The sequence below is a fragment of the Taudactylus pleione genome, unplaced genomic scaffold, assembly GCF_031769625.1.
Source record: "Taudactylus pleione unplaced genomic scaffold, aTauple2 ptg000209l, whole genome shotgun sequence".
Taxonomy (NCBI): domain Eukaryota; kingdom Metazoa; phylum Chordata; class Amphibia; order Anura; family Myobatrachidae; genus Taudactylus; species Taudactylus pleione.
Window position 1 is genome coordinate 353,591 of NW_028284611.1, and position 144,179 is coordinate 497,769.

General features: G+C 42.9%; 1 pseudogene; it reads right to left on the reverse strand.

The window, feature by feature from the left end:
* Nucleotides 1-19,666: 19,666 nt before the first annotated feature.
* LOC148517795 (microfibril-associated glycoprotein 4-like) lies at nucleotides 19,667-108,669 on the reverse strand (annotated as a pseudogene).
* Between the last annotated feature and the right edge of the window lie 35,510 nt (nucleotides 108,670-144,179).

Genomic DNA, 144,179 nt, shown 5'->3' on the forward strand with positions numbered 1-144,179 from the left:
CCAACGCAGCAGGGACAAAATGGCGACTCCATTTTGGAAAACAGCTTCAAATATTGGTATTTTGGATGTAATGAAAGAGTTAAATACATACCGTATACAGGTATTTTTACACTTTACTGTACATGTCTCCGACTTAGAGCCGTATTCAATATGAGCCGAGCCGCGTTAAGTTAACGTGGCTCAGACTTTCTGCCGACTTCGCCTGTTTTGTAGGCATTAAAGTGTCGCGCGCGTGCCCGCGTATCCCCGTATTCAATTTGAAAGTAGGCGAAAACAGCATCCGGCGATACTTGGATCGGCGAAAACAAATGGGAATTTTTGGGAAATAATTGTAGGACCCCCTAAAGATGTCCAGACCTCGGAGATCACTATGGATACCCCCGTTTTTGCCTGCAGAAGACAGTCAGGGTTTTTAAATAGCCGCTGCTGGTGTTTTTTTCCCGACTTTGAAGAAGTGATGCAGAAGAGCATTTAGTTTTTTTTTTATTTTTAAAAGTGGTCCCATCAAATTTTGGGTACATGAAAATGGGTACTAGCATATTTATAAGTCCCTAAAGGTAATTTTATAAATTCTGCAAAAATACACCTGCCGTTACTCTGCTCAATAAAAAAGACACCTGCCATATACTTGGGGACCCATGCCAGTATTAATTTCTTTAGTTTGGCTTTTTGTTTGACAATCTTTTTTTTGTTACCCCCAAATTTATTTATTTTTTGGGGGGGGGTTCCCGATTTTTTTTTTCCTTTTTTTTGGAACATTTCATTTTAAGGGGGCATTCCCAAAAGTACAAGCTATTTTTTATAAGTTTCCACCCCTAAACCCCAAATCTAAACTTTATTTCACTTGCTATAGTTCACAGGTTCTCAAACTCGATCCTCAGGACCCCACACGGTGCATGTTTTCCAGGTCTCACAGAATTACAGGTGAAATAATTAGCTCCTTCTGTGGATCTTTTAAAATGTGTCAGTGAGTAATGATTACACCTGTGCACCTGCCAGGAGAGCCGCAAAACGTGAGCTGTGTGGGGTCCTGCGAACCGAGTTTGAGAACCACTGCTATAGTTAATTTAAAAAATTATCCCTGTTTTTTAAAAATGACCCTTGTCCCCATTTACAAAAAAAACGGGAATTTTTGGGAAATATGCCTGGGATCCCCCTACAGATGTCCAGACACAGGGGATCACTATGGGTACCCCTGTTTTTGCCTGCAAAAGAAAGTTGGGTTATTAAATAGGTTTTTTCCTGCCAATGCTATTAGAAACCCCAACTTCCTTCAGGAGATAAAAATGGGGGTACCCATAGTGATCCCCCTTGTCTACATATCTTTAGAGGGATCCCTGGAATATTTCCCAAAAATTCCCGTGGTGTAGTACCTATAAAAAAACGGAATACAAGTTGAAAAAAAAAATGACATAGGGTCCCCCCAAATGCCATACCAGCCCCAGGCTTGGCAGCCAGTGGTGGTTTGTAAAAATACGGGGAACAAAATGTGTAGGGTTCCACCTTATTTTAGAAACCAAACGAAGGCTGCAGGGACTAGTTCTGGTTTTAAATATAGGGGAAAAAAAATGTGTGGATCCCCCTATATTTAAGACCAGCACCAGACCCAACCAATTGTGGTATAATGCCACAGCCCAGACTCCCAATCACCGGGGCTCCAGGTCCAATGCATTACACCCCAAGTCGGTCAGTGCAAGCAGGTGATCTCGGGGGAGTCAGGGACCCCCCAAAGAAGGGTCCCCCCTCTCCCGAGCACCACAGGCTTACGCTGAAGCCTGGGGCTCATCCCCATACCCCTGGAGCGGTGCGTATGGGGGTAATAGGGGGGTCAGATAATGTAACACTATTGTACTTTACAGTGTAACTACAAGTGCCAGCATGCCTGCCATTTTGCACTTGTGGAACAACAAGTGCCAGCAGACATGCTGTACCTGTAATTTCACTGTAAAATAAATAGTTATAAAAAGACAAAACACACACACCGTGACTGTAAAACTTTATTACACATACTTACCTATACCAGAAGTATCTGTCCCCTTCTCCATTAGAATATCCATAAAACATGGCTCTGCAAATAAAAAAATCATACTCATCTATATCCTGGCGCTGGTCTCCGCAGTAATCCATGTACTTGGCAAAACAAAAAAATGGCTACACGATCCACGCAACAGCTATGAGTATGTGTGTTGTCACACATACTCATAGCTCCCAAATGCCAGCTGACTGCACATCCACAGAGCTGGCAGTTCCGAGAGACAATCAGCGGCTGCGCTGACTGTAGAGCGGCCGCTGATTGGCTCCGGCTACTGACAGTTCCCACGCGGTGTGACTTGCCTATTTTCCTCCAATTACATAGCATTAACTTTCCGCCTAGGCGGAAAGTCTTTCAAATTGAATACGGCATAAAGCCAAAACAGGCGATAATGATGTCATTGGCGGTAAATTACCGCGAATCCAGACTTAACGCCTCAAATTGAATACCCCTATTAGTGTAGCTGATCATCTTCCCACATACAGTAACCTCCCACAATTTAATGACTTTTCTACTCCACACCTACAGTAACTCTCTGTGTCTGCCACCCTGATGCTTAATTCAGTGTCATGACCTTTGGTGCACCAATGTTTAGACTGTATACTGCACCACGTACTCTATAGTACTTGTCCTGCATTGTCTTTTACTGTACAGTAGCTGTTTTATTGTTCTGCTAATTTATTTACGTAATATGTTAGGAGCTAGGCAAACCTTGTAGCACCATACCATATAAAGAGTAATAATACAGCACAGTACTGTAATGTGAATAATGTATTTTTATTTTCCAATACAGTCATCCATTCTGGACCTTGAGTGGGCCATAGCCAGGCCCAGGGCCCACAGCCAGACAGGCGATGCATGACATGAGGTAAAGTACTATATTTACAGTAGTGACTGTGAACATTGTACAATATTCTGTACAGTATTGTAAATTAGTGTTGTAATACTGTACCTTTATTTTCTCCCCACAGAGCAACTACAGCTGGTCATTGCCTTAAACTGTACAGCAGGGGTGGGGAACCTTTGTTCTGCTGAGGGCCATTTTGATATGTATAACATTATTCATTAGCCTGGTGCAGGCCACGCCACCTCCATGTAAAGTCACATGGGGGCTAGGCCACAATAGCCAGTGATTACAGCAATGCCCGCATCATCCTGAGGATGCTTCGGGCAGCTGTAAGGGCAGTGATGTGACCGTCTAAAGCGTCCTAATTGGGCTCCAGGTGGCACTGCTGCTTAGATTATGGCTACAGGGTACCATTCTAGGTACCCTGCTAGCCAGATGAGACTAGCAGAGAAAAAGCTCGGGCCAGACCAAATGATTCCGAGGGCCTTATACGGCCCCCGGGCCTGAGGTTCCCCATCCCTGCTGTACAGGCACATGCAGTACATGATTGTTGATCAATTTTGCAATTTTTTGTTGTCATTAATAATTTTTTTTTTCTTTTGTTAAAATTTCAATTTCTATACAATGTGTTTTGTCTTTTCTTATGGGATCTGGTTGATATAGTAGATAGACAGTATACTGTAGACAGCTCCACCAACATTAGCCTCAGGCACCAAAATTTATGAGGGCGGCCCTGCAAGAGGTGCAGGACCTCATTCAGAGTCGGTCGAAGCGGCCGCACGGTCGTACGCCACCGATGTTCGCTATACTGCACATGCATAAAGTTCGCAATGCGCGTGCGCAAACTAGCCGCTATGATCAGAAATTTCTCTCTCCTTGAACACAGCCAGGTCGGTAGTTTGAGTGACAGATGGAGGCGTTTGTGGGTGGTAACAGGGGAAGGTGCTTGAAAACGGGGGAGTGGAGATCCGAATGCAGGCGTGCCTCATTATGCGAACGGCGTTTTATGGGAGTGCATACGGATTATGGGAGTGCATAATTAATAAAGTAGCGTCATGGCACATGTGACATGGGAGGTTTTTACACTGACTTGATCGTAGAGCTTAAGAGAGGGTATGGTCAACCTTAAGCTCTACGACCAGTTCCGATGGTTCTCGATGGTCTCGATTAATCCATATATGCCCGGAGATGACGTGCAATGCGTACGAGAAGGGGGCATATTTTTGTGTCTTCCGACCGCTTCCTCCCCTTGGTCGGCCAACTACCGATCCGAATTTAGGGACGCAACTTGCGAGGGAATCATTTGTATAGCTGGCCCCTTTTCCCGTACGACCGTGCGGCCGCAACGACCGACTCTGAATGAGGTCCACAGTAACAATGCTATGGTGGCCAAAAATTTTTGGGGGGCAAGACCCAATATACTGTATAAAGTTGCATACAGTACCAAATTGGCATTTGTGGCATATTACAGTATAGTACTGTACAGTGTTAATGGATAAGGATTTTGATAATTGAAATATGACACAAGACAAGATGTTCTTTAGGATACTGTATTTATTGCCAGTAGATAATATTCATTATATGGTAAATCTCAGATAATAAAGCCAGTACAGTATACACATTAAACAGTCCAGTATAGTACATTTATTTTGTGTAAATATTGTTATACTGTAGCAATTGCATTATTCCAGCAAAATATTTAAATAGTTCCTTGCATATTATATTGTATCAGTTTATTTACTGTATTTATATTTTTATTTGTTTTACAATACTTTATGGTAATCAGTTAAGCTTTTAGACACATATAGTAATTACCAGTTGTATGTTTGAGCAGTGGTCAGAGGTACTACTTACAGTAGGAGCAGTAATTAATGTTATGAGAGGACAATTTAAAATTGTATAATTGTATATGTTACCAACTGATATTTGAAATAATTTTTCCTAGTATACTGTACAGTATTAATGATTATAGCCACTGACACATACAGTATTAATACTAAAAGTATGCAGATACACAGTACTGTGGCAGTGGTGTTACGTTGTGCTGGGACCCTCCATGGCAGTCTGCTTTGAATCCATATTACTGTAGGCCATACAACTTTATAACAATACAGGAACTCTACTCTGCAAAAATACCATAAACAGACACAAACGGTTCTTCAATTTATTGATAATAATTAGAGAAGTGCGCCGACCCCCGTGTTTTGGTTTTTGTTTTGGTTCTGGATCCCCCCTGGTTTTGGATCTTTTTCCTTGATGTTTTGTTTTTTAGTTTTGTTTTTGGATCTGTCATTTTTCCAAAAAATTATAAAAAGAACTAAAACCACATAATTTGGAACTATTTTTGTTCCTTCAGTATTATTAACTTTAATAACAATCATTTTCAGTCATTTCCATTAGGGATGAGCAGGTTCGAATTTCCAAAATCTAAACCCCACGAAGCCCCCCCGGTCCGAGCCAGAAACTGAGTCCGGCTCGGGTTTTCCTGCCAGATTCGGTTCCTGAAATGAGGCAAAACGTCATCATCCCACTGTAGGATTCTTGGAGGTTTTGGATTTTATAAATGTCCCGTGATCGCCGCCATTTTTCATTCTGGCTGTGGAATGTGCAGAATTAGGGAGCTGGGAGCTTGTGTTGTGTGTTACTTATTTGTTACATTTAGTTATAAAAAATAATAATGTACTGCTGGGTGGCTACTGTGAAGAGAGAGGGAGCTAAGAGCTGTTGCTGATTCTGACCATAGGGGCTGGTTGGCTACTGTTGTCCATACAATACATTGGAGACAGCAGACAGTGTCTACTGTTGTCCTTGTCCATATAGGGGCTGGCTATTGTCCTGTCCATAGGGGCAGGCTGGCTGCAGTGCTGTGTTATCCAGGGGGTGCTCTGTCCTTCAGGCATGCTCTCTTCACCCACCCCCAGTGTGAAAAGCTGGGCTGACTGGCTGGCTACTGTTGTCCATATACATAGGGGCTGGCTTGTCTACTGTTGTCCTTGTCCATATATTGGCTGGCTGTTGTCCTGTCCATAGGAGCTGGCTGTAGTGCTGTGTTGTCCAGGGGGTGCTCTGTCCTTCAGGGGTGCTCTCTTCACCTACCCCCAGTGTGAAAAGCTGCCCTTCATCAAAATAATTTTTAAAGGGGGTGCCCTGTCTGCTGTAGGGGTACGCTCATACAAATAATTTTTACAGGGGCTGCCCTGTCTACTGCAGGGGTATGCTGATACAAATAATTTTTACAGGGGCTGCTCTGTCTGCTGTAGGGTTACGCTCATACAATTTTTTTTTACAGGGGCTGCCCTGTCTGCTGTAGCGGTACGCTCATACAAATAATATTTACAGGGGCTGCCCTGTCTGCTGTAGGGGTATGCTCATACATATCATTTTTACAGAGGCTATTCACTCCATAAATATAATGGAGGACAAAAATTTGGAGGAGAAAATAAAATAGGGAAAGATCAAGAACTACTTCCTCCTAGTGCAGAAGCTGCTGCCACTATTCATGATAAAGATGACATGCCATCAACATTGTCTGCCAAGGCCGATGCCCAATGTAATAGTAGAGGGCATGTAAAATCCAAACAGCAAAAGTTCAGTAAAATCAGCTTAAAAAATAAATTTAAATTGTCTGAGGAGAAACGTAAACTTGCCAATATACCATTTATGACACGGAGTGGCAAGGAACAGCTAAAGTCCTTCCCTATGTTCACGACTAGTGGTTCAGCTTCACTTGACAATGGAAGCCCTCCTCCTCCTGCTAGAAAAATGAACTGAGTTAAGCTGGCAAAAACAAAGCAAAGAAGTGTGCGTTCTAAGAAGATATCACAAATCCCCAAGGAGAGTCCAAGTGTGTCGGTGATTGCGATGCCTGACCTTCCCAACACTGGATGGGAAGAGGTGACTCCTTCCACTATTTGCACACCCTCTGCAAGTGCTGGAAGGAGCACCCACAGTCCAGTTGCTGATATTCAAATTGAAGATGTCACTGTTGAAGTACAACAGGATTAGGATATTAGTGTTGCTGGCGCTGAGGTGGAAGTTGATGATGAGGATTCTGATGGTCATGTGGTTTGTTTAAATTAGACACAGGGGGAGACAGTTGTTGTCCATGTGATGTTGTAATGCAGTGAAACTCAACCCTCTATATGCTTCACAGGATGGAGGAGCAGAAAAAGGCCATTCAAGCCTATACATCCACCTATGATATAGGCAAAGGAGGGGGTATGCACCTAACTCAAGCACGGTGGAGAATGATGTCCATCTTGTGCAAGGTTCACCAACCCTTTGAGCTTGCCACACGTGATGTCAATTCTGACACTGCCAGCTTCAGTCAGGTCATTCCCCTCATCAAGCTTTTGCAGAAGCAGCTGGAGAAAGTGAAGGAGGAGCTAAGACCGATCGATTCCGCTCGGTATGTGGGACTTGTGGATGAAGCCCTTCATTCACTTTCCCAGGATTCGAGGGTGGTGAATTTGTTGCAATCAGACCACTATATTTTGGCCACCATGCTCTATCCTAGGTTTAAAGCCTACATGTAAGAACACATGGCCAGTACATTGAAACTGCGAATAGCTTATTAAATTAGTTTTGCCCTTCTGCTCCACAGGATGTTTGTGTCCTCCATGAGCTCGCCTTTCTGGCAGACACAAACCTGCAGAGGTGCAAAGACCTGCTGGTGAAAACACTGTCAGCTGAAGTGGAATGTGACATGGCAACTGCTCCTTCATTTTCTACCACAACTGGGGCTGCCAGAAAACAACTTATTTCCTAAGCAACCCACTGGCAGTGATGCAGGGCAGGCAGGATCAAGTTTGGACGTCATGTCCAGACTGAAGGACCTGCCAACAATTTCTGACATGTTTACTATCACTGCATATGATGCTGTCACCATTGACAGAATGGTAGAGGATTACATCGGTGACAGCATCCAAGTAGGCATGTCTGACAGTACGTACCTATACTGGCAGGAAAGAGGCAATTTGGAGGCCCCTGTACAAACTGGCTCTATTTTACCTAAGTTGCTCCCCTCCAGTGTGTACTCTGAAAGAGTGTTTAGTGCAGCCGGGAACCATGTCAGTGAAAGGCGTAGAAAAATGCTTCCACAAAATGTGGAGAAGATGATGTTCAGTATAATGAATTATCAATTCTTCCGGAAAGACCAGCCTCCAGAACGTACAGAGGGACCTGTGGTGGTGGATTCCAGTGGAGAAGAAATTAATACTCTGTGAGGATGAGGATGTACATAACACTGACGAGGGTGAGGAATCGGTGGACGAGGATGAGGACGACATCTTGCATCTGTAGAGCCAGTTTGTGCAGATTGATTGTCAGCTTGTTTTGTGGGGGCCCAAATGAACCAATCATTTCAGCTACAGTCATGTGGCAGACCCTGGTGCTGAAATTATTGGTTGTTAAAGTGTGCATGTCCTTGTTATACAACATAAGAGTAGGTGAGAGGGCCCAAGGACAATTCCATCTTGCACCTCTTTTTTTTCTTTGCATTATGTACTGTTTGGGGTCTAGTTTTCCAATCTGCCATCCTGTCTGCCACTGCAGTGTCACTCCTAGATGGGCCACGTGTTTGTGCCGCCCACTTGTGTCGCTTATCATAGTCATCCAGCTACCTCGGTGCAACCTTTTGGCCTAACAGCAATATTGTGAGGTGTGAGGTGTTCAGAATATACTGGAAATGAATGGAAATTAATGTTATTGAGGATAATAATAGCATATGAACAAAAAAAAAATAATTCTGTGATTTTAGCTGTTTTTATGTTTTTTTCCAAAAAAATACAGATCCAGAAAACAAAACACAAAACCCGGAGGGGTGGTTTTGGTAAAACCATTCCAGATTCAAACTACGAATAAAGATCCAGATCCAAAACCAAAACACAAAACACGAAAAATGGGCGGTGCACAACCTAAATTTCCAGGCATTTCTAAGCATTTTTAACCACCTCACTGCTCACAATATTGATTTAACTATTTGTCACCAATATAAGCCAAAGGCTGCAGCGAGCTGGCTGGCTAAAGTAAGCGACAGAGCTGCGGCACAAACACATGGCAGTTTAAAATAACATTGGACATCTACATTGCCACACAGCAGTGGCAGACAGGATGGCAGTTTAATAAACTACAATATTGTCAGTCCGCAATGCCCCAAATTGTGCAAAATGTAAAGAAAAGAAGTGCAAGATGGAATTATCCCTCCCACCCACTCTTATGTGGGATATTAAAAAGTACATACACAGTTTAACAAACCAAGCACTTTAGCCACTAGGACTGACACTTTCATGGCTGAACTCCTTGGTTTGTTTGGGCCCCCACAAAACATTTTTTGGAAGGACTACCTTCAATTATTAAGGAGGAGGTTGATAATGAGGGTGTTGGTGGTGGAGATTGCGTGTGCTGGTCCAAACTGCTGGTAGCTGATACTGGACTGCTTGTTATTAATTTACAAATTATAATTTTGTTAAACAAATTGCATGAACTCACTGCAAATGACGTAACAGGGAGGAGGTGGCTAGATGGTTAACGTCCCTTCCTCTGCTAACTTTGGCTTTACAAATGGAACACATACCTTTACAACTGTTGTCAGAATTAAGATTAAAATAATTCCACACCCAAGAAGTGGCTTTTCTGGCTTTCTTTATATCATGAGCAAGAACTGCTGCCACTGGTGGCTGATTTACACAAACCACATCCTCATCATCAAAATCCACATTAGCATCAGAAAGGACACAAATTTCCACCTCATTCTCCTTTTGCACTTCCTCCACACTATCATCCTCATTTTTTATTATTTCCCCATCTAATACTAGCACAGCCGTCATGGTGTATGTGATCAACTGTGAAACTGGTAGACAACTGTTATCATGTGGCAGACCCTGGTGCTGAAATTATTGGTTGTTAAAGTGTGCATGTCCTTGTTATACAACATAAGAGTAGGTGAGAGGGCCCAAGGACAATTCCATCTTGCACCTCTTTTTTTTCTTTGCATTATGTACTGTTTGGGGTCTAGTTTTCCAATCTGCCATCCTGTCTGCCACTGCAGTGTCACTCCTAGATGGGCCACGTGTTTGTGCCGCCCACTTGTGTCGCTTATCATAGTCATCCAGCTACCTCGGTGCAACCTTTTGGCCTAACAGCAATATTGTGAGGTGTGAGGTGTTCAGAATATACTGGAAATGAATGGAAATTAATGTTATTGAGGATAATAATAGCATATGAACATAAAAAAAAAAAATTCTGTGATTTTAGCTGTTTTTATTTTTTTTTCCAAAAAAATACAGATCCAGAAAACAAAACACAAAACCCGGAGGGGTGGTTTTGATAAAACCATTCCAGATTCAAACTACGAATAAAGATCCAGATCCAAAACCAAAACACAAAACACGAAAAATGGGCGGTGCACAACCTAAATTTCCAGGCATTTCTAAGCATTTTTAACCACCTCACTGCTCACAATATTGATTTCACTATTTGTCACCAATATAAGCCAAAGGCTGCAGCGAGCTGGCTGGCTAAAGTAAGCGACAGAGCTGCGGCACAAACACATGGCAGTTTAAAATAACATTGGACATCTACATTGCCACACAGCAGTGGCAGACAGGATGGCAGTTTAATAAACTACAATATTGTCAGTCCGCAATGCCCCAAATTGTGCAAAATGTAAAGAAAAGAAGTGCAAGATGGAATTATCCCTCCCACCCACTCTTATGTGGGATATTAAAAAGTACATACACAGTTTAACAAACCAAGCACTTTAGCCACTAGGACTGACACTTTCATGGCTGAACTCCTTGGTTTGTTTGGGCCCCCACAAAACATTTTTTGAAAGGACTACCTTCAATTATTAAGGAGGAGGTTGATAATGAGGGTGTTGGTGGTGGAGATTGCGTGTGCTGGTCCAAACTGCTGGTAGCTGATACTGGACTGCTTGTTATTAATTTACAAATTATAATTTTGTTAAACAAATTGCTTGAACTCACTGCAAATGACGTAACAGGGAGGAGGTGGCTAGATGGTTAAGGTCCCTTCCTCTGCTAACTTTGGCTTTACAAATGGAACACATACCTTTACAACTGTTGTCAGAATTAAGATTAAAATAATTCCACACCCAAGAAGTGGCTTTTCAGGCTTTCTTTATATCATGAGCAAGAACTGCTGCCACTGGTGGCTGATTTACACAAACCACATCCTCATCATCAAAATCCACATTAGCATCAGATAGGACACAAATTTCCACCTCATTCTCCTTTTGCACTTCCTCCACACTATCATCCTCATTTTTTATTATTTCCCCATCTAATACTAGCACAGCCGTCATGGTGTATGTGATCAACTGTGAAACTGGTAGACAACTGTTATAATTACTTCCTCTATCAAAGGACTGTTTAATAGTCAATTGTTTTTTTTTAAATTACTTCCAATCTGGAATGAGGATGTTGAAGATGATGCAGCAGTGGCAGAATTATGGGAGACAATGGAGGCACCTGCCACCGGGCTCCAGCTCTGAAGAAGCACCTACTCTATTGTCCACAATATTCACCCAACTTATGGCTATAACTATGTACCTGGAGTGTACCATCATGGCTGTCCAATACATGGAACCTCTTCCTGGCACCTAATAAGCTACCATACACTAGTGGAGAGCTCCATGTCAGACTATTATCTAACATCTTCATCTATCTATAGCCTGTCTGCATGCACATTGCTAAATTGCAGTGTCAGTAGCTTTTGCACCAAATTATAACTTGCCTCCATGCGTCTGGGATAAATTTACGCCACTGTGATGCAGGTATGTTTGGTGGAGATTGCAGGCGCTTGGATCCAGATAGAAGAGAGTAGTTAGGTGACACTGGACTGAATGTTGTTTGTTTTTTTGTCCACAAAGTATTAGAATTTGAGATACCTTTTCCAATTTGCTGAATGAGCTGCAAGTGATGCAACAAGGAGGAGGTTCCAAGATGGTTAAGGTCCTTACCTCTACTTACTGTTACTTGGCAATGGATACAAATAGCTTGGCAAAGGTTGTCCGGATTTGGGTGGAAATAATTCCACACAATGGAAGTGGATTTTTTGGTCTTTTTCCCAGGAATGGCAACAATGGGATTTTTCCCACCATGGGCAACAACTGTTGCCTGATTCACAGTTTTTACACAAACATCCTCGGCATTAACAACCTCATCATCATCAACATCCTCATCATCCTTTTATCGCCAACTAGATAAATATCCTCCTCATCCTCCTTGTGCAAATCCACAGAAGCATTCTCGATTTCTACATCAGAAGGCACACAAATGGTGGAAGGAGGATCTTGTTCAAGTATAATATTACTAGAAAGGTCAGGCTCACACATGGCAACAGCATACGCACTTTGACTCTCCTCAGGAATTTGATTTTCCAGGCACACAGTTGGTTCCTGTCTTACTCATCTTAAATTTTTTGTTCCTTTCCTACATTAGCAACATCAGTCATCATAAACACAGGCCAATGCCTTATCCTTTCCTTACCACTTAGTGTAGAGAATGGCATATTGCCAATTTTTTGTTTCTCTAAAGCTGACTTAGCTTTAATTTTTTTCTGATTTAACATGGTAAAAGTTGATTTTTTTAGCCTAACCTTTTGGACTGACTTAAGCCCTTGTGCATCAATATTCATAGATGATGTTGATGGCCTGGCATCATTATCATGACTACTGCTGGCAGCTTCAAGACTGGTATGTGGATCCTGCTCTCCGGTCATTTGACTCTCCTCCATACTCATTACCCACACAACCACACACACAAAAAAAATTTTTTTGGAACACTGGGGTGAACCCTTGAAAGAGACAGCAGCCCCTTGACAGACAGCAGCATAGCACCCCTGCGCACCTACACCTATAACAGGTGTGGCTAACACGCACACAAAATAATTGTTTAGTTTTTTAATTTGAACACTGGTGGTGAACCCCTAAAAGAGACAGCAGCTCCTTGACAGACAGCAACACATCACCCCTGTGCACCTATGCTGATGACAGGTGTGGCTAGCACACAAAAAAAAATTATTATTTTTATTTTATTTGAACACTGGGCCTTATTCAGAGCCGGATGCTCTGACAGAGCTCTCGCTCTGAATCAGGGTGTTTTATTTTTCTTTAGAGTCTACCTCCTGGCCACTTGCTAAGCTGTGGGTGACCACCCACAACCTTTGCGAGTGACCAGGTGATGGTCGCGATGGTCAAGACCATCACGACCATCGTGCTTGCGATGAGACCCTTGCAGTAGGGTCTAGTTGCCACAAGCCCTAGTGGAATTCCTGCTCTAATAGAGTAGGAAGTCCACCTACTGACATCCATTTGCCCAGCACCCCCCCTCCCCACCTTCCAAATGGGGTGAGCTGTTGATCAACATTGACAGCTGCCCCATTTGGATGCGAGCACCGAAGCGAGTGCTTTATGCGCTCACTCCAGGGTTTGCACATGCCGCGCATGTGCACTGGCACACCATCGACCTGCTCACGAGCGCTATGTGCTTGCGAGCATGTCTGAATGAGGCCCACTGGGTGTTAACACCTGAAAGAGACAGCAGCCCCTTGACAGACAGCAGCACAGCACCCCTGCACACCTACACCGATGACAGGTTTGGCTAACATGCACATCATTTTTTTAATTTTTTTATTTGAACACTGGGGGTGAACCCCCTGAAAGAGACAGTAGCCCCTTGACAGACAGCAACAGAGCACCCCTGTGCAACTACATCGATGACAGTTGAGGCTTAAACAAACACACAAAAAAATAGTTTTATTTCTTTTTTGGCCAGCAGCCCCTTGACAGACAGCAGCGCAGTACCCCTGCACACCTACGCCGATGACAGGTATGGCAAATATGCACACAGATTTTTTTTTTGAACACTGGGGGTGAACCCCTGAAAGAGACAGCAGCCCCTTGACAGAAAGCAACACAGCACCCCTGCGCACCTACGTCTATGACAGGTGTGGCTAACATGCACACAAAAAAAAATGTTTTTTTATTTTTTAACACTGGGGTGAACCCCTGAAAGAGGCAGCAGCCCCTTAACAGACAGCAGCACAGCACCCCTGCGCTGATGATAAGTGTGGCTAACAAACAATATTTATTTCCACACTGGGGGTGGGTAAGCAGCACCACTGAAGGACAGAGCACCCCCTGGACAACACAGCACTACAGCCAGCCAGCCCCTATGGACTGGACAACTGCCAGCCCCTATGGACATGACAACAGCCAGCCAGCCCCTATGGAGAGGACAACAGCCAGCCCCTTTATGGACAACAGTAGCCAGCCGCTATGCACAGCGTCAGCGTGCAACAACAACAGTGCAGATCATAGATCCCAGATCCCTCCCTCCTCCCTCATCATTCTCCACAGCCAGAATGAAAAAATGGTGGCGATCATGGGACCTTTACAGAATCCAAAACCCGTGAGAATCTGACAGCTGGATGATGACATTTTGCCTCGTTTTCAGATCTGAGTCAGGTAGGAAAACCGAGCCGACTCGGACCTGCCACGGATCCCTGTAGTTCGGGTGGGTTCGGTTCTCAGGGAACCGAACCCTTTCATCCCTAGATGTAACTGATATCCATTTGGGTTAATGTTTTCATGATTTACATGCACTGAAGAAGCAGTCAGTTTTCTTAAATAAAACACAGAATCAGATCACTTACAAGTTAGACGATCTGGAAAACCGCACTAGGAGAATAATTTGCAGTTAATACGGTAGGTCTCCCAGAGACCTTTCATGGGACATTGCAATAAAAATTCCTAGCTGATACCAATATGGTTATTGGAAGAGTACATTGGTCCTATTAGAGAGAATTCAACTACCAGACCCAGGACAGAGATTTTCCAGTGTCTAAATTTTCTGCATAAGATGGCATTATGGACTGCATTGAGAAAGATAACAAATCTGGAATGGGAAGGTCATCAACTTTACGTACTGTATTTCAGGACTATTCAGCTGATGTATCAAAAGCTAGAAAATTTCCACCAATCTATGTTAAATTGATCAATGAGGGACGAATATTTTGCTTTATTATATCCTGATAAGATTTTATTAGGGTAAGGGTTGAGGCTAATAAACTAAAAAACTAAAAGGATGATAGTTCATTGACTGAATAATGACAGTCAAAATGCGAGATGTATGCCGTATAAATTGCAGTGTTCAGTCTCTAGAGAAAAAAAGGGGGGGTTTGATTAAATCAAGAAAAAAGCAGCAAAATCAATCAATAGATGATGCGGTGAAGCAATAATGCTTCAGTGGTGAAGCAGGAACTGGAGACCATACAGTTCACATTATACAGTGTCCAGTTATATGATTAAGTTGAGTGTTGGTGCGGCGTCCTGCACTTGTAATTAAATAAATGGGGCTGCTGATGGATATTCCAATGCTGGCTGTTGTTAATTGGGTCTTCCCGGGGTAAGTAGTACGGACCCTAGTCCGAGTGTGTAGAGGTGTGTATCCAAACCCATGTATGGCCACAGAGCACGCCCGCAGCCTACCCGTCAGTGCTAGGCAGCCTGCGGTGTGTCCCGCCGGTCTGCAACCAGGCATGCAGCACGGGGGGGAAAGATGGCTGTGGTACTGGAAACCAGACACCGTCTTCCCTACCTCCACTGTGGACTCACCTCCCAGGGACTCGGCAGCGTCCGCTCTTCCCCTTGCTGGCGTGTTGTAGTCGCGTCCTTCCCTGCTCCGGTGTCTCTCGGCGGAATCAGCTGCTCGCTTGGATATTCGCCAGGCGCTGTCTGGTCGCGTGTGGTGTCTGGTTCCTTGCTTCCTTGTTTCTTTGAGTTTGTGTGGCCAACGCGTTTCGACCCACGTGGGGTTTTCCTCTGGGCGGGATTGATGGTATGTGTGGGTCCTTGGTTTGTTTAAATACACGACTTCCGGGTACGCCTCTTCTCTGATTGGTTAGCAGGAGGTGAGGTGTTTCTTAGGAAAAATGAATCTTAAGTGTCCATAGATTGCGTGGACTACCAGTTTCTTAGGTCCCTATCCGGCAAGGGGAAGAGCGGACGCTGCCGAGTCCCTGGGAGGTGAGTCCACAGTGGAGGTTGAGAAGACGGTGTCTGGTCTCCAGTACCACAGCCATCTTTCCCCCCCCCTGCTGCATACCTGGTTGCGGACCGGCGGGACACACCGCAGGCTGCCTAGCACTGACGGGTAGGCTGCAGGCATGCTCTGTGGCCATACATAGGTTTGGATACACACCTCTACACACTCGGACTAGGGTCCGTACTACTTACCCTGGGAAGACCCAATTAGCAACAGCCAGCCTTGGAATATCCATCAGCAGCCCCATTTATTTAATTACAAGTGTGGGACGCCGCACCAACATTCAACTTAATCATACAACCGGACACTGTATAATGTGAACTGTATGGTCTCTGGTTCCTGCTTCACCACTGAAGCATTATAGCTTCACCGCATCATCTATTGATTGATTTTGCTGCTTTTTTCTTGATTTAATCAAACCCCCCCTTTTTTTCTCTAGAGACTGAACACTGCCATTTATACGGCATACATCTCGCATTTTGACTGTCATTATTCAGTCAATGAACTATCATCCTTTTAGTTTTTTAGTTTATTAGCCTCAACCCTTTCCCTAATAAAATCTTATAACAATATATCCAGTTCCTAACTTATCAATATTCCACACACCTACAACTAACACATACTATCCGGTTATAGGTTCTGAGCACATTTTGTTGATCTATGACCATAGATCAGGTATTTGTATTTAACATAGGAGGGCAGACACCCGTTCCAAAAGTGCAGCTCACCTCTAACGATTATTTCTGAATCCAGTGCGCAATATCCTTTTATATTTATTATATCCTGCTCGATTAAGGATTTTTGCTGATTCAGGAATCATAGACCTCAGTTCACCAGAAGATGCTTTACATTATTTGGAAAAGAAAACATAAGATTGTGCCTTTAGCTATTTATTATGATCCAAAAAGAAAACCCTCTTGGTTTAATCACTTGCCTGATAATCTTTTCAAGAGTGCTTATAAGCAACATGGAACCTGTGTTTAGAAAGGAATCAACATCCGATGCAATGTTTAGATGATTATCTAATGGATTATTAATGCTAATTTTATTTGTGATAATGGGCCTATTCATCATCAATAAATGGCCTAGTAACCATGCAGAAACACTAGTTTCCCCATATTTTAGTTACTGGGCCATTCATCATCAGGGGTCCGATATAACCCCCTGATATTCAGCAAACCCCAAAAACTTTCAGTTTTAGGAGTTTCCTCATGAGAACATTCGCATCTTCAGATGGCACTTGATCTCGTAGCCCCTCTCTATGGGAAGGAGTTCTGGGGATGCGAAGAGGGATCTGAGCAGCCTTATCGTGCCACGTACACTGCTCAGTGATCACGTAGTGGAGGGATTATTTGCAACTGGGCATGCTCGAAAATGTCTGAGAACTCCTACAGAGTGTGTATTACACAGAGCAAAGGCACAAAGATGTGGTTGCGATCGAAATGTGGCATAAAAGTGATGGGCGCTCCTGGGCAGTGACTTCTAGTGCACGCAAATAATGGTCCTTCAGTGTTATGGGAGTGTCACGGCCATGTCAGTGCAAGAGGCTCATACACAGATGCACAGAAGCAGCCATAGGAGGCCGTGGTCAGACGCTGCACCTGCCATATGACTGGTGCAAGTTTCGGTGGTGCGACTGATGGTGGCATCTAAGGACGCACCAATCTGTATTATAACAGGCACAGGGTGCTGAAAGGGGGCCTCTCTGTAATTGTACATTTGTCTGCACAGAGGGAAGAGGTCTGTGGGCCATTTGCTTAAACTCACATATGTTCGACCACCAATAGATGCTTTTGTGTGTGACTCAGAATCCATAGTTAGAAGATAGAAATACTTGGACAGCATTTTAACACACTCAGCTATTTGCTATGTAATTCCCTACACAATTGGCCACTTCATGACTGGTTTAACTGGATATAAGAAATTGTTTTAGTCTAGCTAATTACATGATTTATTGTTTTTTTGTCTTGTCTATTTTTGGCTAGCATGTTCATATATGTACAGTACTGTGCAAATGTTTTAGACAGGTGTGGATAAAATGCTGCAAACCAAGAATTCTGTCAGAAATAGAAGTGTTAATAGATTATATCAATTAACAAAATGCAAAGTGAATGAACAGAAGATAATTCTAAATCAAATTAATATTTGGTGTGATCACACTTTGCCTTCAAAACAGCATCAATTGTTCAACTCTTCTAGGTACACTTGCACACTGGTTTTGAAGGAACTCAGCAGGGAGGTTGTTCCACACATCTTGGAGAACTAACTACAGATCATCTGGGGATGTAGGCTTGCTCAAATCCTTCTGTCTCTTCATATAATCCAACTTAGACTCAATGATGTTGAGATCAGGGCTCTGTAGGGGGCATATAACCACTTCCAGGATTACTTGTTGACGCCAAAGATAGTTCTTAATGACATTAGAAGTATGTTTGGAATTGTTGCCCTGCTGAAAGGGCCATCTCTTCCATTGGACTTGTTGGGCAGTTGCCCAAGGGCCCAAATCTTGTAGGGGCCCGCCAGCATGCCCACCTGCAGCCGCTGCCAGTTGGTAAATTTGTGATATTTTTTTAAACCGGACACCGGTGCACTGCAGTAAAAAATAAGTTTGCGCAGATCAGATCAGAAGTATGGAGAAAAGATTCTTAGATAAAGGATATAAGAATGAGACTTTGGACAAATTCAAGAAAGATAATGATAGAGAAGAACTTTTAGAAGAAAAAGAAAAAAATTATAATAATAATAAAGGAGGAGATGCCTACAAATATGCATTTATAACAGAATACACAGGACAATATAGAAAGCTGGAGGGGATTGTTAAGAAACACTGGCATCTATTATTAAAAGATACTATATCGGGGAAAATGATTCGTAAGAAACAAACCTTTATCTATAGGCGAGCACCCAACTTAAAAAGTAAATTAACAAGGAGTACATTCACTTTGCATTTTTTTACTTGATAAAAGTAACCTATTACCATTTCTATTCCTGAAAGCATTCTTACTTTGCAGCATTTTTTCCACACCTGCCTAATACTTTTGCACAGTATTTTATATATATATATATATATATATATATATATATGTGTGTGTGTGTGTGTGTGTGTGTGTGTGTGTGTGTGTGTGTGTGTGTGTGTGTATATATATATATATTTATTTCATTTTTTTTAAAGGGAATTGATGTAGAAATGATATCTTATTAACAAAAAACACTTCTCCATGATTCTTCACAAAGCTCCTTCTAGGTAATTGGTGGAACCCTGGACCTGAATCGGCATAGGCGTATATGGGTGGTTCTCTTTCTGCGAATGCAAGATACACTACATACACTGTCATCGTATACCAAAGATCGCGCGGTTGTGTTTTATTACACCTGAAATGACCCTGATTATGGCACATCACGATCACGGAGCACCACAGTCAACATTTTCCACATCTTTCCAGAACTTTATAAGTGTATAAGAGCTAACAGGAAAACAGTTTGCTTTATTTGTGCATAGTATTTATTTTTATAGTGCTTCTATTGCTAATAAACATAAAGACATAGTGTGAGCCCAGAGAAGGAAGCATTATCACACCCTGTGGCCAGAGACCGTTCACACTGCAAAGGAAGAGGTAAAAGATGGGGAAGATAAGAACACAAAGGTCGGGCTTCTCTGTCCTCCATCTAGCAGTATAGTAATGCCTATTGTGCTACACATGGGACCTATTGAAGCATATCTTATTTCTTCACTGCGATCTTCATCTCACTCTTCTTCAGCGAGTAGAATGGCCCTCTCCAGGTAGACCAAATCATGCCGGTGCCAAACTGGGTAGTGGTGCCTTTCAGGTATAAGCCATTGAGGTTGGTAGCTTGGCAATTTTTGTACCAAGAGGCTCCTTTAAATAGCTCTGCGCAGTTTCCTGAGTATTCGTCTCTGTCATTATCATAGGTGGAGAATTTCATACCATTATGAAATTTTAGAGAGTTTCCTGGAAAGGAAGAACATAAATTTGGTTGCTTAATTCAGACTGATGAGATGAGTGTTTACCTGTTGCTGTGGTTACTCTCAGGGACTGCGCTTTTCAGGTCACTTAGGTGATGAATTTACTTTTCTAAATACATATATAAAAATGAGAGATGTGTGGGTCTGGTTCTCAGAGAATCGACAACAACTGAATTTAGGGGCTCTGAGTCGAACCGAGTACACGTTCGGAAATCACTTTAGGGTACAGAGACGAACCAAGTCCCGGATCGGATCTTCCAGAGGTTTGGAACTTGGATTTAAAAAACCAACTCGGGTTTTGGATTGCATGTTTACAGGACAAACTGACGTAATTGTAACTGTTTTTTCTATTTATTTTTTTTAAAATAAATTAGAGATGAGTGGGCCCGGTTCTCAGAGAAATGAGCACACCCAAACTTTGGAGATACGAGGAGATATGAGACACAGCTCAGATATCCATGCCCTCCCTGGATCCCTATTTGAGGCAAAACCTTGAGATATCGCTATCGGATTTTGAAGTTTTGCCTCGAGCGGTCATTTTCAAAGTCCCATTGAATTCAATGGGCTTACTGCTGATTGGCTGAGAAATCCATCTGTCACAGCTCTGAGCCAATAAGCACTTTCCCATAGACTTCAATTGACACAGGAAAAGGAAGGAAGATGCCACCCATCCCCCCGCACTGACACCGCTACACCCCACTGCTAACACCGCTGGTGCCCCCGCATTGCCGACACTGCCGGCACCCTGCACTGGAGACACTGCTGGCACCCCCACACTGGGGACACTACTGGCATCCCCACACTAAGGACACTGCCACCAATATATTGAGGACACTGTTGGCACCCCCACTGACACCACCCCCACACTGAGGATATGGCTGGCACTGAGGCAGTGTTGTAGGCAGGGTTGTAGACATTGTGGTTGCTCCTTTCAGGAGGGGCAGACAGATCGGCAAATCAAGGGGGTGTAGCTGGCATTTGTGGGCAGAGCGGGGTGTGACCATGTGATGATGTAATTTGGTCCCACCCCCACTACACAATGCCAGGATTACCAGCATTGTGAAGCATGGGGTGAGGCCAAAATGACGCAGGAAGGGTCGGTGGCTGCCGGGAGGTTTGCCTGCCTTACCAGGGGGCTGAGAGCAGCACCCAATTTTTGGGAGGCTCCCAGCCAAATCAGAAGGGTAAGCAAGTATGCACTGAGGAAACTGCTGGCACCCCTGCTCTGCTGACACGGCTAGCACCCTGCACTGAGGACACTGCTGGTATCCTCGCACTAAGGGCCTGATTCAGAGGTGCTCGCTATTTGCAAATGCTCGTTCTGAATCAAGGAAGATTTGAAAATAAAAAATCCGCCTCCAGGCCGCTCGCATAGCTGTGGGTGAACACCCACAGCTTTTGAGACCGGCCTGGTGATGGTTGCGATTATCGTGACCATCGGGCTTGCGACGAGACCCTTGTGGTAGGGTCTCGTCTACTGCAAGCCCGAGTGGACCTCCTGCTCTAATAGAGCAGGAAGTCCTCTGCTGACATCACTTGTGATATCAGTAGGGCCGCCCACAAATGGCAGGCATTCCTTCGGGAATGCCTCAGTTTGTGCAGCCACCCCCCCTACCTGCCTACAAAATGGTGAGAGCTGTTGATCAACATCGACAGCCAACCCGTTTTTTTAGCGAGCCCCGGAGCAAGTGAAGTTCTCACTTGCTCTGGGGCTTGCACACCCACACTGAGCACGCCGCACGTGCGAAATGGCCCACCATCGTCCCGCTATACACTCGTGAGCGGGTCTGAATCAGGCCCTAAGGACATTACCACCCCTCATACTGAGGACACTGTTAGCACCCACCACTGACAACACCCCCACTCTAAGGACATTGCTGGCACCCCTGCTCTGCCGACACCGCCAGCACACCCTCACTGAGGAAACTGCTAGCACCCCCTGCACTGATGAAAATGCCAGTACCCCCTCACTGAGGACACTGCTGGCACCCCTGCACTACTGACACCACCAGCATCCCCACACTGAGGCAGGGTTGTAGACTTTCTGGCTGCCCTTTCCAGGAGGGGGCAGACAGATCGACAAATCAAGGGGGTGTAGCCGGCATTTGTGGGCAGAGTGGAGCGTGACCACATGATGGTGTAATTTTGGCCCCACCCCCACTACACAATGCCGGGATTACCAGCATTGTGAAGCAGGGGGCGAGGCCAAAATGATGCAGGAGGGGTCGGCGGCTGCCGGGAGGTTTGCCTGCCTTTCCAGGGGGCCGGCAGTAGCACCCGATTTTCGGGAGGCTCCCAGCTGAATCAGAAGGGTAAGCAAGTATGCACTGAGGAAACTGCTGGCACCCCTGCCCTGCCGACACTGCCAGCACCCCCACATTGAGGACACTGCTGGCACCCCTGCTCTGCTGACACCGCCAGCACCCTGCACTGAGGACACTGCTAGCACCCCCGAACTGCCACCCCTCATACTGAAGACACAGTCAGCCCCGCCTGCACTGCCAACACTCCCACATTGAAGACACCACCGACACCCCCAACACTGTTGACACCACCAGCACCTGCACACTAAGGATGCTACTGGCATTCTTGCACTGTGGACTCTGCCGGCATACCCACAGTGCCGACACTGATGTCACATTAAGTGCACTATTGGTTTATCTAATCCACACTGTACCTGACCTGCACTGTAACCTGTACTGTATCTGACCTGCACTGTATCCAACCCACACTGTATCCGACTAGCACTGTATCCGACTTGCACTGTATCCAACCTGCACTGTATCCGACTTGCACTGTATCCAACCTGCACTGTATCCGACTTGCACTGTATCCGACTTGCACTGTATCCAACCTGCACTGTATCCATCCTGCACTGTATCCGACTTGCACTGTATCCGACCTGCACTGTATCCAACCTGCACTGTATCCAACTTGCACTGTATCTGACTTGCACTGTATCCAACCTGCACTGTATCCAACCTGCACTGTATCCAACCCGCACTGTATCCGACTTGCACTGTATCCAACCTGCACTGTATCTGACCCGCACTATATCCGACCTGCACTGTATCCGACCTGCACTGTATCCGACCCGCACTGTATCCGACCCGCAGTTTATCCAACCCGCACTGTATCCAACCTGCACTGTATCCAACCTGCACTGTATCCGACCCGCATTGTATGCTGCACTTCATCTAACCTGCACTGTATACAACACCATATCCGACTTGCACTATATCCAACCCACAATGTATCCCGCACTGTATCCAACCGGCACTATAAACTGCGCTGTATCAGACATGCACTGTAACCAAATCACATTGTACCCCGCACTGGATCCGAACTGCACTGTATCCAACCCACAGTGTTTACCAGACGGTATCTGACCTGCACTGTATCCAACCCACACTATATCTGACCTGCACTGTATCCCACACTATATCTGACCTGTACTGTATCCAACCCACACTATATCTGAAGTGCACTGTAACTAACCTGCACAGTATATCGCACTGTGGGCGTGATTTAGACCCGGATACAAATAGCTGCCGCTCGCATTCAAAAAGGGGCCGGATATTTAAATTGAGCGATCGCTCTTTGCGGTGTGAGGACGCCTCTATGTCTGAGCGAGCAGCCGCTAATTTCGCTCGCTATTTTCTAAAGACGCCCCTTTGCCGTTCGCAACACACATCATCTCCGGTATTTATTAGATTAATCGGGAACATCGAGAGGCATCTGAACTGAGCGCTTGAGGTAGACCTTACTTCCCGCAATCACTGCGAGCAGTTCAGGCTAAAAGACAACCAAGTGACATGGTTGATGATGCTCCTTTGCTAATTATGCACTCCCATTAATCTCCGTTTTGACAATCGGGCACGCCTGCGTTCGCACATCCACTCCCCCGTTCTCAAGCACCTTCCCCAGTTACCACCCACAAAAGCCACATTCTGTCACTCAAAATAGTGGCCTCTCTGTGTATTACGAGCCCACGATTTCCGAACGCAATGACTGGTTTGCGCACTCGCATTGCGAACCATACGCATGCGCAGTTGTGCGACCATCGCTCAGAGCGAAAGAGCGGCCGCTTACGAGCGGGTCAGAATCAGGCCCTGTATTCGGCCTGCACTGTATCCAACCCACACTGTATCCCATACTATATCCGACCTGAACTGTATACAGCCCATACTTGCAGACATTTAATTCTCCTCCCCGAGAAGGTGGGAGGTGTTGGGGGTGGGGCCAAAAGGATTGCATAATTAAGCCCCACCCCTCGCAGCAATTTGCAGTGAATGACATATTTAAATAAGGGGACGGGGCCAAATGACATGATTCTCGTAGAATGGCGTGATTAGGTCATGCCCCCTACTCGCGGACCCATCGTTCCACAAGAAAATTGTCATTATTCTGCATGTATGATCCAACCCACACTGTATGCCACACTGTATCCAGCCTGCACTGTATCCCTCTCTATATCTGACCCGCACCGTATCCCACACTATATCAGACCCGCTCTATATCTGACCCGCATTATATCTGACCCGCACCGCATCCAACCCACACTGTATCCCGCACTATATCTGACCCGCACTGTATCCTGCACTATATCAGACCCACACTATAACAGACCCGCTCTATATCTGACCCGCACTATATCTGGCCGCACCGTATCCAACCCACACTGTATCCCGTACTATATCTGACCTGCACTGTATCTGACCCCCACTGTATCCAACCCACACTGTATCCTACCCACACTGTATCCTACCCACACTGTATCCAATCCGCACTGTATCCCACACTATATCTGACTCACACTGTATCCTAGCCACACTGTATCTGACCCCCACTGTATCCAACCCACACTGTATCCAACCTGCACTGTATCTGACCTACACTGTATCCTACCCACACTGTATCCAACCTGCACTATATCTGACCCGCACTGTATCCTAGCCACACTGTATCTGACCCCCACTGTATCCAACCAAACTGTATCTGACCTACACTGTATCCAACCCGCACTGTATCCTACCCACACTGTATCCAACCCGCACTATATCTGACCCGCACTGTATCCAAGCCACACTGTATCTGACCCGCACTGTATCCAAGCCGCACTTTATCCAACCCACACTGTATCCAACTCACACTGTATCTGACCGGCACTGTACCCTGCTCTGTATCTGACCAGCACTGTACCCTGCTCTGTATTTGACCAGCACTGTTTCTGACCTGCAGGTACAGAAGGCTGTGTGGAGATTTTGGGGGAACTGCTCAACAAAAAGGCTAATTGATCGGGATTTTACATGGGCACAGAGTGCCAGTAATCAGTGGTCCAGCACCCCCAGGAGGGAAATACAGATTGGACACTGAGAATAGGCATGTATGTACTGGGGCAAGTGCACCTGGGTAGGGGGCAATCATGTCTGCTGTTGCTATTTACACATGAGGCTCTATTTATTAACATTATTTTTACTAAAATAAAGTGAAAAAGGGTGTTTTCACACCCTTTTCACATTATTTTAGTATCACCTGTAGTTACTATAGGGCAATTGGAGTAGAATTAATAAAATTCTACTCCAACCCCTAATTATCACTTATTTTTAGTAAAGCAGATCGCATTTCCCATTATTGTAATGGGAAATGTGATCCAACCATAGTTACTAAAAATAAATTGTAAAAAAATATTATGTATGTATTAAGTTTTTACTAGAGTTGAGCGGTTTCAGATCTAAGAGATCTGAACCCACCCAAATTTTGTAGATCCAAGTCAGATCCAAGCCGGCTCGGGGTTTCCCGTCTGACTCAGATCTCTCAGATCGAGGCAAAACCAAAGAGACTACATATCGCGTCTCGCAAGCTTTCATCTCTATATATAAGGGATGCAGCGGGTGCCATTTCACTCTGGCTGTGGAGACTGAACAGGAAGGGTGAGTAGTGTAGGGCTGGGGAGAGGTGCTGTGCTGTCTGCTGTGTCCTGGACTCGGGACCGACAACAGGAATCTTGGGGCCCGTTACACAGATATTTCTGGGCCCCCCACGACTCCAACCCCTTGCTGATGCCAGCAGTGACAGCGGAATACATACGATTTACCGCCCGACACAAGTCCGGCGGTTCAAATCCCGACAGCGGCTGGCCGACAAGGCTGAAAATCCTGATCGTCTAAAAGGTAAGTATAAACTAACCTAACCTACCCCCCTAACCCTAACCCTCCTTAGGAGTGCCTAACCCTAACCTCCCCCCCAGTGCCTAAACCTAATCCCCCCTCTAAGTGTCTAAACCTAACCCCCCCTCCTGATCTGGATACCAGTTGTCAAGCCATATGTGACTGTTGCCAAGCAAGGGTGAGTAGAGGGAGGGACCAAATCCACCTAGGAAACTTCTTCTTGTTACATCAAGTTCCAAAACTCAAAACATAACAAGTCCAGTGTCACCTACCTGCTCCCTATCTGTGAGATCAAAGCACCTTCAATCTCCAACCTGCATCAGCAACACCCTCATTTGTCATTGGGAGTAGACCTGCTGCATCCAATGTTGGTATTCAAAGCATGATTGACCCCTCTCATATCCGTGATTCATTAGAAGGATCCTTGATGACTACTCCTGTTGCTGCTGCTGTTGCTATGCGTGGATCTTCATCCCAGAAGGGGACCAGGAGGAAGACTACTTGTAGTGTATCCTCCAAAAAACAATTATCTGTTAAACAATTGTTTGCAAGGGCAAACAAGTTTGACAGCAATCACCCATTTGCACAACAGATTACTGACGCCATAGCAGCTATGCTGGTATTAGATGTGCATCCAGTACCTGCCATTACTGCAGTGGGTTTTCAAAAGTTTAATAAGGTCCTGTGTCCTCGCTACAAGATATCTACTAGATTCCACCTTGCTAGAAAAGCAATTCTAAGTCTGTTCAAGGACATTAAAAGAAACCTTATGTGGACAAGTGGGACAGGGAAAACTAAAGATTACTTTATTGTTAGCGCCCACTGGGTAGGTGTGTTGCCTATAACAGCAACAGCAGCAGCAACACCTACCAAAAGACTGCAGATACAGAGGCAGGCTACTCTTTGTATAACTGGTTTCAGTAAGAGGCATATCGTCTTAAAAAAACTCAGGGAAATCATTGCTAAATGGCTTACCCCACTTGGACTCTCCTAAGGATTTGTGATTTCGGACAATGCCACCATATATTGTGAGAGCATTACATGTGGGTGAATTCCAACATTTCCCATGTTTTGCTCACACAATTAATTTGGTGGCGCAATGTTTTTTAAAAACTGACACCGTCATGCAGGAGATGCTCTCGGTGGCACACAAAATATCCAGACATTTTAGACATTCGGCGACTGCTTGTCGAAGATTGCATGACTAGCAGGTACTGTTAAATTTGCCCTGCCATCAGCTGAAGCAATAGGTAGTAACTTGGTGGAATTCTACCATCTATAAGCTTCAGCAGATGGAAGAATAGCAAAAGGCCATCAAGTGCTATACAATGGTCTATGACATATGCCATGGAGGGGGAATGTACCTTACTCAAGCGCATTGGAGAATAATATCTGTGTTGTGCAAGGTTCTCAAACCCTTTGAACTTGCCAAACATGAAGTTATCTCAGACACTGCCAGCTTGAGTCAGGTCATTCCCCTTATCAGACTTTTGCAAAAACAGCTGGAGAAACTGAAGGAGGAGGTGAAATGGAGCAATTGTCGGACTGGTGGATCAAGCCCTTGATTCACCTCCAGGATCCAAGAGTCGTCAATCTATTGAAATCTTATATATTTTGGCGACCATTCCGGATCCTAGGATTAAGTCCTACCTTGTGAGTTTTTTTCCAACAGACTGAAATCTAAAACTATGCAAAGAACTGTTGGTAAAAAAATTGTCAGCTGCAGCCACAGGAGAAATGCCATCATCTCTGCAGCTGCCAGGAAAAAACTCAATTTTTCTTACAGAATGCCAGCTCATCATGCAGATCATTCACCAAAAAATTACATCTGGTCAGACCTGAGAGAACTGCCTACTAGTGACATGTCCTCTACTGTGGCTATGTGTGATGCAGTCTTAATTCACAGAATGGTGGAGGACTATTTCACAGATAACATCCTAATAGGCATGTCAGACAGTCCCTTTCAGTACTGGCAGGAAAAGGCAATTTGGAGTCCCATAAACAAACTGGCTTTGCATTACTTAAGTTGCCCACCCTCCTGTGTATTCTCCGAAAGAGTATTCAGTGCAGCTGGCAACCTTGTCAGTGTTTGGCGTAGAAGGTTACTTCCTCAAAATGTGGAAAAGATTATGTTCATTAAATGAATTATAAATTCCATTAGGAAGACCTCTACCAACAATCACATAAAACAATTACCGAAGCGCCCATGGTGGATTCCAGTGGGGACAAATTAATATTGTGTGAAGGAATGGATGTACACACTGATGGAGATGACGATGACGAGGATCACGACAACTTGTAAAGTAAAACCAGTTTGTGTATGGGATCATTTTCATTTCAATGCATATTGGCAGCTTGTTTTATGGGGGTCCAAACAAACCAATCATTTCAGCCACAATTCGCAGTCCTTGTCACCAAAATGATTGGTTTGTTAAACTGTCCTGTTTTGTATGCAACATAAGGGTGGATGGGAAGGCCCATTATGTGCTGGTTGGGGCTTTGCTGCCTGACATTTTAAATTAATGTTATGGTTGGTTTAGGAATCAATGATATATTTTTAAATTAATTTATTATCAAGTTTTCAGCCAGGGGCTGTACCAATTAATTTATGTTTTTATTAATTATTCAGCCAAGGGTTGCACCCAATGAATTGTTTTTTATTTATTATTTTTTAAATTAATTTATTATCAATTTTACAGCAAGCTGGCTGCACCCAACAAATTGTTTTTGAATTAATTTATTATCAATTTTACAGCCAGGGGCTGCACCCAATGAATTGTTTTTAATTAATATATTATCAATTTAACAGCATGGGGCTGCACCAATGAATTTCATTTTATTAATTATTCAGCCAGGGGCTGCACCCAATGAATTGTTTTTTTAATTTATTATCAATTTTACAGACAGGGACTGCATCAATGAGTTGTTTTTAATTAATTTATTATCAGTTTTACAGCCAGGGGCTGCACCAACTATCAACTAACAATTCTTCAATCCTTAAGGGTATCCCAACTATCATTATCAGTCCTCAACTTTATTAATAATTTTATCAATCAGTTTTGAGCCAGCAAGCTGGATGCAACCTTTTGACCCTTTAACTAGATGAAAAAAATCAATATTGTGAGTTGTGAGGAGGTCAACATTGACTGGAAATGAATAGAAATAAATGTTATTGAGGTTATTAATACTGTAGGAACAAAAAAGGCCCATTTTATGTGATTTTAGCTGTTTTTTATTTTTTATGAAAAAATCCAGATCCAAAAACTAAAACAAACATGGAGGTGAGGTTTTGGTAAAACCAATCCAGATCCCAAACCAGGGGAGATCCAAAAACAAAAACAAAATATGGGGGTTGGCGCACATCTCTACTGAGAACTGAACCCCCCTGAACTACGTGGATCCAAGGTAGATCTGATTCGGCTCAGGTTTTCCCACCTGACTCTGATCTGAAAACAAGGAAAAACATCATCACAAAGCTGTCGGATTCTCGTGGGTTTTGGATTCTATAAAGGTTCTGTGACCACCGCCATTTTTCATTCCAGCTGTGGAGAGTGAAGAGGGAGGGAGCTGGGATCTGTGCTGTGCTGTTGTTGTTGCACACTGACACTGTGCATAGGGGCTGGCTACTGGTGTCCATATAAGGGTCTGGCTGTTGTCCTGCCCATAAGGGCTGGCTGTAGTTTATAGAAGGGCTGGCTGTTGTCCTGTCCATAGGGGCTGGCTGGCTGTCATTGTCATGTCCATAGGGGCTGGCTGTAGTGCTGTGTTGTCCACAGGGTGCTCTTTCCTTCAGGGGTGCTCTTCACCCACCACCAGTGTGAAAAAAAAATAAATATTAGTGTTAGACACACTTGTCATCAGTGAAAGTGTGCTGTGCTGTTGTCTGTTATGGGGCTGCTGCTTTTTTCAGGGATTCTCCCAAGTGTAAAAAAAAATATTTTTTTTGTGTGGCATGTTAGCCACACCTGTCATCAGCGTAGGTGAGCAGGGGTGGTGTGCTCTTATCTGTCAAAGGGCTGCTGGCCAAAAAATAAATATATTTTTTGTGCATGTTAGCCTCACCTGTCATCAGCATAGGTGTGCATGGGTGCTATGCTGCTGTCTGTAAAGGGGCTGCTGACCCAAAAATAAAAAAATAAAAAATTTTGTGTGTGGTGTGCATATTGAGTATGGAGTCACATGACCGGAGAGCAGGATCCACATACATGTCTTTTAGCTGTCGGCAGCAGTCATGAATATGATGCAAGGCCATCAACATCATCTATGAATGCCAATGTACCAGGGCTTAAGTCAGGCCAAAAAGTTAGGCTAAAAAAAATCAACTTTTAAGACACCGGAACCAACTGTGTGCTCTGAAAAAAAATCACAAATGGAGGAGAGTCCACCATTTGTGTGCCTTCTGATGTAGAAATCGAGGATGCTTCTATGGAATTGCACGAGGAGGATGAGGAGGATATTTATCTAGTTGGCAATAACAACAAGTATGATGAGGATGTTGATGATGAAGAGGATGTTTGTGTAAAAACTGTAAATCAGGCAACAATTGTTGTTGCCCGTGGTATGAAAAATCCCATTGTTGCCATGCCTGGGCAAAGGACCAAAAAATCCACTTCTATTTATTATTTCCACCCAAATCCGGACAACTTTTGCGAAGCCATTTGTGACCATTGCCAAGTAACAGTGAGTAGAGGTAAGGCCCAACCTCCTCTCTGTTATATCATTCATCAAATAGGAAAGGTTATTGAAACTTTGTGAATAAAAAAACAAACAGCAATCAGTCCAGTGTCACCAAGCTGCTCCCTTCTATCTGGATCCAAGCACCTGCAATATCCACCACCAACACATACATCATCATCAACATCCTCATTCATGATCGGAAGTAGTCCTGCATCCAATATCATAAGGACTGACTCCTCTCCCACCTGTTGTTCCTCAGAAGGATCTTTGAGTGTTATGCCTGGTGCTGCTGCTATAAGTTGATCTTCATCCCAGAAGGGGACCAGAAAAAAGACTACTTTTAGTAGTTCAGGAAGTTCAACCAAACAGTTGACTGTCACACAGTCCTTTGCATTGGCAAACAAGTATGATAGCAAACACCCAGCTGCACAGCAGATTACTGATGCCATAACAGCTATGCTGGTATTAGATGTGCATCCAGTGTCTGCCATTAATACAGTGGGTTTTAGTCAGTTAATGGAGGTCCTGTGTCCCCGCTACCATGTGCCTTCTAGATTCCCCTTCTCTAGAATAGCAATTCCCAATATGTATAATGGCATTAAAAAAAACTTACTATTGTTCTCCAAATTGCCGTTGTGCCCACTGTTCACTAAACCACATATATGTGGACAAGTGGGACAGGGCAAACTAAAGATTACATAACTGTGACAGCCCACTGAGTAGGTGTATTGCCTCCAACAGTGCAAACAGCAGCAGCAGCTAACAAACACCAGCTCATTCTGAGGCAGGCTACTCTGTGTTTCACCGGTTTCAGTAAGAGGCATACCGCTGAGAACCTCTTAGAGAAACTTAGGGAAATCATTGCAAAATGGCTTACCCCACTTGGACTCTTCTCAGGATTTGTGATTTCTGACAATGCCAGCAATATTGTGCGAGCATTACATGTGGGTAAATTCGATCACATCCCATGTTTTGCTCACACAATTAATCTGGTGGTGCAACATTTTTTAAAAATTACAGGGGCATGCAGGAGATGCTCTCAGTGGCCTGAAAGATTTCAAGGCGTTTTTGACATTCAGCAACTGCGTGTTGAAGATTGCAGCACCAGCAAGAACTGGTGAACTTGCCCTGCCATCAGCTGAAGTAAGAGGTAATAACTAAGTGGAATTCTACCCTCTATATGCTTCAGCAGATGGTAGAGCAGAAAAAAGCTATCCAGGGCATTTTCCTTTCCATTATGTACTGGTTGGGGCATTGCTGCCTGAAATTTTTTATGTTATGGTTTATTTATGAATGTCTAGAAATTGTAATGGCCACAGACAGCATCTCCTGCATGCCAATTTCGTTTTTTTAAAGTAAATTCAAAACCAATTGCTGCTTGTTGTGTCAACCCGACAGCACAAGTTGCACAACAGTGATATTCAGCCAAGGGTTCTCAGCTCTTAAGGCTGCTACACGGACCAAAGGCCACCTCCTGCTTCACGGCCCAAAGGCCAGCTGTCGTCACTCCTCACCAGCCCTCAAGGCTGTAATGGCCACAACATGCCATGAGTTCTAGACCACAAAGCTCTATCAGGACTAATCATAGCTCTGTATTCCACTACTACTCAGCCTGGAGGCTGCATCAACAATTAACTATCAACTATCAATTCTTCAGCCAGGGACTGCACCACCAATTATCAAATTTTCAGCCAGGGGCAGCACCACCAATTATCAAATTTTCAGCCAGGGGCTGCACCGCCTATTATCAATTCTTCAGCCAGGGGCTGCACCGCCAATTATCAATTCTTCAGCCAGGGGCTGCACCATCAATTATCAATTATTCAGCCAGCCAGGGGCTGCACCACCAATTATCAATTATTCAGCCAGCCAGGGGCTGCACCACAAATTATCAATTATTCAGCCAGCCAGGGGCTGCACCACCAATTATCAATTATTCAGCCAGCCAGGGGCTGCACCACCAATTATCAATTATTCAGCCAGCTAGGGGCTGCATCACCAATTATCAATTCTTCAGCCAGGGGCTGCACCACCAATTATCAATTATTCAGCCAGCCAGGGGCTGCATCACCAATGATCAATTCTTCATCCAGGGCTGCACCACCAATTATCAATTCTTCAGCCAGCTAGGGGCTGCACAATTATCAATTCAGCCAGGGCCTGCACCATTTATTAATTCTTCAGCCATTGGTTGCACCAATTATCGATTCTTCAGCCAGGGGCTGCACCAATTATCACATATTAACCATGGGCTGCACCAATTATCAAGTATCAACTCTTCTTACTTCAGTCAGTGGCTACAGCAACTATCAACTATCAATTCTTCAATCCTCAAGGGGTACCCTAACCATCATCTTTGCACAGTCCTCAACTCTATTGATCAGTTTTGAGCCAGCTAGCTAGATGCAAGCTTTTGGCCCTTTAACTAGATGAAGAAAAATCAATACTGTGAGGTGGTCAAAATTGACTGGAAACAAGTGGAAATAAATGTTATTGAGGTTAATAATATTGTAGGAACAAAAACAGGCCCATTTTATGTGATTTTAGCTGTTTTTATGATTTTTTTAAGAAAAAATCCAGATCCAAAACCAAAACCGAATAATAAAACACGTAGGTGAGGATTTGGCAAAACCAATGCAGATCCAAAACCAGGGGAGATCCAGATTCAAAACCAAAATCAAAATACGGGGGTCAATGCACATCTCTAGTTTTTGCAAATGTTGGTTGTTCACACTAGGCCACCCCATGTGCTCACCACTGGATCCCTGTAGATCTCTAATGATCTGGTTAACAAGACTCCCTATTTATTATGTAACCCTAGTGATGGATTAAAAGAAGCACTGTATTCATAAATGTATGCAATATTAATAAATGTAAAATGTGTGAGGTAAAACTACATATACAGATGAATGTAATGCATGGAATATATATGTGAGTAATGCATTGTGTATGTAAACCTTATTATGGGCTCTACATGGGGTAGAAATATACCCCAGTGTATGGGATGCACATGAAAAATAGAAGAAGGGGAGAAGTGATATGGCTGGGAATGATTGGTGGGAAAAGAGGGTCCAGTTGGAGAGAAGTAATAGCTGTCAGCAGTAGCTGACAGTTAGTCAGGAGGTCCTTTCCTTGGGTGCTCACCCCCTATGTCAAGCTTGGAAGCAGAGTTGTGAAGAGGCTGCCAGGCACAGAGGGATGGAGCCGGTGAAGGAGTCTGTCACAGCGGGAGCTGTGAAGATGATGGGAGTGTGATATGCTAGTGCATGAGATGCCAATGGTTCAAATACAGATGCCGGAATATTGATTGTGCAGAATCTGACGAGCTTGTAAGTACCTTAACCTTCCTCCTCTCCCCCTAACCCTAACCTCCCCCCAGTGGTGCCTAACCCTAACCTCCCCATGATAGTGCCTAACCTTAACCCCTCCTTCCTGCACCCTAAACCTAACCCTACTGGGGTGATGCCTTCCCTTAGCCCCTGTCCCCAGGATGATGACATTGGTATCTTGATCCCTTCATGATTGCAGCATCGACTTCCTAATGGGCATCAGGATTTCTGGATAGGTATACCAACGTCCAGCATCTTGTTGGCCAGCATCTTACCTGCATCTCAGAGCCTGCAACCACCCTGGTGGTGGTGCCCAGCAGCGGTTGACAGTCTGGTGGCCGGGAGTCTATCAGTGGCAGATTACACAGTGACAGTGACTGACAGCAGGTGCTAGACAGAACAGCCAGCTGAAGGGCCATACAGTTTAAAAGGAGATGCTATGATAGCCAGAGGCTAGTTTCCCTAACCAATGGACAGAAGTGTTGGGTATTCTGTATTACACCAGCACCTAACATCACAGTAGAGGCCAGGAAGCAGGGACTTGTCACAGAGACACAGCAGAGTGATGGAGGTGGTAAGCATTGCTCAGGGGACAAGGACAACAGCAGATATCAATAGTGGCCAGGTATCAGGGACTAGTCTTGGAGGCACAGCAGAGTGATGGAGGTGGTCAGCACTGCTCAGGGTACAAGAACAGCAGCAGCTATCAGTAGTGGCTAGGCAGCAGGGGCCGGTCACAGAGACATAGCAGAGTGATGGAGGTGGTAATCACTGCTAAGGAGACAAGGACAACAGCAGCTATCAGTAGTGGCCAGGCAGCAGGGACAGGTAACAGAGACACACCACAGTGATGGAGGTGGTCAGTGCTGCTCAGGGGACAAGGACAGCAGCAGCTATCAGTAGTGGAGCTGCATCTCAGGTACATACCTCTGTAAGAAAAAAAGACAAACTACCAGCACTCCCTGCCAAGCAAATTCATCCAAATAGAGGGGATAACAATTAAAGATGAGCCGGTCCATTTCTCAAAGAACAAGACCCACCTGAACATTGCAGATCCAACACTGGCTCAGGTTCCCCCATGTGACTTGGATCTGAAATTGAGGCATAACATCATCCTCCTGATGTTGGATTCTTGCAGGTTTTGAATTCTATAAAGGTCTCAGTGATCAGCGCCATTTTCACTCTGGCTGTGGAGAGTGTGCAGATCAGACATGCTCTGTCGGTGCTGCTGTTGTTCAAGGGTGCAGTGTTGTTGGGCTGGGACAAAGGATCTCAATTAACTGTATAAAACCCACTGCATTACTGGCGGATACTGGACGTACATCTAATACCAGCATAGCTTCTATGGTAGCAGTGATCCGCTATGCAACTGGGTGACTGCTGTCACACTTTCTCCCCCTTGCAATGGACTTTTTAACATTTCAGTTGTTTTTTAAAGTACTACTAGTAGTCTTCCTGATCCGCTTCTGGGATGAAAATCCACACACAGCAGCAGATATAGCACTCAAGGATTCTTCTGTGGCAAGGACTGATGTGAATGATTTAAATATTTTTTAAATGCATCCCCTCCACCCCTCCTCTTCTCCCTCATAAATATTCTTTGGAAACAAAACATTTAATCAAATTTACTACTAATCAAATCTTCCTTTCCCTGCCTTCAACTACTGTACGTTGTACATACATATTCCAACTCCCTCATGCCTCTTGAATAATAGAAACATTTGTTTCCTGATGCCATGTTGAAAGTTGAACTGTCACAGCTGCTGCAATCTTTGACATGCAGTTGATGAATGCCAAAAATGTCCAGAAATGTTTATGGCCACAGACGGTATTTCCTGCATGCCCCTTTAATGTAAAAAAATATTTTAAACCACAAAGTTGATTTTGTGGGCAAAACATGGACATATTGTACACCAATTCTCTCCCCTCCTCCCTCATAAATTTGCTTCAGAATCAAAAAAATCAATTAAATTTACTACTAATCAATCCTTTATGTCCCTGCTTTCAGGAAATTATTGTTATTAAGGTTAATAGGCCCAGAATTTGCACCAATCCAGCTGGCTGACTAAGCTAAGCAGCAGCAGTAGGCGGCACAAACACATGGAAGTTCAACCTCCAACATGGCATATCAGGAAACAAATATTTTTATTATTCAAGAGGCCTTAGGGAGTTGGAGTATGTATGTAGTAGAAGGCAGGGACATGAAGGGAAGATTGGTAGTAAATTTAATTAAATTTTTTTATTCTAAAGCACATTTATGAGGGAGGAGGGGAGGCATTTAAAAACAAATATTTTACTTATTCACATCAGTCCTTGCCCCAGAATAATCATTGAGTGCTATGCCTGCTGCTGCTGGGAGTAAATTTTCATCCCAGAAGGGGACCAGGAAGACTACTAATACTACTTTCAAAAATAATTGACTGTTAAACAATTATTTGCAAAGATTCCACTTCACTATAAAAGCATTTTCCAACCTGTACAGGACATTAAAACCTGTACCTGGACATTAAAAAAACTTAATTAGTGGCCACCAAAATACCATTGTACCCACTGTCCACTTAACCACAGATATGTGGACCAGCTGAACAGGGCAAATGCAAGATTTAAGATTTGAGGTTTAAGTCTTACTTTATGTATTTTTTGAGAATTCTTGAGAGCTATGTCTGCTGCTGCTGCTGCTGGGAGTGGATTTTCATCCCAGAAGGGATTAATATGGTATCTTTCTTCCCAATGGACACAGATCTGAAGAGATGCAAAGAGCTGTTGGTAAGCAACTTATCAGCACAAGTGGTAAGTGGCTTCTCCTTCAAATTTTCCAGCAAGTACATCCACAGAGAAAAAAATAAACTTTCCCAAAAAAACCCCACTGGTGATGCAGATGATTCAACACAACCAAGTTTTTTGTCTTGTGCCCAGGCATAACAATGGGCTTTTCCTTATCATGGACAACAACTGTTTCATCCACTGGTGCCTAATTTACACAAATAACTTCCTCATCATCAACATCCTCATTAGCGTCAGTTACACAAATATCCTGCTCAACCTGGTGCACTTCCACAGTAGCATCCTAAATTTCTAGGTCAGCATGTTCACTTGTGCTTACAGTACATCATCCCTTTGATGTTTTCTCCTTTACCACTGTATAAGATTGGTTCTTGAGTTTTGATGCCCTGACCTAAGCCCTGTATGCCCTTGGGCATCGGCTTTAGTAGATTATGTAGATGGACTAGTATCATCATGACTGGTGGCACTGGCAGCAGCTCCAGCACTAGTATGTGGTTTCTGCTCTTCTTTCAAATCTCAATTGATCATTCTCCATATCAACAAACATGAACGAAGTGGGGTACAGCACACACGTCAATTTGTACCAATTTTAAGTATTACACTGCATTATCAATTACTTATATTGTCACAAGATTATTTATGAATAAGACTAACACACTGTGCTTCCACTTAGTGTCACAAGATTAATTATTTGTGAATAAAAATAACACACTGCACTAACACTTAGGGGTAAATTTACTAAAGTGAGAGTTTTGGAGAGTTTATACACAAAGAGAAAATAATGAAACCACACTGAAAAGATTTCTGCTGTTATATGATTAATATTATCTCTTAAAAATACCTATAACAAACTGAATATATACACACACATATACGTGTAATAATTAGCAACTAAAAATCATTGAACAAACAAACAAACAAACAATACATGAACATAAATTAAGGGAGATGCTATCTCCACTGTGGATTGTAGAGAGCCAGGCGAGATAATACTACATTGATATGAATATTTATATTTGCCTTTGGCCACAATATAATATCTTACCAATTGATTCACAGTTTAGGCATAAAACCTCACCTTTGATACTAATATCTATAATAGGAAAAATTTGCATTCATTTGCAGGAGAGATAATCATATGTATATATATATATATATATATATATATATATATATATATATACTGCTCAAAAAAATAAAGGGAAGACTAAAATAACACATCCTAGATCTGAATGAATGAAATATTCTTATGAAATTCTTTGTTCTTTACATAGTTGAATGTGCTGACAACAAAATCACACAAAAATTATCATTGGAAATCAAATTTATTAACCCATGGAGGTCTGGTTTTGGAGCCACACTCAAAATTAAAGTGGAAAAACACACTACAGGCTGCTTCAACTTTGATGTAATGTCCTTAAAACAAGTCAAACTGAGGCTCAGTAGTGTGTGTGGACCGCACGCTGGACAAGTAAGTGGCGTATACCCCCTGCACTGCCCAGCGCATCAGGGCAGACGGCCACCTAACCTGACTATCACCTACATACATTGTGCTGGACCCACCTCTTTTTCTATCTGCAGTATATTATTTATCTATTAAGAGGGACAAGCGATTGACTGCTTTTTACAATTGCCAATTATGTACCATCATACTATGCAAATTGACATTCTATATGTATCATTACTTCAATTGGGAATATATTACTGAGGTCCATTCTGGTGTTTTTTGTGCTTTGTTGTGTCTTGTTTTTTGAAGTCCCTCTGTGTGAGGTCTATTAATGATATCCAATGGTATGTTACATTTCAATCAACCACTTAATTTTACTATACACACAGTGTACATATTTCTCTATATCAACTTCAAAATGCATGCAGGCATTTATATATATAAATATATATATATATATATATATATATATGATTATCTCTCCTGCAAATGAATGCAAATTTTTCCTATTATAGATATTAGTATCAAAGGTGAGGTTTTATGCCTAAACTGTGATTCAATTGGTAAGATATTATATTGTGGCCAAAGGCAAATATAAATATTCATATCAATGTAGTATTATCTCGCCTGGCTCTCTACAATCCACAGTGGAGATAGCATCTCCCTTAATTTATGTATATGTATTGTTTGTTTGTTTGTTCAATGATTGTTAGTTGCTAATCTTTTTTAACATTTTGCTTATTAAAAGTTAATTTTTATAAAACGGATATTAGCCATATCTCTATACCTATTGTGTGCCCCCACCAAGAGTTCTTTTTTTCTTTCTTTTTCTGTGGTTTGGGAGAGTTTGCAAACTCTGGAGAGCTTGGGCATTTTTCCCCACTCTCAAATTTACTAATGTCAAACTTGGGAGAGAGCCCTCCTTAGCTGCGGGAAAATACTGGAGAGTTAGCAAACTCTCTTCAATTCACCATTGGCAAAACTTAGAACATTTTCACTAGTGAAGATAGGATTCGGGAATTTACCTTGTGAAATAAATACACCTGCTTGTGATCTGTGAGTTTGGCAGAAACATGCACAGATCACTATGATCCATGTATGTTTCTGCCTATAAATAGAAAAAAGTTTAAAAGTTAAAATAAAAAATTACATAGCCCCCTACAAAAGACTAACCAGCCCTGGACTTGCCAGCCAGTCCTAGTTCTTAAAATTACATGGAACAAAATGTGTAGGGTTCCACAGTAATTTAAGAACCAGCACCAGGCAGCATGGCCAGACCTGGTTTTAAATATAGGGAGAAAAAATTGACATGAGGTTACCCTTATATTTAAAACCAGCTCTGGACCCTTTCTAGCGGGGGACTGATGCCACAGCCAGGGGTGCGATTTCACCGGGCCCCCAAGCTGCAGCATCAGCCTTGACCACTAGTCAGCCCAGGCCAGGGATCCCTGGGGAGCTGGGGAACCAATAAAGGGCACCCCTATCCTAGGCTGATAGCCTGGGGCTATCCCCGCCACCCCTGGCCAGTAGTTGGCAGGTTGATAGTGTAGGTGTAGTGTTAAAAGTAGTAGTAACAACATTGTCTTCACAGTTGAACTTCAGGTACCTGCAAGCCTCCCCCACATTCTGGTACTTAGAGAACCACAAGAACCAGCATTTCGGGCATTAAGGGGCCACGGGTATGTGTAGTTCACCTGTAAAGAAATGTGTAAAAATCACAAGACACACACACTGTGAAAATAAAGATTTATTACATCGATACATACACACATACTCATCGTCTCGCAGATGCTCACATCCCCTTCTCTACGTAAAATAACCTATGGAAGTACCTGAAAAAAAGATCCAATACTCACCTTTTGTCCCACAATGTTCTCCACAGTAATCCAAATAGGGCCCAGGACACACTGTATCAACATGCTACAGCATGCGGATATAGTACTCTAATGACAGCTCAGGGAGAATGAGCTATCATTAGTACCAGGCTGCGAGCCAATCAGCAGTGGCTTAACATTAGCGGCCGCTCATTGGCTGGGACCCACGTAATTTTTTTTTCCTAGTCCATGGTATACTGCGGAGACCAGCACCAGGATATAGGTGAGTATGCAATCTTTTTTGCAAGGCCAGGCAATAAACATTCTACATGGAACAAGTGGACAGACCGGCTAGTATAGGTAAGTATGTGTGAGTGGGTAGGTATATGTAATAAACTTTTACTTGTCATGGTGTGTGTGTTTTGTCTTATTTTTTAACTATTTCTTTTACAGTGGGGGCATAGGTCCCACCCATCTGCTGGCACTTGTAGTTCCGCAAGTGCCAAAGGGAAGGCATGCTGGCACCTGTAGTTTTACAGTAAAATACAATATTTTACTTATATTTCCCACTTTATTACCCACATACCCAATGCTATAGGGGTGCGGGGAAGAGCCCCGGACTTCAGTCCAACCCTGGTGTTTCAGGGGGGGACCCTTCTTGGGTTGGTCCCCACTTCCCCTGAGATCCCCGGCTTATCCTGACTGGCTTGGGCTGAGAATGCTTTGGCTCCGGAACCCTGGTGAAAGGGTCTCCGGACTGTGGCATTACAGCCTGGCTGTTTTGGGTTCTGGTGCTGGTTTTAAATATAGGGGATACCCTACACAAATTTTTCCCCCCTATATTTAAAACCAGGACTTGTCCTGCAGCCTGGTGTTGGTTTTTAAACTACAGTGGAACCTTACATATTTTGTTCCCCATAATTTTAGAAATCAGGACGAGCTGGCAAATCCAGGGCTGGTTAGGTTTTAGGGGGGGGCTATGTCATTTTTTTAATACATTTAATCCATTTTTTGACAGGCTAGAACTAGGGGTGAGCGGGTTCGGATTTCTGAAATCCGAACCCCCCCGAGCCCCCCCGATCCGAGTCCGATCCGAGTCAGGCTCGACTTTTCCCGCCTGACTCGGATCTGAAATCGAGGCAAAACGTCATCATCCCGCCTTCCGAGTCTCGCGGGTTTTGGATCCTATATAAGGTACCCGCGTCGGCGCCATTTTCTCACTCGGCTGTGGACAGTGAAGAGGGAGGGTGGGAGTTAGGGCTGTGTAGTGTAGTGTAGTGTAGTGTAGTGTAGTGCTGCTGTTGTCCACTACTTCAAAGTCCATAGGGGCTGGCTGTGTTGTGCTGTGCTGCTGTTGTTAATAGGGGCTGTGTCCACTACTTCAAAGTCCATAGGGGCTGGCTGGACTGTGTTGTGCAGTCAGTTCTCCATAGGGGCTGTGTCCACTCCAAAGTCCTGTGCAGTGTCCCAGTCCTAAAGGAGTGCTGTAGTGTTGTCCAGGGGGTGCTCTGTCCATCAGGGGTGCTCCCCCCAAGTGCTAAAAAAATAATATATTTTCTGTGTTTGTGAATTGTGTGCGCAGTAGCCGCACGTGCATCAACAAAGTAGTGCCAAGCGTGCGCCTGTGTCATAAGTAAAGGGCCGGCTGGCTTGACCGTTAAAGGGTGCTGTAACCCCCGAAAGTACACTCCAGTCCAAACCAAAAAAAAATTATTTTCTGTGTTTGTGAATTGTGTGCGCAGTAGCCGCACGTGCATCAACAAAGTAGTGCCAAGCGTGCGCCTGTGTCATAAGTAAAGGGCCGGCTGGCTTGACCGTTAAGGGTGCTGTAACCCCCGAAAGTACACTCCAGTCCAAACCAAAAAAAAAATTATTTTCTGTGTTTGTGAATTGTGTGCGCAGTAGCCGCACGTGCAACAACAAAGTAGTGCCAAGCGTGCGCCTGTGTCATAAGTAAAGGGCCGACTGGCTTGACCGTTAAGGGTGCTGTAACCCCTGAAAGTACACTCCAGTCCAAACCAAAAAAAAAATTATTTTCTGTGTTTGTGAATTGTGTGCGCAGTAGCCGCACGTGCATCAACAAAGTAGTGCCAAGCGTGCACCTGTGTCATAAGTAAAGGGCCGGCTGGCTTGACCGTTAAGGGTGCTGTAACCCCCGAAAGTACACTCCAGTCCAAACCAAAAAAAAAATTATTTTCTGTGTTTGTGAATTGTGTGCGCAGTAGCCGCACGTGCATCAACAAAGTAGTGCCAAGCGTGCGCCTGTGTCATAAGTAAAGGGCCGGCTGGCTTGACCGTTAAGGGTGCTGTAACCCCCCAAAGTACACTCCAGTCCAAACCAAAAAAAAATTATTTTCTGTGTTTGTGAATTGTGTGCGCAGTAGCCGCACGTGCATCAACAAAGTAGTGCCAAGCGTGCGCCTGTGTCATAAGTAAAGGGCCGGCTGGCTTGACCGTTAAGGGTGCTGTAACCCCCGAAAGTACACTCCAGTCCAAACCAAAAAAAAAATTATTTTCTGTGTTTGTGAATTGTGTGCGCAGTAGCCGCACGTGCATCAACAAAGTAGTGCCAAGCGTGCACCTGTGTCATAAGTAAAGGGCCGGCTGGCTTGACCGTTAAGGGTGCTGTAACCCCCGAAAGTACACTCCAGTCCAAACCAAAAAAAAAATTATTTTCTGTGTTTGTGAATTGTGTGCGCAGTAGCCGCACGTGCATCAACAAAGTAGTGCCAAGCGTGCGCCTGTGTCATAAGTAAAGGGCCGGCTGGCTTGACCGTTAAAGGGTGCTGTAACCCCCAAAGTACACTCCAGTCCAAACAAAAAAAAAATTATTTTCTGTGTTTGTGAATTGTGTGCGCAGTAGCCGCACGTGCATCAACAAAGTAGTGCCAAGCGTGCGCCTGTGTCATAAGTAAAGGGCCGGCTGGCTTGACCGTTAAAGGGTGCTGTAACCCCCGAAAGTACACTCCAGTCCAAACCAAAAAAAAATTATTTTCTGTGTTTGTGAATTGTGTGCGCAGTAGCCGCACGTGCATCAACAAAGTAGTGCCAAGCGTGCGCCTGTGTCATAAGTAAAGGGCCGGCTGGCTTGACCGTTAAGGGTGCTGTAACCCCCGAAAGTACACTCCAGTCCAAACCAAAAAAAAAATTATTTTCTGTGTTTGTGAATTGTGTGCGCAGTAGCCGCACGTGCATCAACAAAGTAGTGCCAAGCGTGCGCCTGTGTCATAAGTAAAGGGCCGGCTGGCTTGACCGTTAAAGGGTGCTGTAACCCCCGAAAGTACACTCCAGTCCAAACCAAAAAAAAATTATTTTCTGTGTTTGTGAATTGTGTGCGCAGTAGCCGCACGTGCATCAACAAAGTAGTGCCAAGCGTGCGCCTGTGTCATAAGTAAAGGGCCGGCTGGCTTGACCGTTAAGGGTGCTGTAACCCCCGAAAGTACACTCCAGTCCAAACCAAAAAAAAAATTATTTTCTGTGTTTGTGAATTGTGTGCGCAGTAGCCGCACGTGCATCAACAAAGTAGTGCCAAGCGTGCGCCTGTGTCATAAGTAAAGGGCCAGCTGGCTTGACCGTTAAAGGGTGCTGTAACCCCCGAAAGTACACTCCAGTCCAAACCAAAAAAAAAATATTTTCTGTGTTTGTGAATTGTGTGCGCAGTAGCCGCACGTGCATCAACAAAGTAGTGCCAAGCGTGCGCCTGTGTCATAAGTAAAGGGCTGGCTGGCTTGACCGTTAAAGGGTGCTGTAACCCACAAAGTACACTCCAGTCCAAACCCCCAAAAAAATTATTTTCTGTGTTTAGCCGCACGTATATATCAAATCGATATAACATAAATGGAGGACCAAACTTTCTCCGATAAAAATAAAATAGAGAAAGATCAAGAACCACTTCCTCCTAGTGCTGAAGCTGCTGCCACTAGTCATGACATAGACGATAACATGCCATCAACGTCGTCTGCCAAGGCCGATGCCCAATGTCATAGTAGAGGGCACATACAATCCCAAATGGCAAAGTTCAGGAAAATGACCTTGAAAAAGACATTTAAATCAGCTGAAGAGAAACGTAAACTTGCCAATATGCCATTTACGACACGGAGTGGCAAGGAACGGCTAAGGTCGATCCCTAGTATGTTCATGACTAGTGGTTCAGCTTCACATGACGATGGAAGCCCTCCTCCCACTAAAAAAATCAAAAGAGTTAAGCTGGCAAAAGCACAGCGAAGAACTGTGCTTTCTAAGAAGATATCACAAATCCCCAAGGAGAGTCCAAGTGTGGTGGTGGTTGCGATGCCTGACCTTCCCAGCACTGGACGGGAAGTGGTGGCTCTTTCCACCATTTGCACGCCCCCTGCAAGTGCTGAAGGAGCACCCACAGTCCACTTGCTGATATGCAAATTGAAGATGTCACTGTTGAAGTACAACAGGATGAGGATACTGGTGTAGCTGGCGCTGAGGAGGAAGTTGGCGAGGAGGATTCTGATGGTGATGTGGTTTGTTTAAATCAGGCTCCGGGGGAGACAGTTGTTGTCCGTGGGATGAAAAAGCCCATCACGGTCATGCCTGGGCAGAAGACCAAACATTCCACCTCTTTAGTCTGGCAATATTTCTATCCAAATCCGGACAACAACTGTCTTGCCATATGTACCATATGTAAAGGTGAAATAAGTAGGGGTAGGGACGTCAACCACCTAGGAACATCCTCCCTTATACGGCACCTGCAGCGCGTTCATAAAAAGTTACTGTCAAGTTCAGAAACTTTGGCTAAGACCGTAAGCAGTCCAGGGACACCTAAATCCCGTTGTCCTGTTGTATCCAAGCGCCTGCAAACCACACCGTCAACTCCCTCCTCGTCAATTTCCTCCTTAGTTAGGATCGGAAGTAGTCCTGCAGGCCATGTCACTGGCATGACTGACTCTCCTATCCGGGATTCCTCCGGAGGATCCTGCATTGCTACGCCTACTGCTGCCGCTGCTGCTGTTGCTGCTGCTGGGAGTCGTTCATCATCCCAGAGAAGAAGTAGGAACACCACTACTTTTACTAAACAATTGACCCTCCAACAGTCCTTAGCGAGGAGGATGAAGTACGACAGCAGTCATCCTGAAGCAAAACGTATAACTGAGGCCTTGACTGCTATGTTGGTGTTAGACGTGCGTCCGGTATCCGCCATTAGTGCAGTGGGATTTAGACAATTGATGGAGGTAGTGTGTCCCCGGTTCCAAATCCCGTCTAGATTCCACTTCACTAGGCAGGCGATACCGAGACTGTACAGAAACGTCAGAAAAAGTGTCCTCAGTGTCCTGAAAAATGCCGTTGTACACAATGTCCACTTAACCACGGACATGTGGACAAGTGGAACAGGGCAGACTAAGGACTATATGACTGTGACAGCCCACTGGGTAGATGTATCACCTTACGCAGCAACAGCAGCAGCGTCACCAGTAGCAGCATCTCAGAAATGCCAGCTCGTTACAAGGCAGGCTACGCTGTGTATCACCGGTTTCAGTAAGAGGCACACTGCCGACAACCTCTTAGAGAAACTGAGGGAAATCATCGCCCAGTGGCTTACCCCACTTAGACTCTCCTGGGGATTTGTGATATCTGACAACGCCACCAATATTGTGCGGGCATTACATCTGGGCAAATTCCAGCACGTCCCATGTTTTGCTCACACAATAAACTTGGTGGTGCAGAATTTTCTGAAAAGCGACAGGGGCGTGCAGGAGACGCTTTGGGTGGCCCGAAAAATTTCTGGCCACTTTCGCCATTCAGCGACTGCGTGCCAAAGACTGGAGCGCCAGCAAACACTCTTGAACCTGCCCCGCCATCACCTGAAGCAAGAGGTTGTGACGCGGTGGAACTCAACCCTCTATATGCTTCAGAGGATGGAGGAGCAGCAAAAGGCCATACAAGCCTATACATCCACCTATGACATAGGCAAAGGAGGGGGTATGCACCTGACTCAAGCGCAGTGGAGAATGATTTCCGTGTTGTGCAAGGTTCTCCAGCCCTTCGAACTTGCCACACGTGAAGTCAGTTCAGATACTGCCAGCTTGAGTCAGGTCATTCCCCTCATCAGGCTTTTGCAGAAGCAGCTGGAGAAAGTGAAGGAGGAGCTAAGACGGAGCGATTCCGCTCGGCATGTGGGACTTGTGGATGAAGCCCTTCATTCGCTTTGCCAGGATTCCAGGGTGGTCAATCTGTTGAAATCAGACCACTACGTTTTGGCCACCGTGCTCGATCCTAGGTTTAAAGCCTATGTGGTGTCTCTCTTTCCGGCCGACACAAGCCTGCAGAGGTGCAAAGACCTGCTGGTGAACACACTGTCAGCTGAAGCGGAACGTGACACGTCAACGGCTCCTTCTTCATTTTCTCCTGCAACTGGGGCTGCCAGGAAAAAACTTAGGTATGCTAAGCAACCCGCTGGTGGTGATGCAGGGCAGGCAGGACCAAGTTTGGACATCTGGTCCGGACTGAAGGACCTGGCAACAATTTCTGACATGTCTACTGTCACTGCATATGATACTGTCACCATTGACAGAATGGTGGAGGATTACATCGGTGACAGCATCCAAGTAGGCATGGCAGACAGTCCATACCTGTACTGGCAGGAAAAAGAGGCAATTTGGAGGCCCCTGTACAAACTGGCTCTATTTTACCTGAGTTGCCCCCCCTCCAGTGTGTACTCCGAAAGAGTGTTTAGTGCAGCCGGGAACCTTGTCAGCGAAAGGCGTAGGAGGTTGCTTCCACAGAATGTGGAGAAGATGATGTTCATCAAAATGAATTATCAGCTCTTCCAGGGAGACCAGCCTCCAGAAGGTACAGAGGGACCTGTGGTGGTGGATTCAAGTGGGGACGAGTTAATACTTTGTGAGGATGAGGATGTACACACTGAAGAGGGTGAGGAATCGGTGGATGAGGAGGATGAGGATGACATCTTGCCTCCATAGAGCCAGTTTGTGCAGGGACACATTAATTGCCAGCTTGTTTTGTGGGGGCCCAAACGAACCAATCATTTCAGCCACAGTTGTGTGGCAGACCCTGGCGCTGAAATGATTGGTTTGTTAAAGTGTGCATGTCCTGTTTATACAACATAAGGGTGGGTGGGAGGGCCCAAGGACAATTCCATCTTGCACCTCTTTGTTTTCTTTGCATTATGTACAGTTTGGGGCCTAGTTTTTCAAACTGCCATCCTGTCTGCCACTGCAGTTTCACGCCTAGATGGGTCACGTGTTTGTGCCGCCCACTCGTGTCGCTTAGCATAGTCATCCAGCTACCTCGGTGCAACGTTTTGGACATAAAAACACTATTGTGAGGTGTGAGGTGTTCAGAATAGACTGGAAATGAGTGGAAATTAAGGTTATTGAGGTTAATAATAGCATAGGAGCAGAAAAACCTACAAATTCTGTGATTTTAGCTGTTTTTATGCTTTTTTAAAAAAAAATACAGATCCAAAACACAAAACCCAGAACCCAAAACACGGAAGGGTGGTTTTGGCAAAACCAATCCAGATCCAAAACACGAAGAAAGATCCAGATCCAAAACCAAAACACAAAACACGAAAAGTGGCCGGTGCACACCCCTAGCTAGAACACAAGCAGCCCTCATATATCTCAATGATATGTGCTAGCTGCTTGCTCGGGAGAGTTTTGCAAAGAGAAGACACTGCAATCTGTGAGTATTCTCCTGCAAAACCTGCTACTAGGGGGAGAAAGCTCATTCTGCTTCATTATCGGACATCTCACTCTCAGCTAAACTCACTTTTTTTTTAAATTTGAGAGTTTCAGGAGCCTCAAATCTCCCAAATTTCGGCGTAGCTTTTCAAGTTTAAAAAAAAGCAAACTCTCCCTGACTCGATTCTTAGTAAATTTACTCCCTAGCCCTTTGATGGACAGGACAACAACAGCAGCTGCAGCACCCACTGAAGCCCCCCTTTATAATACTGCAGCCCCAGACCCTTTATGGACAACACAGCAGCAGCCTTCAGCCCCAGACCCCGACAGTACAAGTTGGTCAACACACTGACGCAGACTGTGACAGCAACACGTCTGTTCAGTTCACCATCAACAGCCAGAGTGAAAATGGCGCTGATCACCAGGATGTTTATAGAATCCAAAACTCATGAGAATCCGACAGCAGGAAGATGATGTTTTGCCTCGTTTTGAGTTCCGAGTCAGTCAGGAAAACCCGAGCCTAGCTCAGTTCTCGCCTTGGATCTGGAAGTTCGGGTGGGTCTGGTTCTCCGAGAACCGGACCCGCTCAACTCTATTAATTATTAGAGATGTGCACCAACCCCAGTGTTTTGGTTTTGGTTTTGGGTCTGTATTTATTTCCCAAAAAATCATGTAAACAGCTAAAACCACATAATTTGTGCCTGTTTTTGTTCCTACAGTATTATTAGCCTTAATAACAATAATTTTCAGGCACTTTTAGTCATTTTTTACCACCTCACAGCTCACAATATTAATTTCACTATTTTTCATCAATATAGGGCAAAGGCTGCTGCGAGCTGGCTGGCTAAAGTGAGTGACAGAGCAGTGGCACAAACACACGGCAGTTTTATGTTTGCTTGCTAGATTGGTGTTGCATTGCCTAAATGTGTTAGCTTGGTGGAAATGATGGCCGATTGATCTTGATCTATTGCGACATCTATGTCTGCTTATCGCAGTTTGAAATTAATTTGCTCAAACTGGCATTTGCAATGGCGTTTCACAGTGGATTTAGGGTTAGTAAGTTGGTGGCTTCTGCGTGCACTTCGGCGTCTGCACTGTTTCATCAGGGCGTATTGTGCAGAGAGGATTCTCTGTTGTGCAATATGCGTCGCTCTAAAACTGACCAGATTGGGCATGGTTGCTGGCTAGCTTTGTAGAAGTGTCAGGACACTGGGATCTGCCCGGTGTTTTTGGTGCATGAATATTTGTGACAGCGTCCAGAGTGTGGGGAAGTGTGGTTGGTGCATCAGGATGGGGTTCCAGTTACTCCATACCAATTTGAACAGTTTTTGCAGCGGTGTATTGCAGCTCTCGTTCTCCATTCGCACAAATATGGCACTCATTCATTCCGAATTGGGGCTGCCACGTCTGCTGCCGCTTCCGGTTTTTCAACGTCATAGATTCAGGCTCTGGGTGGATGGAAATCTGGAGCATTCTGTCATTATTGTGCGACCGGGCAGGGTGCTTGCTAGCGCTTATTCGGCATGCTAACCAGGGATTTAGACTACTCGCTTTCAGGGGTTTGGATGGATTTCTATTTTTTCTTACGTAGGCAACAAATAGTTTCCCCATATAAGTAGAAAAGATCCCAGTACAGTAGGATTTTGTTTTTACCTCCAGCCTGGTTAGCATGCTTGTGTTTGTCACTTACATCATTATTGTTGTTTTATATTGTCTGTCTGCAGATTACAGGTGTGCATGGTGTGGTTCTAGTGTTGTGTTTTCTTCGATACCTTTCTTAAATAAACAATATTATTTTCTTACTGGATTGTACGATGACAGGCCTGTGTCGATTATTGGTCATTCATTAATTTGGGCCACTAAGTTGGCCCTTGCACATGATTTAAGCTCTTTTGCTTTGGCCCATGGTTTAGGTGGTTGGGTTTTAGAGGAATGCTGTGGCGTGAATTGAAGGGGCGTCTGAGGTCTACAGTGGGAATGTTTGGTTGGCCTAAGGTGTTGATCTTGCACTTGGATGGAAATGATGGCAGAGTTGTGGTTCATCGTGCACTCAGGATCAAAGACGTGCATTTGTTTAGGTCTGACGGGGACCATTTGTTGGAAGCAGTTTTGCTTATGTTTGTGGAGGTGTTGTTTAAGGGGACGGTGGAGTTGGTTTAGTTTGTTTGGTGGCAGGCTGCAGCTTGAGTTTCCTTGCTTTGGTGGAAAGAATGGTAGTGTGCTTTCAATTATACAAATTAGATGGGTGCGCTCTCCTTGTTCAATGATAGGCCAGAAAAGTCCCTGGAGGGAAATGACACAGCCTGTCCGGGCGTGCTTTTTGCTGGAGAGTTGAACACCAATGGTGATGTGTTTGGTCTGCGTGTGTTTTGTGGGAGTGTTTGTTCTTTGTTGTCAACCACCATACTAACTTTAAGCTCACAATCAATTTCCATGGGCAACATCTATTTATCTAATTTGATAGCCCAAATTCAATATTTTATTAATTATTAATGAATTATTAATAATCTTATGTCAAATAAATTTGACCTTTAATTTTAAATCCAACTCCTGTTGTCCATGTGTTTATTTTAGGTACGTTTTTAGTTGTTAAGTCGGTAAGGTATAGTGCGCATATCAACCATAGTGAGTTGAAAGAGGTGGAAGATGGAATTGTCCCTCCCATCCACTCTTATGTGGGATATTAAAAAGGACATGCAGAGGTGTCACTAGGGTTGGTGTCACCCGGTGCTGTAATGCACGGTGACACCCCCCTCCACAAAAAAAAGTCGGGACAAAGGTGCGCAGCTCCGCTAACTCTGCCCCCTTGGGGGTCTAGCAGTCACACTGTGCTCCTCCCAGAATGCAAGGCACCCCCGGCGGGCGTGATGATGCCACGCCCGATATTCTGGGTAGCAGTGCTTAAATTGGTCCTTGAGACGTGGTGGAATGACCCCCTCCCCCCACTCTCCTGACGATTTATCAAAAAAAGGACAGCATGCGCCTAAGGCCTGTGCCACAAAAAAGGGGCGTGATCTCGAAAGAAAGGGGCATGGTCACACAATACTACCCCCAAATCACACAGTAGCACAATCGTGTCCACATTACACCGCACATAGTGCTCCTGAGTCACATTACACCATCAAGTAGTGTCCCTTATTTATGTTCTGGCACACAGTAGTGCCCATTTTACACAACACCCACATTATTGACCCTTATACACAATGCCAACAGTAGTAGTGCCCCTTATACAATGCCCACAGTAGTAGTGCCCCTTATTCAATGCTACCTGTAGTAGTGCCCCCTGTAGCTGTGCCCATTATGCAGTTCCCCCTTTAGTAGAGCCCCCTGTAGTTGTGCCCAATATGCAATGCCCCCTGTATTATAGCCCTTTATGCAATGCCTCCTATATTAAAGCCCATTTTGCAATGCCTCCTGTATTAGAGCCCCTTACGCTGTGCCCCCAGTAGTGCCCCCTTATGCAGTGCCGTCAGTAGTGCCCCTTATACAATACCCCCAGTAGCTACTCTTATGCAGTGACCCTATTACAATACCCCCAGTAGTGCCCCTTATGCAGTGCCCTTATACAGTACCCCCAGTAGTGCTCTTATGCAATACCTCCAGTAGTGCCTCCAGACAGTAGTGCCCCCTTATACAGTAACCCCAGTAGTGCCCTTATGCAATACCTCCAGTAGTGCCCCCTTATACAGTACCCCTAGTAGTGCTCTTATGCAGTGCCCCTTATACAATACTCCCAGTAGTGCCCCTTATAGACTAACCCAGGAGCTCCCCTTATGCAGTGCCCCTAGTAGTGCCCTTTTACTGTGTCCCCTATACAGTACCCCCAGTAGTGCCCCATATGCTGTGCCCCCAGTAGTGCCCTTATACTGTGCCCTCTATACAGTACACCCAGTAGTGCCCCTATGCAGTGGCCCCAGAATGCCCCCAATAATGCCCCTTATGCTGTGCCCCCTCCACTGTGCATTACTACTTACCTTTCTTGATGATGTCCAGGCTGGTTTGCACTAGAGGTGTCCGGGCGCGCTCCTCGTCTTCTCAGCGTGCCGCATGCTTGATGACATCACCGCGACCGGCGTCCGGAGCCACACACAGGCACAGAGAGATGCTCTGTGCTTTGTGACTATGTGTGGCTCTGGACGCCGGCTGCAGTGAGGGAATGAAGTGATCCCCGGCAGCAGCGGTGTTCAAGGCCATGATCGGCGGTGGTGCCGGGGAAGGGGGCAAATGTCTCTGTGGATGGGGTGTGGCCCATGGGTGTGTGTGCTGCTGTTCTTGGTGTCACCCCCTTGAAGGGTGACACCCATTGTGGGCTGCACCCCCCGCACCCCCTTTGTGATGCCACTGAGGACATGCACAGTTTAACAAACCAAGTACTTTAGCTAAAAGGACTGACACTTTTGTGGCTGAACTCCTTGTTTTGTTTGGGCCCCCACAAAACTATTTTTGGAAGGGTTACCTTCACTTATTATGGCGGAGGTTGATGATAAGGGTGTTGGTGGTGGCGATTGCATGTTCTGGTCCAAACTGCTGGTAGCTGATACTGGACTTCTTGTTATTAATTTACAATTAACTATAATTTTGTTAAGCAAATTGCATCAACTCGCTGCAAATTACATAACAGGGAGGAGGTGCCTAGATGGTTAAAGTCCCTTCCTCTGCTAACTTTGGCTTTACAAATGGAACAGATGCCTTCACAACTGTTGTCAGGATTTAGGTTAAAATAATTCCACACCCAAGATGTGGCTTTTCTGGCTTTCTTTTTATCATGAGCAAGAAATGCTGCCACTGGTGGCTGATTTATGCAAACAACATCCTCATCATCAACATTCTCATTAGCATCAGAGGGACACAATTTCCCCCCTCATACTTCTTTTGCACTTCCTCCACACTATAATCCTCATTTTCTATTATTTCACCATCTAATACTAGCACAGCCGTCATGGTGCCAGTGATCCGCTGTGCAACTGGGTGACAGCTGTTATACTTCCTCTATCAAAGGATTGTCTTTTTAAATGACTGCTAGTAGTAGTCTTTTTGGTCCCTTTCTGGGATGAAGATCCACCCCCAGCCGCAGCAACAGGCGTAGCATGCAAAGATCCTTCTGAGGAACCACGGATAGGAAAGGAGTCAGTCATTCTTATGAAATTGGATTCAGGACTACTTCCAATCACAATTGAGTATGTTGATGATGATGCAGGTGTTGGTGGTGGAGATTGCAGGTGCTTGGATCCACATAGAAGGGAGCAGCTAGGTGTCACTGGACTAATAGTTGTTATGTTTTTTTTAGCCAAAGTTTCTGAATTTTAAAAACCCTTTTCAATTTGATGATTGTGCTGCAAGTGATGTAACAGGGAGGAGGTTCCTAGATGGTTAATGTCCTTTCCTCTACTTGGCGATGGTTACAAATGGCTTTGCAAAGGTTTTTCTGGATTTGAGTGGAAATAATTCCACACATGAGAAGTGAATTTTTTGGTCCTTTGCCCAGGCATGACAACAATGGGATTTTTCCCACCATGGGCAACAACTGTTGCCTGATTTACAGTTTTTATACAAACATCCTGAACACCAATATCCTCCTCATCATCAACATCCTCATCTTCCTTGTTGTTATCACCAACTACATAAATATCCTCCTCTTCCTTCTGGTGCAATTCCACAGAAGCATCCTCGATTTCTACATCAGCATGTTGACTTGTGCTGCTCATCCCCACAATTACAGAGGGCACACAAATGGTGGAAGGAGGATCCTCTTCAAGTACAGTATTAGAAAGGTCAGGCTCACACATGGCAACCACGGACACACTTGGACTCTCCTCGGGGATCTGTGACTTTTCGGAACACACAGTTGGTTCAAGTGTCTTACTCGTTTTAACAATTTTAATTTTTTTGATACATCTACTACAAGCAGATGGGCTTAAATCTTCACAACTAGAACCACCAGTCATAAATAAAGGCCAAGGCCTTATCATTTCCTTGCCAATTCATGTAGTGAATGGCATATTGCAAATATTTTGTTTCTCTAAAGCTAACTTAGCTTTAGATTTTTTTTTAAAAGGGTAAAAGTTGATTTTACCTTCACTGACTTAAGCCCTTGGGCATCGGCCTTCATAGATGATGTTGACGGCCTTACATCATCATCATGACTATGTTATGGATGTACCCAGTAAGCACACAGAAAGATTATCTGGAGAAATGGCAGCAGGCAAGGTAGTGGGTTAATAGCTGATGCAGGTGTGTGCTGGAGACTGATGCTGAACATAATCAACTGGTGGAGATGCACAAAGTCAGTTAGGATGCAGATCTGGACTGTAGCAGGCCAACATTACAAGATGCAGGCTGGAACAATGTCAAAGCATCAATGCTGGATATGGGCTCAATTGTTGTAGGCCAGCTACTCAGGATGCAGGTAGGAATAATGTTGTACCTGCAATGCTGTATATGAACTTGGTTGTGGCAGGCCAGCTACTCAGGATTCCGGTGTGAATAATGTTGTACCTGTAATGCTGTATTTGAACTTGGTTGTGGCAGGCCAGCTACTCAGGAGCAGGTGGGAGTTTGTAGCAGAACAAGTACTTGATATAGTTGAACTGACAGGTGAATGCAGGTACTCGCTGGGACTAGGAACAAACTGGAGGAGGCACAGAAGGATGGACACAGGAACAGGGCAGAATTCAGTACAAGAACTTAGTAATATCACCAGCAGGCAGAAACTGACTTGAATCCCTAATGAAGGGAGATGTCTCCTGTGATTGGTCCATCAATCTGAGGGCAGGTAACGAGACTACCAACAGGTGAGTAACTGCACATAGCAGCCAGAGTCCAGGTAGCTAGGATTGCAACTGAGAGCCAATCAGGCAGAGAGCCGCAGAAGCACATGTAACAGACTGCTGCCGGCAGCTACTAGACTGGTATGTGGATCCTGCTCTCCTGTCATGTGACTATCCTCCATACTCACTGCTTTCTTACAGCAGTGTCACCAAGCAATTATAGCGCAGCCAAATTGTGGCTAACGCACACAGCAACACAAAAAAATATATTTTTAATGCTGGAGAAGAGCACCCCTGAATGAGGCAGCAGCCCCTTGATAAATGACACAGGCAGCACCCTTGAGCAGTTATGTTGCTGATAAGTGTGGCTAATGCACACATTTACACACCCCTTTATGAAGAGCACCCCTGATGAACAGAGCACCCCCTGGACTACACAGCAGCTCCCCTTTATGGGCTGCAGTGACAAAGGAGCCACTGAAGCTCCCTTTTCTGTCTGCAGCACAGCTCTTATAGAGTATAGACAACACAGCCCTTATGGACAACAGCCCAGCCCAGCCAGCCCCTATGGACAACATCAGCTATCCCCTATGGAAAGCAACAGCACAGCCGCACAGCCCCTCCCTAGCGTCCTCTTCACTATCCACAGCTGGAATGAAAATGGCGGCGAGCGCGGGGAACCTTTATACAATCCAAAATCCGTGAGAATCCGTCAGCGGAATAATGACGTTTTGCCTCGCTTTGAGACCTGAGTCAGCTGGGAAAACCCGAGAAAGTCTTGGATCCGACTTGGATCTGCAAAATTCGGGTAGGTTCAGTTCTCTGAGAATCGAATCCGCTCATCTCTAGAAATTACATGCTCACTTACTGAGAATAAGTTGCCACTACCTAATTTTAGTCATACACTTATAGGGGTATTCAATATGGGTGCAATAACATCGTTTTTTGCGTTAATATCACACTTTTTAACGTTTTTGCGTTAATGTAACTTGTTTTACTTGTACACCCTATTCAATTTCAAAGACTTATCGCAGTTTTGGCAAGTCTTTGATAAAAAACGGTGATAAATTTTCACCATTGAATAGGTGTCGAAAAAAAGTGCAGAATTGGGGTTTAGGGGTGCAGGCTTAAAAAAAATAGCCTGCACCCCTGAGATTGACATTTAAAAAAGAACTGTGTCAAAAAAAGTAAAAAAAAAAAAATAGGGACACCCCAAAAAATTAATTTCATAATTGGGGTGCAAAAAAAAAAAAAGGGAAAAAATTGTTAAACAATAGGGAAATAGGTTCAGGGCTATTCTGCATGTATGCAGCATGTGTGTTCTAGAATCGATTATTAGCGGCAGGTGTTTTCTAGAATAGAATTATAGCGGCAGGTGCACAAATGCAGAATTTTTAAAAACTTACTTTAGGGACATCAAAATATGCTAGTACACATTTTCATGTACCCCAAATTTGATGGGACCACTTAAAAAAACGAAAAAAATAACCTAAGTGCTCTTCTGCATCACTTCTTCAGCGTCGGGAAAAAAACACCTGCTGCGGCTATTTAAAGCCCCGACTTTCAGTTAAAGGCTTAAACAGGGGTATCCATAGTGTTCCCCCATGTTTTTACAACTTTAGGGGGTCTTATTTTATGGAAAAATTCGTAACTTTATGCAAATCAAACTTCGGAGTTTCCCATTTTCGTTAATTTTATTTTGAATACGGGGATAAGCGGGAACGCGCACCATACCTTTACGCAGAAAAAAACTCAGATATGAAACGTTAACTTCGCCAGGGAAGTTAACCTTTCATATTGAATACCCCTCTATATCATCTGGAGGCTGTGTTCATCCTCTAGCAGCCAGTCACAGTAATGTCTTCCTGACATATAAGCCATCAAAGTGTAATGTAACTGGTAAAGTAAAAGAACATAAAGGAACATATGTACCCAATATTGGCACGCAGCCCGGGACTAATGACAGCTCAAACCCTGAGCTGTCATTAGCATAACTGTAACAATATGCTGTAGTGTGTTAATACAGTGTGTCCAGGGCACTATTTGGATTACTGCGAGAACATTATGGGACAAAAGGTGAGTATTGGATCTTTTTTTACAGGTACATTTATTGAATACTTTATGTTACGTGATCATCTGGGAGAAGGTGAGTATGTGTGTATGTATGGATGTAAAAAAACTTTATTTCCATGGTGTGTGTGTCTTGTGTTTTTTAAACATTTCTTTACAGGTGAACTACATGTACCAGTGAGCCCTTCATGCCCCACATGCTGGTACTAGTGGTTCTCCAAGTACCAGCATGCAGAGGAGGCTTGTTGGGACCTGCAGTTGTACTGTAAAGACAATGTTGTTAATTCTATTTTTAACATTACACCTACACTATCAACCCGTCACCCACCACCAAGGGGTGGCAGGGATACCCCCGGGCTATCAGCCCAGGCTAGGGGTGCCCTGGAGAGGGGGACCCCTTTATTTTACAGGTCCCCAACTCCCCAGGGATCCCTAGCCTGGGCTGACTAGTCAGGGCTGATGCTGCAGCTGGGGGGCCCGGTGATAGGGCATCCCTGGCTGTGGCATCATTCCTTTGCTAGAAAGGGACCAGGGCTGGTTTTAAATATACGGGGAACCCCACACCAATTTTTTACTCCATATATTTATAACCAGCTCTGTCTCTGCTGCCTGGTGCTGGTTCTTAAATTACAGTGGAACTGTACAAATTATTTTCCCTGTAATTTTAAGAATCAGGACTAGCTGGCAAGTCTGGTGCTGGTTAGTATTTTAGGAGTGAACCTCAGATCATTTGTTTTAAATAATTAACACTATTTAAACAAGTTACAAAAAGAAACATACACAAAACACAATGATTTATGTATGTTTCAGCCAAACTGGCAGCTCTGGAGGTGAGTGTTTAAAACGTCAATTTGGCAGAGAGTTTGCAGGCATCTCACCCGAGATTGTCATCTCGATTCTTGGTAAATTTGCGAGCTCTATGTTTTAGGTGAAAAGTACTTCAGAGTTTGGCCCGATGGTGAGAAGATTCAAGTTTGCTAGCTCTCCCAAGTTTGCAAGTGAGATGAGAGAAATCTCTCTGTAACTCAACCGACTTTGCCTTTAGTAAATTTGTGATTTGAAAACATGCCTCATATCACCCGAGATTGCAATCTCACCCAAACTCGATTCTTCGTAAATTTACCCCTAAGTATCTAATGACAGCTGTAGTCATACGCTGTAGTTTCTACATAAGTTTATTATATGTATCCATATATACATACTGTATATATCAGTCTGATGTAGTATTATATTGTTCAGTTAAATTATGTGTATTGCCAGGTAACAAACTATGAGTGGTATTCAATATGAAACGTTAACTTCACTGTCGAAGTTAACGTTTCATATCGGAGATTTTTTCTGCGTTAAGTCTGGTGCGCGCTCCCGCTTATCCCCGTATTCAATATAAAATTAACGAAAACGGGAAACTCCGAAGTTGGATTTGCGTAAAGTTACGAAGTTTTCCTTAAAATATTTGTAAGACCCCCCTAAAGTTGTAAAAACCCCCGTTTTAGCCATTAATTGAAAGTCGGGGATTTAAATAGCCGCAGCAGCTGTTTTTTTCCCGACATTGAACAAGTGATGCAGAAGAGCACTTAGGTTATTTTTTTCGTTTTTTTAAGTGGTCCCATCAAATTTGGGGTACATGAAAATGGGTACTAGCATATTTTGATGTCCCTAAAGTAAGTTTTTAAAAATTCTGCATTTGTGCACCTGCCGCTATAATTCTATTCTTCAAAACACCTGCCGCATACATGCAGAATAGCCCTGAACCTATTTCCCTATTGTTTAACAAATTTTTCCCATTTTTTTTTTTGCACCCCAATTTTGAAATTAATTTTTTGGGGTGTCCCTATTTTTTTTTTAAACTTTATTTGACACAGTTCTTTTTTTAATGTCATTCTCAGGGGTGCAGGCTATTTTTTTTAAGCCTGCACCCCTAAACCCCAATTCTGCACTTTTTTTCGGCACCTATTCAGTGGTGAAAAGTTATCCCCGTTTTTTAACTTCGACTATTCAAAAATGCAATAAGTCTATGATATTGAATAAACTGTAAAAGTAAAACCTGCGATAATGACGTCATAATTGCGATATTAACGCAAAAACAATGTTATCGCTCCCATATTGAATACCCCTGTGTATGTGATAAGTTATGTAATGCAAAAAATATATATTCTTGTATATGCATGAATAGCTTGTCTTTATAAATTGCGCTAAAACTAAACTATACTGGATGGTGTCTGCTCACTGGGAGGAGTGGTGAGGTCATTGGAGAACACACAAATCCAAGAAGGACAAGATGTGATCAGGAAAATGGGTATAACGTACTTATTGTGTTATCTACACCACATTACAATCGCTATTAGCATTTAGGTTTTCCCAAGGAGGCCCATACTGATTACTGATACTTGGGTGATACTTCCATGGAGGCACTGATCTGATAAAAGGATGTACAGTACACTATTTAGCCTGGGTAAATATAAGACTAGATGGGAGTTAGTAACCTGTTGTCCCTTTAGAGAGTAAAGGGGGGTTACAATTATACTATTGAATATCAGGGAGACCCCTGAATTATGGAGATATCACCAAGATTCCCGATAGATTTGGATATTTTCTTGCAAGGGCATTTACCTGTCTGCAATGTGGGCAAGAATGAGCTATCACAGTGAAAATGACACCAACAACCACCCCAGAGCTAAGAAAAGTACCCGGGTGTGTTGGCTAATCCCCACAGTAGCCCACCTTTATTCCAGAGGCATACTGTAAAAATAAATAACATGAATTTGGGAGTTTTTGTCACTTACCAGCAGGCCTAGTTTTATACCCCTCCTTAAATCCAGTAATGTTCAGTTTATACCCATCCCCCTCAGGAAAGACTGCCCAAGAAGAGATGGAGAAGGTATCATAAGTCACATAACGTGCGTCATTGTCAAAATCCTCCAGGTTAATCTGTAGACGATAGGACTTCTGTTGGGTGAGAAGGTGAATGTTCTTCAGACCTGGACAGAATGGGAAGGAGAGTTTTTACATAACCTTTTATTTAAAAGGAATAATGATGAGCCTGTGTGAGTGTGGGTGGGGGGTTCCAGGGTCTCAGGAATGTGTGAAATAAAGGAATTACCCATCCAGTACTCTCCATTTGCCCGTCCAAATCCATCTTCATACTCTATCCAATTACGGTAAAAATTCACACTTCCATCAAACCTCTTCTGGAACACCTGGAGATGAGAAGATAAAGACACTCAGGGCGAATGTGTAGGATTTCTCTCTAAATGGTCTCCCCTGACCTCTTTACAGGATACACAATAATCACACAGAGACAGTGCCCACCTCCCTGCTGGGGCATATTCACCATAACAGGTAGGCCTCCTTCTACAAGTCCTGATTCAGCAGAGGACGCAGTTGAATGGATCACACAGATTCCCGTTGTTCGGTCTCGCACACAGTTCTGCAGCAGACTGACTGTCAGTGATTCACGGTCTGCTGCCGTTTCTGTGTGAGGAGGGGGCAGCAACAATCTCTGTTTCCAAAAGCGGCGGTGTGTTGTTGCTGTTGGGGGGGTGGTGACAAGTCCAGTAACCTTGTCGGATGATGGGAGTTTTCCTGACCTCTTCTGTGCATCTGATGATTTGCGTGACCCCATGAGCCACTTAGCTGGCCGATGAGATTGCAGGTGATCCGATGTTACATTCTATAATGCAACTCGGATCAGTAATGCATACAGGATGTATTACCATATATGGTCCGGTGCATGCACATATTACCGAACATTGGGAATCTGAGTGATCCACTAATCCTCAGGGGGTGATTCAGACCCGGATGCAAAGCTGCGCACTTTCGCAGCTGTCAAGGGCAGGGTTTGCAAATTCCGCGATCGCGCGACAAGGCATAAGGACGCCCTCTATGTCTTAGAGAGCAACGGCAGAGCTAATGCACACCAGTGTAAAGACACCCCTTTTCATTTGCAGAACATGTCATCTCCAGGAAGTGTATGCAATATCAGTAACATCGAGAGCCATCGGTGACGTTCGTAGCCCTTGAGGTAGGCCATACCCTGCCGCAAGCACTGTGTTCTCTGCAGGCTGAGATACAACCAGATGATGTGTACAATGATGCCTTCATGCTAATTATGCATGCCCATGAAAACAATGCTGATACTTTAAGGTGCGTGGTTCAAAAAGGTTTGGGAACCACTGAATTTATGCAAAGTACAAAATGCTAAATTCATAGGTAGAATTAAATTAGCAGCAGTATTTCTTAGTGCAGATAATTTAGATAATCACAGAAAGGATTATCCTTGTCATTCAATTCATAATTGTGTTCTTTATAGCTTTTATTAATACCTATTTTCCACCAAAAACCCGGGTCCAACCTGGGTTTTGAACATGGGCCCTGATTCAGAGCCGGACGCTCTGACCAGAGCGCTCTCTCTGAATCAGGGCCCACCTCCATAAATATGGAGCGTCCTCCTGGACGCTCGTATAGTTGTGGGTCACCACCCACAGCATATACGAGCGTGCAGGATGATGGTCGCGATGGTCTTGACCATCGCGACCATCGCCACTGCGAGCAGAAGCCTGCGGTTGAGTTTCTCAACCGCAAGGCCAGGAGTGATTTTGGCTCTATCAGAGCCAAAATCACTCCCACTGACATCACTAGTGATGTCAGTGGGGCCGGCTTCTGACAGTAAGCGTTCCCTTGGGAATGCCTCCATCTGGCAGGCACGCCCCCGGCATGCCTACCAAAGGGGGCGTTCTGTCAATCAACATCAAAAGTCCTTCGCTCTTTGCGTCTCGCGCATGCGCACGACGGAGCTCCCTCCGTCGTGCGCATGCGCAGTGCAGACCATCGACCCACTTGCGAGCGGAGTGGGTCTGAATCAGGGACATGGTTCCTTCCAACCCAGGTCAGGCAACGTTTACACAGCACCATCAATCTGGTTACTCCCAGGTCAGCCCCGTTCACACTGATCCTGTGTCTGCCCTGCTAAACTTGTGAGGTCATAAAAAGTGGGAGGTGACTGCTCCACAACCACCAATCAGCTAATTTTAGGCATGACCCAGGTCGGATAGCCCGGGTTGCACCGTTTACACTTCACCATTACTCAGGTCCATCCTGGGTCAAACCCTGATGGCTACCTGGGTTGGATTGCTGGGTCACTTGACCCGTGTTATCTATCAGGGACCCTTTTACACTGAACTGCAACCCAGGTGACCCAGCAAAAACCCAGGTTTTTGCTCTGGTGTAAAAGGGTTATGAGATAGCTGTTTCATAATAAAGTGTGCATGTGCATAGCAGCCTGTATGTAAGCAACATAAAGTGCAGAGTTTGAAGGCAGATTTAATTAGCAACAGTATTGCTATCATTCATTAGTAACAATTTATACTGAAGTAGCTTAACTGAATCAAGTGCATTATTATTAGCAGCAATTATTGCATAGTATAAAGTGCAAAATTCATAGATAGAATTTAATTAGCAGCAGTAATGTATATAAGCTGTTCTTAAATAATAAATGACATATGTCTAGCAGCTAGTTTTACCAAATATAAAGTGAAATGTTCAAAAGACAATTAGCAGCAATTATTGCATAGTACAAAGTACAGAATTCATAGGTAGAATTTAATTAACAGCAGTTTTGTATATATGCTGTTCGCAAATGATAAAAGACATATGTCCAGCAGCAAGTCTTAGCAGAGTACCACGTGCAAGGTTCATAAGATAATTAGCAGCAGTGTTACACACAAGTGCACCATAAGGGAAAGTTAGATAACAACATATATAGGACCTCATTCAGACCCGCTCTCTAGTGGGTCGATGGTGAGGCCCTGCGCATGAGTGGCGCATGCAGTGCACAAGCCCCAAAGTGAGTGAGAACTTCACTCGCTCTGGGGCTTGCTACAAACCGGGTGGCTGTCAATGTTAATCGATAACACCCAATTTTGTAGGCGAGGAGGGGGGTAGCCGGACAAGCTGAGGGGTACCTGAAGGAACGCCTTCCGTTTGTGGGCGGCCCTACTGACATCACAAGTGATGTCAGTAGTGAAATTCCTGCTCTATTAGAGCAGGAAGCTCACTGGGGCTTGCGGCAGACGTGACCCTACCGCAAGGGTCTCGTCGCCAAGCACAATGGTCGTGGTAATTGCGACTATCACCTGGCCACCCGCTAAAGCTGCCCCAATTTAAAAATCCATTCTGTTTCATTTTTCAGTAAAGTATTGGTTAGGTCTCCTCCTCTGATGCCCATGTTGATTCTATCCAGGCCAAATGCCTTTAAAATTTTAGGGTAATTATTGTGTTTTGAATGGAAATGTCTGGCTACCAAGGAGATCTTTTTCATCCTAGCCAAATCTATCCTGGCATTCTTAATGTTGCTGACATGTTCTAAAATGCGTACCTTGAGGGCTCTGGTGGTCATCCATACATATCTAAGTCTGCATTCACACTGTAAACAGTAGATCACCCCGATGGCTTTGCAATTCATAAATTTACGTATTGTGATGATTTTACCATATTTGTCCTCTACCTTGTTTGTTTTTAGAATGAAGGTACAGGCTTTGCACTCACCAAAGGGGTATGCTCCAGTAAGTTTGGGAGTTTTCTTGCCAGTGTTCTCAAAGTGACTGCATACCAAATGGTCCTGGAGATCTTTGGATCATCTCCAACTCATTGCGACTTGAGTTCCAAGATGAACTTTGAGATCTGGGTCTGTGAGAAGAATTGGCCAGTGTTTCTGTAAGATATTCTTTAGCTCTCTCCAATTTCGGTTATAATCTCCAACAAATCTGATCTATACAAACTTTCTTTGCAGTAAATCTGGCACGTTTGATCAAATGGTTGCTATAACTTCTATTTCATGGTCTGATGATCAATTCATCACATTGCTTCTGAAAAGTGAGTTCATCTGAGCAATTGTGTCTTAGGTGTAAAAATTTGCCTTTAGGAAAATTGCTCACCATTAGAGTGAAATGACAACTAGTCTGATGCAAAAGGCTGTTCATGGCAGTCTTTTTTCTGTCTAAATCTATGGACATCTTTTTCAATCTTAAGATCCAAAAAGGGAATACAGGTATCACTTATTTACCATGTTAATTCTAAATTTAGTTGGTTGTTGTTCAGAAAGTGCACAGAATCCAAAAATGCTTGTTTACTGCCACTCCAAATTACAAAAATGTCATCAATATATCTGAGCCATTGCTCAATATATTGAGTATGAACGTCATTTTTGTCCTCAAATACCACTTCTCTCTCCCACCAGCCCAAGAAAAAATCAGCGTACGTCTGGGCACCGGTCAATCCCATCGCCATGCCCCTCATTTGTAGGAAAAATTTATTTTGAAGGGTGAAATAATTCCTATGTAAAATTAAGTGTAGTAACTCCACTAAAAAATTGGAGAAATCTTTGTCACCTCTCATGTCCAAAAAGTATTTTACCACTCTCAACCCATCTTCATGCTGGATGGATGTGTATAAGGATTCCACATCAATGGAAATTAAAAGATGATGGTCTTCCATCTTCACTCCATTTAGTATTTGGAGGTATTTAAGGTATGAGGGCAGGGTAAGTACAAATTTCCTCAGATGGGTATCAACAAAATGGCTGGCTTGTTCAGTTAGGCTGTTAATCTCTGAGACTATTAGTCTGCCCAGGGGATTTTTTTCATCTTTGTGGACTTTAGGGAGTACATAGAATGTCGGTGCTCTTGGATTTTTGACTTGTAGAAAGTCAAACTCTTACTGAGTAATAGTTCCTCCCTTTAATCCCTCATTAATAAGTCTATTATATGATATATTAAAAGTTGTTTTATAATTAATACTTATATAGGCTATAAGAGTCCTCCATTATAGAGTCTTGTGGGTCATTTACTTTGATCTTCTTTTTGCATTGCCCAACTGTATTTGTTCCTTACTGTATGCTTCCTCTCCTTCCCTGAATCTTATATGAAGCTCACTGTAAAGTTCAATATTTAACCTAGATTTCCATAGCAATACTGCCTTAGTCTCAGGGCTGGATTAAAGGGGGGATGACAGGGGTGGTTGACCCTGGGCCCCCACACATCAAGTGCCCCCACACTCACCAGGGGTTAAAGTGGGATGGAATGGTAGATGGAACCAGTTCTGCCTCTTCCAGCCCACCTAACCCTGGCACCAAAGGGAGACTCCATTAGCTGGGCACCCACTGAGATTTTGTTAACAATGGGTGCCCGGCTCCGTACCCACAGTGCCAGTGGAGGCCATTGCTCACACCTGAGCTCTGGCTTCTGGCTCCTGCAGTGCACTATGGGAGAGACATCATGACATCTCTCCCATAGTTTCCCATAGTGGCAAAAAAATGGGCGTGGTCACTTAAAAATGGAGCGTGTCAACATGACACACCCCTGTATTTTTACACTGAACATTCCTATCCATATGCACCATAACCCCAGTAGTGCACCTTATACAGTACCCCCAGTATGCAGTTGTGGTCCCTCTAATGCAGGCCCATAGTAGTGCCCCTTATACAGTATCCCCAGTAGTGGTCCCCCTTATACAACCCCCAATTAGTTCCCCTTATTCAGTGCCCCATGTAGTGTTCCCCTTTATGCAGTGCCCACAGTAGCAGTCCCCACAATTCAGTGCGCCCTGTAGTGGTACCCCCTTATGCAGTGCCCTTTATATAGTGCTCCCAGTAGTAGTCCCCCCATGCAGTGCCCCCAGTAGTGGTCCCCCTTATGCAGGCCCCCAGTAGTGATCCCCCCTATCCAGTGCCCCCTGTAGTGGTCCTTCCTACTATTGCCCCCAGTAGTGGTCCCCCCAGTTCAGTGCCCCTAGTAGTAGGCCCCTTTTATAATGCCCCCAATACTAGTTCTCCCCCAAGTAGTAGTCCCCAGTAGAGGTTCCTCCTCCCAATTAAGTGCCCCCAGTAGTAGCCCCCCCAGTAGAGGTTCTCTCAGTAATGGTCCCCCCAGTAGTAGCTACCCCCCTCTCCTGTTGTGCCCCGACCCCCAGTAGAGGTCCCCCCTGTAGTAGCCACCTCCCTCCCCCGTTGTGCCCCGAGTAGTGCAGACAGGTTTTAAAAAATATATATACAAATATACTTACCTGAATACATGCTGCTGCTCCAGACCGCAACACCGCTCCCGCGGCCCCACCCACCAGTCCTCCTGGGCTGGCGCACTCAGCATTATGGGAGAGATGCCATGATGTCATGACATGTGTCCCATTACCCACTGCAGGAGCTGGACGGAAGCCCGGCTCTTGCAGTGGGTGCATAGCAGTCAATGAGAGTCTGTCTGACTCTCATTGGCTGCTGATTCACACACACATCGCCGCCGCTCGGTGGTGATGTGTGTGCAGCAGCAGCCAATGAGAGTCTGTCTGACTCTCATTGGGCCTATTTTTGTTCCTACAGTATTAATAACCTCAATAACATTTATTTCCACTCATTTCCAGTCCATTTTGACTGGATTTTTTCATCTAGTTAAAGGACCAAATGTTTGCATCCAGCTTGCTTGCTTAAAACTGATTGATATAATTATTAATCGAGTTGGGGACTGTGCAAAGATGATTTTTGGGATACCCTTGAGGATTGAAGGATTGATAGTTGATAGTGCAGCTCCTGGTTGTAAAATTGATAATAAATGAATTAAAAACAATTAAAAAACAATTGGTGTAGCCCCTGGCTGAATATTTAATAATAAAAAGAAAATCATTGGGGGCAGCCCCTGACTGTAAAATTGATAATAAATTAATTAAAAAGCAATTCAATGGTGCAGCTCCGGGCTGAAAAATTTATAAAAATCATTGGGTGCAAACCCTGGCTGACTAATTAATAAAAATAAATTCAACTGATATTAAATTAATTTAAAAACAAATCATTGGTTCCTAAACCAACCATAACATTAATATAAAATGTTGGGCAGCAATGCCCCTACAGCATGTAATGGAATGGAAAAAGGGGCAAGATGGAATAGTCCTTGGGCCCTCCCACCAACGCTTATGTTGTATATGAAACAGGCCAGTTTAATTTAAAAACAATTCATTGTTTGCAGCCCCTGGCTATTAAATTGATCATAAATTAATTTAAAAACAATTCATTGGTTGCAGCCCCTGGTTGTTAAATTGAAAAAAATTAATTAAAAAACAATTCATTGTGTGCAGCCCCTGGCTGTTAAATTGATCATAAATTATTTAAAAAACAATTCATTGGGTGCAGCACCTGGTTGTTAAATTGATCATAAATTAATTTTAAAAAATCATTGGTTCCTAAACCAACCAAAACATTAATTTAAAATGTTAGGCAGCAATGCCCCAATCAGCATGTAATGGAATGGAAAAGGTGAAAGATAGAATAGACCTCGAGTCCTCCCACCCACTCTTATGTTGTATACAAAAACAGGACATTCATAGTTTAACAAACAAATAATTTCAGCAACAAGGACTGCCAATTGTGGCTGAAATGATTGGTTTGTTTGGACCCCCATAAAACAACCTGCCAATGTGATATGGACATGGAAATGAAAATGATCCCATACACAAACTGGCTTTACATTACTAGTTGCCATCGTCCTCGTCATCCCCATCAGTGTGTACATCCTCTTCATCACACAATATTAATTTGTCCCCGATGGAATCCACCATAGGCACCTCTGTATTGTTTTTTATGTAATTGTTGGTAGAGGTCTTCCATGTGGAATTTGTAATTCATTTTAATGAACATCTTCTTTTCCACATTTTGAGGAAGTAACCTCCTACACTGATCACTGACAAGGTTGCCAGCTCTACGGAAAACTCTTTCGGAGTACACACTGGAGGGTGGGCAACTTAAGTAATGCAAAGCTGGTTTGTGTATGGGCCTCCAAATTGCCTCTTTTGCCTGCCAGTACTGAAAGAGACTGTCTGACATGCTTATTAGGATGTTATATCTGAAATAGTCCTCCACCATTCTGTGAATGGAGACCGTATCACACATAATCACGGTAGAAGACATGTTACTAGTAGGCAGCTCTCTCAGGCCAAACCAGAAAAAAAAAATTTTGGTGCACAATCTGCATGACCAGCAGGCATTCTATAAGGAAAATTGAGTATTTTCCTGGCAGCTGCAGAAACTGAAGGAGGAGATGATGGCGTTACACGTGCGGCTGCAGCTGACAATTGTTTTACCAACATCTCTTTGCACAGTTTTAGATTTCGGTCTGTTGGAAAAAAAACTCACAAGATAAGACTTAAACCTAGGATCCAGAATGGTCACCAAAATATATTTTTCAGATTTCAAAAGATTGATGACTCTTGGATCTGTTTCTCCTCCTCCTTCAGTTTCTAGAGCTGTTTTTGCAAAAGTCTGATGAGGGGAATGACCTGACTCAAGGTGGCAGTGTCTGAACTAACTTCACATGTGGCAAATTCAAAGGGTTTGAGAACCTTGCACTACACAGAAATTATTCTCCAATGCGCTTGAGTAAGGTGCATTCCCCCTCCACGGCCTATGTCATAGTCCATTGTATAGGTCTGGATGGCCTTTTGCAGTTCCTCCATCTGCTGAAGCATATAGAGGGTAGAATTCCACTGAGTTACTACATCTTGCTTCAGCTGATGGAAGGGCAAATTTACCAGTACATGCTGGTCATGCAATCTTCGAAAAGTGGTCAGTGAATTTCTAAAATTTCCAGATATTTTGCGGGCCACTGAGAGCATCTCCTGCATGACCGTGTCAGTTTTTAAATAATGTTGCACCACCAAATTAATTGTGTGAGCAAAACATGGGACATGTTGGAATTCGCCCAGATGTAATGCTCTCACAATATTGGTGGCATTGTCTGAAATCACAAATCCCAAGGAGAGTACAAGTGGGGTAAGCCATTTAGCAATGATTTTCTAGTTTTTCTAATAGGTTCTCAGCGGTATGGCTCTTAGTAAAACCAATTATACAAAGAGTAGACTGCCTCTGTATCAGCTGTCTTTTGGTAGATGTTGCTGCTGTTGCTGTTGTAGGCAATACACCTACCCAGTGGGCTGTCACAGTTATGAAATCCTTAATTTGCCTTGTCCCACTTTTCCAAATATCAGTGGTCAAGTGGACAGTGGGTAGAATGGCATCTCTGAGGACATTATTAAGGTTTTTTTAATGTCCTTGTACAGATTTGGAATTGCTCTTCTAGCAAAGTGGAATCTAGAAGGGATCTGGTAACGAGGACACATAACCTCAATTAACTGTTGAAACCCCACTGCGGTAATAGTGGATACTGGATGCACATCTAATACCAGCATAGCTGTAATGGCATCAGTAATTCGCTGTGCAACTGTGTGATTGCTGTCATACGTGTTTGCCCTTGCAACAATTGTTTGATAGTTAATTGCTTTTTGGAGGCTACACTACAACTATGTCTTCCTCCTGGTTGCCTTCTGGGATGAAGATCTACTCACAGCAATAATAGCAGCAACAGGCGTAGTCATCAAGCATCCTTCTGAGGAACCATGGATAGGAGTCAATCATGCTTTGAAAACCAACATTGGATGCAGTAGGACTACTCCCGATGATGAATGGGGATGTTTATGATGCAGGTGTTGGTGTTGGAGATAGAAGGCACTTGGATCTCACATAGAGTGAGCATGTAGGTGATACAGGACTTGTTACTTTTTGGGTTTTGGAACTTGGCGCCAAACACTTTGATATTTGATGAATGCGCTCCAAGTGATGTAACAAGGAGGAGGTTCCAAGGTGGTTTAGTTCCCTCCCTCTACTCGCTCTTGCCTGGCAGCGGTCACATATGGCTTGACAACTGTTGTCTGGATTGGGGTGGAAATAAATCCTCACGTGAGAAGTAGATTTTTATGTCTTTTGCCCCAGCATGACAACAATGGGCTTTGGCTTTTTCAATCCATGAGCAACAGCTGTTGCCTTACTTACACAAAGGACATCCTCGGCATCAACATCCTCATCACAAGCATCTTCTTCATCAACTTCCTCATCATCCTTAGCACCTTCAACTACCATAATATCCTCCTCGATATGCAATTCCACAGAAGCATCCTCAATGATTACGTCTGCAAAATGTTGACTGCCCTTCCCCACATTTACAGAGGGCACACAAATGTTGGAACTTGGAGGATCCTCCAGTACACTAGTATTTAGGTCTGGCTCACACATGGCAACCACGGACACACTTGCACTCTCCTCGGGGATTTGTGATTTCGATTTCTCAGGGCACACAGTAGGTTTTTCCGGAGCTGTCTTAACAACTTTCACATTTTTAATTGGACCACCACCACTACTACTACAAGCAGAAGGGCTATAAGAATCAGCAGTCTTATTTATTTATTTATTTATTAACAGTTTCTTATATAGCGCAGCATATTCCATTGTGCTTTACAATTGGAAACATTTATAGAACAAAACAGGATAATAACCAACAGACATAGAGGTAAGAGGGCCCTGCTTGCAAGCTTACAGGGAAATAGGCATTGATACATAAGGATAGGTGCTATATATTGCAATTTGGTCCTGCTAGAATGCAGAGTTTCTTGGTGGACTGCATGATCCAGTCACACAAGAATGTCAGCCAAATGTCAGGAGTATGTGAATGAAAGACAATGTCTGTGGTTATGTGTGGACTGTGAGAGGTGATGTATCAAGAGAAGAGTTATGAAGGTTATTTGGTCAGTTCTGGAATCTGATAAGCTTGTCTGAAGAGGTGAGTTTTCAGGGAACACTTGAAGGATTGAAGACTAGAGGTAAGTCTTATTGTGCATGGTAAGGCATTCCATAGAGTGGGTGCAGCCCGAAGAAAGTCCTGTAACCGTAAATGAGATCAAGTAATGCGTGGGGATGAGAGACACAGATCTTATCCTGAGCGGAGAGGTCGGGTTGGGAGATATTTTGAGATGAATGAAGAGATGAATGTTGGTGTAATTTGGTTAATGGCCTCATGTGTAAGTAACAGTATTTTGTATTGAATACGGTAGAAAACCGACAACGAATGACAGAGCGGGGCAGCAGATGATGAACATTTCACAAGGAAGATAAGCAACGCAGCTGCATTCATAATTGATTGTAATGGCAATAGCTTGTTTTTGGGAAGACCAGTAAGGAGACTATTGCAATAGTCAATGTGAGAAATAAAGAAATTATTTATATAGAAAGGCCAATGCCTTATCCTTTCCTTGCCACTTCGTGTAGTAAATGGCATATTGCCAATTTATTGTTTATCTAAAGGCAAATACCCTTTACATTTTTTTTTCTTAACTTCAGTAAAACTTGCTTTACCATATCGATGGTCAACAAGCCATGGGGCATGGGCCTTCATAGAGGATGAGGAAGTTGATAGCCTTGCACTGCTCTCGGCAACTACAACATGTGGTTCTTGGCCTTGCTCTCCTGTTATGTGACAGCCCTCCATATTTTCTGCAGTCTTGAAGCAGTGTCACAAGCACCAGTAGTGTAGCCAAGGTGCGGTTAAAAAATTCACACACGTGCAGTTGTGCGCACACACAAAAATATTAGACAGAAAAAAGACAAATGATTTTAATATTTTTTATGCTCAAGAACTTAGGCCCAGAGCAGTGATTGATCACGACTGGAGTTGGGCAGCACTAGGTTGAAGCTTGCATTGATGGCTGGATACATGCATACATACAGACAATAAAATCTAAAAAAAAAAGACAATTGATTTAAATTTTTATTGTGCTCAAGAACTTGTGGCCCAGAGCAGTGATTGATCACGACTGGAGTCGGGCAGCACTAGGTTGCAACTTGCATTGCTGGCTGGATCTCGTGCGGATACTGCGGTTAAGCATAACACGCACACACACACAGAAAAATATAAAAGACACTGATTTTTTTATTATTATATATATATATTTTTTTTAGTCCAGGACTTGGGCTCAGATGGACAGAGCACCAGCCCAGATGTATCTGCAGTTCTACACCAGCCCAGATGGACACAGACATGTCAGACATGAAAAATACCAGCCCAGGACAGAATTGGTATGATTTACTGCCGGACGAAATCCCGATCGTCCCCAGGTAAGTATTGACTAACCTAATTTTGCCCCCTAACCCTAACTCTCCTTTAGGGTGCCTAATCCTAACCTCCCCCCTGTGCCTAACCCTAATCACCCCCTAAGTGCCTAAATCTAACCCCCCCTTCCCTGCTGCCTAAACCTAAGTCCCCCGTGGAGGGTGTCTAACTCTATACTCCCCCGGGGGTGCCTAACCCTAACCCCCCCTTCCCCTAGCCAAACTCTAACCTCCCAATTGGGTGCCTAACCCTAAGTCCCGCAGGATCTCTCAACCCAACATTCCCCCCGTGCGGCTGTCCGCTCGTGGCACTCGGCATCCCTTCGATCACGATGCCTGGTGCCGGTCTCCCGGCATTGGTAAAATGACAGGAGCCTAGATTTAGATGCCTTTCATTTAACCCTCACTGAGATTAAGCAGCCGGGAAGCCGGCAGTCGGCATTACGTCCACCGGCTTCGGGACTGCATACCCCAGGATACAGCAAACAGCACAGACAGACCAGATGGATAAGCAACAGCCCAGATGGACACAGCAGACAGCACAGTGACAGCACTGCCACTATCCCTGAATGGATCAGCAGTCACCAGCCCAGGACACAGCAAACAACACCAGCACCTCTCCCAGCCCTACACTACCCACCCTCCCTGTTCAGTCTCCACAGCCGAAGTGAAATGGCATCCGATGCATGGTCCCTTATATACTACATTGATCATAGAGATGAAAACTCGTGAACCACAAAATTTCCGACTCTATGGTTATGCCTCAGTTTTTCAAGATCCGAGTCAGGTGGGAAACTTCGAGCCTGCTTGGATCTGACTTGGTTTTGCTAAATTCGGGTGGGTTCGGATCTCTTGAAACCAAACCCACTCATCTCTAACAGTAACCTATCAGTGCAAGGCGGCTGCTGTAATCTATGTATTATGTGAGTTTTATCTTGTCTGATGATATTTTGAGGGGAATTCAATTAGAGGTGAAAAGCCTTTTTCGCCTTTTCTTTTGCAAAACTTTTGCTTAAAATTTTTTTTGCCTAATTCAATTCCAGGACAATTCCCATAAGCAGAAACTCGATGCATTGAATTCAGCAAAAAAAGATTCTCCAATCAATAGCAGGTGAAAAGAAGTGCAAATTTTTATTTTGGGGTGCAAACATGGGGAAACAACTCAGAACCCTTGAAACAACCTCCCAAAGGACAAATTTGCAAAAAACAACAACCTAAGAACAATCCAAAAAAGTTGGAGGATAAACATAAAAAGTAGCAAAAAAGACTTCTTGGGGGTCCCCAAGTATGGGTCAGGTGTTTTGGGATTGCAGGTGCATGCAGCAGGTGGATTTTTCATGTTTTTAAAAAGTTCACTTTAGAGACATATAAATATGCTATAACCCATTTTCAAGTACCCCAAATTTGACTGGACTACTTATTTTTGCCAAAAAATATTGCTTAATGTTATTCTTCACCACTTTTACAAAGACACTGACAACAAGTAATTTACACAACTTAAGTACGCAAAATAGCTTAATTAGGGCTATTAGTACATGTATATTGATTTCCTGTTAGTGCATCATTTTCTGGGGTACAGACTGATTTCCCCAATTCTTTCAGTACTTTTCGCCTTTTCCGCATTCACCTATTTCCATTTTCGCCTGTTTTGCAATTGAATTAGGTGAAAAGCAGGGATGCGCACAGAATGATTTTGCCTCTGAAACAGGTGAATGAGGTGAAAAGTCAGACAAGTGAAAATTATCCAACTTTTCGCCTCTAATTGAATACCCTTCTATGTGAGATTTGTTTACTTTTCCTCCTTCACATACTCTATGATCTGTATGAGCAGTGTTATACGGGAGTGCTAACATTCTGTATGGAAAGGTGACCAGCGATTCATGATGGGCCTGCTGGTATCATATCAGCCTCATTCCTTTCACATACTCTATGATCTGTATGATCTGTGTTATACGGGAGTGCGAACCTTCTGCATGGACAGGTGACCAGTGATTCATGATTGGCCTGCTAGTATCATATAAGCCTCATTCCTTCCACATACTCTATGATCTGTATGATCTGCATTATACGGGAGTGCTAACCTTCTGCATGGACAGGTGACCAGCGATTCATGATAGGCCTGCTAGTATCATATTGTCATGACCAGGGTTTCTCAGCATGGTGGTCGGCGGTTGATGCCTGTTAGGATGCTGTGGCAAGGGGCATCTGGTGGTGGTGCTGGTGCCTGGTGGGGAGCATTGGCTGTGTGTGGTCCTGTGTGGGCATGTTGTCTTTCTGGGCTGGTTAGGCCTGGCGGTGCTTCCGTTCGGCTCTGGTATGGGCACTGCCATATTGCCTCCGCCCATGTGACCTAATCGCCCAATACTGGTGTGTCACGTGCTCTCTCTCCGGCCTGTCACAGTAGAGCACTGGGTATTTAAGGGAGTTAAGAGCTCCCTTTCATTGCCAGTGCAACGTGTTTCTCAGCGTCAGCTGAGAGAGAGTTCCTGAGCTTGTATACCTGTCTGTTGGATTCATTGCCTAAACCTGCTTCGCCTGACCTGCTCCACTCATGCTGGATTCCCCTGCCTCCTCCAATTGCCTTCCCCATTACCTGAGCACCTGAGTCTCCTTACCCTGCACCTTGCCTCCACTTGCATCCTCCTGGATTTAATTTCTTCAGCCTGCCCTCTCTTCAGCCTCACTACTCAGAATACTGGACTGTCTCATGCCTGTCACTTCCTGGACTTTTTCCCATTGCCTCACTACAGTTTCCAAGTGCACCTTTAGTACTACCTGGACTTTTGTTTTACCATATTCATGTCTACTAAATCACTCATTAAAAGTTCCACATTTTCATTTTAATCTGCTTCAGTGTCTGCTCCTAATACCATCCCGGGTTCACAACAAAACCAGAACCTCATAGTTTGCACTGGCCTCATGGACTCGGCCATGGGACAGGAGTCTGGAGCAGATTTATTCCAGTGCATTGCAGGCCGTTTGGAAAACCTGGAAGCTATGCAGCACCAAATGGCTCAGTTCCTGCAAGAAATTACTAAACAATAGGATAATATGCAAACCATTTTGTCCAACTCTAGTGTAACAGTAGTTACACCCGCTTCTGTGTCTGAAAATACAGGTTACAGGGCATCCCCCCGGTTACATCTTCCTATGTCAAGTAAATTTGACAGCAACCCCAAGCTTTGTCGGGGGTTCTGAATCAGTGCGATATACACTTCACCTTACAGCCTGATAATTTTCCCACTGCAAGAACTAAGGTGGCCTACATTGTGTCGCTGTTGTCCGGCTCAACCTTGGATTGGGCTTCCCCACTCTGGAAGCATTCAGATTCTTTGCTGGATAACTATACCAACTTTGTAACATCATTCAGGAGGATTTTTGATGAGCATGGACATACTGTATCAGCCTCATCTAGTATTATGACACTGAAACAAGGAACCCATCCTGTCAGCCAGTATGCGGTACAGTTTCAGATTTTAGCATCAGAGCTCAAGTGGAATGCAGAAGCCCTCACCTCAGTCTTTTGGGATGCGCTTTCTGATCGACTGAAGGATGATCTAGTCACCCATGAGCTTACTACCAATCTGTACAATATGATTTCTCTCTGTAACAAGATCAATCTACGCTTCAGAGAATGTCAGGCTGAGAAGCATAGAACCGACCAGCAAAGGTCATTTACCCCTCCTTCTACAGATGAAGAGCCTATGCAGGTGAATCATACCCATCTCTCCAAAGAGGAACGTCTGAGAAGAATATTAAAAAACCTCTGCCTATACTGTAGAGACTCGGGTCACCTGGTGGCCTCCTGTTCCCGTATGTCGGGAAACTCCCGTTCCTAACTGACCCTGGGGACATCAAGTTAGGAGTAATGAGCCCGCCCTCAAACTCTAAAGATTTCATATTAACCTTAGCCTTAGATTTCTAGTCAAAACCTGTCTTTGTTGCTGCTTTACTAGATTCTGGAGCAGCCGGAAATTTCATGACTTCCAGTTTAGTTGACAAACTATGGATTCCTTGTTCTTCCCTCAATCATTTGATTTCTCTGACCGCTGTAGATGTACAGCCTCTGACTAGTGGAGTTGTCACCAAGGAAACTCAGCCAGTACTAGTCCGTATTGCAGCCCTTCATTCTGAGTCTCTAACATTTTTGGTGATACCTGAGGCCTCCCAGGAAATCATTTTAGGGCTACCATAGTTATGCCAGCACAATCCTGTGCTCTGTGCAAATTCTTTCATGGGGAGCTGACTGTCAGAAATCCTGTCTTCCCAAGATACTACCTGTAAGGAAAACAGTATCATTAATACATCCAGCAATCCCCAAAGAGTATCAAATGTTTACTGATGTATTTTCTGAGCAGTAGGCAAATATCTTGCCTCCTCAAAGAGAATGGGATTGTCCAATTAAATTGTTGCCTGAAAAGATGCCTCCTCGTGGTCACACCTATCCTCTATCCTTGCCAGAGACCAAAGCTATGTCTGAATACATCCAGGAGAATTTAGAGAAAGGCTTCATCCATCCTTTCACCTCTCCACCTCTTCCCAGAGAACCAAACCCACCTGAATTTAGCATGTCCAAGTCAGATCCAAGCAGGCTCAGAGGTTCCCACCTTACTCAGTTCTCGAAACTGAAGCAAAACCATAGAGATGGAAATCTTGCAGTTCGTGAGCTTTTGTCTCTATGATCAATGTAGTATATAAGGGACCATGCGACGGATGCCATTTCCACTCCGGCTGTGTAAAGTGAACAGGGAGGGTGGGTAGTGTAGGGCTGGTAGAGGTGCTGGTGCTATCTGCTGTGTCCTGGGCTGGTGACTGCTGATCCATTCTGGTCTCTGATCATGGTGCTGTAACTGTCACTGTTCTGTCAGTGCTGATCCATTCTAGTCTCTGGTCACAGTGCTGTCACTGTCACTGTGCTGTCTGCTGATCCATCTGGGCTGTCTGCTGTGTCCTGGGCTTGTGCCGTGTCCATCTCAGGGCCAAAGTTTTGGACTCCAAAAAAAAGTAAAAAAAAAAAATCAAAGTGTCTTTTTATAGGTTTCTGTGTGTGCATGTGTGCTAGGCTTAACCACAGTAGCTCACAAGAGCCAACCAGCAACGTACGTTGCAACCTTGTGCTGCCTGACTCCAGTCGTTCTTAAAAAAAAACAATTAAATTGTCATATTTTTTTCTTGTTTGTGTGGGTGGGTTTTCGGCTTAACCGTAGTAGTGGACAAGATCCAGCCAGTAACACAAGTTGCAACCTTGTGCTGCCTGACTCCAGTCATTCTTAAACAAAAAAACAATAAAAGTGTCACTGTCTTATATTTATTTTTTTCTTCTGTGTGTGCGTGGGTGTTAGGCTTAACCACATTAGCGCACAAGGGCCCTCATTCAGAGCCACTCGCTAGCGGCAGTATGCTCGTTCCGAGCGATGTTCGCACATCTGCGCATGCGTATGGTTTTTAGTACACATGCGCGAACCAGTCAGTGTGGCTGAAAATCGTTTGTTCGCTATTTAGCAAATGCCTGCTAATATGAGTGACAGGAGGAGGCGTATGTGGGTGGTAACAGGGGAAGGTGCTTGAAAACGGGGAGTGGAGATCAGAACACAGGCGTGCTTAAAGGTCAAAACGGGCGTTTAATGGGTGTGCATAATTAATACAGCAGCGTCATTGACCACGTCACTTGGTTTTTTTTAACTCAGAACTGCTCGCAAAATAGCGGTTGAAAAAACCACCCACAAGAATAGCGAGCAGTTCATATCCTGTTCGATGTACTCGATTAATCTAATAAATAGCGGACATGACATATGGTGCGAGCGGCCAGGGGGCGTTTTTAACAAATAAACGAGCGTATGTTTTGCTCGCTCGTTCAGACTTAGAGGTGTGAACAGACTGCAATGTGCGAACGGATCATTTGAATAGCCACCCCTTGTTTTTGAACGAACGAACGCAAATAGCGAGTGGCTCTGAATGAGGGCCAAGATCCAGTGACTCCAGTTGGGTTCAATAAAAAAAAAAAAACAAGTGTCACTGTCTTATATATTTTTTTCTTCTGTGTGCTCGTGGGTGTTAGGCTGAACCACAGTAGCGCACAAGATCCAGCCAGTAACGCAAGTTGCAACCTTGTGCTGACAGACTACATTCATGATCAATCGTTACTCTGGGGCCAAGTTCTTTTGGAGCTGACAAAATATTTAAATCATCATTTGTTGTTTTTTCTAATATTTTTGTGTGTGCGCACGACTGCACATGTGTGAATTTTGTAACCGCACCTTGGCTTCACTATCGGTGATTGTGGTGCTGCTTCTAGACTACAGAAAAAATATGGAGGGCTGTCACATGACAGGAGAGAAAGTCCAAGAACCACATGTTGTAGCTGCTGGCAGCTGTGCAAGGCCGCCAACTTCCTCGACCTTTAGGAAGGCCCATGCCCCAGGGCTTAAGTCACGCCATCGATATGGTGAAGCAGATTTTACTGAAATTTAGAAAAAAAAAATTGAAAGGATATTTGACTTTAGATAAACAAAAATTGGCAATATGCCATTCACTAAAACAAAGTGGCAAGGAAAAGATAAGGCCTTGGACTTCTTACTTTATGAAGAAGACTGCTGATTCTGATAGCCCTTCTGCTTGTAGTAGTAGTGGTGGTGGTCCAATTAAAAATGTGAAAGTTGTTAAGACAGCTCTGGAAATACCAACTGTGTGCCCTGAGAAATCGAAATCACAAATCCCCAAGGAGAGTGCAAGTGTGTCCGCGGTTGCCATGTGTGAGCCAGACCTAAATACTAGTGTACTGGATCCTCCAAGTTCCAACATTTGTGTGCCCTCTATAAATGTGGGGAAGGGCAGTCAACATCTTGCTCACGTAGTCATTGAGGATGCTTTTGTGCAATTGCACATGGAGGAGGAGGATATTTTGGTGGATGAAGGAGCTAAGGATGATGAGGATGTTGATGCTGAGGATGTCCTTTGTGTAAGTGAGGCAACAGCTGTTGCCCATGGTTTGAAAAAGCCAAAGCCCACTGTTGTCATGCCAGGGCAAAAGATAAAAAAATCTACTTCTCACATGTGGAATTTTTTCCATCCGAATCAGGACAACAGTTGTCAAGCCATATGTGTCCATTGCCATGCAATAGTGAGTGGAGGGTGGGACCTAAACCACCTAGGAACCTCCTCCTTGTTACGTCACTTGGAGCGCATTCATCAAATATCAAAATAGACATCGCCAAGTTCCAAAACTCAAAATGTAACAAGTCCAGTGTCACCTACCTGCTCCCTCTCTATGAGATCCAAGCACCTTTGATCTCCAATACCAACACCTTCATCATCAACATTCGTCATCGGGACTAGTCCTGCTGCATCCAATGTTGGTATTCCAAACATGATTGACTCCTCTCCTCTCCGTGATTCCTCAGAAGGATCCTTGATGACTACGCCTGTTGCTGCTGCTGCTGTTGCTGTCAGTGGATCTTCATCCCAGAAGGGGACCAGGAGGAAGACTGCTTGTAGCGTATCCTCCAAACAGCAACTAACTGGTAAATAATCGTTTACAAGGGCAAAGAAGTCTGACAGCAATCACACAGTTGCGCAGCGGATTACTGACGCCATAACAGCTATGATGGTATTAGATGTGCGTTCAGTATCTGCCATTACTGCAGTGGGTTTTCAACAGTTAATTCAGGTCCTGTGTCTTCACTACCAGATCGCTTCTAGATTCCACTTCGATAGAAGAGCAATTCCAAATCTGTAAAAGGACATTAAAAATCATTATTAATGTCCAAAGAAATGTCATTGTACCCACTGTCCACTTGACCACTCATATGTGGAAAAGTGGGACAGGGCAAACTAAGGATTACATGACTGTGACAGCCCACTGGGTAGGTGTATTGCCTACAACAGCAGCAACAGCAACATCTTCCATAAGACAGCTGATACAGAGGCAGACTACTCTTTGTATAATTGGTTTTACTAAGAGGCATAAAGCTGAGAACCTCTTAGAAAAACTCAGGGAAATCATTGCTAAATGGCATACCCCACTTGGACTCTCCTCGGGATTTGTGATTTTGGACAATGCCACCAATATTGTGAGAGCATTACATCTGGGCGAATTCCAACACGTCCCATGTTTTGCTCACACAATTAATTTGGTGGTGCAACATTTTTTTAAAAATGACAGGGGTGTGCAGAAGATGCTCTCGGTGGCACGCAAAATATCCGGACATTTTAGACATTCGGCAACCACTTGTAAAAGATTGCATGACCAGCAGGTACAGTTATATTTGCCCTTCCATCAGCTGAAGCAAGAGGTAATAACTTAGTGGAATTCTACCCTCTATATGCTTCAGCCGTGGAGGGGGAATGCACCTTACTCCAGCACAGTGGAGAATAATTTCCATGTTGTGCAAGGTTCTCAAACCCTTTGAACTTGCCACACATGAAGTTAGTTCAGACACTGCCAGCTTGAGTCAGGTCATTCCCCTCATCAAACTTTTGCAAAAACAGCTGGAAAAACTGAAGGAGGAGCAGAAATGGAGTGATTGCGCAAAGTATGATGGACTTTTGGATCAAGCCCTGATTCACTTCACCGGGATCCAAGAGTTGTCAATCTATTGAAACCTGAACAATATATGTTGCCCACCATTCTGGATCCTAGGTTTAAGTCCTACCTTTTCAGTTTTTTTCCAAAAAAACAAAATCTAAAACTATGCAAAGAGCTGTTGGTCAAAAAATTGTCAGCTGCAGCCGCATGTGAAATGCCTTCATCTCCTCCTTTAGTTTCAACAGCTGCCAGGAAAAAAACTAAATTTTCCTTACAGAATGCCTGCTGGTTATGCAGAACAGTCACCAAAAACATTACATCTGGTCGGGAGTGATAGAACTGCCTACTAGTGACATGTCTTCTACCGTGACTATGTGTGATATGGTCTCCATTCACAGAATGGTGGAAGACTATTTTTAGAGATAACATCCTAATAGACAAATGCCAGATAGTCCATTTCAGTAGTGGCAGGAAAAAGAGGCAATTTGGAGTCCCATACACAAACTGGCTTTGCATTACTTAAGTTGCCCACCCTCCAGTGTGTAAACAGTTTTCAGTGCAGCTGGCTACCTCGTCAGTGATCGGCGTAGGAGATTACTTCCTCAAAATGTGGAAAAGATGATGTTCATTAAAATGAATTACAAATTCCACGAGGGAGACCTCGACCCACAATTACAACAAAAAATGACAGAGGCACTTATGGTGGAATCCAGTTGGGATGAATTAATATTGTGTGAAGAAGAGGATGTACACACTGATGGGGATGACGAGGATGAGGATGATGACAACTTGTAATGTAAAGCCAGTTTGTGTATGGGATTATTTTCTTTTTCATGTCCAAAGCACATTGGCAGCTACCAGGGGCTGCAACCAATGAATTGTTTTTAAATTAATTTATGATCAATTTAACAGTCAGGGGCTACAAACAATGAATTGTTTTTAAATTAATTTATGATCAATTTTACACCTGTCACTGTCACCAGCGTAGCTGTGCAGGGGTGCTGTGCTCCTGTCTGTCGAGGGGCTGCTGCCCAAAATAATAAACAATTTTTTTTGTGTGCATGTCAGCCACAGCTGTCATCAGCATAGCTGTGCAGGTGTGCTGTGCTGCTGTCTGTCAAGGGGATGCATGAATAATGCAAAGAAAACTTTTTTTTTTAAGTTATTGGTTTAAAAAAAGTTTTGTAAAAAAAATTTTGTGTAAAAAACTAAAGCCTAATTCTGCCAAAAGAGAGACTGATACCACGGGTAAACATAAGAGTCACCTTCTGTATGTGAATTGTCTCATTTGCATGGGGAAAACCCAACCCTCAGATGAGATGGATCTCATCTGAGATCCATCTCCATAGCCAGTGGACTACATTAAAAACACAATTAAAAAGTCACAATGGAAGACTACAGTGTGGAGAATCTTTCTTCACAGTCAGGAAAGGCCTCAGAGAACATGATAAAAGATGCTCTAGGTGCTGAACTTCAAGGGATTTCTCCATCATGTTCTGCAGTGTGGAAAGGTTTCATTCACATGTTTTCTATAAAGCAGTTCAAAGTTACAGCCTTCAAAGTGTCTGGCTATAACACCCACCTTTGCCAGGAATTATCAAAGATTAGCAAAGGATTCATCTGTCCGGAATCTGTCTGTGAATTCATGGATCATATATGGCCTGAATGCACTAAGACATCCAGTGATTCTGTCACTGTGTTCTGTAGTCCACTTTATTCCTACCTGAATGGCAAACTGAAATACGGAATAGTAAGCACAGACAACATGGAGGCCTTTGTTATTTCGCTGCCTGCATGCCAACCAATACCTCCCAGACTACACCCACTGGGGGGACCAGGTCTTGATAATGACCATAGCCATCTGTTGCTAGGATTTCTTCCAAACCATCCATGCTGGACTTCCTGTCCAAAAAGGGAAAGCAGGGTACAGAAGGAGGAGCTAGATATCCCCAATGACATTTGTTTTGTTCTATAATTGATGATGTGGAGAGATAAGAGCTTCAGATGTTGGAAGTACAGGGGCTCCAACCTATTTGGCTTCCCTCCAGAGTAAAGAGCTCTGTTCCTCAGGTAGTGCCTACGCCTGAGCTGATAGGTAGGTATCCTCTGTCTGTTGGTAAACTAAACACCCTTCAGGAGATGGCAACCCAGAATAACAACAACTATAAATAATGTTCCACTGATAACCAGCCTGATCCCTTAAAAGCAACATACCCCATATGGCCAACTCATAACTTGTCACCCAGTTTGCAACCTCAACTTCCTTATGACACTAATTCAGTTGCCATGGTTTCTCCAGTCAAAGAATAAGTGGATAGTGAGAACAATGGCAATTTGAAGGTCACTACTAACTGTTTTTTAATGTCTCTTTACAGGTTGGAATATTCTGCTATAGAACAGAAGGTTTGCAAAGGATTATTTAAGTCAATTGCCTATTTATTTTTGGAAAGCACGTTTCCTGGTCCCCTTCTTTGATGAAAAAAATCAACTCCCAGCAAGCAGGCATGGCACAGACACAAGAACAACGTAATACTAAAACCTTAGGTCTAAAATGTTCCGATTGTTCACAATATATCTCATATGGTTAAGTGGACAGTGGGAACAAAGTTTGAATGCCACTAACTAACTATGTTTTTTTATGTCCCTCTACAGCTTGGGAAATGCATTTATAGAAGATTTGCAAAGAATTATTTAAGTCAATTGTTTATTTATTTTTGGAAAGCACACTTCCTGGTCCCCTTGTGAGCTGTAAGGTGGTCAAAATTGACTGGAAACTAGTGGAAATAAAGGTAATTGAGGTTATTAGTACTGTAGGAATGAAAAAAGGCCCATTTTATGTGATTTTAGCTGTTTTTTTATTTTTTAAGAAAAAAATCCAGATCCAAAACCAAAACCAAAACACGAAAAGAAAACATGGAGGTGAGATTTTGGCAAAACCAATCCAGATCCAAAACCAGGGGACATCCAGATCCAAAACCAAAAGCAAAACACGAGGGTCGGCGCACATCTCTAGTTAAGACCATGCATAGACTATCGGGGCCTTAAAGATATAACGGTCAAGAATCGATACCCGCTTCCATTAATCACAGAGTTATTCGACAGAGTCAAAGGAACTGTCATATTCTCAAAATTAGATCTACGAGGGGCCTATAATCTCATTAGTATCCGCGCAGGTGATGAGTGGAAGACAGCTTTTAATACCAGCGATGGACATTTTCTAATACCTTGTGATGCCCTTTGGATTATGCAATGCCCCTGCTGTCTTTCAGGGCTTTGTTAATGAAATTTTTCGGGATTTGCTATACGTCTCAGTAGTAGTCTATTTGGACGATACTTTGATTTTATCGTCTTCTACCGAAGAACATCATTAACATGTGAAGGAAGTACTATCCTGACTGAGAAAGAATCATCTTTACTGCAAACTGGAGAAATGTGTCTTTAGTGTACCCAGTGTGCCATTCCATGGTTATGTCATCTCTAGCTCCAGTATAGAAATGGACCCAAAAATGGTTCAGGAGATTCTGGATTGGTCCCGACCTCAAACTTTGAAAGCCATCCAGAGACTGCTCGGATTTGCCAACTACTACAGATGCTTTATCAGGGGATTTTTGTCTTTGATGGCCCCCATCACGGCTCTGCCTCGTAAAGGTGCTAATCCTGCCCTATGGTCACCTGAGGCAGAGACAGCTTTCCAGCTATTGAAACAAGCTTTTATTACAGCTCCAGTTCTGAGGCAACCAGACCTGGATAAGCCCTTTTTATTGGAGGTTAATGCATCATCAGAGGCAGTGGGAGCCATCCTATCCCAGCGTTATGAAGACAACTAAGTTCACCCATGTGGACTCTTTTCCAAGAAATTTTCTCCTGCTGAGAAAAACTATGCTATAGGAGTACAAGAACTTTTGGCAGTAAAGTTGGCGCTAAAAGAGTGGAGATACCTGTTAGAGGGGGCCAAGTTTCCTTTCACTGTCTTCGCCGACCATAGGAACCTCCTCTTCCTCAAAAATATCCAGTGTGTGAGTCCTCGTCTGGCCCGATGGGCAATAATCTTCGCTTGCTTCCAGTTTACTCTGACCTTCCGCTCTGGAGCCCTTAATCAGAAAGCACATGCTCTGTCCAGATCTTTTCCCTGTAATAACAATTCTGAAATTTTATGCAGTACCCCCGTGCTGGAGCAAGGGTGTTTGCCACCGTACAATTGCAGCCACCTACTGGGAAAACTTTTGTGGCCCCGGAGTTAAAGAAGCAGCTTCTCACCTGGGCTCATTCCTCATGCTTTGCAGGTCATTCTGGTACTCAGAAGACTCTGGAACTTCTGAAAAGAGCCTACTGGTGGCCATCAATGAAAGCTGATGTATTGGAGTTCAACTCTTCGTGTACCTCATAAGCTCAGCATAGATCTTCACGTCAAGCTCCAGATTGTGAGTTGTTGCCCTGCCTATTCCATCATGTCCATGGATGCACCTCTCCATGGACTTTGCAACAGATTTGCCAAGTTCTCAGGGTTACACCACCATCTGGGTCGTGGGTTGACCTATTTTCGAAAATGGTCAATTATGTACAGTACCTCTTAAGAAACTGCCTACTGCTCTGGATTTGGCTCATCAATTCATCCAACATGTATTTTGTCTTCACCGACTTTCTACCGAAATAGTCTCAGATCGCGGTGCTCAATTCATGGCAAGATTCTGGAGAGCTCTGTCTTCTGTTCTGCAAGTGAAACTAAACTTCTCCACAGCCGATCATCCACAAAATAATGAATCTACAGAGAGGGTTAACCAAGACCTTGAGACTTTTCTACGAATCTTTATGTCGTCATCTCAAGACAATTGATCTGATTTACTGCCCTTGGCTGAATTTGCGCATAATGCCTCCTATCATTTTTCTACAAATCATACTCCATTCCAGGTTGTTTATGGTCTCCACCCTCGAGTCCATGGGTTCTGGAGCCTGCCTGTCTTTGACGTACCAGCTGTGGATGATACTGTACAGAGATTTGCGTCAATATGGGCTCAGGTCCGTGCTGATTTGGAGAAAGCGTCCTCTCACTACAAACTTCAGGAAGACAAGATATGGAGGTAGGTGCCTTGCATGCAAGTGGGAGACCAGGTTTGGTTATCTACTCTGAACCTTTGGCTCAGAGTACCATCAATGAAGTTCACTCCATGTTTCTTTGGACCCTTCTCCATCACTGAAATAATCAACCCTGTGGCTTAGTGTCTTCAGCTGCCCTCATACTTGAAAGTTCCAAATTCCTTTCATATTTCTCTACTCAAACCCTTAATCCGGAACAAGTTCCTCAAAGTTCTTCCAGTTCCTCCTCAAATCCAGACAGAAAGAGGTGTGGAATTCAAGGTCTCCCAGGTTCTAGATTCCTATGTCCGCAGGGGTCGACTACAGTACCTCCTGGATTGAAGGGGTTACGGCCCTGAAGAACGCTGTTGGACCGATGCCAGGGACATTCATGCTCCCGCACTCGTTAGGAAATTCCATGCTGTCCATCCTGAAAAGCCTTGTGAGTGTCCTGAGGCCACCCATCATACTGTCATGACCAGGGTTTCCCGGCATGGCAATCGGCAGGTGATGCCTGTGAGGATGCTGTGGCAAGGGGCGTCTGGTGGTGGTGCTTGTGCCTGGTGGGGAGCATTGGCTGTGTGTGGTCCTGTGTGGCATGTTGTAATTCTGGGCTGGTCAGGCCTGGCAGTGCTTCTGTTCCGCTCTGGTGTGGGCACTGCCATCTTGCCTCCGGCCATGTGACCTAATCGCCCAATCCTGGTGTTTCACATGCTCTCTCTCCAGCCTGTCATGGTAGAGCACTGAGTATTTAAGGGAGTTCAGAGCTCCCTTTCATTCCTTGTGCAACGTGTTTCTCAGCGTCAGCTGAGAGAGAGTTACGGAGCTTGTACAACCGTCTGTTGGATTCATTGCCTAAGCCTGCTTCACCTGACCTGCTCCAACTCTGCTGGATTCCCCTGCCTCCTCCATATACCTTCCCCATTGCCTGAGCACCTGAGTCTCCTTACCCTGCACCTTGCATCCACTTACATTCTCCTGGATTTAATTTCTTCAGCCTGCATTTAATTTCAGCCTCACTACCCAGTATACTGGACTGTCTCCTGCCTGTCACTTCCTGGACTTTTTCCCATTGCCACACTACAGTTTCCAAGTGCACCTTTAGTACTAACAGGACTTTTGTTTTGCCATATTCATGTCTACTAAAACACTCATTAAAAGTTCCACATTTTCATTTTAATCTGCTTTAGTGTCTGCTCCTAATACCACCCCAGGTCCACAACAAAATTAGAACCTCACACATATAAGCCTCATTCCATTCACATACTCTATGATCTGTATAAGCTGTGTTATACGGGAGTGCTAACCTACTGCATGGACAGGTGACCAGCGATTCATGATGGGCCTGCTGGTATCATATAAGTCTCATTCCTTTCACATACTCTATGATCTGTATGAGCTGTGTTATACGGGAGTGCTAACATTCTGCATGGACAGGTGACCAGTGATTCATGATGGGCCTGCTAGTATCATATAAGTCTCATTCCTGTCACATACTCTATGATCTGTATGAGCTGTGTTATACGGGAGTGCTAACCTTCTGCATGGACAGGTGACCAGCAATTCATGATGGGCCTGTTGGTTTCATATAAGCCTCATTCCTTTCAGGTGTGGATTTCACTTTACTTCTAAAAGAAACGTATGATTGCCCCATTTCTTCTGTCAGTGAGTAAGAGCATAAACACTGGATATCTTACACAATGGACCTTTCCTCTTTATTCCTGTATATACTGTATCTTGGGATAACCTAATAATTGTATACATCACTTTTTACCTTTATGTCATATTTCATTCACAATTGGTGGACTCTGTATTGCATCATTGTATGTTATATTTATTTGTATACATGGAAGATACCTCTGTATGTAACTAGGAGCAGAACATTGATGGTGAGCGCTAGGAAGTTGATTTACCCTTTTGTTGTTATCATTTATTACTTGGTGTTTTAAAGTGACAATATACATTAACTTATTTAGCTGTAGAATAGGAGCACTGTACATTTACTCTATCACTTTGCTAATTTGATATATTCATGAAAAAAGGGAGAAAGAAAAAAGGGGAAAGTATCTGTACTCTGCTGAATTGGTTCTAGACTCCTATATAATCTTGGCTCAATAGTTCATAGAGTAACGGGGGTGCAGCTCTAATCAACTGAATTAGATCATATAACTAGAAAAGAGAAAAGGAGTTGTTGGTGATGGGCGCACAGGTAAAGAAAATAATAAAGTAAAATATAACTTTTATTGATTATTACGTAAAATAAATATTCGCAATTAAAGGGGAAATATACAGAGAAATATAAGGTTTAAAAATTGATATCAAACAAAACGCACATATATAGTAAAAAAAAGGAAGGCAGAACCACTGATGTGTTGTTCCGTGGAGTATTATTGTAACTAAACAACTATAGTGATGGATGAATTCATTGTATATAATTATCAATGATTCTAATTATTCCTATCCAATCTAGATGCTATGTACATAGGTGGCCAGACACCCTCGTTATATCCTCAGAGTGTCAGATTCAATCTGACATGTATTGTAATTAACATGTCACAAATAGTGGTCCTGTTAGTGCTGTGTTTAGTTGTCAAATATAGCTTTTATGATGTTAATCCTACCTCATAGGTAAGTATTGCACCCAATATAATAAATATGACACCAATTTATAAGGAAGCTCTGTCACTAACATCAGAGTGTCACTCCAATATTACTGTTATATTGTTACTTACACCTCGTGAATAAAAATATCATACCACTGTATCAGGGTGTCAGTATAATATAATTCACATATTATTGAAAGGAGAAATTCATATCCAAAATCTCCTGGTGTTAGCCCATCAGTCCATACACCAGGTTATCACTGTGCCTTTGCATTGAGCTGTTGTCAGATGAATAATGATAATCTCATTCTTACACATTCACGTAGTACATTGAGATATATTAGCGTTATGTAACAAAATATCTGGAAACAGAGTATTGGTTACACCCGCGGTTCCACAAATAGTTGTCTCTAACATGGGTAAGGTGTCTTTATTGGATTAATATAATGATCCACTAGTCAAGATAATAACTTAGTTGTTATGTTAGGCTGGTTGTTCCCAGTCCGCGGTAGTATCAATAAATTCCTGCTGCTAGTTATACTATATGCAGGTGGAGAGTGATTAAGATTCCATTAGTATTATATATATCATACAGCTGCTTAAGGTACACTACAATTTCCAGTGTGACAGTGTCAATTTATGGGCTCTAATAAATATAGAAAAAGTAATAAGCTAATTTCCAACAATCTAACTCATTCAGCATATATCAGCTTGTTAGAATGTAACACAGTTTGTGCTGGACATGTCATTGGTGTTACACTGTGTAAAGTCCAGATTTCTAGGGCACACAACAAATTGTACTATATTAGTGTTAGCTTGTTAGCTCTACTATATACACAGCTAACTATATATTGATCTGTAACAATATATTTTCCAGCAATATCAGCCTATTGGATTGGCCAGCCATTAACTGTACAGAATTTTACCCGTGGACAATCTGGCATATTCAGCAGTAAATAACGCCGTGCCTGCCGCTACATAGCATCTTGTGTCAATTTAGTATGAGCATCATTTTCACTATAGACAACAAACAACCTGGAGCTGCCAGTGACGCCAACGTGCGCGTTTCACTGTAAGCAGCTTTTTCAAGGCTGAACCCGATTGTTCAGCTCGGCCAACAATTTATTCTAAAATGAGACGCCAATCAGATTGGTATCCTATGTCACATGCGATCCCCGTCCAATAGAGGATAGTTTTCAACAGTACTCACGTGTTGTCATGTGATTCACATGGTGGATCACATCCATTAGTCCCGATCACGTGATCGGAGTTTCATCCAATGGATGAGGAGGTGTGTCTGTTTATCTGTTTTGTAAACAGATGACTGAAATGGACTGTTTGTCTGATAACTGGTAAGTGGATAATAATAATAATAATAATAATAATAATAATAATAATAATAATAATAATAATAGGGCTATCAGTTAAAAACCTGTAAATATGGATCAATAGGTGGCGATCTAAATATGATGATTGAAATAATACATAAAAAAGACATGCCATTATAAGAGGGACTTGCCTTCATATGATGTGAATAATTAGAGTATTAATAGAACATGTATTTCCCTTCAGGAATATATACAGAGAAAGGGGGGGATTTTTAATAGAAAAACTGTTCGTTAAACCTACGAGTATCAATTCACATGATGGGTCACATCCATTAATCCGATCACGTGATCAGAGTTTCATCCAATAGATGAGGGGGTGTGTCTGTTAATCTGTATTGTAAACAGGTGACTGAAACGGACTGTCCGTCTAATAACTAGTATTAGGACCATAATAATAGTAGTGGGGCTGTCGGTTTAAAACCTATAATTATCAATCAAGAGGTGGCGATCTAAATATAATGATTGGAGTGATATATGTAATGGACATAACATTGAAAGAAGGGATTTTGGGCCTGATTCAGAGCCGTTCGCTATTTGTGGTCGTTCGTTTAAAAACAAGGGGTGGCTATTCAAATGATCCGTACACACATTGCAGTCTGTTCACGCCTCTAAGTCTGAACGAGCGAGCAAAACATACGCTCGTTTATTTGTTAAAAACGCCCCCTGGCCGCTCGCATCCTACGTCATGTCCGCTATTTATTAGATTAATCGAGTACATCGACCAGCGTATGAACTGCTCGCTATTCTTGTGGTTGGTGTTTGCTACCACAAATTTGCGAGCAGTTCTGGCTATAAAATAACCCAGTGACGTGGTCAATGACGCTGCTGTATTAAATATACACACCCATAAAACGCCCGTTTTGACCTTTAAGCACGCCTGCGTTCGGATCTCCACTCCCCATTTTCAAGCTCCTTCCCCTGTTACCACCCACATACGCCTCATTCTGTCACTCAAAATAGCAGGCCCTCGCTATATTGCGTACCAACGATTTTCGGCCGCACTGACTGGTTCGCGCATGCGTACTAAAAACCGTACGCATGCGCAGATGTGCAAACATCGCTCGGAACGAGCGTACTGCCGCTAACGAGCGGCTCTGAATGAGGGCCTTTGCTCAATGTGATGTGAGTGATTAAAATATGAATCAAATATATATTTCCCTTCAGGGATATAGAGAGAGAGGGAAGGGGAAAATAAGTTATTGGTGAATAACTAATGAATGGACAAAAAAAAATAATAGAAAAACTATCAGTTAAACCTGTGAATTTCAATGTAGAGATAGTGGTCTATATAATAGTGATTGAGAGAGGTAATTTTGTGTCCCCCTCCCTGCTTACCTCCCCCCTGTCCCCGACTTACCTGCCCACTGCCGCTGGCTCAATCTAATGTTTAGAATAAAAAAAACTTTTTTTTTTCTAAACTTTATTATGTTCTGCCGGGAGAACACAGTGTCAGAGCAGCCACCGGACTCAGAGGAGGGATCAGTGAGCACCAGAGGGAGTAGTGGAGGAGGAGCTGCCCATACAGGTAAGTGTCACCTACTATACGCCACCTCACTCCATCATATTGCAAAAATACATAATTTTCGGAATTTGATGAATAGCCTAATTTCCACATCCCCATACTAATGTACCAATGTATGCGGAGCGTGTAAAGTAAGGGGTCTATTTACTAAGCGGTGTTAGGAGACAGAGTGAAAAGTGATAAGGTGCCAGCCAATCAGCTCTCAACTGTCATTTTCATACACAGCCTGTGAGAAGACATTTTGGAGCTAATTGGCTGGCACCTTATCACTTTCTTATCACTTTTCACTCTGTCTCCTAACACTGCTTAGTAAAGAGATAGTAAGATGCACTGTACTTATTAATGAAAATACACTGATTCTTATCAGAAAATGCATGTAGCCATGGGGATCATTATGCCTTATACCCAATGCAGGGAAATTTAACTAATGATCACATATGAATGCGTATATCTTTGTTGTTTTTGTATAATATATATATATATATACACATATATATATATATATATATATATATATATATATATATATAAATTATACACATATATTATATATATATATATATATATATATATATATATATATATATAGTGTACACAAAGGTTGAAATGTGAGCGACAAAAGTGCTTAGTACACTCTATTAACTATTTAAATAATTCAGTAAATCTGTGAAAAACGCTTAGCAATTCATATGTAGTGTTTTAAAACAAAGTGCAGAAATAAACACATAAAGTGCCAAGTGAATAATTTAACCTCAATAAATAATATATGCGAGTGAATAAATACGTGTTTAAAATAATAGGAATATATCTAAATATTAAAAAAATTATTTAATTCATAAATATGACACCTACAATCATGAAAAGTACATAAAAACATAGCAATAAATGATATACATAGGATAAAAAGGAGGAATAAACTGAAAAAAGCTTATCTTTTAGATAAAAAAGAAATTGAAGAGTTCATGGATGTATGATCAGCCTCCCAACGTGTTTCGTCAATCTATGACTTCATCAAGGGGATGAAGTCATAGATATATACATATAGAGAGAGAGAGGTAGAGAGAGAGAGAGCTTCATAATAGGGGTAAGGTACAATCAGGGAGACTGCTGGAGTCTTCAGGGAGACAGGGAGATTGCTACTATTTCAGGGAGTCCCTCTGACAATCAGGGAGAGTTGTCAAATATGACATAAACCTGAGTTTTCAGTGATTGGGGGAAACCATCCATTACACTAATCATTTCCATTTTGATAAATGTAACCTATAAGCTTATACCGTGCGACTGGTTGGAGGGGCTGTGTGTAACCTTATACCCAGCATATAGTAGGAGGAACTATGAAGGGAATGAGCTTGGATGTGAGTCTAGACCCCAGGGCACATGAGAACCCAGCAATGCTCCTGCCACTTTTGGGTCACCGCTGTCACTTACCGTCCATGGTCCTCCCTCACTGGTCATGTCACAGTACACAGGTATGGGATAGGTGTACTATCCACCTGGGTATATCAAGTACACACCATCTTATTTGTTATCCAGGAAATGCACATCCAAGCAGTCATGTGGGTAACAGATTTCTGGGCTTAGAAATTTTGAATCTAGAACATAAGCAAAGAGTTAAGTGTAAAGTATACAGTACACCAACAGTAAATGACAGGATATTAAAAGTTGGAGAGGTCCTTTACAGGATAATGGAAAAAGGCAAAGTGCTTGTGTACTGGATACAGACCTCTGTAGCCTGCAGCCAAAAAAGTGTTGTACCTCTATGTGACACCGACATCGAGGGCCTCATTCAGAGACTTCACTCACTCCGGGGCTCGCAACAAAATGGGGCAGCTGTCGATGTTGATCGACAGCTCGCCCTGTTTTGTAGGCAGGTAGGGGGGGTGGCTGCACAAATGGAGGTGTTCCCAAACACCTGCCGTTTGTGGGCGGCCCTACTGACATCATTCGTGATGTCAGTAGTGGACTTCCTGCTCTATTTGAGCAGGAAGTCCATTCGGCATTGCGAGTGCTGAGACCCTAACTTAGGGTCTCCTCGCAATGCCGATGGTCGCGATAATCACGACCATCTTAGCTTTACAGCTTAGCGAGCAAGCTGGTTAAAAAAAAACTCAGCCCTGATTCAGAGTGAGCACTGGCAAAGAGGGAGCACCTCTGAATCAGACCCTAAATCCCCTTCAATATCGAATATCGTCTAAACATCGGTTACATAGACCAACATATTAACCCCTGATTTACTAATATTCAAATTGACATCGAACACAAAATGAAACAAAACATCCATAAAATAATAGACCTGCTTCATGCTACTGATTTTAGCAGGCTTGTTGTGTGTTCTAAACAAATACAACACAAATAGGAGCGCTATCTCTAAAGGCCGGGTGTAAATACTGTATAAGGTATTACTGATTAATAATTGATTCCACTAAAGGGTGAAGAACCATAGAATACAATTGATATAATGAGAATCTTACAGATAATAAATCAGATGAAAATATTTATAGACATTAAAAGAACCCAAAAAAGCAAGAAAATAAATAAAAATAAAACAGGTATAAATGAAACAATACACATAAAAAGCAATGACACTGGCATCAAAAATAACCTAGAAATGTGGTGTAATGAAAAAGCAAAACACTTGATAGAATAATCCTACAGGATGAACCTGTATACCCTGCTGTGATTTGCGGCTATATTGCCAGTTCTGCAGTAATGTGCATCTATGTTGCCAGTTCGTGTCAATATTGTCCTGCAATAGGTATGATATTTTAATTTGAATAGAGATTCTCTCGTCTTTTGTTTAAATAAACATCAGCAGCTGAACTGGTTCAATTGGGCATCTATAGTAGCAGCCAGTGGTTGAGGTTTTTTTTAACACATCTCAATACTTAAGCACAGGATTTACTGATAAAAAGGTAAAATGAAAAAATAAGTAAATTCCCAAATGAACACCGCTAGTTCAGTCTCCTCTCATAGAAAGAATTCACCTGCAAGAAATTGGAGCCCGATTCTGATATATAAATGGTATGCACAGAGACAATGATTATAGTGCAAACACAGAAAGATGGATCATGCTGAAATAAAATAAATTATTTGTACCACTATTGGTGTTGGTATGGTACCTTCAGAATCCAGTTTAGGGGTTCCACATCGCAGGGCCATCCAGGTTTAATCCTTTCTGAGTGCACTCGTGGCCACGTGTGTGTGTCCGTCGGAGCTCCTTTAGTAATTAGCGGATTGGTTTCCCTGCATTGTTGTCCGGAGACACTGATTAAGGTGCGGTGTAAAGGGAAATAACCCACAGAGGGTTCAGCTGTGCAGTATGTAGCAAGTGGGGTAGGTTTAGCTTGACGCGTTTCTTGGCTCTTGCCATTTCATCAAGCAGTCTCCCCAGTAACAAAAACATTAGCTTTAAATACCACACATATACAATCAGAAAATGTCTTTCTCACCTAAGTCTTGTTCTCATTAAGTGATCTGACTTAATTAAAACTAATGTGAACATATCTCTGTTATTCAACATGGTTAAAAAATGGACTTAGGGCCTGATTCAGAGCCGGACGCTATTTGCGCTCGCTCATCCAGAAAATAGGGGTGGCTATTCAAATGAACTGTTCGCTGTTTGCGGTCTGTTCACGCCTCTAGGTCTGAACGAGCGAACAAAACTTGCGGTCGTTTTTTGGGAAACTATGCCCCCTGGCTGCTCGCATCCTACGTCATGTCCGCTATTTATTAGATGAATCGAGTACGTCGAACAGGGTATGAACTGCTCGCTATTCTTGTGGTTGGTTTTTGCTACCACAATTTTGCGAGCAGTTCTGGCTTAAAAAAAACCCAGTGACGTGGTCAATGACGCTGCTGTTTTAAATATGCAAACCCATAAAATGCCCGTTTTGACCATTAAGCGCGCCTGCAATCGGATCTCCACTCCCCGTTTTCAAGCACCTTCCCCTGTTACAACCCACATACGCCTCATTCTGTCACTCAAATTATCAGGCATTCGCTATTTTGCGAGCACATGAATTTCGGCCGCACTGACTGGTTCGCGCATGCGTATAACGATCCGTATGCATGCGCAGTTGGGCAAACATCGCTCGGAGCGAACGAGCTGCCGCTTACGAGTGGCTCTGAATCAGGCCCTTAGACAGAAATATTCATGTTCATAGGAAAAAATATCCTCAGAGAGACAATTATATATATATATATATATATATTTATATATATATAGAAATAGAAATAAAAATAAATATATAAATGTAAAAATATACCAATAAATAAAAATAAGAGAAAAATATTATAATAATCATAGTAATTCTGATAATTATAACGAACTTAATAAACATAATAAATCTGATAATTATAATGGTGAAAGTGACACCAGACTAAAAAGGGAATCGGTATGAAATACCGCCGGCCACATGGCCGGCAGTTCAATTCCCGGCAGCAGCAGCCAGACAGCTCAAGAGATCCTGGCAGCGGAAGCCTGACAGCACTGGAAATACTGATCGTCCCCAGGTAAGTACTAACTAACCTAACCAACCCCCCTAGCCCTAACCCTCCTTAGGGGTGCCTAACCCTAACCTCCCCCCAAGTGCCTAACCCTAATCCCCCCTGCAAGTGCCTAACCCTAACCCCCCTTCCCCGCTGCCTAAACCTAAGTCCCCCGGGGTGGTGCCTAACCATAAGTCCACCTGGGGGTGCCTAACCCTAACCATCCCTCCCCCTAGCAAAACCCTAACCCTCCCAGGGGGGGTGCCTAACCCTAAGTCCTCCCCGGGTGCCCTGAACCTAACCCTCCCCCCCCATGGCTGTCCACTCGCAACGCCCGGCATCACTTCGATCGGGATGCTGGGCTCCCAGCGTCAGGAAAATGACAGGCGTCTAGATATAGACGCCAGTCATTTATCCCATGCCAGGATAAAGCAGTCGGGAAGGCGGCTGTCAGGAATACGTCAGCCGGCTACCCGACTGCATACCACTAAAAATATATATATTAAATGATTTAACGCACATAGGCCCTCATTCAGAGCCGCTCATTAACAGCAGTACGCTCGTTGCGTTCCGATGTTGAGAAAGCACGCATGCATCGGTGCAACACTGCGCATGTGCGTACGGCAAATTGCGAGATATTTTTGTCTCGTTCGTCAAATTGCGTACAGGAAGTGACATGTCAAATGTGATTGACAGAACAGGGCGTTTTTGGCCGTTGACGGGGTGGAGATGGAAAAACGCAGGCGTGGCGAGGCGTTTTTTGGGCGTACATACATTATCTGATGTGAACGTCAAATGTGTTCGTACCAAGTCATACGTCACTAGATGGTCCTCTTTCCGTTCAAACTGCTCGCACAGCTTGGGGTCTGGATTACTCGACCACATTGGCGATGGCCTTCTCCTCCGTCCCGGCCCTCCACGATGTTTCATCGATTAATCACGGCTTGTCAGAAAAACAATTAGTTTTGTATTGAAAACCAGCTTGTAATGTGTTTTGAAATCAGTTTTTTTTGTTAGCACAAAACCGTACGCAGGTGGAAATCATAGCTGCTAATTTCAGGATTACACAATCAATTAGCGTACATTTGTTGGTCAGTTTTTTTTGGTTGATATTTGGTTTTTGTGCTATTGTAACAATAATGTCATCATGTTTGTGTGTATTTTTCCATTTTGCTTTTGTCCGGAGAATTTGCATCCTTATGTAAATTTTAAAGTGTTCCTTAAATTGCTCTTTTTTTTTTTCATTTTCATTTTTTGGGAGCTCGTTTTTGCCTTGTGGGCCAGGATTAAATGTAAACCATTTCTAAAATAATGTCAGAATACAATGTCAAATTTTTTCAAAATTTATTGGAAACTAAAAACATTTTCTGGCACATTTTTGCCCCAAATATTTTTGGCAGTGTTATTCCCAAAAAATGTTTAATTTGTGCAAACATAAAAGGTATGGAAACTTAAATCAAAAAATTAAAAACAATTCACAAGAAAGGAGAGGGAAGTTTTGGCCAAAAAGGAATATGGGGCAAGCACAGAAGGAGTGTGGGAAAAGTAGCCAGTGCTGTCAATGTTTTTTCCCCGTTTGGCTGGGGGAGGGTGGGCGCCAGACCGGGTCTGGGATGTCATCGGGCTGGCCTGTCCAGAGGCAGATGTTGTGGCCTCTGGACTAGGCACAGGGCTAGGCACATTTGGAGGATTGGCTGAGGTTGTGCCAGAGGTTGAGTATCCTGATGTTCCGGCAGGAAGGGAGGTCGGCTCCACCATGTGCTGGCAAACGAGCTGCTCCAGGGCATTTCCGATGCGGATGTTGGCCCTGGTATTTTCCGCCAGGGCCTGACCAATGGTCACGTTGGCCGCAGCATTTTGCTCCAGGGCCTCAGCCACCCGTTCCAGACTGGCGTCCATCCTCTGCAGAATCTCAGTATGGAAATCCGATTTAAAATTGAGTTCTGTAAGGAGGGACACTGCCTGCGAGGGGGATTGCCCTGGACTGGCTTCTGCAGGGTCCTCAGCCGGATGTACTGGTTCCTCCCCTGCAGAGCCAGCAGAAATTCTGCGGCCAAGGCTCCGCTCTGGAGCAGACTCATCCGCCTCTGTCTCTGTTTGAAAAATGAGAAAAGAGTCACATTAGAATCTACATATTGGCACAATAACATTTCAGAGTTGGTGACATCACAATATTTACCTGGGACAACATGAGGAGCCGCAAAGTCTGGCATGTCCGTATCCATGTTGGACACGCCAAACACCTCCACAGCCTGCACACACCCCTGTGCCAGCTCTTCTAAATCATTCAACTCCAATGACACAGGGGTGGGACCCCCACCTGTCCCCCTTGCATGCCTAGCCCTGTCTGCCATTTTTTATTTCAGGCGATATTTGAAGTCTTGCCATCTGTGGGTGAAAAAGGAACCATTATTCTGTTTTTTTTGGGGGGTTTTGGTTTTAGGGGGGTCAAGTTTTTACTTACCGCCGTTTGACATCCCGGGCAAGACGGGCATAATCACCCACCCTATTGACAGCACTGGCTACCTCCTCCCACATTCTCCACTTCTGGCTTGCACTCATATTCCTGTCTGCCTGTGGCAGGATGTCCACACACTTCTGAACCAAAAACCCCATCTCCTTTCTTGTGAATTGTGGCTGCCTTTTCTTTTTCCCTGCTTTGGCCGGAATACTGGGCCCAGCTGCCTCTTCCATGTCATCCTCTTCACCTATTTGTTTACATGTTGAGAAATTTAAGCTTGCAAACTTGCACTATATTATGTTTCAAAATAATCATTGTTTTGAAATGCATGAAATACTTACCGACAGACTCTTGGCCATTGTTTCCCTGGTCTGTAGCCATTTCTTATCTCCAAACAAGAAATACACCAGAACGTTTTTTTTGGCTCGTGACGTATTTATACATGCGTCCTTATTTTTCGGCCGCATCATTGATTGTGCGTTCCTATGATCCCTCCTTAATTTGTGCAGGAAAATGAACACTATTTATGGCTTGGGGCATCTCAAGTCGAGGTGGCGGTTGTTGGTTGTTGGAGGTTACGTTGGTCGGAGTGGATTGTTGGCGGGATTTGGATTTGGCGTTGTTTGGAGTTGTTTTTGGTTTGTCTTTTTGGAGTTTTTTTTTCCGTTCGCTTTTTTTGGTGTGGTTGTTTTCTTTGTCGTGTTTTTTTTTGGTAAGTTTTTGGCCATCTTACTTTTGTTCACTTTGTGTCTCCTTCTTTTTGTGAATTTTGGCTCGTTAATTTATTCAAAAATCTCCTTTGTTAGGTTTCTTTTGGCTCTGCCCCAACGACCTTTTTATCCGGTGACTTATATATCCTCTATTGGTAAGTTTATTTTTTGACTTGTTTATTAAATGTTCATGTTTTTTTTAACGCAACTTTGTTTGACCTTACACTTTTAACCTTTGGTTTTGTGAGTCCGAAATGTATGAACTAATTTGTGCTTTTTTATCTGCGTATTTTTTTACTTGTATTTGCGAACTAATTAGCACATTTTTATCTGCGTATTTTTTTACTTGTATTTGCAAACTAATTAGCGCATTTTTATCTGCGTATTTTTTTACTTGTATTTGCAAACTAATTAGCGCATTTTTATCTTTTTATTTTTTGTCTTGTATTTGCGAACTAATTAGCGAATTTTTATCTGCTTATTTTGTTCTGTGAAATTGGTTGTGTTTTCCCTTTAGCATTTTTTTAATACATTTGGGCCCAAATTGAGGTAGTCTGCGCACTGTCATTTTGCTCTTTGCCCAAATGTGTGTTTCTCCCCTTTTCTGTTTTGTCTTGCACCCAATTTAGATTCCTAAATGCCCACCCTAAATTGTTGCATTGTTTATTTGTTATTATTTATAGGTTTGGACAATCATGACAATACCCCGGCATGTAAGCATCATTGGATTGTATCATCAAGCTAAGTAATTTTTCAAATATTTTTGCCAAAAAAAGCCTTACCTTCAAATCTTGCCATTTCAGGTTGATCTTGGTTGGATTGTTCAGGCCATGCTCCTAGAAGCCGACCAACCTCAATCTCGTCCCAGGCATAGGCATCGTAGGCGTGCAAGGCCCCAGATATATCGAACACGTGTCATACTTTTTGGAATGCCCAATGATGAGGTGTTAAGACACTACCATCTTCCGCCCAAAATCATCATAGACACTCTCTCATTAATAGAGAGTGATCTTGAGCGGCAAATTGACAGTCCTACAGCAATACCACCACTTACGCAATTTATGGCGGTGTTACATTTCTGTGCCTCAGGATCGTTTCAAACAACGGTGGGACTAGTGGCAGGAATCTCCCAATCCTCCTTTTCCCGGATCCTGAGGCCAGTGATGGAGGCCCTTTTCAAGCACCTCAATCATTTTATTCAAATGCCTTTGGATATGGGTGCCCTTAGTGTGGCCAAGTCAAATTTTTACCAAATAGCTGGCTTCCCACACATCATAGGGGTTGTGGATGGTACTCACATACCACTTCAGCCTCCAGCACGGCTGGAGGCCATATTTCACAACCGGAAACACTATCACTCCCTGAATGTAATGGTGGTATGTGATGCCTCCCTCCAGATCCTGTCCCTGAATGCAAAATTACCCGGAAGTGCACATGACTCATTCGTCATCCGGCAATCAGGGATATGGCACAAATTAAACAACCTACAAGCTGGTGATGCGTGGATTCTGGGTAACTGGAGACCTTTAGTACATAACAATGTTAAGCTTGATACACAGTGATCCTGATGTTGTCACTTCTTTTTCACAGGAGACAGTGGCTACCCTTGCACACCCTGGCTGCTCACTCCTAATTTGGCTCCCACACCAGGGCCACAAAGTAATTTTAATTCCGCACTTACAGCCACCAGGCAAGTGGTGGAGCACTGTATCGGCCTTTTAAAAGGCCGATTCAGATGCCTCCACCGCTCTGGTGGCGAGCTCATGTATTTGCCGGATATGGTTTCGAAAATTGTGGTCCTGTGTGGGATATTTCACAACATCGCCATAAGGAGTGGTGTCCCAATGCAGCCAGAGGATGCCTTGCCTGAGGATGGCCCCCCCGAGGTTGGTCGGAGGTCAGTATGTGGGGGGGCCATACGCGATGATGTGGTGGCCAGATATTTTAGGTAATTATTGGCACCAAAGTAGTTTATTGACACAATGTGCTAAGGATTTTTGGAGACCATCTAATAAATTTGTTTTTTGTTTCCCATCTTCTGTTTGATTTCATAATCTTTGGGACTCAAATGATGACTAATTTCTGCTACCCAAAACAAACCTTCATGGGGACACATTGGATATATATTCTGGAACCAATATTGAAATGCAACATTTGTGGAATCATGTTGGCATGCTCCTTCGTCAACCAGTTCTTGATTTTTCTTTACTTTTTTCATATGGTGTTTGATGGGTTGTATTTTTTGTTATCACTGTGTGTATTGTTTGTGAGTCAACACTTTGGTTTTTTAGTTATGTTGTGAATAAATGTTTTGAGAGTGTAATTTTGCTAATTTTATTGACCATTGCAAGCAAGTGTAACCAGGTTCACCCACGTTAAAATTGCTTAAGGGTTAATCCTGTAATGACGCAATTTGATCTAAATTTAAATATGCTTTCTGGGTCAAAACAAACACCAAAAGGTATTCTGTACAATCAGTATGCTTTGTAATATAGGCCTAAGCAGGTTGCCCCCCAAATTGGAACATGTAAAATGTAGTAATATAAAAATTGTAACACACCAAAAAAGCCCAAGCAGATTGTTACTGTTAGCTGTTTCATGTGCCTGTTTCCTAAAAAAATACAACACACAATCTTAGTGACATTAATTGCAAATACTTGCTGGAAGAGTCAACTTATGTCAGTGTAAACAATCTAAGATTTGGAGACAAGGAATGAGACAGAACGCAAAGTATAAATTTTTTATTAATACAAAAATTTTTAAATGAATAAAAAAAATTAGGGACGCAGGATCACAGACATACAGTCAAGGACCACCAGCAGCACGATGACGTAGCCCCGCATCCTTTGGACGCACCCGGCTAGGTTCGCCAAACGCCTCTGGTCCTCTGTGGGTTAGAAAAGTGTGGGGCTTAATACATAATTAATGAAACCCAATGAAAAAACAAGCCAAACAAAGGTATCCAAAAATGGCAATATTGTGACCAAAAGCACATTTAACCCAAAAAATCCAAGGACACAAAAATGGACACCCAAAAAATTGCAACAAAAACCAACAATTTTTGACAGGTGGGATATGTGTATGGGGAAATCAGTAGTAAAAGATAAAGACAAACAGAGTTTAACACCAAATTCTGAAAAACCAAATAAAGTAAAAGGCACAAACACAGGATTAGATCCAAACATTTAAAAAAAACAAAAAAGATAAAAGGGAAACATACCGTTCAAAATGACGCCTGGCCCAGAAGCAACTCCCTCGTCCTCCTCGGTGGTGGCTACATTCCCCAATGAGGTGGAAGGGGTGATTTGGGATTCAGGGGAGGGGGTAGTTATGAGAGGGGTGGTTGGAGGGGAGGGGGAATTGGGATGGAGGGGAAGGAGCCTCGACACATGTGCCACAGGGTCTGTGCAGGCTGGGGAGGAGGGGGAATTTAGGGAACTTTGGGGTGTGGATGTTTGGCTGGGGGTTGGGAAGAGGGGCCGAGAGCGCTGTCTTTGAAGATGGAAAACAAATTGTGGTTATTTTCGAACATGACCTTGTTAAACGCTAATTTTTTACACCACAAATATGTAAACATGCCCATGCAGATATGAGTACAAAGAATAAATAGGCCATACATGAAAACATGCCCATGCAGATATGAGTACAAAGAATAAATAGGCCATACATGAAAACATGCACATGCAGATATGAGTACAAATAATAAATAGGCCATACATGAAAACATGCCCATGCAGTTAGGGCCACAAAGATAAACATGAAAACCACAGTCAAAAAAACTTACTTTCCGCGATCTGCATGCGAAAGCATGCCAGCAAGCGGAGCGTCCGACGTTGCAGGTCGGACCAGCTGCGCTCCAGCTGGCCGATCTGGCGGCGTGAGCCGAAGGAACGCAGGCGGCCACGTACCTCCGCATATGTGGAACGCTTTTCCCTATTGGTGATGGGGGGAGGCTGGCTGGTGATCCGCCTGTCCATCACCTCGGTTAACACCATCAGCTCACGCCTGGTGAATGCCGAGGCTCTCATGATGGCAATGGTGTATTTTATTAAAAACAATTTTAATAAAGCCCCGAAAAAAAAAATATGATTGGCTAATGTATTTGGGTAATTAACAGGACAAATTCTATTGGTTAGTGTATGAGTCATGTGTTCGACAGGGCCACAAATCTATTGCGAGTTATGATAGGCTTGATGCAGTGACATGCGTAAGCTAATTTAAATAAAGAAATGAACCCAGTAAAATATGCGTGGTTAAAAACAAAGAAAACAAATGGATAATTGGCTCAAACATGTATTTTGACAAATAAAAGCTAATGTTTAAGCTGTACATATTCTGTGGGTAAACATAAACATGGACAAGAGTAAAGTTTATTGCATTGCCCAAAAAAAAAAAAAAAAAATGAAGAGCAATTAAGATAATTGATATATTGATTGGCATGATACGATTGAGGGAGGTAGGCAGAATAAAGGAGCAGGTAATCGGAATCTGACAGGCCCACTTCCGGGTTGGACTTGTGCGTGCATTCCCTGCAAGCCACATTGGGGATGTACGCTCGCTATTTGGCACGCTCGTTAGTTAGAGGAGGGGTTGGTAGAGTTTGGGGAGGATGTTTAGATGCATTCGAAATTATGAGCAAGTGCTTGAATTAACATATTTCTGTACGTACGCCGAACGTACGAACGCCCACTTGCGTCCGGGTCTGAATGAGGGCCATAGTATGTAGAATATAGAGGACATGTATATGCTAAACATTTTTTAACATATATAGATATACTACTATTTTTTTTTTACATATGTGATCCCAACTAAAATAAATATAAAATATTAATATCACTCAGAATAATTATTCTAATCTATTCCCAATATTTCACCAAAATGATTAGAGATAGTTACTTTCTTAATATTCAAACTTCCATATAGGGAATCAGTCAGACTGAGTGAATTGTAGGTATGCAGGTAATTCTAGTAATAATCATAATAATCTTATGGTTTTAGCCATAAACATAACCATATATATGTATACTCCTCTTGTTATTAAAAAATGGAATTTAGCTCCTCAAGACTTATGTGCAATAGGACTGAGAAACAATAATACCAAAAAGGATCATGATTAGTATTCCATTCAGCTGTGTGAGCCAGTCCTGGTTGTGAAAATAAATGGAAAAAGATGTAGGGGTCTCCCGTATTTTCAACAACCAGCACCAGGCTCTTACTGGTGGGGGTGTAATGCCAAAGCTGGAAGATATACTTCATGGGGTCCCCTGACAAAGCATTCAGCGCCCCACACTAGTCAGCCCAGGAAAGAGCTGAAGCACAGGGCTAATCCCCCCTGTCCCTGGTTGGTGGGTGTGGGGTTGATGTAAAAAACAGATTTAAGCCAATATTGTATTTTACATGAGGACATTAAGTCCCAGCAAGCCTACCCTGTATGCAGGGACTTGGAGAATCACAAGTATCAGCATGTGGGGCATTAAGGAGCCGCTGGTACATATACCATAGGGTTTTTATTTTTTTCTAATGGGACATGGCCACACCCATCATGATTTGGCCATGCCCCGATAGTAAAGAGGCATGGGCCGGCTCTCTATGGCCCTGGTGACAGTCAGTGTTACCAAGGTTCTCAGTGACAAAGTCAGTGTTACCAGGGTGCCCAGTGACAGAGTCAGTATTACCAGTTAGCCAGTGACAAATAGTGAGTGTTAAAAGGGTGACTAGTGACAGTCAATATTATTAGGGTGCCCAATGACACAGTCAGTTATCAGGGTACCCAGTGACAAATACATTGTTACCAGGGAACCAAGTGACAAAGTCAGTGTTACCATTGTGCCCAGTGACAAAATCAGTAAAACCAGTGTGCCAAGTTGCAAAGTCAGTGTTACCAGTTAGCCAGTGACAATAGTGAGCATTATGAGGGTGTCCAGTGACAAAGTCAGTGTTGCCTCCATGCTCATTTACTAAAGTCAGTGATACCAGGGTGCCCAGTGACAAAATCAGTTTTGCCAGGATGCCCAGTGACAAAGTCAGTGTTACCAGGGTGCCCAGAGACAAATTCAGTGCTACCAGGGTGCCCAGTAACAAAGTCAGTGTTACCAGGGTGCCCAATGACAATAGTGAGTGCTACCAGTGTGCCCGGTGACACAGTCAAGATTACCAGGGTGCCCAGTGACAAAGTCAGTGTTACCAGGGTACCCAGTGACAAAGTCAGCATTACCAGCATACCCAGTGACAAATTCAGTCTTGCCAGTGTGCCCAGTAACAAAGCCTATTTTAACAGCAAGCCCAGTAACAAAGTTAGAGTTACTAGTTAGCCAGTGACAAAATTCAGTGTGCCCAGTGATAAAGTCAGTGTTACCATGGTGCCCAGTGACAAAGTCAGTGTTACCAGGGTGCCCAGTGACAAAGTCAGTGTTACCATGGTGCCCAGTGACAAAGTCAGTGTTACCAGGGTGCCCAGTGACAAAGTCAGTGTTAACAGTTAGCCAGATGCCATCAATCAAAATCCAAACATTGCAAGCACGACACGAGACTTAAGATAGGCATCAAAATAATGGCGCCAGTTTTAATCCTGATGATGGAATCTAGACAGACACCATTCATAATAAGGTAAGTCGTGGGGGGAGAGTTAGGTTTATGCACATAGTGGGGTTAGGGTTAGGTTTTGGGTGGGAAGGTTAGGTTTAGGCACCCCTCGTGGGGGTTAGGGTTAGGCACCACTGGGGGGTTAGGTCTAGGCACAAAGGAGGGAGATTTAGGTTTAGGCACTAATGAGAAGGTAAGGCTACAATAATGAAGTGTTAGGATACTTACTGGACACCTGTCGGGATACCGACCATTGGGATACCACTTTTGGTATTTTGAAAGGAGACATCCCAACTGCCGGTATTTCATACCCATTCCGCACAGTTCACCTGTGTGCCCAAAGACAAAATCTGTGATACCAGGGTGCCCATTAACAAAGCCAATGTTAACAGCAAGCCCAGTGACAAATTCTGTGTTACCTGGGTGCCCAGTGACAAAGTCGTTATTACCAGTTAGCCAGTGACAAAATTCATTGTGCCCAGTTCATCAGTGTGCCCAATGACAATATCGGTATTGCCAGTGTGCCCAGTGACAAAGTTAGAGTTACCAGGGTGCTCAGTGACAAAGTGATCTATTTACTAAGACTTCGATAAAGATAAAGTGAATGGAGATAAAGTACCGGCCAATCAGCTCCAAACTGCAATTTCACAGGCTGTTTGAAAAATGATAGGAGCAGGTTGGTTGGTACTTTATCTCCATCCACTTTGTCTCCATCCAGGGCTTAGTAAATAGACCACACAGTCATTGTTACCAGGGTGCCCAGTGACAAAGGCAGTGTTACCAGTATGCCCAGTGACAAAGTCAGTGTTACCAGTTACCCAGTGACAATAGTGAGTGTTACCAGGGTGAACAGAGACATGGGACCTCATTCAGAGTCGGTCGAAGCGGCCGCACGGTCGTGCACGAAAAGGGGCTGTATATGCAAATGATTCCCTCACAAGTTGCGTCCCTAAGTTCGGATCGGTAGCTGGCCGACCAAGGGACAGGAAGCGGTCGGAAGACAAAAAAATACGCCCCCTTCTCGTACGCATTGCACGTCATCTCCAGGCATATAAGGATTAATCGAGACCATCGGGAACCATCGGAACTGGTTGTAGAGCTTAAGGTTGACCATACCCTCTCTTAAGCTCTACGATCATGTCAGTGTAAAAACCTCCCATATCACATGTGCAATGATGCTACTTTGTTAATTATGCACTCCCATAAACCGTATGCACTCCCACAAAACACTGTCCGCATAATTAGGCACGCCTGCGTTCGGATCTCCACTCCCCCGTTTTCAAGCACCTTCCCCTGTTACCACCCACAAACGCCTCATTCTGTCACTCAAACTACCGACGTGGCTGTGTTCAAGGAGAGAGAAATTTCTGATCGTAGCGGCTAGTTTGCGCATGCGCATTGCTAACTTTACGCATGCGCAGTATAGCGAACATCGGTGGCGTACGACCGTGCGGCCGCTTCGACCGACTCTGAATGAGGTATATAGTGTTACCAGGGTGCCCAGTGACAAAGTCAGAATTACCATAGTGCCCTTTGTCAAATTCAATGTTACCAGTTAGCCAGTGACAATAGTAAGTGTTACCAGAGTCACTAGTTACAGTCGGTGTTACCAGGGTGTCCAGTGACAATAGTCAGTATTACCAGGGTGCCCAGTGACAAAGTCAGTGTTACCAGGGTGCCCAGTGACAATAATGAGTGTTACCAGTATGCCCAGTGATAAAGTCAGTGTTAACAGGGTGCCCAGAGACATAGTGTTACCAGGGTGCCCAGTGACAAAGTCAGAATTACCATAGTACCCTTTGTCAAATTCAATGTTACCAGTTAGCCAGTGGCAATAGTGAATGTTACCAGGGTCACTAGTTACAGTCGGTGTTACCAGGGTGCCCAGTGACAGATTCAGTATTACCAGTTAGCCAGTGACAAATAGTGAGTGTTAAAAGGGTGACTAGTGACAGTCAATATTACTAGGGTGCCCAATGACACAGTCAGTTATCAGGGAACCAAGTGACAAAGTCATTGTTACCAGTGTGCCCAGTGACAAAATCAGTAAAACCAGTGTGCCAAGTTGCAAAGTCAGCGTTACCAGTTAGCCAGTGACAATAGCGAGCATTGTGAGGGTGCCCATTGACAAAGTCAGTGTTACCTGCATGCTCATTTACTAAAGTAAGTGAAACCAGGGTGCCCAGTGACAAAATCAGTTTTGCCAGGGTGCCCAGTGACAAAGTCAGTTTTACCAGGGTGCCCAGAGACAAAGACTGTATTACCAGGGTGCCCAGTGCCAATAGTGAGTGTTACCAGGGTGCCCAGTGACAAAGTCAGTGTTTCCAGGGTACCCAGTGACAAAGTTAACATTACCAGGGTGCTCAGTGACAAAATCAGTTTTACCAGTTAGCCAGTGACAATAATTTGTGTTTCCAAGGTGACTAGTGACAAAGCTATTGTTTCCAGGGTGCCCAATGACATAGTCAGTGTTACCAGGGTGCCCAATGGCAAAGTCATTGTTACTGACTTTGTTATTGGGCACACTAGTAATACTGACTTTGTCACTGGGCACACTGGTATTATCAGTATGCCCAGTGAAAAAGTCAGTATAACCATTTAGCCAGTGACCCCATATTGAGTGAAACCAGGGTGCCCAGTAACAAAGTCAGTGTTACCAGGGTGCCCAGTGACAAAATAACTATTACCAGTGTGCCCAGGGACTAAGGCCCTCATTCAGAGCCGTTCGCTATTTGCGGTCGTTCGTTTAAAAACAAGGGGTGGCTATTCAAATGATCCGTACGCACATTGCAGTCTGTTCACACCTCTAAGTCTGAACGAACGAGCAAAACATACGCTCGTTTATTTGTTAAAAACGCCCCCTGGCCGCACGCATCCTACGTCATGTCCGCTATTTATTAGATTAATCGAGTACATCGACCAGCGTATGACCTGCTCGCTATTCTTGTGGTTGGTGTTTGCTACCACAAATTTGCGAGCAGTTCTGGCTCTAAAATAACCCAGTGACGTGGTCAATGACGCCGCTGTATTAAATATACACACCCATAAAACGCCCGTTTTGACCTTTAAGCACGCCTGCGTTCGGATCTCCACTCCCCATTTTCAAGCACCTTCCCCTGTTACCACCCACATACGCCTCATTCTGTCACTCAAAATAGCAGGCACTCGCTATATAGCGTACAAACGATTTTCGGCCGCACTGACTGGTTCGCGCATGCGTACTAAAAAGCGTACGCATGCGCAGATGTGCAAACATCGCTCGGAACGAGCGTACTGCCGCTAACGAGCGGCTCTGAATGAGGGCCTAAGTTAGTAATACCAGTGTGGCTCAGTGACAACGTCAGTATTTCCAGTTAGCCAGTGACAATATTGAGTGTTACCAGGGTGCCCAGTGACAAAGACAGTGTAATCAGGATGCCCAGTGACAAAGCGAGTTTGTCCAAGGTGCCCAGTTATAAAGTCAGTGTTGCCAGGGTGCCCAGTGATAAAGTCAATGTTACCAGGGTGCACGGTGACAAAGTCCATGTTACCAGTGTGCCCAGTGACAAAGTCAGTGTTACCAGGGTGCCCAGTTACAGGTATAACATCACTTACAGTTAGCACTGTAAAATGGCCCTAGGTCCGCAGCTTGGTGACCCCTCTCCAGAAACAGGAACAGGACAAGGACGGTGCAGCATATCCACATCATCTAACTGGAGAAGAAACATTTGTTTTACTTTACCAATTATTCTTAGATCAGGGGTCAGCAATCTGTGATTCTCCAGCTGTTGCCTAACCCTAACCATCCCCTCTGGCAGCCTGACCCTAACTCTCTCCCTAAACCTAAAAAAAATACAAAAAAAATCAACCTTTTTGTGTCAACCATTTGAACCTGTCACATATTGCACTTTCGATCTTTTGTCAGTCAACCTTTTGTATCTGTCGACTTTTTGTCATAGTTGACCTATTGCATGTCAATTATCTGGCATCAATACATTGACTGTTGACCTATTCATTGTCGACCATTCATCCGGATCCCAGATAGATTGTTACCTAGGGAAAGGGTTAAGTATTTTTTACTGTGGTTTCATCTCCAAAATTTTATAAAATAATCATAAATTTCCAACTTTCTGTAGCAAGCTCCAAACTAGTATTTTTTAAGAAAGATAAATATTGTCTGTAATAGTTACACATTCTAAATTGTTTGCAGTTCTCCAAGGTGTTTTAGGGGTCATTATTATTATCAAAGATACTGTAAAGTGTTGAAGTCAAACAAATGTTACTTTATTAGCACTAACAATCAGCTACTGAATAAATAAGGGAAAGAAACACCCAAGGTCCTGGGGGTATATTTACTAAAAGTCTATTTTGGTAAATTTTCGGTCATTGTTAGGTCGATTTTTAGATAATTTTTTGCTTTGGGTTCTAAATCATACATTTACTAAAAGAAAATTTTTTACATCTTTTTATTAAACAATGTCAAAAAATAATCTCCAAGAAAAAATGTGATTACTACACTAAAACACAAAATTAACCAAAAAACAACAAAATATCAAACAAACATCGACCAAAAATCGACCTTTGGTAAATATACAGTCACTCTAGTGTGGATCTTACTACAAATGTGTTCAATGACATATAGTAACTATAGAGGGAGCAATGAGTGCGCTTGCTATGGGGCCCGCCTGTTTAGGGGGCCCAACAGCCCAACAAGCAATCCCCCGTAACCTGCTAAGTTTTTTTTTTTACTTTTAAAATTCCCCGGCCAAATAGCCAAGTGACTGGGCAAGCGGTCAGTGGAGGGGGTGCGGATGTCTGAGCGGACTGTAGTGTTACTCACTGACACTGTCCTTCCACCCGCCGCACCACTGCAGTCTGCAGATCTGGCTTTCTCGCAAGATGATGTCATCATCTCACAAGACTCACTCCTCTCCGGGCAGCAGGGAAGGAGTACTGGGAGGGACTTGTGTGGTGCAGGAGCAGCGTCCATCAGTTAGCAAGAGAGCTGCTGCTTCAGTGAGTAGAGTCTGAAACACAGACAGTGATGTGAGTAGCAAACTGTGCTACTGCCACCATGAAACTGATAATTTATAAATATAATATATATGTATATGCATATATTTATTAATATACACATATATACATAGACAAGCAGAAGATTAATCAGCTCCACCTGGATATAGTCTATACAATAATACAACAAAACTCATAATTAATTGCACTTTCCCATCTGGTTCTGTGTGTCAGCTTAAAACAAGAGTTATGAGCATAGCAGTGGTGAGCTGCTATTACATGAAAACATATTAGACAGTGGACTTGGGGTCCCATTCAGACCCGCTCGCGAGCGCAGGATGCTCGCAAGTGGGTCGATGTTACCCAAATGCGCATGCGCAGGACGGACGCTGCTCCGTTGTGCGCATGCGCGAGACCCGGCGAGCTATGGGGAAGCCGTCGCTCGGCGTCACGCTACAAAGGGGGTGTGCTGTCGATGGTGAGTGACAGCATGCCCCCATTGCTGGGCGTGCCTGCCCAGATGGAGGCTTTCCCATGGGAACGCCTACCGTCTGGGTCCGGCCCCACTGACATCACTAGTGAAGTCAGTGGGTGTAATTTTGGCTCTGATAGAGCCAAAATCACTCCAGGGCTTGCGGCAGCAAGACCCTACCGTAGGGTCTCGTCGCAAATGCCCGATGGTCACGATGCTCTTGACCATCGCGACCATCATCATGGACGCTCGCATAAGCTGTGGGAGGTAACCCACAGCTATGTGAGCGTCCAAAAGGCCGCTCCAAATTTAACTAGGATGGCCCTGATTCAGAGCAAGCACTCTGGTCAGAGCGTCCGGCTCTGAATCAGGCCCTTGGTGCAAAGTGACAACAGTGCTAAATTGATAAATTAATAAATATATGTAATTAATCTGTAAAGTGTCAGTGCAAATAAATATAATAAAAATAGGTAATGTGCATAAAGTGTCAGTGCAATATTGCAAATTAATATTGCTAATTAAATATTAAATACTAATATACCTTCAAAACCTTGTTTTAAAGAGGTACTTTGTATACAAACAAAAATATTCTCAGGAATATGATTAACCTTCAAAGAGTAATAGTAAAGTGTCAGTGCAATAGTAAAGTAAAGTGCAATCGTAAAGTGCTTGTTAAACCTCCATGTTTAAATAGCTTGGGAAATTCAAAATAGAGCAAGCAAATATTCAGTGTATAAAAAAGGGTACAATTTATTTAAACTCAAAACATATTTTAAACACAAAGGATATGGGAAATAGAAAATACTGAATTCATAGGTATATTATCCTAGTAATGCATATAATAGATACTTTCAAACACAATATATGCAAAAAAAATAGGATTAAGTGCCAAATGCTTATCTTATTTAAAATTTACCAGCAAGTTCATATAGGGCAGGAGTGGATCTTCCCAATGCATTTTATCCTTTATATAGACTTCTTCAAGGGTAGTGTAGCTCCATTAGGGTTTTTAGGACTATATATACCTCACTAATAAGGATCAATTTACAGCAATCTATGATCACACTTCCAGTTATTAATATTTCCCCAATTACTAATAACTCATATATGCCTATAAACTCAGTTATTAGACATAGATTTAATATATATGATCATTAGATGTTGAGTTTTAAGTGTTACTTAAAAACTTATATTAAGTAGCACGGTTTCCGAAATTTCCGCCCTCAGTTCATATCAATACAAAGAATTCTCCATTGGGCTACTTCCGCCCTCAATTCACAGCATGTGACGTCCAGATACTACTTCCTCTGGTGTCTATGGTCCACGTTGCCTCCCCTGGCAGATGCTCTCTTTGGTTCATCACCTATACTCATCAGAAAAGACCTTTTCAAATAAATAGCCCTTGGAATTTTCAATCTTTAGAAGAATAGCAGCATACTGGAGAATCAGTCCATCCATTGAGGAAAAGGAATCAATAATTTCATCTGATGGTCCAGCATTACTTCAGTGATATTTCTTCCTGTTCATCTGGTAAATGTGCCAATACTTCTGTATACCTCCAAAAAGATTCAACTACAGCACCCGGACTTCCTAGGAGGTTTCCCATCCAAGTACTATCCGGGCCCTACCACACTTAGCTTCCAAGATTAGACAAGATTGGGCGTTAGGAGGTAGGTATGGCTGTAGACATCTAAATGGATATACTCACCTACGAGGTCCGTATGTCGTAGATCACATGTCTCAATATTCATATAAAAGGTTCTATTTCATAGCTGTCATTAAATCCTTCGGAGACCATAGTTCTTAGTTCGACTATCCAGTACATCTCACGTTGTGATAGTCTCTTAGCAAGGTCACCTCCTCTTTCTGGGTCTGAGTTATGATGTAACATAAATTGCTTGGAGACCATGTGTCCTTCTACCTTGTTTTTAATATTCCTGATGTGCTCTTGGATCCTTAACTTCAAAGGACTTTTAGTTTTCCCAATATATTTGATTCCACATGAACACTCCAATAGATAAATAATGGATGTTGAGTTACAATTCATATATTGTTTGATTTTATATTCTTTAGTATCTGTAGAGTAGAGAAAGATCCTTCTTTGTGGGTGTACATATTTACATATGTCACATTTCCCACATTTGTAACATCCTACACATTTGGGTAAGGATCCACTTCCCTGTGTTCCTTTAGTCCTACTAATACTAGGTGCTAATATCTCTTTTAAGCTCCGAGCTTTTTTGAAGACAACAGGAGGTCTTGGAGGAAGAATGTCCTTCAAGACTGGATCCATCAATAGTATATTCCAATGTTTGGTAAGGACTTTTTTAATCTTTTTCTCATGCACATTATATGTTGTAATAACGGGCATCATTTCATTACTTGTATTCTTTTTATATTTATAGTCCAATAGTGTGGCCCTCTCCAAATTATTTGTTATTTCAGCGACTTCGCTCAATAATTTCTCCGGATACTCTTTGGATCTAAATCTCTCCGTGTATAGCTCTATCTTTTCATCACACACTTGAGTGGTATTACAGTTCCGTTTAATTCTGAAAAATTGGGAATAAGGTATATTGTCCCTCCATTTCTTCAGATGTCCACTCTTATAGTGTAGATAACTGTTAGTGTCCACGCCCTTGATAAAATTCTTTGTGATTATTCCATTCCTTTCTCCTATTAAAATCAAATCCAAGAACTCAATGGGATAATTATCCATTTTATGTGTAAATTTTAAATTCATGTTGTTAGTGGCAATATGGGTTAAAAGTGACTTAAAAACTTCCTCCGTACCCTCCCAGATTATTAAAATGTCATCAATATATCTTTTGTAAAATATGACATTATTCTCGAAGGGGTTGTTATTGTTAATAAAAATGTTTCCCACTGTCCCATGAATAAATTAGCAAAACTAGGATTGAAGGTTGTCCCCATTGCTGTACCACATATTTGTCGATAAAACTTATCTAAAAACTTAAAATAATTGTGGTTCTGAATAAAATGCATAATATCACATAAAAATTCCCTATGTGGTATTCTGATAGACAAATATGTTTCTATAAAATCCCTGCATGCATCAATCCCTTTGGTATGCTCTGTACAGTTGTACAGGGATTGTACATCTATGGTTACCCATTTATACGAGTCTTTCCATCTAATTTTTTCTACTATTTTTAGCACACTTGTAGTATCCTGTAAATAGGACTGAAGTTCGACCACATATTTACGTAGGAACAGATCCACATATTCTGACATGTGTGCTGTTAGAGAACCAGTTCCTGCTATTATGGGTCTACCTGGAGGTTCAATCAGGGATTTATGAATTTTAAGTAAGAAATAAAATATGGGGGTGATGGGACTAGTTTGTAGAAGGTATTGAATTCCTCTTTCTTTAAAACACCATTACACAGACCTGACACCAGTAGAGGTCTTAGTTCCTCAATGTATTGCTCTAATGGGTCTTTCTCTAGTACCATATAGGAGACTGAGTCCCCTAAAAGTCTTTCTGCTTCTTTCAGGTAGTAAGTATAATCCATAATAACTAGTCCCCCCTCTTTATCAGCCGGTTTTAATATGATATCTTAGTTTCCTTCTAGTTTCTTTAATGCTTCTTTTTCTCTATTTGACAAATTTTGTGTTTTGATAGGTAGAGGATCCTCTTCGCATAGATATTTTTTGACTAAGTCATAAAATATATTGATATGACTGCCTTTGGACTCAAGTGGGTAGAATTTGGATATGTTCTCATTTTAGATGTTAAATATTTCATCTACTTTTCATAAAAAGTGTCTTTTTAATGTAAGATTCCTTACAAATTTGTTGAGGTCTATAAATGTTTGAAACTTGTTCATTTTTCTTGTTGGGGCAAAATTCAACACTTTACTTAGTAGTGATATTTCTGGTTGTGTTAAGTCATGTTTTGATAACTTAAAGATGCCTTTCTCTCTGGGGTTCATGGGAGGTATCTTCTTTTGAAACTTCTCCATCCTGCTGCCCCATTTTCCTCTTCTTCTCTTACTGTCCTTTTTAATGATGACACAAGTCTTGTTGTTTCTTTGAAAAACATTTTCCTCAGGATTGGGGACACATGGTCTGGGGATAAAAAATAATCTGTATCACTGTTAGACTTCAGTCCCTGTAGGTTAGAAAACCTATTCCTGATGTATTTCAGGTGAGGAGTCTAATTCCCATTGTTTGTTCTGATGGAAAGATTTTTTCCTATATGGTATTGTTCGCCAATGGTTCATATCTTTATTTGCAGGTCTTGATTGTAAACTGGTAGATTTAGTGAACCAGCTTCATGATGTCCTCTTCAATTCTTTCGACTTTACAGACCAACATTAAGTTGGTTGTGTTTAAAATATATAAATACCACAAAAACTGGATTCTATAATACTGAACCCCAAACAATGTATGTGGGAATGCTTCAATAAGAAAAATTATGTAAACATCTTTACAGTTTTGTTTTTAGACAACCTATAAAATTGCGCCCCCCAGGAGAGTGACACTATCCCGTTATGGTCATGTGGGCTGCAAGGAGAGACATGATGCAGGTAGAACATGGTGGAAGTGATGCGTGGGGAGTCCCGGAGAGGTCTGGCAGTGTGACGTGATCAGCCATACAGTGGGAGCAGCCGGAAGCACAATGCATGGAGTCCTGGTGATGACGAGTATAGGTGATGAACCAATGAGAGCATCTGCCAGGGGAGGCCACGTGAACCATAGACACCATAGGAAGTAGTATCTGGAAGTGACACGCTGTGAAGTGAGGACGGAAGTAGCCCCGTGGAGAATTCTTTGTATTGATATGAACTGAGGGCGGAAATTTAGGAAACCGCGCTACTTAATATAAGTTTTTAAGTAACACTTAAAACTCAACATCTAATGATCATATATATTAAATCTATGTCTAATAACTGAGTTTATAGGCATATATGAGTTATTAGTAATTGGGGAAATATTAATCACAGGAAGTGTGATCATAGATTGCTGTCAATTGATCCTCATTAGTGAGGTATATATAGTCCTAAAAACCTTAATGGAGCTACACTACTCTTTAAGAAGTCTATATAAAGGACGAAATGCATTGAGAAAGCTCCACTCCTGCCCTATATGAACTTGCTGGAAAATTTTAAATAAGATAAGCATTTGGTACTTTATCCTATTTTTTTTGCATATATTGTGTTTGAAAGTATCTATTATATGCATTACTAGGAGAATATACCTATGAATTCAGTATTTTCTGTGTCCCATATCCTTTGTGTTTTAAATATGTTTTTAGTTTTAATAAATTGTACCCTTTTTTTATTCATTGAATATTTGCTTGCTCTATTTTGAATTTTCCAAGCTATTTAAACATGGAGGTTTAACAAGCACTTTACTATTGCACTGACTCTTTACTATTACTCTTTGAAGGTTAATCATACTCCTGAGAATATTTTTGTTTGTTTGTATACAAAGTATTTACCTCTTTAAACAAAGTTTTGGAGGTATATTAGTATTTAATATTTAATTTGCAATATTGCACTAACAGTTTATGCACATTACCTATTTTATTGAATTTAATAGCACTGACACTTTACAGATTAATTATATATATTTATTTACAAATTTAGCACTGTTGTCGCTTTGCACCAAGTCCACTGTAAAATAATACATATGTACATGTATATATATATATATATATATATATATATACACACTCTGGATGAGACCTGAGTTTAGGGGACCCCTTAAAAAATTGCTATAGAGCACACATAGTTCTAGTTATGCCCTTAAATGTGTTGATAGATTAAACTATAGTAAATAGTGAAAATTTGACTCCAGCTTCTGTAATTGGTGGACAGACAAACACAAAGAGCATACAAGAGGAAAATATCACAGCGCTGCCATCAAAGATACATCTACATACAGTAATGAACTGTAAATGTATAATATTACTGATATTTCTATATAAAATGAAAATCTACTCTAACAGCAATAAAACCTCGAAATCACATCTACAAACAACAAAAAAGAATGCTACTCATGAGATGAAAGAAAAGCAAATACAATATGACATAGTAATGTGCAGAGACACGTCATGTTCCACTTTGGGATGCAGCATCTAGATCAATGCAGCATTTATTGCTATGTTATAGTGGATTTACAAAATGCAGCTTGTAAATAATACTTGTGGTTCTCTAAGTAAAGTACCAGCATGCAGGGGAGGCTTGCTAGGACCTGTAGTTCTACTGTAAAGGTCAATTTATTACAAATCTATTATTATTTCTATTTAAGTTATTAATGTATTTTCAATACACAAGTATTCAGCTTCTACCTAATAATCTGTAGGACATCACACATACACATAGAAAGATCATCGCAGACCAGTTTTTCAATGTTGATATAAAAGAGAATGATTTACCAGTAGAAGAATAAGGCTTTTGTGTACAATTTGATAAAATTCTGCATTATGGAGATGAGACAATGGTGGGAACTTTTGACACTAAAAAGATATCTAGATTTGAACCTCATGCCTAGGGGTTTGTCAATTCAGAAAAATCCCACCTTCATCTCCAAAGCAGGGCCGCAACTAGAGGGGGGCTAGAGGTGCATGTGCACCGGGTGCAGGAATGCAGGGGTGAAAAAGGGCTGACTCACGGTGGCTTGGCTGCAGATTCGGAAAACTGCCATCCAAAAATGACCACCGCCAAGGAGGAGACAGATGCTAGAGGTCCTTACTGGACCTCTAGTGTCTGTCTCCTCCTTGGCGGTGGCCATTTTTGGATGGCCGTTTTTAGCAGATTCCATGCCGTCTGCATGGGCTCTGCTAAAAATGGCCATCCAAAAATGGCCATCGCCAAGGAGGAGACAGACACTAGAGGTCATACTGGACCTCTAGTGTCTGTTAGGCCAGCACAATGCACACAGCGTTTCCGGAAGTGCCGGGAGAAGATGCTGAAAGCTGCATCTTCTCCCGTGAAACCCCCTGGCAACGAGCATGAAACCCCCTGGCAACGAGCATGAAACCCCCTGACAATGAGCATGAGACCCCTGGCAATGAAAATGAAACCCCCTGGCAATGAGCATGAAACCCCATGGCAACGAGTATGAAACCTCCTGGCATGGAGCATGTAACCCCTGGCAGTGAGCAAAATCCCCATAGCAATGGGCATGAAACCCCCTGGCAACGAACATGAAACCACCTGGCAATGAACAAGAAACTCCCTGGCAACCAATATGAAACCCCCTGGCAAGTAGCATGAAACCCCTGGCAAATAGCATGAAACCCCATGGCAATGAGCATGAAACCCCTGGCAACAAGCATGTAACCCCTGGCAATGAGCATAAACCCCATGGTAACGAGCATGTAACCCCTGCAAACAAGCATAAAACCCATAGCAATGAGCATAAAATCCCTTGGTAACAAGCATGAAACCCCCTGGCAATGAGCATGAAACTACTGGCAACGAGCATGTAACCCCTGGCAATGAGCATAAACCCCATGGCAACGAGCATGTAACCCCTGGCAATGAGCATAAACCCCTTAGCAACAAGCATGAACTCCCTGGCAATGAGCATGAAACCCCCTGGCAACGAGCATGAAACCCCCTGGCAACAAGCATGAAACCCCCTGGCAACGAGCATGTAACCCCTGGCAATGAGCATGGAATCCCTGGTAATGAGCATAAAATCCCTGACAATGAGCAGGTAATTTTAAAGTAATTAGAAGCCTTACTGTGGAGCATAAAATGATGTCGGGCAAATATGTAAGTGGCACTTTGGTAATAGGCATTGCAGTGTGTAGCATAATGTGTAATGGGCATTATGGTGTGTGGAATAATGTAAGTCACTATACCAGGGACGTTTGACTAGTGCACTACCTTATGGAGGAGCAAGGACAAAATCCAGGTACGGGAAGGAAGGGGGCGCAAAATTGATGGCTTGCACTGGGTGACAGATATCCTAGTTTCAGCCCTGCCCAAAGATGAAAAAATCACATAAAATTGGAAGAACACATTGGACCAATGTTCCAAGGCACTGATGGAGATAATCATCAAAGACAGAGAACAGTCCCTGAAAGGTTTCCAGGAAAATATCAAATAACTGGAGGATGAATTTAAACCCTTAGGAAAAATAAAGTATTAAAAACAATTAAATAATCTGACAAATAATTGTTTTTTTATAATTGAATGATATAAAAAAAGAAGGAAATTCATAAAGGATTTGGAGGATATGAAACGAGGAAGTACCACAGGAATGAGGACTAAAAATCAGTAATCTAACACATTACAATTACCTAGAACTCCAGCAAAGAACCAGAACAAACTGTCAATAGAACAACAAAGAAGAGGGGAACCCCCTAAACACTGGAAATATCTACTCAAAACACCAACAACTGCAAAACAGAGATATTACCCATCCTATAACTCAAGGAACTCCAGATATAATCCTACCACTAACCAAAGACAAAATTCTAACACAAAAAATACCAGATACATGTTAGATAGAAAAAACACAGCAAGACAATCCTTTCAAGAGGGCAGAAGGGAAGCACAAAAAGAAAGCAACCAACTCACATACCAACTCAGACAGAGATTTTGCAAATAAACTTCAAAGAAAGACAAGAATAAAAAAAAAAAGAATCAGAACAACAGATTCAGAGGAAGATTTTTTTTAGAGGGGAGAGAAAAGTAGCGCATATCCCATTCACCCAAAATCAAGAAAAAAAGAGGTGCACAGATGAAAAAAAAAGAAAAATAAGGAGATTGACCTTACTAAACCAGAAGGATTTTCAATCTCAGTTCAGCCACCCTCACGAATGGACAATTGAATCTTCTAGAAAGGGTTTAAAATTCACATCCCAGTCATTACCCAATAAATGTGAGATGTACATTGATAGTCACAAGTTAGTATGCACATTATGCTTGAAGAAATATTATGTCAAGAACCCAGTTGAAAGGAACAAAGTGTTGAACCAAAGAATTGGGACTCAGATCTTCACACACACTAATTTCAAACCACAAAGCCATTTCACTCAATATCACATAAAAGATGCAGCTTTGGAAACTTTTCAGAAGCTGTTAGAGAAGGACATATAGTAGAAGAACTACCAGAAAAACCAAATATTAAGATGAACCTCACGAGCCAAGAACAGAAGGCCCTTGATAAATTCTAGAACAACAAGGATATCATAATAAAAACAGCAGATAAGGGTGGAGGCCTGGTCATTATGAACTCTTCTGATTACAAAGCTAAAACAGAAAGGTTCCTTTAGGTTGAGACCACTTACAAAAGAATGGAAAAAGATCCCAAAGAGACATTCAAAAGAGAACAGAACACTTAGAAGAGGGATACCATTTAGGCATTTTAACTAGAGTAGAATTTGATTCTATCAAATCTAAAAAGTACATAAAGACCTAAGGAACATGCTAGGATGCCAGATTGTGTCTGGAATAGATTTGATCACTTCAAATCTCTCAGTTAATGTGGATTTTTTTCTGCAGCCTCTGGTTGTACAACAAAAAAGTTTTATAAAAGACACCACAGCAGCATTACAACTGCTGTCCAATATACAATGGAAGAAACATTTTTGCTTGTGATCTCAGGTCACTATACACATGCATAAGACACAGAGATGGATGCACCCATACACACCATTACTTGTGCCACCAATTGTACCTTCCCAACAGCCAAGTGAACTTCATACTGGAACACAATTATTTTTCTGGTACGAAGGCAGATTCTACAAGCAGCTTGCCGGGATTGAGATGGGTAGTCACTTTGCTCTGAGTTACATGAACTTGTTCGTGTCAAAATGGGAGGATGATCATATCTGGAAAAATAATCCCTACAAATGTACATATTTGGATTCGATATATAGACGATGTGCTACTCATTTGTACATCAAAGACGTGGTTTGTATCAATTATTTATTGGCTTCCAGCAAACATCACCCTGAAGAGTCTTGTGACAACTAAGAAGAAAAACAGGGAGAATTTGATAAAATATAAAGAAAGTAAAAGTGATAAAACTCCAAATATTACATTCATCAATAAATATAATAGTAACACTAAAGGGTTCAGGAGAATCCTTAAAAATCACTAGAATATTTTAAGAACTGATCCCTTTGTTGAAAAAATTATCTCGATAAAGCCGACCATGGAATACAGGAGGGCACAAACCCTACAAACCACACTAATGTCAAGCTATATACCAATTGAGAGAAGTTTTAAAAATACATGCAACAAAGCATTCTATTATTGCAATAACTGTAAGGGATGCCAAAACCTGGATACAGTAACTACTGTACCAAGGCAATGACAAAATCCAATCAGAAGTAACCACTAGAGAATATACAGTGAAAAAGTATCTGACCTGCAATACTGATATAGCGCACACATATCCTGCAGCAGTGGCGTAAGTTCATCCCAGATGCCCGGAGGCAAGTTATAATTTAGTGCCCCCCCTTATCACAGCCGCTGACACTGTAATGTAGCAATTTGCATGCAGACAGGCTATAGATAGATGAAGGCAGCAGCTGACAGTGTGACATGGAGCTCTCCACTAATGTATGTAGCTTCTCAGGTGCCGGGAAGAGGTGCCATGTATTGGGCGGTCGTGACGGTACACTCCGGGTACATAGTTACAGTCTTAAGTGGGGTGAATATATTGTGGACAATGGAGGATGTGCCCCTTCAGATCTGGAGCCCGGCGGCAGGCGCCTCCATTGTCTCCCATAGTTCTGCCCCTGTCCTGCAGTACTTTACAGAGAACATTTGTCCATTCACATCAGTCCCTGCCCCAGTGGAGCTTACAGTCTATATTCCCTATCACATGCTCACACACATACACACTAAGGTTGGTTTTTGTTTGGAGCCAATTAACTTACCATTATATTTTTGGAGTGTGGGTGGAAACCAGAGCATCCAGAGGAAACCCACGCAAGCACAGGGAGAATATACAAACTCCACAACCGCAGTGCTGTGAGGCAGTAATGCTAACCATTTCTCCATTATTTCTGCCCGATATTTGCTGCAATGTACAGTATTTGTAGCCTTCAATACATGGGATGTACAAAAAAAACCTAAGAACACGTGTTGGGGAACGCAAGTGTTTCAGATCATTTCTTTTTACATCACAAAAGAAATCTCACAGGGCTCAATTTAATGCCCATAGAAAAAGTAGAACCAAAGTGGAGAGGAAGAGACTAAATAGAAAAAATGTCATGAAAAGAAACAGAATGGATTTATAAATTAAAACCCTCCATCCAGGAGGTTTGAATGTGGACTTCGAAATCTGCTCCATCTTGAAAAAAACCTGATTTTATGACGATTTTTTATTATTTTTTATTCTTCAGATTATTTATTGCTACTTTTATCCTTCCATTCAAAAGTCACATCCATGAACAAGTGTGATTTCATTGCATCCCTTCCATATGCTGAAAGTCATTATTAAAGCTACTAAATTACAGCTGATTTACTTCTGCACACTGTATACACAACACATCACTCACTTCTACCATGCCGGCATTTTTTTAAATATATGTTTATATTGTTTTAGATATATTTGCATAATCTCTATTATTATTATTTTTTTAATATTCTGCAGTTTTAGTACTTTCAAAATTTTGTAACTATTTACCGGCATCAATGTACCTTACCACTACACAGGCTTTTAATTTATGTACACATATGTTTTTAAAGGAATCAAACACAGAGGATCTTTTACTTAATTAAGGACTGGCTGTGCACTCACTCTGGGAACCAATTAAACCTAACCCCAGGGTATATACAGGCAGTGCTAAGGACCAGGGCCAGATTATAGGCAGGGCGGACAGGGCAGTCATCCAGAGGCCCCCACACGTTGGGGGCCCCCACACTGCCACAAGCATTCTGGAGTCTGGACACGGTCTGACTGGTTCCATTGGGCAGCGCTGCAGACAGCAGCAGTGACAGCTGAGCTGAGCACACTGATCGTAGCTGATGATGGATGCCCCGCCCCCTCGTTGCCATGATTTGCGAATGGGTAGGGGCGGAGCCCAATTACATGATCCACATCATTCAGAAGCAAAGCACTGCACTGCCTGTCTGATCTGATCCTACAGCAGGTACAGTGTGTGTGTGCACTCTCTCTCTCTTTATTACTTTGTCACTCATGACTTCTCTGTCTCTGGGGGGTATTTAATTAGCCATGGCCTCTCTCTCCCTTTCCCACTTCCTCTTCTGTCTCTCTCCCTCTTCTCCCTCTCTCTTCTCTATCTTGCTCTCCCTTCTCTGTCTGTCTCACACTCTCCCTCCTTGTCCCTCCCTCTCTCTGTCTCTCCCTTTCTATCCAACTTCCTCCTCCACCCTTATCTTTCTCTCTCCCCCCCAACTCAAAATTCTACGTTTGCCCCTAGCCGTAGGGGCCAATTTATTAATTATCGCATTTGCATTACGATCTGGGCATGACATTACCGCCCATGATTGCATTGCAAGATGCGATCATACCTGTAGCATAACAACCGGCACACGCAAGGACAGGAGCTCCATCCCTGCGATGTGCCCGGTGTGATACCGGGGCTTCTGTTCATGCGCAGTACTGCTAACTGCACATGCACGGCCACCATTGCTGGATGGGTCCTGGGGGCCCCCATAATTTAGTTGTCCCGTGGCCCCCACAAGCCTTAATCCCAAAACTTACAGGCTACCTTGAAAAAGTCCATACAGGGATGAAACTTGTTGGAGCCTGCATCTATTTACAAGCACCAAGCCACTGGCAGGTCTGGAAAATCACAGTGTGAAGTTCTAAACAGACCGCCCGAGCAGCACGCACCACGTATGTCTTCCACCACATCCATCACACCGAAGATCACACATCCATCACACTGCACAGCATCATTGTCTTTTAAGATACAAGTGCCGGGGAGAGAACCAAAGCAGCGGCAGAAGTACCAGCTATACTACCAATGGAGGTGAGAAGGCATCAATTAGGGTAAGGTAGGGATCGTCTCCTAAGGCATGGCACTACAGCAGCAGGAATCTCACCACTCCGCAAAAAGAGCTATAACATTATATACCTATGGTACATTTCCTAGGAATCAAATTACCATTTTTTTAACTAGTTGTTTCATCACTTTTTTTCTCCTTCACTCGTTTTTTATACTTTTAAAAGTATATTTTATGAGTTTTTATTAAAAACAAATCATATTGTATTTTTGATGACTGCCAGTTCACTCACTACCCAATTTCTCACATAAATCTTTTTACACACTTGAAATATATCACATATACACATTATTTCAATAATTTTTTTAACCATTTAGTGATATACTATTATATGTCACACCCTGTAATACACGTTAAACACACAGCTCTTCCCCTTTACCTTTATTGTTTACTTCCTATTATGTATAAGAAGTAAGGAAGCAGCTCAAAACATTAAAGGTGCACTATAATTATTTCTATTTATGCAATAGATAATATTAATTAATCTAATTTTTCACACAATCAAACTGGCACCCAACACTCAGGGGTACCAGGTATATCTTCGGGCTATCAGCCCAGGCCTGGGATGCCCTGGAAAAGAGGAACCTCTTTCACAAGGACCCCCAGCCTGGGCTGACTAGTGGCCAGGTGATAATACTTTGGGCGAGGTACCAGTTGAAAGGGTCCCCCATCTGCAGCATTAAATCCCTGCTAGAAAGAGTCCAGTGCTGGTTTTATAACATATGGGGGACCCCTACTCATTTTGTCCCCTGTATTTCCAAAACCAGTTCTGGCTCACTGAGCCTGGTGCTAGTTGATGAAAATTCAGGGTAATCCTACATCCCCCCCACCCATATTTTCACAACCAGGACTGGCTCAGAAAAGCTGGTTTTGCATTTTTTTATATTATTTTTCACACAAAAACATGCACGGAACTGGCTGATCTCAGCATTTTTCTGAGTAACTGGCACCTTCTTGAGCTAAATTTGTCAGCATGAATCAGATCTATTATTTGGGGATTTTGTGTTCTATTTTATGTTCAATTTTGACATGGACATCCAAAACTGAACAAAAAATCGAACCACATTGAATTCGATTTAGAAAAGGCTTTCAAAAATCAAACTTTTGTAAATATGGGATTTTGACAGTGATATCTACATTCAATTTAATTCAATTTCAGGTGAGCTAAATCAAACCTGTAAAATCGAACTATGATAAATATACCTCCAATAGTCAAAACCTAAACAGTCTGAGCAGCTCCAGACACTATCTGTAACTCTACTAATTTTCTTTCCAATCATAAAATTGTAATTATTTAAAAAATCTGAAACAAATGCGCAGCCCCTGATCTAGGCACTTGAAGGGCTTTATTTTCAAAGCAGAGGCTTTTGCAAACTTCTGCTTCCCGGAGGGTTGCAGGTAAAAATGTAAAATGTCACCTGTAGTCAGTGTAAAGCACGTAAGTCTATACACTGACTGACTGCGGGTGTCTTTTTACATTTTCACCTGCAACCCAGGGGCTGGCTGGCAGACTTAAGACCGGGCGGCGAGTCCACAGCACTGGCCCATGAGTAGCAGCCCGTACAAAGATGGTTTAACATTATGGTCCTTCTAACAAATTATGCCAGACCTTAATGCCCATATAACACATTACGCCACACCGTAATGCCCCTTACACATTATGCAGCACAGTAATGCCCCTTACACATTATGCCACTCAATAATGCCACGTATAACACATAATGACACACAATAATGCCATGATATTAAATTATGCCATGCCGTAATGCCCCTATAACACATTATGCCACATCGTTATGCTCCTTACACATTATGTCCCTTATAACACAATACCCCACAGTAATGACCTTTATGACATATTATGTCACATTAAATAATACACCTAATAGCACCCATTACATCCCACCCTGAGAGATCTACTTCTACCAACCCTCCTCTCCACTTTTGCTGGTCTGTCTCAGCTCAAGACAGGTTGCACAGTTTCTATGTCTGTATACAACCAGATTATTGGTAACAAAGCGTATAACCTGTAAACTGTGTGTATCAAGTTAGTGCTCCTTATACAGTGCCCCCTATAGTAGTCCCCATGTAGTTGTGCCCCTTATGCAGGGTCCCCTTATGAAATACCCTCTGTAGCAGCACCCCTTATGCAATTCCCCCTGTAGCAGTGCCCATTTTGCAGGTACTCTGCAGCAGTGCCCCTTATGCAATGCCCCCTGCAGCAGGTCCCCTTATGCAATGTGCCCTGAAGCAGTGTCCGTTGTTCAACACCCCCTGTAGCAGTGCTCCTTATGCAATGCCACCTGTAGCAGTGTCCCTTATGCAATGCCCCCTGAAGCAGCATCCCTTATGCAATGCCCCCTGTAGCAGTGTCCGTTGTTCAACACCCCCTGTAGCAGTGCTCCTTATGCAATGCCACCTGTAGCAGTGTCCCTTATGCAATGCCCCCTGAAGCAGCATCCCTTATGCAATGCCCCCTGTAGCAGTGTCCGTTGTTCAACACCCCCTGTAGCAGTGCTCCTTATGCAATGCCACCTGTAGCAGTGTCCCTTATGCAATGACCCTTGTAGCAGTGCTCTTTTTGCAATTCCACCTGTTGTACTGACCCTTATGCAATGACCCCTGTTGTAGTGCCCCTTATGCAATGACCCCTGTTATAGTGCACTTTATGCAGTGACTTCTGTAGTAGTGCACATATGCAGTGCCCCCTTTAGTTGAGCCCATATACAGTGCCCCCTGTAGTTGTGCCCACATGCAGTGCCCCCTGTACTTGAGCATATGTTATGCCCATATGTCATGCACCCTGTAGTTGAGCCCATATGAGATGCCCCCTGTAGTTGAGGCCCTTAAAGTAGTGCCCCTGTAGTTGTTCCTCACCACCAGTACTTACCTTACTTCTTGTGGCTGTCTTCCGGACTGTCTGTCACTCCTGCTGCCGTGCTGACTGGATCTAACTTGATCCAGCTCTGCAGGCGCGGACACGCAGGCTCTTCATATGCGCGGGTGACGTCATGACGGCACCCGCGCACCTCCGGGTATTGCAATGTGCTCCCTGACAGATGCTCGAGGTCAAGTAGGACCTCTAGCATCTATCTCCACCTAGGCAGTGGAAATATTTAGAGGGACATTTCCAGCAGACTCAATGCTGACAGCTAGTCCACATGGAATCTGAATTGCAGCCCCCAAGCCACCATGGGGTCTATTGTTTCCCAACCAGAGCCTCTTTGCTTCTTGAGAAGGTGGCCCGCGATGCTCAGCAATAGAGCGGCCTGGGGGGCACATGGCACCCTGCCCCCCGGCTCAGCCCGCCACCGCTGCAACCCACCATAAAACCACAGCTTACATGAAGCCTGATGGCTTAAAAAAATTGAACATTTCGGGCAGTATGTACTGAGTATCACATCGTGGATGTGGTATATCCTGTCACTTATTTTGTAAATACCGGCATTAATAATGCCAGCATGTACATAGAAATGTGATTGAAATCGCAAAAGTGAGCTATCCCAATATAAGCTGTCCTTTGCAATAGAGGTCACTCTGCACATACGTTGTATGACGCCCGGTCCACCAGGGGTATTGGGAGGGATCCAAATGGATCATTCAAAGCATACTGTGATAAGAAACACATAGGTTCTATTGTGTATAGCTTACCGGGTTCAAGCACTGGAATGTACCTCATTCCAGAGCTCGGCAAACATGGGAATGCGTCCAAAGCACTGAAAATGCTTTTTTATTTTGACCACATTTTAGGCTTTAGTAAATCCCACCCTTAATGTGATAATGAAATGAGGGGATAAACATGCAAATAAAAGTCATTTTATAAAAAAAATGAATTCTCCTCCAGGTCCCCTATTCAGATCTGTCTGCAGCTACAGTATAACTAAAAGACAGACTCCCGCCAAGTAGTAAGTACCTGTATACCATACATGGCATAAGTAAGGGATTCCGTGAAAAAAATAAAAATAAGTTCCAGAATCTGTCGATAGGGGAAAATATGGCACCATACAGACTAAAATGCATGAAAAGGTAACAAAATAGTAACTAAGAGAAAGCACAATTACATTTCAAATTTAATGTTTCCACTTCGTAATAACCAAAGTAGAAATTAAACTAACACGTGGAAAAGCGCAAAAACATTTTTTGCTCTCAAGTGCAGTGTGGGCTTTTTGTAATTAGAGTGGGACAACAATTTTCAAGTTCAGGTTTTTTTTTCAGTTTTTGCTAAGAGAAAAAATTATTTTATATTTTAATTTTTAGGTTCTTCCCAGTAATTTGTTGGGCCCTTTCAGAGGCGGCTGCAGCGCAGTCAAAAAAGCAAATAGGACAGAAACACCAACTGCCATTTCACACGCTGCCAAACATAGATGGCTGGGACTCACTGGCTGTTGGTGTAGCTCCTCTACTTTAATTTTAGACTGAACTGCAACCCCACTCCCTGGAGCCACCACTGGTCCCTTTCCGTGCATTCTACCTTGTAACGCGCCATACCTATCGGCAAATTTTAGAACTGCGTCTTTTTCCAGAGATTCCTTCCCCCCATGCCATGAATAACAGACTTACTGAATTTGGTGGCGTTTCACCTAATGATTAGAGCTATAGACAGGCATGGATAGGGGAACATTAATGATGGCCACGTTGTATATAGCTTTGATTGGAAGGGCGCATGACAATGTTTATTAGTCCTGAATTTGTTTTCTAAAAGCCCCTTTTGGACAATGCCTCCCCCATATACATTACAGTGGCGATAACAGAATGACGCAGAAACAACTATAATTCTTTGAAACCATGGAGAATGATTTACTTGTATGTACCAACCTTCCTATCATATATGAAAGGGTAACTAAAGTATAATTTCCAGCTACAGTACCCTCACCCTTATCAGCGTACCTCAGATAGCTTCAGGCTGCCGCTCAGATTTCTCCCTCCTGGTGCATAGATGAAGATTTATAAATGTGCTTGTGCTATTTATACCATGTGCTGAGGACGTGACAATGTGGACTACCAATAACGGATTGACCAACCGCAATGATGTCACTTCATTTGCATATCCCGAATATATATATTTGTGTCCTGTTTATTGAGACATCATCTCATGAGGGATCAGAGTAGCTGCCAGTACTTTCATTGTTTGTTTTATTGGGTAAAACAATAGTTTGAATAAACAGATATCACCTTTTAATAATGGGGGAGGGGGGGAATTGTCTGTAATATCTGGTGACTGTAGCTTGTTATATATTTCAGTTTCTGATCTATAAGCATGATAATCTGTTTTCCATTTTATCTCACTTTTTGGGATGGAATTTAATGCAATTTTTTTCAAATAAGATCATTATTCACTTTCACAAATGGAAACAATATAATTTATAGACAAGACTTTACTATAGGCTCTCATGTCCTGTACACAGCATATGTGACTAGGTAGTTGCTGGTATCTGACTTTATTAAATCCTACACTGGCAACTAGTTATACTGTAACTCTAAAACTATATATATACTGTGTCCACAGTCTGAGGGGGAGATGTAGCAAATCTTGGACAGAGATAAAGAGGAGAAATTGGCCAAAGCAAACAATCAGCGTCTATCATTTCAGAGACTGTGCTATATAAATGAATATACAAATGAGAGGGTCAAATAATTTGTGCTTAGAAGCTGTTCCTCATAGATGTTTTTTGGATGGAGTAGTGATTTTCTCACCGTGTTATCCACAACAGATATGTGTATATGAAACAAAAATAAACAATAAATCTCCGTCAATCAAAGTCAAATATTAACTATATAATGAGGTGGAGAGTCTCTATAATAGCAATAGTTCTTTAATGTTCACCATTGAGACCCTCAGAAGGTGATTGAAAGGGAAAGGCAACACCCTTATGTGTTTTATACGTAGAGGCAGATGTAGGTCTACATTAGTAATGTGTAATGGCGAAATTTATATTGTGTGGCATAATGTGCACTGTGTGGTTTTGTACTGTGTGGCATAATGTGTCATGGGGTAATTTATACTGTGTGGCATAATGTGTAATTGGGGAATTTGTACTGGTGGCATAATGTGTAATGGGGAATTGTACTGTGTGGCATAATGTGTAATGGGGAATTGTACTGTGTGGCATAATGTGTCATGGGGTAATTTATACTGTGTGGCATAATGTGTAATGGGGAATTGTACTGTGTGGCATAATGTGTAATGGGGAAATTTGTACTGGTGGCATAATGTGTAATGGGGAATTGTACTGTGTGGCATAATGTGTAATGGGGAAATTTGTACTGTGTGGCATAATGTGTATTGGGGGAATTTGTACTGTGTGGCATAATGTGTAATGAGGGAATTTGTACCGTGTGCTATAATGTGTATTTGGGGAATTTGTACTGTGGCATAATGTGTAATGGGGTAATTTGTACCATGTGCTATAATGTGTATTTGGGGAATTTGTACTGTGTGGCATAATGTGTATTTGGGGATATTGTACTGTGTGGCAAAATGTACAATGGGGGAATTTGTACTGTGTGCATAATGTGTAATGGGGGAATTTGTACCGTGTGCTATAATGTGTATTTGGGGAATTTGTACTGTGGCATAATGTGTATTTGGGGAATTTGTACCATGTGCTATAATGTGTATTTGGGGAATTTGTACTGTGTGGCATAATGTGTATTTGGGGATATTGTACTGTGTGGCATTATGTGTAATGGAGGAATTTGTACTGTGGAGCATAATGTGTAAGGTGCATTACTACTGTGTGGTCATAATTGGTAAGGGTCATTACTGCTGTGTGGCATAAAGGGTAAGGGGCACTACTACTGTTTATTGTAATGCGTATAAGGGACACTACTTTATAGTGTAATATGAATAAGGGGCACTCCTAAGTAGCATAATGTAAATTGGGGGTACTATAGTGTGGCCATGCCCTTTTCCTATGAGATCACCCAGATTTTTGTCCTGCACTGTCCCTGTTTATGATGGAGGGGCACCAAAGCTCTTTCTGGCACAGGGCAACAAAACATCTAGTTATGGCTCAGATTCCCACCAAGCCCACACTTACAAGAGCCACCTACTAATCAAAATACTGCCTCTGCCTTCCTCACCTCCATGGCTGCTTTCATTGACCATCATGTGAGACTAAGATACACAAAAATGAGACCATTGATACAAATGAACACATATTTGTCTAAGCGTAACAGAAGCCTCTCAGCCATTACTGCCAGCATCACTCAGCTAACTGACAATGTCAGTAACAATCAGTCTAATATGAATTCAAATCTGGAAAATCTGGCCAGAATCTTGGAATCAAATGACCATGTGCTTGAGGCACAAACAAATGCTAACATTAATTTTCAGGAAAGCTTCTCGAGAATGCTCCAAAATCAAAGCAATGCCTTTAGGGATATAAGCCTCAACATTACCACATTGTGTAGAGAAATGTTTAGACGCTTACCTGAGCCACCAAGTAGCTGCTTTTTAAACCCCTGAACCGGCCCCAGTGCCACCCAGGCATGTGCACACAGCAGGTCAGAACAGGAAGAGGGATCTGTTTGTGTTGCTCTTTTCAATAGGTAAGAGAAGGGCTCAAGGAAACAATCTCATCTAGTTTGGTGAATATTAGGTGACCCCTGTGTGCCCCTAACAATGAATGGGCCCAGGTAAGTGTGTAACCTTTGCTCCGTTTGGTTCACATTATCTTCCTACAGAGAGGGAAGGACTTTAACCCCAGAACAATAACCTTTTTTAAGTAGAATTTCTTTGTTCACATGGGATACGTTCATGATGCTGGCGGTCACAATACCAACCGCCGGCATCTAGACTACAGAATCTCGGTGAGGGTTAGCTAACCCATGCCGGGAGACTGGGATGCCGAGCGCTGAGCACGGAAGCTGCGGGGGAGGAGGGTTAGGTTTAGGGCTCCCAGGGGGACTTAGGGTTAGGCACCCCCCTGGGAGGTTAGGATTAGGCTAGGGGGAGGGAGGGTTAGGGTTAGGCATGCCCAGGGGGGACTTAAGGTTAGGCACCCCCTGGGGTTTAGGCAGCAGGGAAAGGGGGGTTAGGTTTAGGCACTTAGAGGGGGATTAGGGTTAGGCCCAGGGGGGAGGTTAGGGTTAGGCACCCTAAAGGAAGGTTAGGGTTAGGTTGGTCTATACTTACCTTCTAGATGATCGGGATGTCCTTCCATGTCGGGCTGGCGCTGCCGGGATTTGAACTGCCGGACATGAGGATACCGGTATTTCATACCGAATGCGTTCACATAAAGATTAGCTCTGAAAGAAATAGAGTAATCACTTAAACATAAAAGGCTTCTCACAATACAAATTGTCTAGAAGGCAACTTTTCACAGTAACATTTACATATCACTCACAGTACAAAGACTGGAGATGAATGTTTATTTAACAGGAACTTATTCAGTGTTTGTACTGTAAGAGTAACCTGGATTCTTCATTTGGTACACTCACTGGTGAGTTTATTCTACTTTCCTAATCCTATAATACAACAATATAACCTACCGCACTAACCACACTAATGTTAACATTTAATTAGAATATCAGTAACTTACTATAATAACCTCCTTGTATAAGGTTACACTCTTTTGGCCAAGCGTTCTCTCGGTGGTACACAATATATACTAAGCTGGAGAGTTAATCCGGGTTTAACCACAGATGTGTCCACATACATCTTACCTCCGTGCACTTCAAGTCGCTTTAAATATAAAGTGTGAGCGCTGTGTGACTCAGAAGCACAGAGCGTCTTTCGTGTAACTTTTTAGCTTCCAATGTTCCTTATTTGCACAGTAATGCAAATCTGCTGATTAAAATGAAATACAGCATGCCTATATTCTGTGTGTGAATGTGCTGTATCTGTGCTGTATCTGCATGGGAAATGCTACATTACTGTGTCAGCAGCTAAACATAGATTCTTTGATAATATAAATAGTAGGTTGGTCGTACATACACAGACAAGGGTACATTACAAGTAGTTCACTTAGAGAACTTGTATTCCCGAGTACCTACAGCAGTAGTAGGCAGATTTCTCTATTTCCCGGGTAGCTGATCTATTAGTTACTGCTGTGTCAGTCTTATTATAAAGAATAGCCTCTGCCTATTCCCTGGCTGGATCTATTACTTCCCCATGAAGAGCAATACTTATGGAGATGGGACGTCTCTGGGCGGAACTGGTATTATTTACCGCCGAATGCAAATCCTGACAATGTCAGGCCGACAAGGCTGAAAATCCCGATCGTCAACAGGTAAGTACTTACTAACCTATTCTACCCCTTAGGGGTGCCTAACCCTAACCTCCCCCCAGTGCCTAACCCCAATCCCCCCTCTAAGTGCCTAAACCTAACCCCACCTTCCCCGCTGCCTAAACCTAAGTCCCCCGTGGGGGTGCCTAACCCTAACCTCCCCCCTGGGGTGCCTAACCCTAATCACCCCTCCCCTAGCCTAACCATAACCTCCCAGGGGGGTGACTAAACCTAAGCCTAACTCTTCCCCCCACATGGCTATCCATGTTCGGCGCCCAGCTCTTCCTGGCCCAATCCTTTAGAGCCTTAAGCTGGCCACACATCTAAAGATTATCTGTCCAACCAGCCAACTAGTTGATTGGTTGGAATGAAAATCTGGTAATGTATGGGAGTAACTGATGATCAGCAATTTGCTCCTAAATGCCAGAAAACAGATGAAAATGGTCGTTTTTCAGACAAGTTTGTTAAATGTTTGATCTAAACAATTTGTTCAAACAACAGTTTTTGTCCATTTGGGAGCAAATTGCTGATTGTCATTTGCTTACATACCTTACCAGATTTTCATTCCAACCAATCAACTAGTTGGCTGGTTGGACAGATAATCATTAGATGTGTGGCCAGCTTTAGACAGCACAAATGACCTGGTGGGATCAGGAAATTGATAAAAAATGAATAAAATAAAATGCGATACTCGCCAGCGCAGCAGACATGCCTGCCTTAAATCTCTCTCCTTGGTAGTAATCCCCTACTACAGCTAACAAGCAATTCTTCTTTGACTTGCCCATCTCCCATATTTATCCTGGTATGACTCCCGGCCTTGCCATTTAGCTGTATAAGCCCACAAAGTAGATGGTGATAAAGATTTATGGGCCAGCCAACTACAGTGTATGCCTTCTCATAAGAACGAGAACATTAGGCAAGGCACCCACTACCTTGTTTTTAATCCCTGGCACATGCTTTACAGAAAAATTATATTAAATTGCAAACACCTAAGAACTAAGGGCCTAATTCAGACCTGATCACGAGCGCTGAGCACTCGCAAGTGGGTTAATGTTGGCCCAGAGCGCATGCGCACGAGGGAGCCGGCTCCGTCATGCGCATGCACGAGACCCGGATAGCGATGGCCAAGCCGTCGCTTTGGGCCTTGCTACAAAGGGGGCGTGCTGTCGATGGTGAGTGACAGCACACCCCCTTTGGTGGGCGTACTGGGGACATGGCTGCCCAGATGGAGGTGTTCCCATGGGAACGCCTACCATCTGGGGCCGGCCCCACTGACATCACAAGTAATATCAGTGGGAGTTCTCTCAGCTCTGATAGAGCCGAAAGCACTCCAGGGCTTGCGGTAATGAGACCCTACCACAAGGGTCTCGTAGCAAGCCCGATGGTCGCGATGGTCAAGACCCACAGCTATGCGAGAGGCCAGGAGGCCACTCTAAAATTAGGAAGGACGGCCCTGATTCAAAGTGAGCGCTCTGTCAGAGCGCCCGGCTCTGAATCAGGGCCTAAATACCTTAACAGACAGGGGAAATAGGAGCACTGATGTTAATAGCGTGAACCACCCCCAAATTGTCACACTGGATTACGATAGTCTAACAACCTGGTGGCCAAAAGCTTCACAGCCCCAATTACTGGAAAAGCTCCAGTATCAGCAAGTTGGCGACAGATCCCTTGAAAAAATTCCCCAAAAATTGAAGAACCAGTCGCATAAGTAAATAATTGTAAAGTATAATTAGTGGGGATGAGTAGGTTTGGATTTCTAAAATCCGAACCCCCCCGATCCGAGTCGGGCACTGAGTCAGGCTCGGGTTTTCCCACCTGGCTCGGATCTGAATGGAGGCAAAACATTATCATCCCACTGTCGGATTCTCACGGGTATTGGATTCTATAAAGGTCCCATGATCGCCGCCATTTTTCATTCTGGCTGTGGAGTATACAGAGTTAGGAGGGAGCTGGGAGCTCAGTGTTGTGTGAAGACTGTTAGTTATAAAAATAAAAAATAATAAAGTACTGCTGACTGGCTACTGTGAAGAGGGAGGGAGCTGGCAGCTGTTGCTGATGTTGATCATAGGGGCTGGTTGGCTACTGTTGTCCATATACAATACAATACATAGGGGCTGGCTGGCTACTGTTGATCTTGTCCATATAGGGGCTGGCTGTTGTCCTGTCCATAGAGGCTGGCTATAGTGCTGTATAGTCCAGGGGGTGCTCTGTCCTTCAGGGATGCTCTCTTCACCCACCCCCAGTGTGAAAAGCTGGACTGGCTGGCTGGCTACTGTTGTCCATAACAATATATACATAAGTGCTGGCTGGCTACTGTTGTCCATAACAATATATACATAGGGGATGACTGGCTACTGTTGTCCTTGTCCATAGAAGCTGGCTGGATGGCTGTAGTGCTGTGTTGTCCAGGGGGTGCCTTTTCTGCTGTAGGGGTACGCTCATACAAATAATTTTTACAGGGGCTGTCCTGTCTGCTTTAGGAGTACGCTCATACAAATAATTTTTACAGGGGCTACTCTGTCTGCTGTAGCGGTACGATCATACAAATAATTTGTACAGGAGCTGTCCTGTGTGGTCTATGCTGCCCTTCATTAAAATAATTTTTACAGGGGCTTTGCTGTGTGTTGTAGGGGTATGCTGCTTTGTGCCCTGTGTGTCGCCCACTTGTGTCGCTTAGCATAGTCATCCAGCTACCTCGGTGCAACCTTTTGGCCTAAAAACAATATTGTGAGGTGTTCAGAATAGACTGGAAATGAGTGGAGTGGGGTACTTGAAAATGAGTGTAAACATAGTTTAAAGTAGGTAAATTGTTGATTTAAAAAATGTAAAAAACACCCCTTTAGCAAGCACTTGCAATCAGAAAAACACCTCCCCATACTTGCAGAGCCCCATAAAGTCTATTTTGCTACTTTTTATGTTTGCACCCCAACTTTGGACGTTTTCACTCCCTTTTCAGAGTAATTTTTTGTGGTGTTACACATTTTTTTATGGACTTTTTGCCGCAGCTATTCTTTGAGGGGCTGTCCCAAGGGTGCTAAGTGGTTTTCCCACCTTTGCACCCCAAAATAGTAATTTTGCACTTCTTTTCGCCACCTATTCAGAGGTGAATGTTTTTTACCTATTACATTGCATTGACTTTCCGATTACGCGAAAAGTCTTTGCAATTGAATACGGCAAAAAGTTTCCACCTGGCAAAATTATGTAATCCGCAAAACTTTTTAGCAGATTCTGACTTTTCGTGGCTAATTGAATACGGGCCTTAGCATCATTGAAGGCAAAACACTTACCCTTAGCCACATAGCCAGGACTGCCATTCACTGTCACATTAGGCTTCTTAAATTAATTTTCTCAGGGAGTTTTACTCTGCTGAGTAACCTCCAACTACACCTCAACATCCTTGAAGCCTAAAGGCATAACCGAGTTCCCATCCTGCTTACAATTACATTTTTCATCATAATGTCTTCAAACGTACCCCCTGGAATTCATGAACATTTCATAAACCAAATAAATTAATTTAAGCACGTTCATGTGCTCCCCAGGCCTGGATTCCATGTAACATGCTGAAAAAACCACGATGCCCCATAACTAATGATGGTAACTCCTAAAGGAATTCTCACCCTCGCTTCCAGTCTTTTTGAACTTCTCAAAACCTTGCCTCATATCCTCAGTGAAGGTAAACACGACTATGCACTTCCCCTGTTTTATTTTTTATTTTCTCTCTAATCATCTTTCTCAGCCCCCGAGTTACAGTCGTATATATGCGCAATGCACAAATATCAGAATATGGTGCCGCTTTGGCAGGTGCAGTTGTACTACCCGAACCCTTGCTCTTTGCTGTTTTTTTAACAATGCACTGTGCAATTAATGTTGCCAATTTGCCAGATGCCTGGGTGAATCCCACGATTCCCTGCTAGCAGAGGAATCATATAGAACTGTCAGAAGCTTGTGCAACCATATGCTCACCAATTCCGGACCGGACTATAAGCTCCATTGAAATTTCTGAGGCCTCCACAGAAATGTCCCCCGCTGATCCCACTTTGTCACAAAACATCCGTCTACTCTCTTGCTCTGGACTACCTCCTCCAGAATCAGAGGTGCAGCTGTACCGCTAGGTAAAACATCAAGGGTAGAAACAAAAACTGTTAAAACTGCAGGAGACATTGACTCAATAACCAGGGGGTGGGGGGTGTGGAGGTGGAAGGATAGTGTATACCCAATGAATCTGGAAACTAGGCCACCTGAAACCTGTAGCCCAGCATTGGGTGCTGCGTGAGCAGCCTGCAAAGGGTAATAAGGGCTGGGTGGCTGCTATGAGATGGAAAAAGTCTGCTGCCCATATGTGAATTGACTAACTGCTCAGGCGGCAGATTTGTAGGATGGATAAGATATTGTCATTGTGGAAAAATTGGGATTCTTGGAAAACCCCTGCGGAGTGCCTAAATAACCATGTGGTGTGCGTGGCCTGCAGGGAGGAAACCACTAAAGGTAAATGGAACTGACCGATGTTGAAAATGGATATTAAAAAAATGGTATGGTTGTTGGGACAGTGGAAAAGGTATAACTGGCTACAACATGGATTCCCAGTCTCGGCCCATGTATCACCAGCAACACCCATTTCATCACCGGTGCTGGACTACACATAGGCCCAGCTACTTTGTTGCTCATAGCACGCCATTCAAACCTCTAAGTTGTGCCATGGAACTGGGGATGTGCGCTGACCATTGTGTTTTGGTTTTGGATATGGATCTCCCCTGGTTTTGGATCTGGATTGGTTTTGCCAAAACCTCCATATGTGTTTTGTTTTTTGGTTTAGGTTTTGGATCTGGATTTTTTTTCTTAAAAAAATCATAAAAACAGCTAAAATCACATCAAATGGGCCTGTTTTTGTTCCTACAGTATTATTAACCTCAATAACATTTATTTACAGTCAATTATGACCATCTCACAGCTCACAAGATTGATTTTTTTTCATCTAGTTAAGGGCCAAAAGATTGCATCAAGCTACAGTAGCTGGCTCAAACCTGAGTGACAAAGTTGAGGACTGTGCAAAGATGATGGTTGGGGTACTCCATGAGGATTGAAGAATTGATAGTTGAATACTGATATAGTCATTAAACTGAAAGAGGGATTGATAGTTGATAACTGGTGCAGCCACTGGCTGAAGTAAGAATTGATAGTTGGTGCAGCCACTAGCTGGAGTAAGAATAATTGATACCTAATAATTGGTGCAGCTACTGGCTGAAGAATTGATAGTTGGCGCAGCCACTGGCTGAAGTAAGAATAGTTGATACTTGATGATTGGTGCAGCCATTAGCTGAAGTAAGAATAGTTGATACTTGATAATTGGTGCAGCCACTGGCTAAGGTAAGAATTGATAGTTGATAGTTAATTGTTGGTGCAGCCTCTGGGCTGAGTAGTACTGGAATACAGAGCTATGAAAAGGAACCAGTCCTGCAATAGTCTTGAGGGCTGGAACTCTTAGCAAGTTTGGCTGTAACAGCCTTGAGGGCTGGTGAGGAGTGATGACAGGTGGCCTTTGGACCATGCAGCAGAATGTGGCCTTTAGGCCATGTTGCAGCATTAAGGGCTGAGAACTCTTGGCTGATTGTCACTGTTGTGCGACTTGTGCCGCCGAGTTTACACAACAAGCAGCAGTTGGTTTAGAATTATCTTTGAAAAAAATGAAAGGAGCATGCAGGAGATGCTGTCTGTGGCCATTACAATTTCTGGACATTCATTAAAAATGTCAGGCAGCAATGCCCCAAACAGCACATAATGAAAAGGAAAAAGGTGCAAGATGGAATTGTCTTTGGGTCCTCCCACCCACACTTATGTTGTATATATGAAATAGGACATTCACAGTTTAACAAACCAATCACTTCAGCGACAGGGATTGCCACTTGTGGCTGAAATTATTGTTTTTTTTGGACCGTCCAACAAAACAAGCTGCCAATACGCAGTGGATATTGGTGGCAATGATCCCATACACAAACTGGCTTTACAACATAGGTAAGATCAGATGACATCATCATTATCATCATCCTCATCAGTGTGTACTTCCTCTTTTTCACACAATATTTATTCATCCCCGCTGGAATCCCCAATTACAGATGCTTCTGTAGTTTTTTTACTTAATTGCTGGTAAAGTTTTTCTTTGTGGAATTTGTAATTAATTTTGATGAACATCATCTTTTCCACATTCTGGGGAAGTAAACTCCTATGCCGATCACTGACAAGATTCCCGGCTGCACTTAAAACTCTTTCAGAGTACACACTGGAGGGTGGGCAACTTAAGTACAGCAAAGCCAGTTTGTGTAAGGGACTCCAAATTGCCTCTTTTTCCTGTCAGTATTGAAATGGACTGTCTGATATACCTATTTGGATACTATCCCTAAAATAATCATCCACCCTTCTCTGAATGGTGACCGTATCAGACAAAGTCACGGTAGACATGTCACACATTGTAGGCAATTCTTTGAGACCCAACCAGATGTCATTAGTTTTTGCTGACTGGTTTGCATCACCACCAGCAAAATGTAGTTTTTCCTGGCAGTTGCAGAAACTGAAGGAGGAGATGCTTCCGTGTCACGTGCCGCTTGACCTGACATTTTTTTCAACAACAGCACTTTGCATCTTTTCAGATTTATGTTCATTGGAAAGAAAGACACAAGGTATGACTTAAACCTAGGATCAAGTATGGTCGCCAAAATATAGTGATATATTATTTCAAGAGATTGATGACCCTTGGATCCTGGCAAAGCGAATGAAGGGCTTGATCTACCAGTCCAACATACCTAGCGGAATCTCTTTGTTTCAGCTTCTCCTTTGGTTTCTCCAGCTGCTTTTGAAAAAGTCTAAGTAGGGGAATGACCTGACTCAAGCTGGTAGTGTCTGAACTAACTTCACATGTGGCAATTTCAAAGGTTTTGAGAACCTTGCACAACACAGATTTTGTTCTCCACTGCATTTGACTAAGGTGCATTCCCGCTCCTTTCCCTATATCATAGGTTGTAGTGTAGCCTTGGATGGCTTTTTGCTTCTCCTCCATCCGCATATAGAGGGTAGAATTCCACATAGTTACTACCTATTGCTTCAGCTGATGGCAGGGCAAATTCAACAGTTCTTGCTGGTTCTGCAATATTTGACACATAGTTGCTGAATGTCGAAAATGTCCAGAAATCTTACGGGCCACCTAGAGCATCTCCTGCACACCCCTGTCATTTTTAAAAAAAATGTTGCACCACCAAATTAATTGTGTGACCAAAACATGGGATGTGTTCAAATTCGGCCACATGCAATGCTCGCACAATATTGCTGACATTGTCAGAAATCACAAATCCCGAGGAGAGTCCCAGTGGGGTAAGCCATTTTGCAATGAATTCCCTGAGTGTTTCTAAGAGGTTCTCAGCGGTATGCCTCTTAGTGAAACCAGTTATACACAGAGTAGCCTAACTCTGAGTGAGCTGCCATTTGTTAGATGCTGATGTTTGCACTGTTTAAGGCAATACACCTAACCAGTGGGCTGTCACAGACATGTAATCTTTAGTTTGCCCTGTCTCCCTTGTCCACATATCTGTGTTTAAGTGGACAGGGGGTACAATGACATTTTGGAGGACATTAATAAAGGTTTTTATAATGTCTTTGTACAGATTGGGAATTGTATATGTAAGTGAATGAATGTAAATCACTTAAGGGTGCACAAAGTATAATCACACATACATTTATTTATTAAAAAGAAAAATGTACATAAACAAAATAATGAAAACATGTACCGGATACAAAACAAATCAAATATCATATATAAAAGGAACATTAGAACATTTTCAAGTTATCTATCCAGGCACTGATATTAGTTTGTATTCCACAATCAATAGATGATGTGTCCACTTTTCAGTTTAAACAGATAGAGACTCCAATAAAATTGCATCCTTGACCACAATGAGCTGGTCTGATACAGCTTAATAAGGGTCTCTGTAACTTGTAAGCAATTTGTAGCAAAAAGGCATGTGGCTGATAATAACAAAGTCAATGAGTGTCAAAATATAGCTGTAATATAGCTTACACCAGTGTAAGCATAGATATTATAGTCCTGGGATAATTACCCAGTTTACACTTCCCACATGAGTCCTGGGGAATAAGACTGGTATGCTGCCTGCTGTCCGACATCTCTTGGCTGAGTGAAGTAGACCAATCCAGCTCCCTGTCCAGCTGCAGATAAGAACAGAGGAGCTCCAGAGAATAGTGCCACATACTTTAGAATAATATCTGCCTTGCCATGATGCACAGATTGGGCCACGATCAGTCCAGCTGGAGATGATGTAATGATCAAGCAGTGGATAGGTAATAATTATAAGTCTCTGATGTGTTTCTGTCATGTGATGGTTTTCTCAAAGGGTTGGTATAAAGAGTCTGAGTCTGAGGTGCCTTAAATAACCCTCTTTATTTCCAAGAACCAATCCAAATCTCCAAAATATAAATTAGGTAATCTGTATCACATGATTATCATTAATCCACCTGAGCTGACACTTAGAAACTTAGGTACATATCCGGTATATTTTTTAAAACACATATAATAGTTACATAATGATAATAACCTTTTGGACAACTTGAACACGAATGTGACAATAATGTCACTAAAAGAGCACAATAGTAAAAAGGCTAATTTAATATTAGAATTAAAGGACACAAATTGGACATACATAGGAAACATTTAATTAGTTTTATATATTTTCATTTTGTTTCTAAATATATATTTATTAGACAGAACACTAAAAATGGATAAATCGATCTTATTTTAGTTTAAGATAAGCAATAAATTATTATATTAGCTGATACTAAACAAATTGCTCAAGAGAAGATAAAAGAAACTAAGCACCACAGATTATAGAGCCTCCATGGCTCAATAAGGAGGAGGACCGCACACGAAACCACTGGACCCGGGTTCATCGCCCACCACAGAACAAACCTACATAAATAATATTTTAAATTATTTTTATTCTACAATTATAATGAATAATATTTAGTGAGACTGACAACCCATAAAACACAATACTAAATTGAACATAATATCCACCTCAAATAAGATATTATTGAGCTCAATGTTCTCATTGGGCCCCCCTGGTGTTAAAGTGCCTATAGCAAAAATCCAGTATGCTTCTGTTTTGGCTAGTTTAATAAATCAGTCCCCTCCCCTGGTAGTGGGTGGAACGTATTCCCTTCCTTGTAATGAGAAGGCATTAGAATCTCCCGTATGTTCTATTATAACATGGCAAGAAATACTATGTAATGCATTGGCCTTTAATACATTCCTCCTGTGTTCTAAAAATCTCATATTAAGAGTTCTGATAGTGCATCCAATATATTGTTTTCCACATATAAAGGTGATAAGATAAATCACATATGTAGTTTGGCAATTGATATAATGTTCAATAGGAAACCTTATATTAAACATTGAGGAAAGGAAATCCATATTTTTATGATTAATAAACTTGCATGTGATACATGCCAATTTCCCACATTTGAAGCAATCATTAGGTCTAGTTTATAACCAATTAATAATCCAACTTTCAACGTCCTCTTTTGGTCTCATAAAGAGGCTAGGAGAGAAATGGTTTTTAAGATTCCTAGCTTTTCTGAAAATCACTAGTGGCTCACTCTCAGGGTATGGTGCTAATATTCTATCCATTTTAAGTATTGGGTAGTTCTTCCACAGAACCCTCCTTACCTGATCTGAACAAAAATTAAAATTGGAATCAAAAGACAAATTAAATACATATTGAGAGACCTCACTAGCTCTACACTTTGTATCAATGTTTCTTATCAGATAACACATCTACCTCTGAGAATGCCTCCTATAAAAGGCTCATGAGGTAGCCTTGATCTAAAAAGGCAACTGCAAGTGTTCTGGCTTGTTCATAAAAATCTCAAGTATTTGTGCAATTGCATTTAATCCTAAAATAATGACCTTTTGGAATATTATTCTTCCATTTCATATGATAAAAATTGTAATAATTCAGTTAATTGTTACAGTCACATTCTTTCCAGCAGGTTATTGTTTGGACAGATTGATCCCTGATCGAGAGGGCAATGTCCATAAAGTTAATGTGGGTAGGATGAAAAGTATGTGTAAAAGAAAAACCAAAAGTGTTAGAATTAAGGTATGTGACAAAAGAAAGAGCTGTACAAAATATAGCAACAATTGACCACGGTGCTAGTTATACTCCTAAGAGTCTCTCCAATCACTAGTATATCAAAACATAGAGAACCTATTTGTCTCCTAATAAAATTCTACAGCTGCATGTCAACACTTATAGGTGTGTGAACACCTAAATATAAATTCAATAGACAACAAAACACACATAATTAATTTTGTTTTAATTCACAGTTTTTTTGTAACTGCATGGCACAGCCATGGGCACCATGTTCGCCATGAGTTTTGCTAACTTCTAAGTTGGGCTCCTTGAGGAGGAATACATGTGGAGTGGGCCATTCAGGGTGAACTTTATGCTATATGGGCATTATATAGATTATATATTCATTATTTGGGATGGGGAATTTGACACAGATCTTTCTTTTGACAACAAAACAAATAGGAGTGAGCTCTATAACATCCAAATTGTGAGATGGCAGAAATAATATATAGCAGTGAGGGTTTATCAAAAACCTTCGGTTTTAATCACATAAAAAGTTTTATGCATATACATTTTAAACAAAAATATACATTATACTAATAGGATTGCTAGTGAGTATGATATGTTCCTGCTGGACAATATATTTTATTTATACTTATATTGAATACTTGATGTTAATCTAGATTGAGAGATTTATATAGTCTTATTGATCAGCAGTGCATTCACTAGCAATCCTATTAGTATATCGTATATTGTTGCTTTAAATGTATGTACATATAACTTTTTATGTGATTAAAGCCAAAGGTTTTTGATAAACCCCGACTGCTATATATTATTCCAGCCATCTCACAATTTGGATGTTATAGAGCTCACTCCTATTTGTTTTGTTGTCAAAAGAAAGATCTGTGTCAAATTCCCCATCCCAAATAATGAATATATAATCTATATAATGCCCGTATAGCATAAAGTTCACCCTGAATGGCCCACCCCACATGTATTCCTCCTGAAGGAGCCCAACTTAGAAGTTTGCAAAACTCGGGGCGAACTTGGTGCCCATGGCCGTGCCATGCAGTTACAAAAAAAAACTGTGAATCAAAACAAAATTAATTATGTGTAACAATAAACATAATTGAAACAAGAACAAATTTCCATCATTTGTCATCTAGATCGGGGTTCAGGGACATGAAGTGGTGACTAGCTTCCACTCCACCAATATGTGGTATGTTATTTTACAAAGACTCAAAATCGCAAGTCATAAATATATAGATATCCTGCCACTCCACATCCCCAACCAATTGAAGAAAGTGACTAGTATCCCTTTTATAGGACTTAAGATTAAGGGATCTTTGGAAGAAGTCCTGATCAAGGGGTCCATCTCCAGAGAGGAATTTCACGAATTT